This window comes from Lates calcarifer, linkage group LG2, assembly GCF_001640805.2.
Source record: "Lates calcarifer isolate ASB-BC8 linkage group LG2, TLL_Latcal_v3, whole genome shotgun sequence".
Classification (NCBI taxonomy): Eukaryota; Metazoa; Chordata; class Actinopteri; family Centropomidae; genus Lates; species Lates calcarifer.
Genome location: NC_066834.1, coordinates 28,579,225 through 28,720,562, shown reverse-complemented (window position 1 = coordinate 28,720,562; position 141,338 = coordinate 28,579,225). Strand labels below are relative to the sequence as shown.

Genomic DNA, 141,338 nt, shown 5'->3' with positions numbered 1-141,338 from the left:
CAGGCCCGGAAGGTTAATAATGATGATGATTACATAGCTATAGGGAAAAACCCAAACCCAAACCTCTCTGCAGTGATATCTCTGCAGTTCCATTTGGTTTCATGTTGTAAATGCTGTTCTGTTTCCTATGTGTGCTGTAAATTACTGAATTCCGGAGGCAAAATGCTGTAGTTTGTGCTAAAATGCATTCTGCATCCCAATGTTGCAAAGTCATTACAATAAGAATCTCAATGGTTTGTGTTGAGCCAGGAACATCCCTCATGTCAGGATTAATACAGCTGACACCTAAAGTTCAAAATTAACTAGAGGACAGTATACTTGGGGGGGGAAAAGCACATTTTCTCTCAGGCTATTTTTAAGTAAGAAGCAACAAGGACTTTCTTTTAAATATCCCAGTTATAATTTAATTGGGTTCTGGGTGCTAGACTGACCTCCATAATTTTTCTTTTACCACAATGGAAACATGGACATCAATATTGAGTGAGATACTTTTTAGAGTTTGTGGACAAAAACTTACCCTGTGCTATGATTTGTAGGTGTTAGAAGCTCATACTAAGCTCTGCGCTCTTGATATCTTATTTTAATGTTCTCCCTCCAAAAGATTTGCATTTCAATCTTTATGAGAATTCAGCTGTGACTTGGCTTTGAATGAGTCTGAATGCAGCAGTTAGTGGTTTCACTATGAATCAGAGCAAGGATGTTAAGGATCTCAGTTCAGAGTCTCTCACCGATTTATCATGATCCATCACATAAAAATGCAACATGTTTTTCTATGGTGAAGTTTTCATGAAGGACAAAGTTTGGCAAGCCAACCTTTTTGTACTATTTTTTGTTTTCAGTCATTACTCGCTGACTGCTGAACCTCAGCATGGCCGCATGCCTCCTCGTGAGAGTTCATCAACTGTATACAGCCCATGGTCTATATGCTTTGTGTGGTCAATTTGTCAGTTGGCTAAGCACAGCTTGAATACGTCAGCTAAAGCAAACCTCTCTCTGCAGGAGAGCCTAGTTTCAACATACATGCATAAGCATACTACAGTTATACTTCTTTATTTTCTATTTCCTGAAAAATACTAATTAGAGCCTGTTTTCAAGACCTAGCTACATGTATCAATAACTTTTGTGAAATAACAGATTCCACAAATAATTTTCTGTTTTCTATATATTTCTATAAGTATCTTCAATTGGAATAGTCTTTAATCTATTTCATATATATATATATAGATCTGTTTTCATCTGTTTTATATCCTCCATAAGTTCTAATTTTTCTAAAAGGAGAAATGGGTCTGGGCTCTTATAGGCTAAAATAAATCTATGCCTCAGTAAGGCCCCTGTTTATCAGCTCTAGTTTGTTTTTTTCTCCTGCACTCAATTTTTTTTTCTCAATTTTCCTTATTATTTACCACTGATATATTTTATCATTATTTGTAATGTTCCCTGCACTTTGTAAGCTCATTCTAGTCATTTCCTGAATCTGCAGGCTAATTTTCTCTCTGCTTCCACCCTCCCCCCTCAGCCCTTTCTGTTTAGGTGAGTCAGTCCGCTGGGCTGCATCAAGCCGAGTTCTGCTCCACTACCTCTTTCCCTCCCTGCTGTCCCTCTCTCACCTCCCACCTCACCTCGCTGCTGTTTTTAATTCCTCTGAAAGCTGGCAGTGAACCCAAATTCACCTGTCTGCAAAGAGTGGATGAAGTCAAAGCCATAAACAAATGAAACCTTTTGTCCATGGCAGAGAAAGTTGTAAAAAGTGGCAACATTTATGTTTGGTGTGTCCTTGCAGTCATGTAGACTGTGTATACATGTTCCTCCAGATCTCCTGTGTGCTTCATCAGCCTACAGGAACACTGCTGGGCTATGTTCCAGGTTTTGCATAGTGGTCACAATCTGAACTCTGTGCCCAGAAAACCTTTTTTAAAACTCTGACCAAAACTGTCACATACATTTAGAAATAAATACAATTCTTTTATAATGATCTCAATCTGAACTAAAAGCCATCAGGCATTTTATTAAGATATGATTTCTGTTTTATGTGCTCTGATGCTGGTTCAAGTTCATAATTCAAAGACTAATAATGCTTGTTGGTCATTGATGTTATTTTTTTTTTATGTGAAATATATGGATATACGCACATATACTAAGTCATTCCAGCAACTTTCACTGTTTTACAATATTAATATTCACAGCTATTACTGATGAATGTTGGTAACAGCTGAGATGTTCCCTTGAAGTATTTAAACATTCAGCATATCCACAAATGCTCACCTCATTCACCCAGAGCTCAGAGAAGCCTTCTGCCATTTTCACTCTCATTTGTTGTTCCAAGCGTTACATTTTGTAGCAAAGATTAACAACAGTGAATACAGTTGAGCAGAGAGGGCTTTACCCACACAAAGCAGTGGGAGCTCTTGGTTACAAACTGTGTGTTTGAAAGGACTATCCATGCAGTATATGATTATCTTTTAATGCAAACATGCCATGTTTTTATTGTGCCAATATGGCTTTATGCTAATCTGGGTTAAAGTATTTTGATGTGTCACTGAGTCACATGATAGTTCTAATTACACAAGGAAGCATACAAAAAACAACTGCTGATGAGAATTAATGCCACATAGCTCTTTTACATCTCATGATAAAACAGAAACACTACTTCTCACATTGAATATTTTAACCCAGTGCTGTTGTATCTTATAGACCAATGGCCCAGGGCTAATTTAGCTCACTGTCACACCACTGAGATCACAGTTATCCAAGGGTTAACAGCTCAATAATGCAGTTGTGCCTGGGTTAAGTGTAGTGTGAAAAGAGGCAATAATCATTTTTAGAGTTGACTAAGATTAAAGTTTGGCTTGCAGCCAGTCCTACCCTGTGTTGGTTGTTAAAGAAGCTAATTAAACCCACATGAAAGCCTCTCCTCAGGAGCCAGAAAGATTAAACACCCTCAGGTGAATTCTCTCTTCAGCTACCACGTACCAAAAATGGAGCAACGATTAGACGGCACGCGCAGTTGACAGTATAGAAAGATGATACGTATGATTCTGCTGCATGTGTGTTCAGATGCCGTTTTAAATGTAATCAAGATCCCAGGGAGGGAAACGTTAGTTTACATGTAGCTAGTATGGTTCAGGTTCAATGCAGAGATTAATTCACTGTTTGTCTGAGCAATTTCAATTTATAATCCCTTATTAGTTTATCAAATATATTTTCTGTACTTGTCATTGATCCCTTCATCTCCTATGTTACATAATCACCCTGGGTAAAGGACGCTAATTTCTCCAGTGTGTGTGTGTGTGTGCATGTTCTCATTGTGTATATTATATGGATTGTGTTTATTATTTTGTTTCCTTAATATTGTATTGGCCTATGTGGTGTCAGCAAGATGTGAGGCAAGTGGTTTCTGCTCTTTGATAGGTGGATTAAGATACAATCACACACATGCATGCAAATGCACGCGCACACGCACACACACACACACACTGGCAGCTTCCTCTTTTTGCCTGGCTGGAATTTGTAAGCCCTGAGCTCCAGCCAAACTCCTGTTGCTGAGGGGAAACCAGCTGCACACTCATCCAATCCTCCTGCCAGCTCTCCTGCTAATGGAACAGCCCAGTGCACCCCTGCCACAAGAAAACATTTGGTACATGCCATTGGTGCTTCTCTAGCTGGTTTGTCACTGACTCAGTAGTATCACAGCAGTCGGCCCAAACGGCAGCGCTGAACGCACAAACGCGTGCACGCACGCAGACACAGCTAGAGTGAGGACGTAAAAAAAAGCGAGTTGCAACAGAGAAGCAGAAAAATCTTCAGCTAGCGATTCTTCTCACAGTCTGCCAGTTGTTCTGCATCCCTGATATGACCCTGTTCAGCCCAAGATGTGAGTATACCAGGGTTTATCCCTTTGTGTGTGCGTGTGTATGTCTGCATGTGTTAGTGGATGTTTGCATGCAGCACTGTGTTTCTGAAAGACAATATTTTCCAATGTGCCTCTCTTTTTTTTTTGCTCTCACCTGCCATCTCTATCCTGTCCATCTACAAAGCCCCTCTCTCAATATATTCAGCCTTTACTTGCTCATCTCTGCACTTCATCCTGGATCCCAGGTTCCTTTTCACTTTTTTCCCTCGTAGCTGTTTACTGTGGCTTTCTACATACCCACACATTGATCCAAACAGATGGTGGTTTGGGAAACGGTCTGTGGAAATACAGGAAGAGCTGGACTTTATAATGTAAACATTATGAAACACGAAGGGACGTTTCTGACAACTTCAACACCAAAACTGTGAGATGCATCAAAGTTCAATCTGTTCTGTCACATTGACAAGGTCAGCTCTCTCTCTGTGGGTATAATGGCTTGTGAGACAGAAAAGGCCAAAGGCTTAATTATGTTGTGGTTCTGCTCTGTGGTGATGGATTAAGCGTGTTTTACTCTCTTTGCCTACAGCTGCAGATTTCAGAATGCCTTTCTGAATGATTCCTAATAAGAATATTTTACCAACAGCTGCATCTTCTCACAACTTCCACACTAGTTCAGAAACAGCTCTCTACTCACAAAGCTACATATCTGGTGGGAAAGCAAAAGCTTCAGTAGAGCTCAGTACAGACTCAAAGACTTGGCAGTGAAAGTGGGCTGTCCCTGTGTGGTTTGCTGTGATAGGGGATCTTTTCAGGGTCTATAAGGGCATGTACAGTCACCACACTTGTTTATATCCCTATCTGTAATGCAAGAGCTTTCATTTGCATCTTTTTACGCAGCTGTTGTGTAAAGATCCAGTCTTTCTTTGCGGCACACATCAGCGCCTCTCAGAATGCCATCTATTCATATTTATATCAGCCTTCCTTATCTATCCTGTCTACTTTGCTTTCTTTATCTTTTAGGATTCTAATCCATATTTTATACTGACAGTGATGCCTGTGATTACACCACATTTAGCCAGGAGAGTGGAAACTAAAGCTCCACGGTTGCCGCTTGACCTGAGGTCAGTTGCAGTGTAGGAAATGGAGAAGATGCAGTGTGCAGAGAGCGGGGGGTGGGGGGGGGGCATGCTTACTGTACATTTATATCAGCATTTGACAGATTTACCTTCTCTTTGTATGAAGGATGCCAAACTGTGGACTGATAAATATATTATGTGGCAATCGAGGGATAAAAAGTTATGTGTGCATTAGTGTGGAAAAGAATGGCCTCTTGTCTGGTCTATAAAGTGTTTGAAAATGTGCACAATTAAGAAATTGTGACAACAGAGCATACACTATGTAGTATACCTAAGTAATTAGTTTCAGGCAAAATAAATGGGAGAAATGACACTCAAATGTAAAAATCAACTAAAAACACAAACTAGAATTCCAACACTGATTAGATTGAAAGATGTTCCATCAGTAAAGGGAAATGTACAATACAGAAAAAGAAAAGAATAGAAAATTATCTAACTGCAGCATAATTTTTCACCAAGGTCTGAAATAGTTTTCTAAAAGTCGGCCAAAATTAAATCAATTTTGCAGTCTCAGTCGACCTAGTTTGAATGATTGTTGTAAAGGCGCTCTGTCATAATGACTTTAATATGTTGTCTTTTTGGATTCAATGTTTGAGAAGAGAAAGACGTGTGAGCTGGATTACAAAACTTTGTTTTGTTTTTTCATCGACTGAAAATATTTGTGTCTGTCATCAGCTCAAGCATTTGTGTTCCGTTCTGAAATGAGACGTGTGATTCAGAACTTAACTGAAAAATACATCAAAAAATTAAGGATGCTGTTCAACTGAAAAACTAAGGGATGAAAGAAGACGATGGAAGACGGAAGATTCTGTCATGTTTTTATGCACAGATTTAAATTACACACAGTGTGTGTATGTGTCAGTATGGGTTTCAAGGCAAATCATAGTAGCTTTTTTCAGTGTGTGTGTGTGTGTGTGTGTGTGTGTGCAGAAGATGAGGCTGCTTGCCAAATAGGTCTGTGAACATAAAATGCATGCTGTGCCCAAATTCCCCACATTCATCTGTTTCTGCAGATTCCATGACTCTTAATATTTCAGACTGAGTTGCATACATGAAATACCTGAAGCCTAACTGTATGTAGCTGTAATATATATATAATAAAAATACTTGATCGACTCTGATAGAAAAAGTTGTCTTTTCAGCGTATGCGGGGAAGTGAAAAGCACAGGTTCAGACAGCAGCTTTCCTGGAGCTGGTAAAGATTCAAGGACACTTCAGCAGGGTGGATACTGACTAACTGAGGTCTTCAAAGGCCGTTCAGTCAGCTGAATCTTCTCCACTTTGTTACTGTGTAATTTTGTTTCCAGGTAGTGTGATTAAGCCAGCTCTCACTTTGGCTCGGTACAAAGCAACAGTCTGGCACTCTGCCTGACATCCGTTGATACAAAGCACAGTGACAGACTGTAGACCATGGCAGAGGCTGGGGCTTTATAACTCATTATGGCTGATCGTGTGTGACCTTGGTATGTCCTCTGGTGCCCTTTGCTCCTATTTTACAAACACACTGTCTGTTAAATTAGATGACTGTTTGATTTCTGTACAATCTATCTGTACATTTTTTTTTAGCTGGAGTTGTTGTTGGGCCTGTCCCTGATCAGCTGGTCTATAGTGAGAATCATGACTCACAATACAATGTGAGTGGATGACATGCCATCCATGATTAATACCATCACCATACAGGCAATTATGTAAAATGCAGTATAGTGTTCAATAATTGTTTTTGATGCATACCAATAAAGACATTTAAAAAAGGTGAATTAAGAAATGACAGATCACATCTTTAACAATTTAACACTCCTACTTTGTGGTTTATAAACCGTATAGAGATAATAAATGACAATATAGATAACACAGTAGAAGTAATATAAAATATGTCTTCATATTAGAATTTATCATTTTTGATAAACATTATACATTAACATTTCTGCAGTGCTTCGAGATGCTAAATAGGGTAAGTCAGTCTAAAGTGTTGCTGATGTGAGTATCAGTAAGGGGAAAATGTATAACTGTATCACAGCAACAACCACCAATCACCATTATAATCACTGTCATCATTGCCACAGTCAACACAATAACTGAGCATAATGTGAGCTATCTCTGAAGATGTGGGTTCATGTAGTCAAGCGGGGGGAAGAACCTATGTGAGGTTCAAGATCATAAAATAATAAGAACCAAAAAACAAAGGGAAAGAATCATCAGCATTACAGTCACTATTTATGTGCCACTCAACATCCATAAACTTTGCAAAACTGCTAAAACGAAACAATTCTGATTTTGTAGTAATGGAAGGAAATTGTATCAAATGAAGTGCGAGACAACCCCAAAAAAAGAAAATCAGTTTTACAGTTTACAATTTAAAATCTATAAATCAGACATTTAACCAAAATATAAGAGCATGTATGTTTGTGTAGGTGTGCGCGTATGTAGTTGTGTATGTGAAGTCTGCACTGGAGAAGCTAATTGTAGTGTGTAGAATTTTGTTTACCGAATAGCGGTCTGATTACCTCCTGAGGTTTTGCTCCCGTAGAGCGAGACAACTGTTCTCAGCAGCATCCTCCCCTCTCTTCCTGTGTGACGGCTTCATCGTGCAGTCAATCATACAGTCGTCTTGCTGCTCAGCAAAGTATCATAAAACTCACTTTTGTTTCCTCCTGCCACACCCAAGTCAAATGAACGCCGGTCCAAGATTTGTTTCTGATGCACATCATTCTTCTCATGAGGTGTGAAACGTTTATCACACTAATTGAGGAGGATGCTGAATGAAACCAGTTATCAAAGTGAACTTACAGTAAAAATATGATATGCCTACAATTGAGTCATTTCTGGTTTTAGAGGCTGCATTGCAACATTCTTAAAGATTTTAGACTGTTTTGGCTGTGTGAAATTATTATGTCTGTTTGGCCATCACATACAAAAATGGCATTTATCATATTTTTCAAAAAATGTGTTAATCTTTTGGAATAGCAGAGTTATTTGCTCGTTAATACATTTTGAGGCATCTAAAACGTGCTTATATTTGTTTTTTTTTTGCCTTTATTCACAATATCTGCTACACAACAGTAGTTTTCTGGGAGTGCAGGTGTGCATACATGCATGGCTCAGACAAGTAACAGTTACTGTAATGTGTCAGCAGCAGGGGCCAGTTCATCACCAGCAGAGACACTGTTGGCTGCAGAGAAGCCATCCTGCAGGTCACCGTTTGACGCTAAACTGTCAGAAAATTATCTCTGCTGTGAGAGGTAAAGGCACATACACGTGTCTAAATTTCTTTTCACACATTCAGACCCATACTTAATTAATTGTAGCTTCCAGCCATTTGACAGCCCTGCTGTGTGAGTGTATGTGCAGCTGGCCCAGTCACACTCCATTCACCACCCATCTGTCCATGTCAGACCAGCCTCTCCTCTCCCTCCCCTCCTGTTTCTGCCCCTACCCTTTTCTCTCTTTTACCTTTGGTAAATTGAAGCAAACCCACTGCCGCAGCACAACCAGTAAGCTGCTGGCATATCCTGTAATCAAGATGGCTCATGGTTAATTGTCCCATTGGGACATGTGTATGGAGGTGTTTGCAGGAGCAACATACAAAGACGGAAAGGAATGGGATTCGGCTTTTGAGATGAGTCTAAAGCGGCACCAGGTTTCTGATGTAGGCATGCAAATTGGAGACAAAAATGGAAGTGAACAGCTGGCTCGGAGTGGCAGAGGCAATCAACAGAGAGTGATAGAAGATGGACAAGAATACAGCCACTGTCAGTCTTAGCAAGCCCTTCAGCCATTATCATGTCAAATGATGACAATAACCGCAACAGATTAAGCTAATTTTGCTGAAATGAAGAGTAAACTTGAGTGTAGGATAAACATGACCAGACAATGCACAGGGTTTGCAGGTTAGTTAATCATCTAGACATTGTTCTCAGCCCTACACTTTGCATCCCCGCTGTGTTGTGTTATGAGGCTCTTTACTGTATCACTACAAAGCTAATTGGTTGCTCTTCCATGCAGACACGAGCATGAGTGGAGAGTTGAAGTCCAGCCGCTCCAGGGCAGCAAGTAAGAGGGCCAGCAACACCACTTATGGGTGAGTACGACCCCCCACCCACCCACACAAACACAGACACAGTGCTACCCCTACACACTCAGGGATAATCATGTGTTCTATTATTTGCTGCAGCCCTTTATCTGTAACTCAATGCCTGCACCTCAGCGTTGCAATCAGTGCAGAATTATTCATTATTAGCTTCATACTAGCTGCGTATGTAAGCCGCTATTGATTTTAGCCAGAGGTGCTGTCTCCATCAGTCAATGTTTTAATCTATCTGTTGATGTAGTGCACACATGTGATTGGAGCTGATTACTGTTTATTGCTGGTGGTTCAATGCAGCGCCATGGAGCTACAATAACATGAACTGTGCACTTAGATAGCTGGTGGAGGCCAGTGGGAGAGACGGCAGTGTGTGGGCTTGTGTGAACTCATTCATGCCTTCATAACTCTTACCTCCAACTCTCTCCTTGAACTGCATCATATATTCTAGCTGCAGCTCTGTAGGCTTGAGTTCGTCTAATGAGCATAAAGCACAGAAAATGCTCTGTGTCTGTGGGAAGTTTAAGTAGATTCTCATTTCTAAGCTCTTGACTCTGACAGTGCATTTTCTCCTGCGTGTCCTCTGGAAGTACATACATTGTCCTTCATGCTGTACATGACGTGGAAATAAAAAGAAACACACTTAAGGAACATCAGTAAATCAAAAGGTTATTGAAAAATATTAATATTTATTGGTTTAAATATAAATATAGATGCAGAAAAATAATAATGAAATTGCTGTGAGTGGCTGCACAAGGCTTTTTACTGACAGTGGTGCTAGTGAGACAAGAGATCCTCACACTGAAGCAACTGGGGTAAACATAATAAATAATATTGAAATAGTTTGTGGGACATCTTCTCTAGGACACCAAAATGCAAAATAGGGATGCAAGCAAGAATAGGAAATAAATATTAACAGATGTAATAATATTAATGCAAACTGGTTTGTCCTGAGCATAATCAGCAAATCTAATTATTATTATGCACTTCTGCATAAATGGGACTCCACATGTGTTCCCAGCATCTCAATAAATACTGACACTTTCCCATTCCTGACAGCTCTATTTCCTGTCCCTCTGTTGGTTTCACATTCATATGTTGAGGTATAAATATTGCGTGTCCTTCAGAATGGCTAATCCAGCTCTCTGCCTGAGCTCCCTCCTCCACTCCCTCTGACCATGTCTGCCTAACCTTAAAACCCCCAGACGTTATTTGCCCATTCCACCATGTAGTTATTCAACAGCGTGCAACCATGCATTAATGAGGTTAGTCATACAACACACAGGCACACACACACACACACACACACACACACAATGACCAGCCACAAATGGAACACACCTGAGGTATCAGCCTTGATATACTCTGGGCCTGCCTGATTTTTCTCAGAGGTGACATGGGTGTAAGGCATGGGTTTTAACAGATATTTTTTATAATAACAGTGTATCAAAAGATAACGTGAAAACATTTGACAATGTGAAAGGTTTTGCTACAGTTGTAGTAATGAACCCACAGAGAATTAACACTTGAATATGCAGCTCCACTCGGCTCGTTGTTTAGCCATCTCTTTAGTGTGTAACTTTACTCTTTTGCTTCACACTAATAACTCTCATGGAGCTATTTTCAGCCACAGCAGGCAGCAGAAAAGCTCTAAAACTCACTGTGCGCTATCTACTCAGCACCAAACAGCAGACAGACAAAGTTAGCAGTGAGCTGTTGAAAGTGAAGCATTTTGCAGCTAAAGAGACCTTTCTCTGAGGAGGTAGTGGAGACCAAAAAGTTAAAGAGAGAAAGAGTTAAAAGAGACTGGATACTGGATAGACATGACTCTAAATGAAAGATAATGTTGTTCTGTAACCGCTAGATGTGTACATAAGATATTTTTTTGTGAATGCTTGCCATATCATGTATTAAAAATGGTTATATATCATGTCATTGTTTCCACTGATGTCACGTGGCCAAAATAATAATTTATTCCAGGTTTAAAACAGTTATACAGTTGGCCTGCTGTGGCAATTTCAGGCTTATGGATGAATTCAGTCAGCTAAACCGAGCTATCCTTTTTCCTGCATAGCACCAGATTTTGAATTGTAGGGGACATGAGAGAATTAGATTATAAGACAAAATCCAATCTACGTGATCATTTCCCACAAACAGAAACTACAATATAAAGTCACAAATGTAAATCATGTTGAGACAGCTACCAACAACCTCTCTGTCCAGACTCCAATAATCCTGTTCTGTGCTGCTGGCAGCAGTGTGCCCCATCTCCTCCCTCCTCCCACTGTTCTCACAGAGCTGGCAAACAAGCACCACTGCCTGTGGCCTAGATTACTTTGTGAACAAACTTTCTAACCCATGTCTAAGAAGCTAAAGCAGTGTAATCTACTGACGCCACACCATGCATGTTGCCAGCATTTCTGACTTCTTATTATTGCTAGCAAGTTGGATTGTCAAGAAAAAATCATCTCGTATCTACAGTTAAATCCAAAAAAGCTTGTTATCCTATATGTCTTAATGTATTCCAAGTCATTTCTTGTCTCATGATAGCAGGCGTGTCCCTACCCCCACCACACCCAACATCTTTTTCTCTTCCCGCTGCCACTGTCTCATATGCCCCCCCCCCGGCTATTTGCTCCAGAGCGACCCTGACAACATAAGGGTTTTGTCATCGTTTATCGTCTGTGCTTCCTGACTGTCACAGGTCCCCTCTAGCTTGTCGAGCCCCAGCTGTGGCAGGAGGGATGGGGTAGAGAGAGTGGCAAACATTTCACAGCCCAGATGCTGCTGTTGCTGTTGCTGCTGCTGCTGCGGCTGCTGTAGAAGCCGTGGCTCCTGTGTGCTCCAGTGCACTACAACAAAAGCTCACTGTACTGTGTGGCCTGCATAGTGAGGCTCAGCTGCCAGAGGAAGGGTCTCAGAGGTGTATGTGTGCATACAATTACTTAAGAGAAATGGTTAACCAGGACAAAAGGTTTCTATGGCTAAGCAGTCTTTTTTCCTTTCCTTACCTTTTGTTTCTTCAGCCAGTTACTGTTTCAGAGAAGCCAGAAGGATATTGACAGCTAAAGCTTTGCTCTACATTCTGACACTTTAGCTCTAGACCTATAATTATAACAAGATTGATTGCTCCCTCCCTGATTTCTACAAACTTTCTAGGCATTCTCTATAAACCTCACGCTTAGTTTGTGGCTGTGTGGTCGCAGTTTTCTCAAGTATAAATGCCCAGCCTGTGTCGAGGTTATTACAGCGCTCGTTTTATTAACTGCTCCATTTTGCATCTCAGTGGAGAGGGGAAAGAGCGAGGCAGAGAGGAGGAGAGTTGACTGGCCCGAACACTGAATGGCAGAGTGTAGTGAGCATCTGGTCTCTGGTATTTTTGTCTGCTTTCCTCCATGCACTTCATTCTTTTAATATTCTCTCATCTGTTTTAATTATCAGAGGGGCCGGTCATAGAGGAGTTTGAGTTAGAATGGGAATCATGCAGCAGGCCCATCTGTCATATAGGCTCAAAGTGGCATCAGGAGGCACCAGGGTATGAACTCTGCAGTTGTCAAGAGCAGTGGACGATGATGTCCTGTCTGTCCTGTGTGATGCACAGTGTGCTGCAACTTGAAGGCTGATCTGATGGCAGATATTCCAAACAGAAGAAAAAAGAGGGTGACAGGAAATGGGTCGCATAAGTAGGCTAGGGAAACTAAAAAGATAATTCCAGTATATTGCAGCTTGGGTCTTGTGTCATGGTTGTCATTGTCATGGTTTTTGCCATCATTTCTATTGCTCATTGTAACATTGTGCTCTTCAAGTTAATTGCTGAGATCTTAGAATGTGTCAGCATCACTAAGAAGTGGTGAGAAGGTGAGTGTAATGTTACCATACCAATAGAAATTAAAAGAAAGGTTATAATAAACTGGATTTATCCTTTTTTTAGAGGCGGTATGGCAGTATTGAGAATAGATCTGTAAGGTACAGTGTGCAGCATTTTTTTTTACTTAGAGTGTATTTTTAGTCACATCTTCCTTTCTTCTATCTAATTTGTTCCCATGCAACACTCGTCACTTATTTTGACAGATTGTACATGTGTATCTAGCCTGAGGCGCAGATGGCTGACATCTGTAAAACCACCACAAGCAGCAAGGAAGTAAAGGGCAAATGGAGGCAATCTGCAGTAAAGAAAGCCATGTTCAAGTCTATCTGTTTTTATGAACAACCTCAGTCTGCTGGACATATTTCTGTAACACCATGCTGATTGTCACAGCACAGCTGACTGCCAGCTGTTATGACACCCACCCACAGCTAAATGTGCACACATGACTTCATGATCATTCTTTTTAATGGGTATAAACATTATTTAAAAAGATGGGGTGCATGTAGCACATAGTCACATACCAGCAGATATATTTATTTATTAATGTGTTTATACTCATTTATTTATAGTTGATGTGACTAAAATAGTATTTTGTTGCATTTGTGGCAACATAATGCTCTATCTATCCCCATCCCTTTCCCTCTTCCCAATGTGTGTGTATGAGGTTATGATGTGATCTGCTCATAGGTTGCTCATGATTCATGCAGGAGTCTGGTGTGAGCTCATGACCAGGCCTGTGTGACTCTGTGAAGGGTCTTATAACCGTCATTCAGGCCACTGCATTCGTTTCCATACTAAATTGTCCTGTGTTTGCTGACTTGGCTAGAAGTCATCGTAGCACGTACTTGATATTTGATTGCTTTTATATGTTAAGAAAATTGACAAGGTAAATACTGATAGGAGAAAAATCACCTATTGCAGCCTGACTTTGGTTTATGTTGTTGTATATTGAAAAGAGCTTCAGAGTATCCTGCAGTTCACAGTGATGAATTTCTTGCCATTTAGTTTTTCACAAGTAGCAAGACCATTCTGCTTATGTCTGCACCTCGGTAAAATGAAGTTAAATGAAGTGTGGAGAGAGTTCTAGGCCTGTGCGACTAATAAATCAGTGTTTTCATTGTGAGTAGCAATGTGTCTGGCCATGTCAGACACAGTGTGGCCAATCAGCTCTTATGGCCAACCGTGTGTTCACGTCCAACACCATTTCAAACTCAACAAGATTTGAGTGTGACATTAAATAAATGTATGCGTTATTGTGAATGAAAAATGCTGAACAGTATGACATTTTGCATTGGTCAAGATGTGGTCAATCAAAGTCAGCTGTGCTAAAAATTAGAAATCTGCAAACATGATGTCTTATGATGTGCCAAAGTCTTTTTGCTTTGCAGATAAGGTTGCAGTGACTGAGAGTGTGCAGCCGCAAACATGCAATCTGCTGTTCAAATTAATGGAATTTGGTCTATTGTTGGCTGAGAGGGTGTTGATTTAGGTTATTTGTTTGTTACATATACACTCATTTCATGATTTCAGTTCTATAGGGTCATTTTTTTGCTGTTTTCGTTAGGCAACCATTTTAACATCAGTAATAAAATGCTTCTATACAGAGAAAAATCCCATAGCAAAGATTCAATAGAGTGAGGCATTAGTGTGCTTTGGACAAAACACTTGTCGGCTCATCAAACAGCAGCTGAACCCCCGCCCCCCCACACCTTTTCAACATTCAAATTCAACAATATTTTGTGAATTTTGTAACCAAAACCCATTTCACATTGTGATTGGCCAGTAGCCAAGTACTCAGAGTTTGAACTCCTCCCTAAAGCGCAACTACTTCTGTCTCTTCTTGTGAGTAGAACCACGTGCCAAGTGAAGAGTGACTGTCCGTCAGCGTGTGCCCTTATCTGTACGTTTCATTGCGTCTCCCCTCCCCTCTCCATGATGTCATGCTTTCCACCCTGCCTTTAAGTGTGGCCATATTGAACAGCTACAGTACAAACACTTACCTAACTAGTTTCTTTTAAAGCTCACTGAACCCTGTAGCCCCCACAGTGTCCTCACAAACGATCCCAGGATGGCGAGCATATCAGCAGGGTGGCAATTTTTTTGTTTGTGCTGTGGCCAAAAACAGCCCACTAACTATTCACTAAAGCCTGCTGTACTTTCCCCTGGGTTAGGTTTATGTTGTTCAGCATCAGTTTTATGGTATTACTGCTCCTCTGTCCAGCTTTTTCTCTGTGTCCTTTTGTCGGCTTTGTGTCTGCATGGATGCACAGGCGATGTGCTGTCTGCAGTCCATTCCTGTGAGAGATGACAGGGGCTGTACTGTAGGTAAAGGTCAGTGCAGTCAGAGGTGGATGTACTGCTGGGGAAAAGGTCACTCTGTGCTGAGTGGAGAGGAGAGTGCATCTGCTGGTTTCAGGGCCACTGCCAAAGCCTTTAAGACAGCAGAGAACAACTGAAGGTAGGAGACTAGTGAATAGGGAGAGAGGTATGAAGAAAGGGAGAGAGTGATATGGTGGCTGTAGACATGATATTCTGTGCAGATAAGGTCATGAGCTGGCATTGGTGACACCACTAGCTCAGGGCATGATGGCAAGAATGACCACAATCACATAACTGAGAAAATAAAAATGTTTTTCTTGTCATGTCAGTGTGTGTGTGTGTGTGTTAGTTTATATCCATATATTCTGTGGCCCCCGTGCATTACCAAGCCAGATGAGTTATCTCTCCTGTCCTGCAGGCTTATCACTCCACAGGGGTTGGTCCCTCTGCTAATGAAGTCATCTCTATCTTTACTGCCTGCTCTATGCTGGAAGGCGAAAAGTAAAGGAAGCAGGTGGGAGAGGGAGAAATGGAAGCATGAATAAGGATTGATGCAAACGGGTGAAAACGTGCAAGGGGCAACACAGAGTAACAACAGCACAGAGGAGAAGTGTGAAACAATTGAAAGAGAGAGGAGTAGCTGAGAGAAATAACGCAGAGAGAGAAAGAAATAACAACAGTCAGGGAGAGTGAGGGGTGAAGAAAGCAAAGGAGGGGAAGCAAGTGAGCACTGCACTGCGTGTCATTGGCCCCCTGGCGTGAACAATCCATCTCAAATTGATCTTCCAGCTCGGCCCAGCAGGGCATTCTGAATCAATCTCAAATTGATCTCTGTGCCAGAGGTCGGGAAAACTAGCAGTGGAGCTTATCAGAAATATAGTGGTGCTGGGAGGATCTGACAGGGAAACTTATCACACTGCACAACAGGAAATGGGCTCTGAGCCCCCGGGGCAGCAAGAGGACGAGCCTGCTCCCTGTACACACACACACACACACACACACACACAAACCACACACACATACAAGCACACACAGATTCAATGTCTCTGCATGCACCTAACGCAACCATACACTGACACATGCTCCCCAGTGTTCAGCACAGTACAGGGAGGATATACTGCGCATAGACACAGACACATAAACAAACACACTCACATGAGCTCTCACACACTCCCACACCCAGGCATCAGTACACACCCAGAGGCTTCCTCAAAAAAATAAAAAGTTTGTCAGAGCACAATATGTCAATATATTTTAAGTTAGACAGGTGAGGTTTGAGGCCTGGAGCTCTTAATGACTTATAACACATTTAATGTGTCCTCAGCAAGGCTGTGTGAAAGGCCTGAGGAAGGACAATCAATACTGTCTTGCATTTAGGTGGTCAGTCAGCTTAGGGGAGCAACCTGCCTCTCCAGGCCCAGTAAAAAATAAAACCATATAAACAATTGTTCAAAAGTGACTTTCACCAAGCAGTATCTCTGGAAACACTTGGATTTATTGGGAAGTCCAGGAGTGTAGGAACCCAGCAAAATCAACTAGCTACTACTCAAGATATGTGGTCTGATATCTTTGTAGGCTCCAGTGTGCTGTAATCACTGTCTAGTGGCCAGTGCTTTTTCTCACTTCTCGTCGCTGCACAGGTCACCAGATTGAAGCTGACAGCAACTTTACAAGGCACGACCAGGGACCAGAACACACAGAAAACTAACTCAAAGTTCATTGCGATGACAGAGAGAGCTGCAGAATGACACAGGGATAGGGTGAAGAGAGCAATACAGGCAATGAGAGACCCAGGGAGCGCAATGGAAAAGAGCAAGGGGAGGAGGGGTGTGTTTGAGCATGTCAGCGTTTGGGAGGCAGCAGGAGAGCCTTTTCTGTGGCCTGGACTGGAAAAGCTCTCTGTCAGCACAGAGGGGTAATGGGGGTTAGCAGGGGGGAACAGAGGGAGTGAAGATGAGTGTATAAGTACATAAAAAAAGTGTGAGCGTGTGGCTGCATGTCCCAAGGAATACTACATGGTATCGGTGACCCCAGTGACCCTCAGCACTACAGTGAGAGAACCAAGCAAACATATGTGTATTCACGATACCAAATAATGGTTTCCTCCACAGTGTTTGGCAAAAAAACAAATCTCTTGAATTTAGAAAATTCCCATAGGGAGTGAACACAATCAACTCCAAGACCCAGCTGCCACTATACAAAGACAGATGCTGATTTAAAGACCATTAAGATCATTAAGTGGACACCCTGTTGTGGTGTGGCCTTTCTATTGCCACAGTGCCAAGTGCAAAAGCTCTCTGGTGACCAACCTATGCCAATTAATGCTTCAGCAAAAACAGGCCAGACCTTTTTTTGACATTTGACATTTGGCCTCCACGAGAGACACACACATGCTCCAAATTCACCTCCCCACAGCTTTACGCTCCATTTATTCTTGCAGTCTAACCTGTGGTAGCTACTGATGAATGCCCTTCAAATATCACACACAGACACACCTGCCTGGTGTTTTTATCAGTATCATGATCTCCCGAAGAAAATTCACTCATGTATTCACTCATAATATAAACTTTAACTATCACTATTGCATACCACATCCATAATTTTAATGGGAAGTCAAACTTATGATTTAAGCTCAAAATGAATAAATTTGCAGCTAAAACATGTATATGCATTATTTTCATTAGATCTGTAAATCTTTTTCCTCTTATTTCTGTATGTTCATGAAAAAGATTAGGAAAAAAGACAAGGAAATGTGGGAAATCTTTGCTCAAGTTGAAATATTTTTACGTCTTCACCTCAGTTTCGCGCTGTCCTGGGTGAATTTACACCCACTCCTTCCACATTCTTCTGTTGCCTTTGAATGCAATTGCACTGCCTTGTCTTGACATACTATAACAGTTTGGATCAGGAATGAGCTATACAGAGAAAAATCCTAGTCACATGTAAATTTGTACCACACTATCAAAATACTGTATTGTGTAAAATAATAAATTTTCTGGAAAATCAACTGAAAAATAGTTGTTGGATAAAAATAACATATGGTTGGGTACATATGGGTAATCTCTTTTAAGCCTATCCAGAGAATTAAATACTGCAAATTTAAGATGTTCATCACTGCAAGAAATACTACAGAAATCCAATATTGCTATCAACCAGTCCTGCTCATTAATAAATGGCAAGAAAATGTATGATGGTAGCCAAATTTATAAAATCTTATTAATGTCCTCATTCTGTAATGCTTAAACTCTGATCGACTCTCACAAAAAATACAATTTCCTGTCTATATACATTCTATACATACAGTGGATCATCTGTTTGAGTGTTTAGTTCTTCTGTGTTACTCTTCAGTCTCCTTAAAATTCTGCTAATGGCTCCTTCTCTGCAGTACCAGACTGTTCAGTCTTTCTCTGAGCTGAACAAACACAGCTTCTTAAAGTCGCACACTTGTCTCCCTCCTTTCCCTCAACACGTCTCTCTCGCTTCACTTTTGATTTCTCTGCCTCCTTCAATCTCTATCTTAACAAGAATGAGACAGATACAGGGAGGTTGTTGACAGAGCATGGCTGCTGTTAGCTGAGGTTAAAGTTTTGCCCTGTGAGGATCGCAGACTGCAGTCTTGAGGTTGACGCAGCAAATGTCACTCCTGTCGATCACAGTTAAAACCATAGACAGCTCTCGTGAGAGCCTTTCTGAATGGCAGCTTATTATTTGTTCTGGATATCCCCTAAATGTTCAGATCCTGTCTTTGCCGTCCGAGGAGGGAACTGGATTTGTTTGGCAGGATGACAAAGTCTAAGTAGACACAGCTTCACACACACACACACTCAAAGCTTTGGTAATTTTGTGACAGTGTCTTGACTTTTTACTTTCCTTTTGGTAGCAAGCAAAGAAGTTAATTTTAGCTCTCTGTAACCATGCTGCTTTGCCCTTCATACAATTGAGCTGAAATGACTTTTAGCTTTTAATTCTTCAATAATTTCAGGACAACAGCACTGTTCAGGACGTGAAGAAGATGCAGGGGCTTGGCAGAGTTGAAAAGGCTGGAAGGATTAATTACTCCAGGCAGCCTCGGGTAACCTTTTAACTTTGCTCTCTAAGTCGGTTTTGACGGGGATAGTCGCCCCTGTCTTGATATCTGTGCTCCTCATGCTCTTAATGGGTAATGGGAGGAGGGGGGTCCCTGGGTGTCACTTGTCACCTCACTGCTGTGTAATGCTGCTAATTAGCACTAAATATCCTGAACTCTGAAATTTCCAATTACTGCTCTCAGTGAGACCTTGAGTTTTTGATGAATGGTGCTGAGCTAAACCAGTTGGCCCTCCTGGAGAGAAGCCACATATATAAATGTAGGAAGACCTATGTGTGCTGCATCTCTAACAAGCAGACAACATGTTAACCACCTTACTTTTCTAACTCTCATTCCTTCATGAGCTCTAACAACAAGCTTTAATCCAAAAGGCCTTGTCAAAGTTGATGAAAAAAAATAATAAAGTAGCATCTTTTGCTCATTTTGTTATGTGTTGAGTTGTGTGCAGATGGTCTTAAGTCATGCAGAAGAATTGGACTTATCCCACTCCAAACACTCCTCCAGGAGGATTAGGCCACATTGTCGATGCTACTGAGGGGAACACACTTCTGCAGCATACACACATGGAGCCAAACCCACACTTCTCTACATATGCACATATTTATGGTGTGCAGACTTACCTACACCCGCACACTGTACACACACACACACACACACACACACACACTCACACATTTTTGTAGCTTTTCTTGTTAGAACATTGCATTGACTTCCATTCACTATGAACACCCCCAAACCCTGACCTTAACTTCTCCTCACACCTTAACCAGGGCCTCAGAAATCATGTTTTGCCTCATTAAGACTGAGCTTTGGTCGCCATGAGGACTACTTATACTTTTATCTTTGTGAGGACACTCACTGACAAAATGCATTCCCTAGCCCCTTACCCTAACCTCAACTGTCACAACTAAATACCTAACCCTTACCCTTATCATAACCCTAACCTAATTCTAACCTGAACCCCTAAAATGAAGTCTTAACCCTCAAACAGCCCATCAAAGTTATGAAGAACAACTGTTATGTCCTCACTCTGTAGGGTCTTTAACTCAAACAGGTCCTCACAAAGATAGACTACAAGTACATATACAAACACTTAGAAATGTAGATTATTGGTTGTGCAGTGATTCAGATTCATAGGTTGGAGTTTTTGGCTCCATGATCTTCTTTATTTTTAGCCTTGCTTTGTGTTTCGGTGTGAAACAGAGGCCAGCCAAACCTAGCACCTGATAAAACCGGATTATATGAAGTGTTTCCTCTGTGACAACAAAACATGTACAGTATTATTCGTTTATTTATGCCCTGTCCTGCAAGATTGCTAAATGAGCAATTAATATAAAAGCTCTTTGGGCTTTTAATCACAGTAAACACCTGTAACACCATCTGATTTGAAAGGCAGATTACGTTAATCTTGTGTTTTGACAGTCCAGGGCAATTGACAGTCTCCTCCTCTCCTCTCCTCTCCTCTCCTCTCCTCTCCTCTCCTCCATACTGTATCTGTAACATCGCCTTGTTTCCTCTTGTCGATATCTTTCTTTTTTCTCTTTTTAGTCTTTCAGAGCTTCTGTTCAGTCTTTTGAACCTCTTCAGTGTCTGTGTGATCAAAGCCCCGCTGCAAATGGTGACATTAAGGTTTAATGGTTACAGACTGTAATGACACAGTCTTCTGTCCCTTGTGGGAAAACATTTAAAAAACACAGTCTCTTATGACTTGGTTGTGTCATATAGCTTTCCATCACTTGCCACTACTCCCTGGCACACTAAAAAAAACACATGGCTGATTCATGAGACCCACTCATTATTTCCAACTGTGACATTTTTTGGCTGGTTGACTGATCAAACAGTAACTGTACCATTGCTAGGCCACGCCCCGTCCCTGCCATTGCTGATCCTCCAAGCCCGCTGCATCAGTCAGGAATGCCCACACCCTGACAGCTGTGGGAGAATCTGACTCATTCCTCTCTCTGTCCTCATCCTCCTTGTCTCTTTAACAAACACTCCACTCATCCATTCCCACTCTCCCTGTCCCCTCCACTTTATCCACTCTTGTTTGAGAGCTCTGGCAAGGTGGCGCTGCCTCCCCCTGCCATTTGAATGTTAGTTTACCACTGATGAGAGCACCTACGAGGGTACATAAGGGCTGCATTCTGATGGACAAAAGGCCAAAGAGGAAAATATCTTCCTCCTGAGGGACACTCTGTTGAGTCTCCAGTTCCCTGATGCATGCCTGTTGTCTGATATGTACTGCCTGGCTCCAGCTCTACTCCTGTTCAATGCCTTATTGATGCAGTAGCACTCCCCAGCTCCTCTCTATCAATGCCGTGCTCTTTTGCTCCCCTTTCTGACAGTGTGACTGCAATCAGACCTAAAGGGCTGTCAGCCATTCAGGGCTACTTAAACCAAAGTGAGGAACGATGAGCGCTATCTGACACATAACCCTTATCTATGTACCTCTATTTCTCAGACTGAATAAATTGCTCTCAGGCCATTACTTAACCTTGATGCATGTAGGATATAAATTTATGAGCTCCTTGAGTTGCCATTACTCTAGTACCTCTCATACTCTGGCCTGTAGCTGTATATCACCAACGCGCAGTACATACAGTATATCCCAATGATGCAGACCAGTGGGCCAAGCAGTAATGGATGTCGAGGAGCAGATTACACGGTGATGTGTTATTGATCGGCTACTATCCTGCATGTGTCATTGATTAAAGCAGCAGAGTGTGTGATCACTGCATGTTTAAGTAGGTTCTTAGGAAATAATAAAGATGCTCTTTGTCAAATGTTACTCCTTCCTCATGATGAGATGTAAAAGCTGCCATGTGTGGGGGATGGCAGTATGGCTAAAATCCTCTGTAATGGTCTAGGTGACTATGTACTGTGATACTGATGTACCATGATAATTCAAGAGAGAAACTTTTTATAGATAAAACAGCCAGATGGAAATGTCATATAATGTCATATTGGAAAATCAAGGAACTTCATTACAAGAAGACTGTAAATCCAATATTACCATAAAGCACTCTTCATCATTGATTTGCAATACTGCCTGCAACGAAACCAGAGGGACCAAAGGGATAGTGTAAACAGTAAAAAAAAAAAATCTGAGACAGTTGACACATACTGTATATACTTGTGTGTGTGTGTGTGTGTGTGTGTGCGTGTGTGTGAAACCCCAATCCGAAGGAATTGGTGTATGTAGCTAATATGAGTTAATTGGAGATCATTGATGATCTTTTTGGGGCAGACAAATAACATTATTAATTGGGATCCATCTGAGGTAATATAGGTAATATACAGTTTTGTATGCACATAGTTATATACATCTGTGTATTAAATAGTGGATTCTGATAAAAAAAAAAAAAACCAACAGCAAGAAGAGAGGGAGAAATTGTGAATGTGAGTGAAATGAAGAGAATAACAGTGACAGTGATTAAATGAGAGGGAAAGAGGGAGTAGATTAGCTCAGAGTCTGTCCTCAGAGAGTGTTTGAGAGGGAGAACGAGCTGCCAGCACTCCCTTCATCTTCGCCTCGTCTCCCATCAAAGCTTCTCTGCTTTCATCTTGATCATACTCACCCTTAACATCCCTTGGTCTCTCTTTCTTCTCTTTCTCTTTCTGTCTCACCCCCTAATTGTCAATCCATGAGCACAAATGCAGTTTTCTCTTCTTTTTTTTTGGCAGGGCAAGAAGAAAAAAAATCCCAAAGCACAGTTTTTACACGCAGTAATCTCGTTTCTTCTTGACTGCATACTGTTATCAGTCTCACTTTGTAGGTGTGGGTTGTATTCCCCTGCGTTCTCAGGTGATTGTTCTGCCTTGTTGTGTTTTACACACGTTTCACCATGACTGAGTAGGGGGCCATGTTGACAAGTGAACGCATTCTGTCAGAGCTGAATGCTGCAGAAGTTATCCAGGGAGCATTCATCACATTTTCTTTAATACCTAAGCCAAAAAAAAAAACAACCCCAAACTTGTTTCTAATTGGGCAGGGGCCCAAAAGTATGAAACCATACTATATTTTAATCAATAGGTTAAGGATAGTTTAGTCAGTACTTAAATCACTATCTGAAGTAGTGCGCTTATAGTCATATACAAGCTTCATTGTTATACTTTTAATGTTTAAGCTCTAGATTGGATGGATGGGATTGAAAAATACCCTCATGGAATCAGATATGGATTTCTAGTAGATTTATTAGAAAAGCAAACTGTCATTAACAGGTTATAATATGATGATTATTATCACACAAAGATTGATCTGTAACAGTGGAGTCCAGTGACCTGATCACTGGACTCCAACACAGACACACAAAGCACAACAGGGTTGAGAAATCTGCAGGAAGGCAGGGCGTTGCCAACAAGAAGTTATGGGAAAGAAAGCCTGGAACTCTGCAGTGAAACATCATAAACGGTCAAACAGTGACTGTGAGATGCCCTTGACACTCTCTTCTGATGAAATTACAAAACACTTAAAGACTTGTTATTTAGTGTGAGCTGGGCCTGTCTGGGAGATTTTCCTCTCTGCAGTCTAGTCCGTCCTGTAGCTTCATCAGCTGGATTTTTATCATGTCTCATTACACTCCACTGACATACACAATGTAATCACCTCTCTTGAAGTTTGCCTTTCTATCACAAAAGAGAGTCACTGCTGGGACTTTAAGGGCGGAGTCTAATAACCAGTTTGCATTTTGGTCCCTTTTTCAGTCAAATCCTGACTTGTAACCAAATCCTCCTCATTATTTCTACTTTCCAGCCTATCAGCATCTCTCCCACTCATCCTCCTGCTGGCTGTTTACCTGTGTTTGCCGAGCAAAATATATTACCAAAGCTAATACTGCACGGAAAAAGGTCAAACCATCCACACACTTATCTTCATTTCAAAAACCCAATTTACTGTGTAAGCTTTTGGTCACACAAATCTTGGTCAGAGCATGAGACATACTACATTATATTTGTCAAATGAAGGGAAGCTCAGGGCTGAACTTTACTATGAAATCATATTTGCCAGACCTTCATCTGGGTATTTGTTTACTTTGGTCTCACAACTTGTCTCACAACTGACTCCTGTATGAGTATAGGAAAATGAATTATGACCTATTTGCTTTGTGCACAATGTACACACTTTTTGAGTCCACACGTCTATACAGACCCAGCTTAGTTAAGTAAGTGATAAAGATTATTTTAAAAACAAATTGCATGGTGCCTCACTTCTTAAACCATTATGCACAAAGTGGGATAGGCAAAGCTGTAATGGATTCAAAAGATTAGATTTAATCCAGGAAAGTTTAAACAAAAAAAAAGGAAATACATTAGTCTGAAAAGGTGAGGGAATAAAAAGTTTGGAGTTCATTTTAAAAAACGTTGTTACGTGTTAAACTGGATGATCTTATATAAGAGGTAAACTCTTCCAAATTATAGGCCCAAAAATAGCAAATACATGATCTCTCTAAGTTGCTACATGTACCTGGACCAAAGCCCAAACAAAATGGAAAATGTACTCAGCTACTTCACCCTGTGGTGCTACTTGATAGGTAATTACCACAGTTTTATATTTAATTTTAAACTCCACTGGTAGATAATGGAGAGAGGCCAATGCAGGAGTAATGTGTTCCCTGTGCTTCATCTTTGTTAGTTTGAACCAATTGAAGGAAAGCTGCAACTCCTTGGCTGAGGCAAGCATACAGAGAATTACAGTAATCTAGGCGTGAAGACACAAAAGCTTGGATTAATGTCTCTGTGCTCTAAAGGAGAGAATGTGTCTCATCCTAGAATTATTTCTTAACAGAAAAAAAGCATGACTGAACAAGTTTGTTAATATGTGAGGGAAAGAAAGGGGCATCCTGCAAGGTCTCATGATTCTCACTCTTTTTTACTACATTAGTTTTAGCAGCTGTCCTGTTTATTGCACTGATTACAGTGGAAAAACTCATTGAAATCAAAATATCAACAGCAAATTCACTGGTTATTCACATTAGGGAGACCATGATGAACTGTGGACACGACATCATTCACATTCTGGCTGCATTTGCTCATGCGACTAATAATGTAACAACAGGTGAGGTGTGAAAAGAGTGGATGTATTATGGAACACAATGAGGAGCATATTAACACTATTAAAAATGCAGGCACACACATAATGTGAGACCCACTGGGAGTTTTTTCTGCATAGACACATTTTGACGCTATATTATAGACTGATTGAGATAGTTTGATACAGTTGATCGTGTCAAAGTCTGTCAGCTTTGTATAAATTCTTTGTATCTTTTTGTACATAATTTCCAAACACACCTGTATACTGGTGATAGCATTTTACCCTGTGCTGCTGATTAGCTTTTAAGGGTTCCTTGTCAGATGAATGAAATAATCCTGGTGAATGGTTCAGACTATGTGATGGTCACAGCCTTGTGGTTTATTTGTGTGGTGGGTTTGGCAACCGTGTCTGTGCCAGAAATGTTCAAATCAGGCTTTAATGAAAATGAAAGCTTGACTTTTTGTGTAGAAACAAATCCATCTCTGGATAAAAGCGATGTAATTTAAAGACATGCTGCTCAGGTTCAGTGTATTCTGCCCCCTAATGGTTCACTACTGGTGATGAACGCAATCCTTGCATTTTATATGATATGGAAAAATCTGTCATATTTCACATGGATGCTTCAGGAACCCCACAGAACTGCTTTCGGGATGACTCTGGCATTGGAATAAATCTGTATTCTCTACGGAGGGCAAGACAAGACATTGAACACGTCTGTCCTTCACCTACTTTCAAATGCTAATGTAAATCAATGACCATCACATATTTTTGGGGGGAGAGAGAGAGAGCATATAATACATGTTGAAATGAAGTAACTGGAACTAATTCCTTCTTCTCCAGATTTCCATGGCTTTGTACTATGACGAATGACACCAAACTGTTTCTCTATTTCATTAATTCTGGGGAATTTGAGTGTAATGCATACATGAATCGTGGGTGTAATATATCTGACTTTGGGCGTGTATACATGTGCACACCTAATTTCACGCAGTCGTGAATGTGTAGGAACATAATGTGCATGTATTTGTATAAAGAAAGATTAATTTGTCATTAGCTACTGCAAAGGAAAAAAGTGGGACAGTCTCAAATCTCAACATTTACCTTCAAATACATTCAGAGATGAAAAGGCAGTAAAGACGTCGCTCCTCACATGTAACGTAGCCCAAATCCTTTTTAAATCCAGGAGCAGGTCCACTGTATTGTGTTGAGAAAACGTTATTGTGGCAGTAGTGGTACACTGTAATTAAACATCCATTTAACCATCTCTATAAATGTGGTTACTGTCAGGCAACAGCTGAAATCCTTCCATTAGTTGTACCATAATTTGTATATACAGTATTATATTAACTTCAGTTTTATTTTAACTGTCCAGTCTGATAACTGAACAAAGAGCTTCTGACAGTGATGTGAACTGATTGTACAGAAGTTTAGCACAAAAAAAAACAATGATTATTTATCACCAAAGATGTCACCACATTCAAGAACACAAGAATCTCACATAAAATGTCACTTTGATTTATTGTCAGAGAAATTTAAATTGCATCTGTCAAGGCTCTAAGCCAATTGAACTACATCTCTAACAATTCATCTCTCTCTCTCTCTCTCTCTCTCTCTCTCTCTCTCACACACACCTTTGAGGTTTTTCCATAGATTTTGTGAAACTGATGGTTTTCTGCCTTTGGTGGGTGTTGAGTGTGCATGTTTGAGGAAATCTCTGGGATGCTTTGTTCACAAAAAGCAGCTCATTTTTGCACACACACACACACACGCACACAGGCACGCTGAGGCAGAGATGATTTATAGCCAGCCATGTCTAATGGATTGCTTTGGCACTTGAGAAATTATGAAAAGAAATTAATTAGCCTTTAGTGACCCTGCTGTCCATCTGCCTCTCTTTCTCTCTCTCTCTCTCTCCCTCTCCCTCCCTCCCACTATTGCACATGGACACACACTAACACATGCACACACCGCACACACAGGGGCATATTTACGCGGCTAAGAATACACAGTGACCCAGGCACTTGGCTGCTCACTGTGGATGTAAATACAGTCTAAATGGGGTGTACTACCTGTCACACATTTATCTTCTCTAAATGACATGAAAACCCCTGTTTATGTCACATAATTACTGTACCATGGTGACATTTTAAGTGACCCAGCTATCATTACAAAATGAATAACCAAATATTTGAAATTCCACATTCAGTTACATAACAACTAATTGATGAATATGATGAGTAAATTAGAGCTGAAATACTGAAAAACTAAAATATGCCACCAAATTAAAATAACAACAAAGAAACAGAGACAATGAAAGATAAAGATTACAAAGTGTCTTTACTGGAAGAAGTGACTGAACAAATATTAATTATTCTGTCTGCCACAGAGCCTGACAGACTCTACAGTGATGAAGGTAAGCCAGTGAACACCAGTGGGAAAGAAACAAGCAGAGAGTGAACAGCAGCTTAGTTCCCCCTGAGTGAGGATTTTGGAGAATAGCTGTTATTTTCTATCTCTCTTCAGGCTGACTTCACTTGGAGAACAGAAAGCTCAGCTCAGCTGAGGAGCTGTAGAGTTACTGCTTCTCTTTTACTCCATCTTTGTGCGTCTGTGTGTCCTTAACTAGTATAGTAGGGTGTGAAAAAGAAGAATTTACTAGAAATGCCCTTCTCTCTGTTTTGTTCTCAATCAAGATGTTTTAACTGGTTTTACAAAATGAGCTAAAACAACATATAAGACATCCTCCATTTCAAACAGGATAACAGAAGGCAGTTTTTAAATTGGACTGAAATTACGCTTTGCATTTTTGGCAAGTGTGCAGCTCAGAGACGTGAGCACTTGTCCTAAATTATTTTGTGGTTTCCTGTCTCCCAAGCTCCTACAACCAGCTGGTATGAGACAGAGGAGAGTGCATGAGAGTAACGCTGGAGACGTGATTACTGCCCACTCCAAAACAAGTCCATACTCCAGATCTTCACAAGCACACACAGAGGTTGAGAGGTTCGTGCTTCTCACAGCCCTGTTGTGTTTGTCTTTGTACATTTGCACATGTGTGTATTTCTGACTGTGGAAAAGTATTGGGTTTAGCCCCCTGCTGCTCATCTCAAAGAGGAGATGAGCTGCAACCACAACCATCTCCCCGAGCGAACGATACGCAGATGGCAAGGACTGTGGCTGTTCAGTTTCCCAAAATATGTTTAAGTGTCCTGAAAAATCACATATTTTTTTGTCAATATTCTCTTGAACACGGGCTGTTTCTTGGATATGAATATATGGTAACAAGTTTTTTATTATCTGCATTTACATTAAAGTGGCTATATATTTTTTTTATTATTATTAACAATGGATCACATGGCTAGTTGTTTGTCAGAGGGCTCTCTCTTAGTGACAAATATCATTTGACTCTGTACTGAGTGGTTTGTGTCTTTCAGCTCATTGTTTTGGTCTCAGCAGCATAGTTTCTGGATGCAGCAGGCAGCTGTTTTTAATAAAGAAGCTCCGTGGAAACCATTGTGCACTACCTGCCCAGCACCAAACAGCAGACAGACAGAGGTAGAGACTAGCTGGTGAACATAGTGGAGCAGTTAGCAGATAAAGAGTTAAAGTGTGTCTGCTGGCCCCAAGTGGCCAAACAATCAGTTATTACAGATTTATGCAACATTCAAAGGTAGAATAAGTGATCATTACAATTTACTGATTCACTAAATGTCCTCAATGCAAGAACGGCATGCAGGAATTTTCTTTTTAGAATATATTTTCTTATGCTTACAATGCAAAAGGCCCTTGAATTTAATCGAATTGAACTGCAAGACCAATTTAGAGAGAAATGGAGGGAGTGAGGTCAGTTTAGACAAATAAAAAGCATGACAGATAAATGAAAGAATGACAAAGACGGATAGAGAGAATGAGTCAGCGAGAGAGACAAAGAGAGACAGAGGGAGGGTGAGCAACATGGAGGGATTATTAGCGACTCTGTGTGGGGATTAGGGAGGAATGCTGAGGTCTGACACACCAGAATGTGATCTCGCTCTGGCTTAGTGTCACTTTTCTCTCCTCCACTTCCTCTGGTTTGTTCCACAGGTATGCACCAGCTACCAGCCCATATAAGTTCTCCTGTCACATCACTCACCTGCCTCTGATTCTCTCATACACACACACACACACATGCCTCACAGCTTGCCTCACCAAGCTCACACATGGAGGTGTTCAGTGGGTGGTACAGTTGGAGCATGAGACAATTTCTATGGATTTTCCACCTTGGATGCTGCAGCAGAACAAATCCAATGTCTTTTTCCAGCTGGCTGGAGATCATGAACACTGTATTCTTTCCAGATGAAGTGATTGCACCATATAACTCTGTTGCAGCTTACACACACACAACCTTTACACACTGACCCACCAACTAAGCTTGCTGTTAAGAGAAATGTGTGATGGCTAAGTAAAAGTGTATCGTGTAGTTTTGACAAATACTTAACCAAATACTAACCACCTCCTCCTTCTTTGTCTCTCTCTCTCTGCCTCTCCTGCAGATCTGAGTTCGACCTGGACTATGACAGCTATCACGAGGACTACTACGACAGGTAATGTCAGCGAGCTATGCATGGCGGCTCACGCACCTTATTGCTTGTCTGTTTGTCACAGGAGGCTAAAAAGGATGAGGCTAAAGCAGATTCTTCATCCCTGTAGCCTCCAGTAGTCTACGCTTCCCATCACTGTCTGCCACACAGCTGTCAGTCATCCGGTCTTTGCTTACAGTGTTGCCTGTTACTACTCAACAGCCAGGAGCTCACTCATCACATTCGCACACATGCAGACATAGAAATGTGCACACATACACTTGAAAATATGTATTTCCACATACATAGGCCGTTTCACGTGTACACATACTCAGATTGTGGATTTGTGATTTAGTCCCATTTGAGAATACAGTGAGAGTCTAAGACACTTGTACTCACCTTAATCTTAATCTGGGGTGGGGGCACCATTCTTCCAAAAGATATTTCCTTATTTGGTGTTTTGATGATACTGACCAAGAGTGATGTCTAACACCAGTTCTGTCATAGTGCTCAGTTGGATTGGCATGTGGCGACTCTGAAGGTCAAAGTGTATGATTCAGATCTTTTTCATAGTCATCAAACCTTTCAGTGACCCTGCGTCCACCTGTGTTATTTTTCCTTTAGTTTGTCACCAGTCTGTATTTATGCAGGGACTGATACACTTGTTCATCAGGACAAGTGACTCAACAATTGAAAGCTAACTTTATTTCATATTTGTGTATATTAGCATAGAAGCTAATAACCACTATATTGCCAGAGTAGACAGCACTTGTACATCCTGATATTTTAAATGGCTGTGCTGTTGTGCTGGGTGTGTCTGTGTGTTGACCGTGAAAGAAAAGTTTAGTTGTTGCACACTTGTCAACCCAAACTAACACAAAACTAACAGAACCAAAGTCTTACAGTCTCTGCCTAAAGAACTTAAAACATTAGCATACATCAAGGTTATGCTGTAGAATGACCTTGGGACTTATGAACTCTCAGTTAGTTTGCGATGTGAAGACAGACTCTCTCATGTGTTAAGTGCAGTGGTTATGTGGATGAAGTAGTTAGACTGAGCTCCACTCGTTCTGTGTTATTGGCCCTCCACTGAAATTGGTCTGGGACCTTCCTACATCTCCCAGGCCTCAATCATAAACACTCCACTCAGCACATCTGAATAAAAGCAGGCAGTTACATTGTGCGCACACACACACACACACACACACACACACAGGAGATACACCTCATTCCATCACCTTTGCGGTACATATCGATGCTCTGTTGCTCTGAGTATTAACTGTCATATTTTTCTTTGTTTTTTTCTTTTTTCATTCGGTTTGCTTTGCTCTGCATTTTTCTGTCTTTGCTCTGGGGGGAACACTCACCACTGATTTCTAATTTGTTTTTAACACAGTGCATGATTATTCCCCATGCTGTTGGCTAGCCCTGCCGACAGCTGTGTGTGTCTATGGGAATAGAAATGTATGTGTGGATATTTATGTGTGTACGCACATGTGTTTGCCTCTGGGTGCGAGTGCATGGAGACTGTGCTGTTTGTGTGCAATTTTGTTTCGCTGTTTGTGCACATCAGTGTGTGGGAAAGAGAGAAATGACTGTTTTTGTGTCCGCTGTCCTCTTGTGCGTACACGAAAGAAAAGTGTCTTTCAGCACACAGATAACAGCTCGAGCTGACAAAGCTGCTTTTTGCGTGGGGTCTAATCCATAGAGACAAACACCCTCTCTCTCACACACTCACACACTTTTCTGTAATCCTCACTCGTCTACAGTCTCTCATTGTCTGAGCTTCAATTCTCTGAGATGACACTTCAAAGCTGGTGTAACAGCACATTGTCTATCTGCCCCTGCAAACTGCTCTAAAGGACTTTAAACTCCCATAAGTCTTTGGTCTCTATGTCTCCCCACATGGACAATGCTCAAAGCCGCTAATCTTACACACTTATGATGGCCTAATACACTTCATCCTTATGTAACACTGAGATACCTTTGTGTTTTTGTGTGTGCCGTGGATGTGCTAAAAACACAGCCTGTGCAGTGCAGAAATCTCTGTTTCAGGTAGAGAGACTTCACAGAATATAACAGAGGAGAGAGGAACAGAGAAAACTGTTCAGTAAGCTGGGCCGCTTCTGACTGACTGGCTAACAGCTCAATCGGTAAATCTACATTACTGTCCGGCTCAAAGTCCTCGCAGCCGACAGCTTGCCTCCCTGTTGCTGGCTTGTGATATACAGCAGAGGAGCTTTTCCCTCTCCTGGCTTTGCAGAAACCATTTAGGCTGCGCTCAGACTGTCCTCCATCCAAATATATCCAGATTGTGACTAGATGCACTTGGATCTCTGTTACCACAGAGAGTTAGTATGTGTCTAAAATTATTCTAAAATGATTCTAAGTCTGTGGTCAGATTTGTAACTTCATTTACAGCAGCTACAGCTCCACAGAAATATTTGTAAAAAATCGATTGGTCAGTTCTGATCCTGTAGCTGTGTTTCACCTGGTCACTGGGTCAGTGCATCACAACATCACCTCTGTTTCTATTGAAACATGCGCGCGCACAAACAACACATTCCTGTAACCACGATAGAGTTTGACTGTGATACACCTCCTGTCACCGGCACTACTAGCTTGGCAGGGAGCTATTGATTGGCCCTGACAGAACCAATTACATTCAGTGACAGATAGAAACATGGAGCTGTCCACAGGGACAAGGCAATGTCGGCTCATGAAAGAGAGCGAGAGTAAGGAAGAGAGAAAGATAGAAAGTAAAAGACATATGGACATAGAGTATAAGCATCCATATCTATGAGGTGCTTGTACAGCTGCTTTTCTTCATTGTATACATAACTTTTGATTTCAGTTTCTAGCTAGTATCTCTCCCTTGTTTGAACTAGATCTGGATAAGATTTCAACACCCTACTTAAAGAAATACAAAGAATGCTTTCTTTAACAAAAACCTTTGTTTCATCTAACGCATGCAAAATTTAAACTATAAGCAGTTACACAAGACCTTTGTCTAGGTGAAAGAGTCTAATACTTCACAAAATTCAGATTTAAGACACGAACTATCCTTTCTCCTATCATCTCTCCTCTAAAGAAGACAAATAATCTGTCCAGGCATTTGCCCCCAGCTTTCTGTACATGATACTCTGTGTTACAGATGCATTTTTCTGCACCAAAAAATATTAAGGTTACATTCCCAGCCCTAGTTAGAGCATTGTAGCATGTTCTGTGGATGGAGATTAAAGGGATCTTTTGAGTATACACTCGCCACCTGTAGATGGCTTTAAAAGCTTTGTACTTTGCTTCTTCACAGACAACAGAGGCTGTGGACAGCTCAAACTACCTACAGAATAATCATCATCTCTGACATCCATCTACATGCTCAGTTTAGTCATTTTTGCCAATATGTGGCTGATTACACTGTCTCTTTTCTCTCTTTCATTGTGATTTTAGACAAACACCTGGATTGCATAAAATCACGAACCTTCATACAAATTCAGTAAAATACAGCGAGCGGCAAGAACACAGTTTGTTAAAGCTGAGTTGTTTTTGTTTTTTTTTTTAATTGTATCTCCTTTTTTCCAGGGTGTATGACTACCAGCGTGTGCCAGCATCCCTGTCTCCTTTACCCCTGGGACCCAGTCTGGCCAAGCGATCCCGTTCCTCCTCCTACTCCTCCGGGCACAGACGCAGTCGAGACAGAACCCACTCCAAAAGCTCCAGAGCCCACTCTACCAGTTCAACCACAGCCAAGTGTGAGTAACATGACTTTGACTGAACTAAAGCTGCTCAAAGCTGTTTTGTAAAAAAAATGAATAAAATAAAAATACATCTGTCCTAGTTTTCATTCTAGGTCTTAAAGAGAGGTTGCATCAGATGCTGCAGCTTCACATTTTAATGCTTAATACAGTAAATACTTCTGATAAAAAAGCAGCCACGTAGTGCTTCATACACAGGAAGCTATAGGCTCATTTGATCTTTTGCCTCTCATCCTTTCAGTATAAAGCAATCACAGACCAAAATATGCTGTGTTAGTTTACATACACAGTTTCTAGGTATTTCAAGTTCAAACAGCCTTTTAACAGTTATCTCTTTTCAACTGATGCTGTTTTATGAGACAAACGGCGCAGTGGGAGAAGTTAGCTGTATGCAAACCAGGACAGCTTGACATAAATCCTTCTAATATACAGCCTATAATAACAGGATGCCCTCTTTTAATATGAAATACCCAAAACTGTTTAACTTTGGATTTTTAATCCTTCACAGGTGCATTTTTTTGTACATAATAGTTTGCTTTCTTCCTGAGAATTAGATGAGAGGATTGATATCACTCTTGTTTTTGCATGGCAAATACAAACCTGGAGCCAGGAGACTGTTAGCTTAAAGCTTAGCATAAAACCAGTGACATCTAAGAGTTCAGGCTCCAGGTAGTCGCTGCTTTAACAAAAAAGCTATAACATGTTCATGAATGACTTTAAAAGATGCTGGTAGGTGGATTTTGTTACTTTTGGACGGAGCCAGGCTAGTGATTATAAGTAGTAGTGAATAAGCATAATCCCCAAAATTTTGAACTATACCTTTAAAGCTCTCTCTTTAGATATTTTCAGGTTGTGTAATTTCCTAATGTCCCTTATAATATCTCTCTCTCTTTCTCTCTCTCTGTCCCTGCAGTGGGCATGGAGGAGTTGCAGGTGATTAAAAAGGAGCTGACTCTGATAAAGACACAGATCGATGGTCTGCTTGACAGTCTTGACAGGATGGACACACAGAGGAATGACCACAAAGGTGAGACACTCATTCAGGGAGACAGTGGAGGCAGGTAGGTGTGAGATTGAATGATAGGTAATCTATTCGCACATCAAAAACTTTTTAAGGCGGGCTCCGGTGGTATGCTACTTTCAGATTTCTGCTTGATTAGCTCCACCAGTCACAACCCCAATCAAAATGATTCAGGATCTGTGCCGCAGGGAGGCTGGGGGATGGGAATACACTGCACCAGCGGAGCCACTCCTGGTATACCTGACAAATCAATTATTTTCCTCCAGTCAGGATTTTTTTAAAAAGTTGAACCAAAGGCAAAATCAGCTGGAGTAGGGCTGTCTGGATTTATGGTTGTGGGCAAATTACAAAACATGCTGAACAAACAGTGTGGTTGAAGTAACTGACTGATGAAGCTTCAGAAAACACACAAATATCACCGACAGAGAACGACAGCAGATGAGTGTGCATGGAGACAAGAGCTTGCTGCTGCCCCCATGTGGACATTTGAACACAATATGGTCACTACTAGTTCAGGGAATGGAACAGCACGAAGCTTTATTATCCTTCCTGAGGAAATTACTCTTACTGCAATCTTAATTAAACTGATTATAAAGTGAAGCACAATTTACACCACTCATTCAGTTCAGTCCACTATGTCCTCAGTCACTACTACACTAAAAAGTTCTTGTAAAAAAACAACGACAACCCTGAAAATAGAAGCCATTGTCATAACTTCAGGCTGAATATACAAATGGACAGTTTACAAAAAAGAGAATGTGGCAACTGTGGCTTCTGCAGCTTAGCAGCTGTGGATGTACACCTGCTCAAAAGTGTCTTTGGATCTGTGTGTGTTCTCCTATCTACTTTGAATGACCTTGGGCGATTGATAGCTCTCATCTTCATATTAATTTATCTCCGGCTCTACTTGATTCCCCTGTCGCTCACTATCTAGCCCTGCTGTCTCTCACGTCCCCCGCACTATCTCCTCATCTGTCCTTCATCCTGTCACTCCCACTCTTGTTTTCTGTCAGCGAGTACAAAGTCAGTGGCAACATACACAGACACTTTTGTCTTTGACCCACAATAAACATGCATTTTCTTCACATGTATATCCAAACAAAGCAGGACCTGAGATCCAAACTGTTTCCCCTAAACTCCTTGTGTTCACTTCTGTGTTGCAGGGTCCCCCCTGAGAGAGGACAGTCCAGCTGGCTCCCCGTACGCTCTGTCAGCCAGCAGCCCAGAGCATTCCCTGTCCTCCCTCTCTCCACCCAGCTCCCGCCATCGAATCCACAGGGAGAGCCCTGGCCTGAGGGAGCCCGATGATGACCACCACACGGTAAATGCACCATAAGATTATGTGCTGTTTTTTTCAGGAATGACTAAAAGTGCATTAGCCAGGGACAGCCCCTCCTGGTTTTATTGTTCTCACTGCATGACACCAGTTTATATTGATATGACATGAAGAAGGTCAAAAATGCTGCAGCAACTGTTGTTAATTTGATTTTAAGTAGTGGTCTGTCTGCCGACACCCCCCACCCCCCCTTTTTTTAAAAGCATTTCTTTGACTGTGAAGCATCATAGACAAAACAACCAGATGTTTCTGTCTTGTGAGGCATGTGGACATGGAGACTCATCTACTGTGAAATCAGTTAATACATGCATACTGTAATTTTACTTAGTCACTCTGAGCTCGCAGTTTAATGAAATGTCTCCTTGTGTTTTTTTCTCTCACTGTCCTGTCTCGCTGTTTGTCTGTCTGTCACAGATGAGCAACCACAGCTCTGACCCTGAGGAGGAAATATGAGTTAGGAAAATGAGAAGACGTAGGGGACGTGGATTAAGTGCCAAACACTGCGGAAGAGAACAACAACCACCAAGCCAGCGCTCATATCAGAGGCTTCATTCTCCAACAGGGTGTAGATATCAAATAACACAACACATTTAATTGTATCTCAGCAGCTTGGTTTCTGTGACTGTATTTTAAAGTAAAACAAAAAAAAAAACCTGATACAGGTGATTTATACACACACATACATGTGCATCTGACTGACAGAAATCTGAGAGTGTGAGAGGGAGTGATCTTATAGAAAGTAACTGCAAAGAACAGGTTCATTTAACCTGAATCCATTCTGCCGTATGTGGGTTTCTACAAACACAAATATTCCAGTATTAATCCAAATGAGACAATAGAGTTCTCTGATTAAAATATTATGTAAGCAGCTTACCAGTTTATCTTATTCACAGTAAAGTCCTCTTCTGAAAACAGGCAGCATATGCCATTATTGGACTACATAATAATTTATGTGAAGTCATGGCATTTTGCTTGAAGTGCAAAAATGTTTCTGCTGCTTCAACAGTTTCACCCAAAAAAGAAACAGCAAAGTGATAGAACATTAAAGGAAAAATTAAAGCATTTACTCCTCTCTTTTAAAATGAACATGCTCCTGTTTATGAAAGACCTTCAATTAGATAATACACAAAGAATATAATACCAGAAACATTAATGAATCATGAGTTTTTCAACAGCTTACTTAATTGTTATTATCAATTTCTGAATAAGGTTAAAACTGGAATATTGTGTTAAACTACTCAAGGTAAATTACAGTAACAGGAGGGTAAAGGAGTTAGTTTTGTAAGTTTCTGAGTGTTAATCTGAGAGAAATGTTAGACAAATGACCTTGTTCCATCACTCCTTTTAGAAGTACAAGTACTTTCTCTACTTTAAATGTATTAGAGGAATGTTGCAACTCTCTTCCACCATGTATTTGGTACTTAACGATGTGCAAAGGCCCAGGTCAGTGTGTAATATTGTGTATTATTGTAAAACTTTACTGTAATTGTTCAGCTGTCTGGTTTTAATCTTGCTTTAGGACTTCTATGTTTTTTTTAAGAAATCAATGATGTTATTATAATTCTTATGGTGTTACATGTTTTTGTTTGCAATCTTCAGATAAGCCAAGTGGAAATACTCATTGTCACAGTAGTAAAAGTATTTTCATATTGACTCTAAACTCCGTTTGTGGTGGTGTATTTTTATTTTTATTGGAGTGAAAGAGAAACAAACATTTGAAAATCATGTGAAATCAGCAAATCATGAGGCTCATGCTGCATGTTGCTTATGTTATAAAATTGGACCACATGGAGTATGCCACTAATCTTGTGTTCTTGTGCAAATTACAGTATAAATGGAGGAAATCAAATATATGATGCGATAATTAAACTGGACAGTTCATAGGAGAGCTCATAATTGTAAATATCACTTTGTTTGCTCGGAGACAGTGTGATCTGGTGATCACAAACCTCTTTGAACCTCTCTTTTCCTCAGTGCTCAGATGGTTTCACCAAAGGTCAGTCTGACTGTCAGTAGACTGTGTACAGTAGCACAGAGCTGTACTGTGTGCGCTGCTTTCAGGGCTGCTGTGTGTGATATCAGCCACAGCATTTTCCACCCAGAGCACGTTTCCCATGCAGCATTGAAGAGACTCCAAAATCTAAACTTCTGTCAGTGTCATAATCCAGCAACATGGCAGCTACGCAGGTCAGAAACAGGTCAAGAAATTAATTTACCTCAGACAGTTGATTAAAAGCAAAAAAGAAAAGAGCTGAGCATAATCTTTATGGTCTGTCATTCTCATCAGCAGCACATCCTGTTGAGTCACTACACTGAAACAAAATCAGATACATTTGACACAAATCTGAGGAAAAGAAAAGCCAGCTTAGCCTCAGAGATAAATGAGAGAGACAGGAACACATTTACAGAGCTGAGATGCTAAGGCCACGTAGGGATAAATGGGTGATGCCAATAACTATGACTTGGTTTTTATTACCCTTAAAACAATATTTTGGTGTAGCATAAAATCTTAAGGTTTGACTTTGTGCAGAGTTTAAGATTTTTATGTGCTATTATTGAGTTGGCAGAAGACTAATATAGTAATATAAGACTTTTTAAGTCATTACCTGACTGGGAAAACATTTGATATTACAGAAACTTTTTTTATTTTGAGAGCGCACACACACAGTGAGGTGCAGACAAGTGTGAGTTGCAATGCAAGCCCATTCAAATGAAAACAGGTTTCACAGTTCTTCTCATCCTGTGCTTTATTCACCACATTTTCCTGCTGATGAGGGCGAGGAGTGTGATGTTTTTTTAAATTTAGAAACAGTGTCAAATCACATGAGGGAATTTAGTTTTGAATAATTCACATTAGTTGTTGAAACTAACTTATTTAATTAAGTGTCCTAACCTGAGCAAGTTCAATTCACTGATGAAGTCAAAGGGAAATGACTGAAAGCTCTGGTGGTAGCTAAGAAAGTGGACATTGCATTTAGAACATTTGCCACACAGCTCCATAGCTCATGTTATAGACTTTTTTTAACAGTTGTATCTAAGAAGGAAAAATATGCTGTAAAACACTGCTACAGTCTCAGTCTCTGTGCACCAGATCTAAACATTGATAGACTCTAGTTTCTTGATTAGGACACAATAACACATGTTCAGAAATAGTAATGTAGGTCGTCAAATACTACAGCCAAATTTGCCAAATTTGAGTTTGCTATGTGAGAATCAGAAGAAATCACTGAAGTAGCCGACTTCACAGTCACCATTATTAAATCTGATATAGAGTTGTGCTTGTGGTACTCATTTAGCCCCAAACAAACCCTCAAATTTGAAAATATTTGACAGAATTCTCACATTTGAATTTCATGAGAATGAGAGGTTAGGGGTGTGGGTGGATGTACAGTATCATAGCAGATGTCTGTCAGTCAGTTAATTTGAAGAATTAAAGCAGGAAGTTGTAGGCTGGGTATTGAGGGTTCATTAACCCTGCAGTCAAACATACTAATGTCAGAAAATAAAAAAGACTTTTTTTCCTTTTAATAACATTGGTCGTGCTCATCTGCATGAGGCTCAGCTTCAGAGCAGACCACTTTGATCATCCATCGCCACTAAGTTCAAAGTGCTGAAAGCAAAGTTTGACAAAAGGAACTCTTGCACAACTAGTCTTCTGTTGACAAAAAGATAAGCTCATGTCTGCTGAATGTCAAACTGAATAGGGCAGTGTGCAAAACTTCACGAGGGCAATGTGATAAAACTCTAATGCTGTTAAATAAACCATAAAATTCCATTTCTCAGTCAAAACTGCTGACCCAGTTTGGATTTTAGTCATCATTGCACATGAGTGCGCACAGGCTGCAACAACTAAAGGGTCATATTCTGCCTGAAATTAAGGTAAGCACAAAACTAATGATGAATATATAAGAAAATAGAAGATCTTTGACTAAACTGACAAAATGTTAAGTGTGTTATATAGTCAATATATTGTATTCTTTACTGTGTACATGAACTCTATGGCTGTGGAAATATTTTGAGAGAGGTGAGAGAGGAGGAGCAGCCAACAGTCCAGTAATTGTTCAAATTTTAGACATAACTGTAAAATCCTACATCCAGTGTTTCTACTGACCAACATTTTACAGTTAGGTGTTATTATTCACATTAACTACAACCTTGTACTGTAGCTATTAGGGCTATCTACATGGTATGTTATTTGATTTTATAACAACAGGATTTCTATGTAATAAATCACCACGTGTATATTCAACTTCAAGAAACAGACATTTTTATCAGTGTCATTTACTTTTCTTTTTTAACTTTCTTTTTTTTTCTTTTTTTAACTTTTAAATTCATATATACATCAAAAACACCCTGTCAGCTTAGTTTGATGGGATGTTTAAGCGTTTATCTTGTCAAGTTGGAGTAAACTTCCAAAGAACTTGCTGTTGATTTAAAAAAAAAAAAACAGATCTGCATGAATATTATGAATGTGTAGACTGTTTTAAGTTGTGGTTCAAATTTAAGCTGAACCATTCAAAATCTTGTTTCCGTGTTCTATAGAGCACAGCAATGGCAGGCTCCCTTAGTCCTCTGACCACCCATGTGCTTAACACTTCCATGGGCGTCCCTGGATCGAACATGGCCCTCAGTCTCTATCGACAAGATCTACCCACAAATGCCTGGAGTCTGATAACCACTGGGTAATAACCTGAAAAACAGATCATAGAGTATAATCATTAGAGAATATCAAACATAACTCCTGTAAAATTCAGATCTTCATTCACAGATCTTAAGTCTTATGTTGTGTATGTTGTTATGTATTTCAACAGGACCACTAATGATGATGGACGTTGCCCAGGACTCATCACAAAAGAACTGTTTACATCTGGTGTGTACAAAATCCGTTTTGAGTCCGCTCAGTACTGGGCAAGTATAGGACAGACCAGCTTTTACCCCTATGTTGAGGTGAGGAAAGGCTTTTGTTTTGACATCTTAAAATCATCTCCTGCCATCTCCTGCCTGAATTTGTACCCTCATTTAACTTCTCATATGCATATGACACTAAATCATGCCTACATTGTTGATCTCTTTCATGCTTGTTTTGTTGCAGATTGTCTTCACTATAAATGACCCTGGCCAGAAGTACCATGTCCCTCTGCTCCTGAGTCCTTTCTCGTACAGTACGTACAGAGGGAGTTAGAGATCAACACCTGAGGCTACCTCCATCTATCAGCTGTTTGAATAATTTGATATATTCAATATAACTCTTTTTTTCAATTCTAAAAAATGTATCACTCATATACTACACTGTACTTAGCAACTGTTAGCATAATATTCAACACCTATTTTACAATAAGACATGTGACATCTGAATTGCCTTATTAAATATGGTGTTTTCCTGTTTACTGTTAGATGTGTTTTTCTCTTGTAAATATGCATGTTAACCCATCTGCTCAGATTATTCAAAACATCAGCACATTTTATGTATTTTATAACAAATTTAACTGACTAAGATAAACATTCTGTTTTAACACCATTTAATAAATTCTGGTACTCTGTCCTCAGAAAGAAACTACATAACCCTGAGTGTACAACACACTTCAAGATTCAATTCAAGATTCAAGATTCTTTATGTGCACAACATACAGAAAAATTCTCTCTCTTGGTAAAAAGAAGAAGAAAAATAGAGTAAAAAAATATATATGTAACCATATAAATAGAATAAAATAAAAGTAAAAAATAAAAAAAATGTATAAAACTAAAATATAAAATATACAAAATATAATAGAATATACAAAATATGTCTCACATAGGCTTGTTTTCAAGATGACAGATAATATAAGTAAATAATAAGTAAATAATAAACATGTGTTTCGTGTGTTTCCATAAATAGATCATAGATCTTCTGTCCAGTATGAGTCACAACGTCTTTATTTTAGTGCTCCTGACTCTGTGCTCGATTGCTTTACCCTGCGTGTTGGATCAGCTTAATCGATGTTGATTACACTCGCCTAGCTTTCTGGGGCCTTGCCTCTGATGGGAGTACAGTGTGCATTTTACTACGCTATTTCATCCTTTTTCGGTGTTCTGGGCCTATATTGCTGTCGTAAACCATGGCAGACGACGAGTTAGAGGCAATTAGGCGGCAAAGAATGGCGGAGCTTCAGGCAAAACACGGGGTAAGGCAAAAACATGAGCTGGGGAGCGTGTTTGCGCCCACCTTATAAGGAGATGCTGAGTTAAGTGCTGCTAGCTAGTGTAGCTGAACCACAAGTCAGCTAATTTAGCTGTCAAACTGAGAGCAGACTCAGCTCATGTATAAGAGCTGTGCTTAATCTAAATAAACTGTAATTAACTCAGCAGTGAGCCACATAAATTACAGTAACAACCAGCGTCATCTCATTGCTAGCTTTGTATCGGCTAGGTAAGACAGCTAATAATTATGACAGCGTTGTTAAAGCAACACTGAACAACGAGTGCAGAAAAGTTAACCTATTTCACATGTCTTGGCCAAATTCACAAGTAGACCATAGACTGGCTGTTTGGTTGTGTTTAAGTATTGTCCTAGATCATCTAATTTTCTGTTTAGTGAGAGGTGATGACAGTTTCATGAACTTAAATGTTTCCGTGGTAGACAATAAACTGCTAAAAGTAATACACATTTTAAGACACTCGCAGTATAATAAAACATTCATATGTTGGCATCCTTTATGAATAAAATATGAAAACCTGACTTTTTGATGCGGATTTCAATTAGTGCTGTCAGATTAAATTTAACTGAGCACACAGTATGTTGTTACAGTACTGGACCTCAATCTTACACACAGTACTCCCACTCTTGCCTTGTCTCCCTCTTGGTACATATTGTGTACATATCATTACAGCATTGGCATCAGTCTCCGAAATATTCACATTCTTACAGATTTATGTGTATTGTAACCAAAATTTTTTAAGGTTTGGCTTATGGACAATATTCTGATTTATTTATGAAATAAAAGATTTCAGACTTTGTCAAGTATGGAATGAACAAAGAAGAAGAAAAGTCCTGGAATCATTTTTCCATTGGCTGTTGTGTTTTTACCGTCCACCAACTGCCACTGAGATGGGAGATGGGAATAGGATTTGAAAACTTGAAAGTGGAATAATACGAACAATCTTTTAACTATTTCAGAAGGCAGACAAAGTGGAAGGTATCATGATTATAGGCAGCAATTGTAAGATCTTCAACATAAATTGATTAAAGGGTAAAACAGAAAAAGATAGATGTCTATATAGATATAGCTAAGATATCTACATAGGCATTAAGATGGGGTAAGTCATTATGACTCGTTATTAAGCTGGCTTGTGAGGCCATAACTAAAGGTAAGGCAATATTGCCTGGTATGAACCAACATACCTGTGATGCTGCCGTCTCACATATTCTTTCAGGATGCCTCAAATAATCAGCAAGGAGAGGAGGCCAAACAAAGGTAAGACGTTTAAGTCTTCTAAATGCATATAAACATAGTGATTATAATTAACTTACACACACACCTTTACTTTTCTTTCTTCAGTTCTTTCTTTTGAGTTCTTTATTAGTAAAAGAAATAGCCTTTAAATTGATCTGTGCACTGAATATCTACAAACTATTGTGAGATGATTACTGTTTCACAGTCACAGTATACTTGAAAAGCAATGAGAACTATATAATAAAAAACCTGTCAGCGTAGCTGTGGGACCAAGCTGCTGCTTTGGTGACTTGACAGTTTAATAATTGTATTTTCCTGTTTTCTTTTTACTGGTTGATCAGTCTTGGATCCAAACAGAGCTGATGTGTGAACTTTATTTCTTTTTTTCACAGAGAAACAGACATGAGAAACACTATATTGGCTCAAGTTCTAGACCAGTCTGCCCGTGCCAGATGTAAGTGTGCTCTCAAATTGATCTTTTAAGCCTGTTGAAATTTCTCTTTGGAAATGAATCATGTTCACTCATTTTCTTTTTTCAGTGAGCAATCTTGCCTTGGTGAAGCCAGAGAAGGCCAATGCAGTTGAAAACTATCTCATTCAAATGGCTCGTTTTGGGAAGTTAGGAGGAAAGGTAAGACAATAACCTCTGATGTATGAAGCACTGTATGTCTGACTTTATATTTGTGTTCTTACATATGGTAGCAGTGCAATGAAAAGATTTCCTCTCTTGCCAGATTTCAGAGTCAGGCTTGATCGAGATCCTAGAAAAAGTCAGTCAGCAAACAGAGAAGAAGACAACCGTCACAGTAAGTTCCACTGAAATGTCACCTGTTTGATTCATTTTCAGTCTTTTGGCTTTCTCACATTTTTTTAATCCTCTGCCAGTTCAACAGACGGCGGGTGATGGACTCAGATGATGAGGAAGATTACTAACTTTAAACAGGAACCCTGGAATGACCCAAGAATCAAGAGAGGATATGGTTTACTGAGACACTTAGAGCATTTTAACCAGCATATTCCTGTTAGCTGGCTCCTGGGATGCCACATTAGCTTCTGCGTGTCTCTGGAAACATACCAAGAGGGAAAAACAAGGACGTAAAGTTGACAATGTGGCTTAAGTGGTGGGGGGTAGAATACACACAGTATCAAATAAGATGTTTTTTTGCAATCTCTTTTCAATTAGGTTGCTGCAGATTTGCGCTGCCTGTGCTATACCCCTGACAACTCCTGACACTGTGTGACTCCTCTAGTCCTTCTCAGTAGTTACTCTTTTCTTTTTTTTTTTATTTCACCGTGGTTGACTTCTGTTCTTCAAACACAGATGGCTAGACAAAATGCAAAACATAACTGCTACTGATGCATTTTATCTTGACTGTTCAGTGAATACAATACATGGTTCTTTATTCAGGGCCAGAGCCCCATTAGCCCTGATGTTGCACTTGGATATTTTCTTTTTGCTGACATGTATCTAAAAACTTTACATAAAAATACATTTGAAAAGCCTTACATCTACATTTGTTTTTTTAGTAAACCATTTCTAAAATGATTGTTTATAATACGAGCAAGTGTCCAACCCTTTTAAAAAGGTTTCCATTTTGGGTTTTTACATAAATTATACAGCATCGTCATCCGGAGTCCACAGAGTTTCCTCACCACACAAGAAGTTGAATTACTGGTTCTGTATGGATGACGATTTATTTCCAAATTTAAATTTTTGGTTTTCATTCCAGAAACAAGAGTTAACAGATTGCCAAATGTATCCGATTACTTTTCAAATAAAAAGCATGAAGGAGAAGCATGACTTTATTTTTATGTGTATGAAATGCTCTGTGTCAAATCAAAAACACTAGAGCTAGTTGGCAAGCTTTCTTTCCACAATCAATATATAGTAATAAGCCACAGCCGAATAACCACAGGCAATACCTGGACATTCACGCTCTTTGACCACCCCGGCTCAGGATGGTTCCCAAACAACCCAGGCTCACTGGGTGTTTGAGGCTGGAAGCAAGAGGAAGAATCAGAAGAGGGATGAGAGGAGCAAGAGGAGGAGGTAGAAGGAGGGTGAGAGGAGTGAGGGGAGCAAGAGGAGGAAGATGAAGGGTGAGAGAAGCTAGAGGACGATCTAGATGAAGGGTTAGAGGAGTGAGAGGAGGAGCTAGAAGAGGAGGTAGAAGGAGGGTGACTGAAGCGAGAAGGGGAGTGAGGGGGAGGTAGGAGGGTGAGAGGAGCAAGAGGAGGAGGCAGAAGAAGGATGAGAGGAGTGAGATGAGGAGGTAGAAGGAGGGTAGGAGTGAGAGGAGCAAGAGGAGGAAGATGAAGGGTGGAAGAAACTAGAGGAGGTGGAGGGTGACAGAAGTGAGAAGAGTAGCCAGGTGTAGTGACAATTAAAAACTATTGTCACTACACTTATGGTGTCAGTCAGACAATAAGGAAACCTGATTTTTATTAGTAGGTTATTGCTCAGCATGCTTGTTTGTTTCATAGGCTAGTTAAAGGTGACTTCGAGGGGACCGTACGTATAAAACAAACCCAGAACACAGCTATTGATTTTGTGATGCAAACTTAAGACAGTCAAACGTCAGTCCCATTTGATTTAATGTACACTGAAAGTTGAAAATAATGTGAAACACACTGAAAACAACATATTATTATTTTTATTAATCTCACATTTTTCTCAAAAAAAGTCCTCTTGTCAGTGACAGTAGGTCTTCCATGGATGTCCAGATGCAAAGAAATCGCTGAGTGAAAGCAGCAAACTGTGCTGTCAAACTACTTTCAGGCTGTCAGAAGGTTTTTTGTGTTTGAGTGATGATCAGGTCCAAGTGATGTGCCTGAAAAACAAACAAACATGGTAGCCATGGAATCCTCAGGTCCGTTCCATCTGTTTTGACAGTGACATCAATCAACATGGCCGAGTTCAAGCTCATATTTAAGTTTTAAAAAATGTTGACTATTCCTCCTGTATCTGTCTGCTAGAAAAAGTTGGTTTTCAGTCATTACACTGGCTACTCTTTATGGTCAGTGTTAATGACCCTGAATCATTACCACAATTTTAAATAAAGTGAAAATCAAAGAGTCCTTATTCATTTATCATACTTCCTACTTATATCATTTGACCATCGCATGGATCATCTGTCAGTCACCTGTTTCCATGCTGTAACTTTATTGAGGCTTTTTATCTTTGGAAATAGTTGCTTACAATTTTCAGCCGCATTAAGAGAAAATGAGACCTGGGGAAAATGAAGTGGGATTGTTTGATGTGCAGAAAATGGAACTACAGATTCAGGAGCTGACAATGTTATTGTCATGCTGACAAGATCTAGTCCATGCTAAAATTCCTAACAGACTATAGATATATCTCCCAATGGTGAAAGAAAATCAAGCCCTGATTACTTGAAAATATTTTCTTAAACTAACTGTCTATAACAAGTGATTGGAGAAAAGGCAGTTCCCTGTCTCTTAAGTCAAAGCACTGAATACAATTGAATACAGGCCATCTGATTTTCTCTTTGACCAGACACAGTATATTTCCAAATCTGATCTGTGTCATGTCTTTAAACTCAACACTACACACTGTTGTTCAGAATGAGCTCAACTATCCCCATCTCCTCCTCTTTTCTCTCTGACAACCTCCATGTTTTATGCCATAAGAGAACCTTCTTAGGTTCAGCAAGGAATCTATTACCTATTGGTTCTTCAAAGAAACATTTATTCTCAAAGTGTTTCAGAGTGCTTATGAAGAACCAGTTTTTCTTAGAGTATGACCTCCACTTAACTGGAGGCATTAGGCTAATTGCTGGAAATTTAATTTCAAGAACGTAATGGGGGCTCTCCTCTCTCATAACTAGGTTCTATTTCCTCACCAGCCTTTGACAACAGGACAAGTTAACCAGAACCAGTTTATATTGTAACTATCACTTTATCATTTACCTGCCATCACCACTGTGTTTTGCCCTCCACATACCCTTGTGTGTCTACAACTTCATGAAGAGTCCAAGTCACCAATCTCTAATGTCAGAAAAGAGCTATTAATTCAGTAGGTTAATTTGCAGGCCAGAAGCAGCCCTGACATTTAGGTTAAAAACAGGCAAAAAAGTTATTTAGAGGTCCAGTTCGCACATGCGACTTTAATTATCACATAATCTGAGCTGTTCCTCCCTGTGTTAACAGATCAACCAATTGCTGTGCAACAACAAAACCTTCAATCTCGAGGGAAGTACTTTAGAAATTAATTATTTTTATAATAAAAAAATAAATCAGGCATTTTTTCAACTGAAATAAAGATCTGTAGTTCCTGCAACAAAAAGCAGATGGGCTTCACACAGATGCTATACTGCAGTATTTTCCTGGAGATGGTGCCATGACAGCTAATGTGGGGAATACAGCTTATTATTGACTGTAATTTCCCCAAGCATTCATTCTCTGTTTACAGAACCACTTAAAATGAAGCAACAAAACAAACTGGCTCTTTTACTTGTTTGTTTGTTTTTTAAATCTGTATTCTTTATGATGAATTTAAAAAACTGTAGTTCATTTTGAAGTTTAAATTTAGTCACTGAATGTTGCTGACATTGATGCATAAAATGAAAAAAAAAACACTCATACTCTGCAGGTGTGGCCTGCTGACCGTCAGTTGATGATCAGTGATTTAGAAAGCCTAGTTCTTTTTTTCATACTGTTCTCTGTAAGTTAGACATTTAGTATGTTCAGTTACAGGGTAAATGGGCCTACAGAGTATGTGGGGCTGTAACCCCAGGCATTACCAAAGTGATTCAAATATGTGGTCATATTGTACCCTGCAGTAATAGTATAGGGACTAGTGGATTTAAAGCAAACAATAAATGATAATTGTGTTCAGTGCAAAATTCTGAAATCGCTATTTGTAAGACATCAAGTAAAACATACATGCAAAAGAGAAAGCAAACAACACGTCAAGATCGAGGCTGAACAACAGTATGTATAGATGCACTGTTTTGTACGCCGAGTCAGAGGTTATTTCATGTCAAATCCAAAAAAAGTCAAGGAGTAACTGTGTAACTAACACAGTTTGTGTGCCTTATGTTGTATTCCTGCATGAGCTAGTACAACGTGGACGAGGAGATCGGCAGGACCGAAAAGTCCCTAGCAGCAGCGAACCCTCCTTTTGGAAAGTAAGATATTAAGGGAGAGGAAAAAAGGCAGATAGATCATCTATGGTGGGACGGTCTGTGTCCTTGCCCCATTTTCGCACGACCGTGGTCAGATGATCTCTCATTGGCTACTTCGACTGCTGCGTCAGAACGGCTCAGCTCTGATTGGTGACGCCGTGAGCCACATGTTCAACACCAGCCAATGAGGACAAACGTCGCAAAACGGAGGCGACAGTAAAGCTGCTAAACACGAGAGGAACTGTGAGCAGTATATTTGTAACTATTCAGGTCTACTTTTATCACTACAAACATCGGTCTATATTACATGTACAGCTATGCCGGAGGATAGTACGGACAAGCCGAACATAGTTACTTGCACCGCTCCAGTGAATATAGCTGTCATCAAATACTGTAAGTAAGTTTAGCCTTGTGTAGTCGGTTTGTAGCTTTAGGTCGCAAAGTAATTCATGTCTAAACGACCATACATATGTTTCTTGTATGGTGGCTTGTGTATCATGGTTCACAAGATACTGGCCATTAATCAGGTGCATTTGGTGTCAACATATTCATGTTGTGTAATATCTCAGCTATGCATTGTGTACAAAACATTAAACATTTCAGGGGGGAAGAGAGATGAAGAATTAATTCTACCCATTAACTCATCCCTGAGTGTCACACTGCATCAAGACCAGGTATTTAAAACAGTATTTTCATTGATCAGAGTATGAATCGTGTGTGTGTGTGTGTGTGTGTGTCTGTCTGTTTCTTGCCCCTATTTAGAGCTGTATCACTGAACGACTGTTTTCCTGCCATCAAATAGATTCCATAAATAAAAGAGGTTAATTCAGTCAGAAATTTTCATCGCATGTTTGTGTTCATTGGTGGTTCCAGCATCACTATGACAAACAGCAGAGCTGGCATGGGGCATAGTGTCAACAACTGTGTGACATGATTCCGATTATAGAAAATATTGACTTTGTTTTTGATTTGTGCTGGGATGATGGATGGCATAAACAGTGTCATTAGATGTGCAGATATCTTAAGGTTTTCAAATCTGACATTATATAAGTTATAAGATGGCTAACGGGTTGTTTTGCCTTGTCTTGCTTCCTCTGTTTAGCTGAAAACAACCACAACAGTTGCAACAAGCAGATCGTTTCAGGAGGATCGAATTTGGCTCAATGGCAAAGAAGAGGACATAACCCATCCAAGACTACAGTCCTGTCTCAGAGAGAGTGAGTTCTGTTGGTTTCATTATTCCTATTATAAAGCACAGGAAGGACAAAAAATGATAGTTAGAGAAAGTGCACACTCCTATGTCATTTTTCTGTATTAAGTTCGACGATTGGCACGGAAGAGGCGTAATGATGGAGACCCTGGTTTGGATTTGAATGGCTTATCTCACAGAGTCCACATCTGCTCCGTTAACAACTTCCCCACTGCTGCTGGACTCGCCTCCTCAGCTGCTGGATTTGCCTGCCTAGGTGAGAGTGTAAGCTATGTTTCAGTGCATGGCTGAAATTACACTAGTGATGCTAAATTACTAATTTTACTGAAAGTCCAACAGACACGTTTTAACACAAAATAAGAACAGTTCAGTCTATACTTTGTTGTTATTGTTAGCCCATTCTTTAATAAGGATAGTAACACAAGCTGTAGTATCATTTTAACCAGGAATACTAAATTGTCTATCCCATGCTTGATACAGCCTATCTTTATTCCAGTCTCCTCTGTTGTGCCTTTGTTGCAGTTTACACTCTGGCTCGGGTTTTTGGTGTGGAGGGGGAGCTGTCAGGGATTGCCCGGCAAGGCTCAGGGAGCGCGTGCAGGAGTATGTATGGAGGGTTTGTGCAGTGGATCATGGGGAAAAAAGATGATGGCAAGGACAGTCTAGCCCAGCAGGTGGAGCCAGAGACCCACTGGCCTGAGCTCAGAATCCTTGTACTAGTGGTAGGTCTGATTGTGTGTGTGTGTGTGTGTGTGTGTGTGTGTGTGAGAGAGAGTGATACTATGTAAAACAAGAATGAAAGCATGAATGTGAGTCAGGAATGTGTTGGCACATCTGTGCTCTATTGTGAATGTCACATATTATTTTTACCTCTTTAAATGGCAATTTCTTGAGTAAGATGTTAAGTAAGTGTCTCAACTTGTGCACCAAATGCACACTTAAATTGAGAAGTAAAAAGTTACACAAGGTGTAATTTGAGATGCTCTCTCACAGGCAAGTGCTGAGCGGAAGCCAGTAGGCAGCACCTCTGGGATGCAAACCAGTGTACAAACAAGCTGTCTCTTAAAGGTAATCTGTTCACCCTGCGTTATGGGTATGTTGGTTCACGCTGCATTTAAACCCAACTGACTGATACTCACAAGCGGGTCTACGTTTGTCCATTGTTTCTCTGTGTGTGAAGCACCGGGCTGAGTCTGTTATCCCGGGCCGGATGGTAGGGATGATTGAAGCGGTGCGGAGAAAGGACTTCACTGCATTTGCTGAACTAACCATGAAGGACAGTAACCAGTTCCATGCCACCTGCCTTGACACATACCCCCCTATCTTCTACCTGAGTAGTGTGTCTCAGCAGATCATCAGCTTGGTGCACCGGTATAACAGGCACTATGGGGAGACAAGGGTGAGCAACTTCACAGCACTGTTCCTGAGAAAGCACAGAAATCTGTTTGGTATACTGTTATATACTGTTAGTTTACATTAAAAAAAATACTTGTTACTACATTTGTATGCATCAATAACATCTCTGGCAATAAAATAAGGCAAAGCAAATTATTATTATTTTCTAATGGATCAAGATCATTATCAGTTTGCAGCAAAGTGAAATACAGTAAATGAATGTAAATATAGCTGCTTTAAAGGGTAGGAAATCATTCATTGTGAAATGGTTGGTAGTCATGTTAGTTATATAGTACATCATTTGAAGTCAATGGAGCTAAAACATGCAAACTACAAATATACTTTAAGAGTTCTTCAGATCATGTGAATATGGTGATGTGTATGTTTTGTAATAATGTATTTCTGTATGTATAACTGTACCCGCTTGTAGTTCACACAGCCGAGTTTCTGAGATGATGCAATGAAGATGTGAAACTTCTGGGGTGGTTTTCAAACTGGGGAACAGAAAATCTCTCCATCTTTTTATGACTGTCACAGTCTGTGTGTTTCCTTCTAGGTGGCATACACCTTTGATGCAGGGCCCAATGCTGTGATCTTCACTCTACAGCAGCATGTTCCTGAGTTTGTCCAGGTGGTTCAACATTTCTTTCCCCCGGACACCAACGGAGGACAGTGAGTCAACAGTTACTAGACTTACTGCATTGTTCTGTGCAAAGTAACTTTATCTAAGTAAATGCATGACTCTGTTGTAAATATTAAATTGTGTTTTCTTTTGGCCCCTTTGAAATGTGTCACTGAGTGCTCCTTACCTCTCTGCAGGTTCGTTAAGGGTCTTCCAGTAAACCCTGCTACTCTTTCTGAGGACCTGGAGCAGGCTATTGGTCTAGAGCCCATGCCAAAGGGAATAAGCTACATTATTAGTACCAAGGTGCACAAACACACAAGCTGAGATTTACATCTATCTTTCTTTTTAGTATGTTTTTATGTAACACTGTGTTGCACTACTTTGGTTAAATATTGTAGAACATATACTGTAGTTCTGCTTTATTGATGCAACACTAGAAAGTTAATCCAGTCTTAGACCTTTGACTGTTTTATTTTACAGTACTCTTTATTTAGGTTTAGATGCATTTTAGATGCACACAGACACTTCAAGAAGCTGAGTTGGCTCTTTGGTTTAAGTCAGTGACATGATCTTTTCTTGTTTTGTTTTCAAGGCTGGACCAGGCCCTTGTGTTGTGAAGGATCCCACTCAGCATCTGCTTGGATCTGATGGTTTGCCTAAGAAAACTGTATGAAACCCTGTAGGCCCGAAGGAACAAAGTTCCACAGAGCAATAATGAAGCCACTTCAGCAGAGACAAAATTTCTGTGTTTTTTGTTTGGGTTTTTTTTTTTTTACAAACCTCATCTCATTCATTTTGTGAAAACATACAGTACCAACTTTAGTGATGTTCATTCTGTAAAACTGAATAAAATTTATTTTAGTCAATAAAATGAGGATGCTTCCTGTTTTGCGGGCTGTCAGTAGTCTTATCAGTTGAGATGACATTTCCAGATTAGAGTTGGCTTAGTTTCAGTGCTTTGTATTGTTTGTTCAGGGACAAGGCAAATGACAATGAAAATGGAAATTATATGGTGTACTCAATTTACATTACATTGCTAGTTGTCTCTTAGCTCAGTGTGCACCTATATGCCAGATGTATGAAAAAGAAAAGTCTTAATTATTAAATAATAGTCTTAATTCTTAAATTCTTCTGTGGAAAAATCTGATATCTTATAAATGGTTATAACTTCAACCGGGGAAATTTACGTGAGACATTCGCTACCTGTGAGGTCTTTAGTTTACCTGTCTGGTTAGTAAGGGCTCCTCAGCCCCTCCTCTCGCTCAGTGTTGTTCCGTGTTTTTGGAAATGACGACTGGGGGTGGGTGTGGTCCCGCCTCCTAACACATCCACACACCTCACGTCTCGTAAATACTTTTTCTTCCTTGTAGAGACAGTTAAAAGTTGTGAGTCGCGCTCTGGAGAGTTTCAGTCGTCTGCAGAGGAGCTGGTTAGGTGAACGCAATGGGGAAAATAGAGTGGGCAATGTGGGCCAATGAGCAGGCTCTGGCTTCGGGACTCAGTGAGTATTCAAAACTATCTAAAGATGAAAAACGTATATTACTTATTATTAACTTATATGAGCAGTTTGATTCAAATATTTTCATAGGAAATACGTTTTTTAGCTGCTGGTTTGTTCACAGAGGAAATGACTCATTGATTTTATTACAACATTCTAACATAATTACTCCAATCATCTGTAGATTCACTTGTGTTTTGATAAGGACTCAAACTGCATTTCAAAATCACGTCGGTGATGTAGGCTTGTGTCATAGTGTAGAATCATAAAATGTGTATTGTTCTTTTTTATTTTTGTTTTATCTTCCTGTTTCCTTCTTTCAGTTCTCCTCACTGGAGGCATTGTGGGGGTGGCTGGACAGTTCAGGGGCTGGCAGTTTGCTGCTTATGCAGTGTATCCTTTATACTTTGCATAAAACAGAACACTACATTTTAATCTAAAGAAGAGACACATTTAAGTTCTCTTGTTGTGAAAATATTCAATTTTATTCAATTTCCATTTTTCTAGAGTCCATCTTCAAAGATGTGTTATCATGAATGTGAGATTTCTGTACCAAAATTGAAGTCTGTGCAGAAGAAAATTGCAGCTATATACTTTGTTGCTCTTAATTAGCCTTAATATATCGTCTTTTAGTACAATAGCATGCTGTGTAAGAATTCAGAAATCACAGGGTGACTAAAATGTAGGGGAGAAAGTAAATTGAAGCCACTTCCCATATCAAGCACATGCATATGTATAGCAGAGTTGCTAGCTAAAATACTTTCTCTAGGCATAACTTGTTTACATGTATGATACATTACACATTAGGCTGAGCACTAGGTTATTATTTAAACCTGACCTTATATACTTTATTAAGGCTTTAACCAATAGGCTATTTGATTAGTCTCAGATGTGCCTGCCTTCATTTAGATACAAGGATCATTATATTTTTACACTGGTGAAAGCCCAACATGGCAGATGTAGTTTTTCCCCCTTGAATTCTTAACATATTCTACATTCTCTTCAGAAACAATTAGTCCATTCATCCAAGTTTCTCCACCTGCTGAACCTCCTCAGGGCCACTAATGCGTATTTAAATTCACTCTGATGTCCTGTCAGACTTAGAGATCCATGTAAGATAAAACAACCTTGACAGATAACCAGTGCTGCTGGAGTGTTTGTGTGTCTTCTTGAGTATCCCAGAAGCAAGAGGTCCAAGGGTACAAGTGTGGAGAGAACGTAAGTGATGTTTTATAATTTAATGTTTTTGCAACATATGTGCTGTAGTTTAATGGACATGTTCTGTGATGATTTCCAGCAGAGCTTGTTGCTTACTACAGTGTCTTGTTTTCCCTCAGGGGCCAATACTGCTTCACTGTGTGTGTAAAATCCTTTGGGCCATTGACAAGGAACTATTATGTCAGGGCATTTTTACATGCTGCGTGAGTTCACCATATCAGCCACCTTACTTTGCTAAAAAACATTCCTGTCATTCTTCAACAAAAGACTAGTGAGTTGTCAGTATTGTCTTTTGCCTTTAAAATTGCTTTCTGTCTTTTGGCTTTCTTAGAATCTGTGTGCCTGGAGGTTTTATGCTCGCCACTGTCCTTGGATGCGTCTGCCTCGGTATTGCCAGCCTCATCTACCTTGCGGTAAGTTGGTGTTTTTACCATGTTATTCTTCAGTCTAACAGGTTAAACATTGTCAACTTTGATAAAGTTGTTAGCTGAAGCAAGAAGTGGCCAGTTTATGGTAACGAGGAAATGTTAACAAGGAAGAGATTGTTTCATTACCGCACCTCTGTTGAGACATGGCCCTGTAGTTATGAAAGCTGACCAGCCGGGGTGTGACTGAATTCTTCAACAGTTCTAAATGTGGTAACCAAAGTTATTAAGGTTACCAGGCAGCACAGTTTATCTAATCATGATTATACATACACCTTTGAGTGCACAGGAAAAGGGACACTATTATTCAACATCCCATTGTCATGTGTTTCCATTTTAACCACGTTTTGATCATGGTTAACCTGATCTTGCAGTAACCAGACATTACTGACTTGTATTCCTTGTCATCTCTTTATTTTTTTTATTTTATTTTATAGGCAGCTATTCGAGGTGAACACTGGGAGCCCATTCTGCCACGGAAGGCGGAGACCCGAAAGCCACCAGAAAGCATCAAGAAGCCTCCTCAGAATCCACCTCCAAGACCTCCTCCAGAGATGCGCAAGAAGCGGGTAGATGACCTAGAGGGAGCAGCCTATGACAACCCCATCGATGTTACCGCTAATGAGTAACCAGTCCAACGCCCCATCCTCTGTATCTCCTCCAATATCTGTCTGGGATCTTTGTACAGTGAAACCCATCAAAACCAGTCACAGTGGGACATCACCAAGTTCTGTGATTCAGGAGAAATGAAGAGTTTTATGAAGTTTACTGAAGCTAATGACTGGACATGTCGGGTCCATGCCTTTATACCTCAACCTGCAGAGAAATATCTTGAAAAGGGAGAAAAATGTTTCTTAGCAAGAACTGAGAAGTCAAAGGAGGAAGGGTAAAGGGAGTATGATACAAAAAACATGCCACAATAATGCGGTAAATGCTATAGCTGCTAAGTGGCAACCACGTACAAATATTGTCAAGTTAAAGGACTGCATGTTGTATTTTCACTGCTGTGATAAAAATGCAAACTAGTACCCATTTTTCTGCTCCAACCTTAACATATTTTAAGCTATTGCATCCACTGTATTGAGTTGCCACACACAATAACTTGTATTATGTACTTACACTGTGTTCAAATCAACCAATCACAGTACTGAAAGGCTACACTGTACTGTTTGCTGCACGATTAGATTGACTCATTTTATTGGGACAATGCCAGCCTCATTTTTTTCTGTACTTTTAATAAATAAATCCATTGTGTCCACTGAATCATATCTGTCCTGTTGTCTATCTGTCATGTTTGTACTTTCATGAATCTTGACAAGTTTCCTTTGGAAAATTATTTTAAGTAATGACATTTGCAACTTCCTCCTTTCGCAAACACACTGAATTTCAATACACCCGAATTTCCCTTTCTCATCGCAAGTGTTTCTTTTGTCGCATTCTTTGTCACATTGCCATCCATTGTTGGCTTATGATGGAAAAAATGTAAGATTTATACATCTGGTTTAACTCGTTGTGTGTCAGACTAGTTGTGTATGTTGGTGTCATGTTTTATCTCTCGTCTCAAGGTTTTCTTTTTGTTGGTCACAGCTGACCTGTTACGCAGCTGTGTGTGGAAATCTCATCGGTACAATGGTACTTCCTCATTTTGGTTAGTGGGGCTGTAACATGTGAAACATACCACCAGTGTACAGTGCAGTGGAGTTTCATTATTATTATTATATGTTTATGTCTCCTCTGAATACTTCTGAGTTAAATTCCTGTAGCGTCTTGTGCACAGTCTTTTTCTTCTTTTACAAATGATGAACACAGTACAGTGCAGTTTTCTAAACACAGTGTATTTTCCGTCTTGTAGTACTGAATTCACAACAATAAATTGAAAACTCACCAAGCTTGTTCAAGCAGTTTTACCCAGGTGAATGCTGCCACCTCCTGCTCAGTGAGAGAACTACAACAGATGTTGCATTACATTTTTAAGCAAACGAGGCAAAACAAGTTCATTTATTCAGCACAATTCCAAGACTTAAGAAGTTCAAAGTACTTCAAGAGTTTAACTTCAAAGAAAATAAAAAACGAGTCCAATCCAGGTTTCTGTAAAAGTGCATGAAAAATAACTGATTTAGAATGACATAATGATATGACATAAAATATGTAGAAACATATATACAGTATGTCCCAAATAACTTTTATTTGACCCATTTTACATTTTAAAAGATGTATAATTGAATTATAACATTCTCAGTATTTGAAGACAGGAGCTATTGCACCCCTGAAGCAAAATAAAAAAGAGAAGTGAGAAGGACTGTGGGTCATGGAGTCAAAGGGCTATGGTTAAATTAACAAGAGAGACTGGGACACTGTAGGTTGATTCTACAAAATCATCTAACTATATGCATATGTGGAAGCCTCCAGAACAAAAAAATGAGATGCTTTGTTTGAAAATATCGTAAGACAATTACAGTCCCTACATGTCTATGTCTAGTCTACTATATGAGTATAAAATATGTTAAAACATACAACACAAATAACAACAGGAGATATCGATAGAACCATCATGTCAGTAGCCAGTACTTCATACTCGTGTCTTGCACCAATCTCATAGTAATTGTGTGTATAAATTGCTTTTTTTTTTTTTTTTTTTTTTTTTTTTTACTACTATGGCTTGTCTCGCTCTTTTGACGTCAGCTCTCTTACTTTGTATATCCCTTAATTTCTCCTTTTCTGATTTTACTGTTAATATATTTTTTTAATCACTGTTTTACTATTAATATCTGTTTTAGTGTCATAGTAATTAATTCAATATTTGTTCCCTGAGAGAGAAAATACGAGGAATGGCTATTAAATAATGAGACTGCGCTTATGAAGATAAAATAAGTGGCGTCTTCAGTTCACTGCTAGCTACTGATTGAAGCACGCGTGTTTTTGCTAAGGCAAAAGTGTGTGCTAAAGTCGTCCCAAAACTTCTGACTCCTGATCTAAAGGAAAAGCAGTTTCTGGCCCAAGAACAAATCCCAGTGCTTGATCACCCTCCCTGTTCACCTGATCTAGCACCGTGTGACTTTTTCCTTTTTCCTAAGATCAAATCTGTGCTCAAAGGAACATGTTTTGAGTCTGTGTCAGAAGTTAAGAAAAGAACGACAGAGGTTGTGAGACAACTGTCCAAAGAAGACCCACTGCACTGCTTTGATCAGTGGAAGACCTGAATGCAGTGGTGTGTTGATGCAGAAGGGGAGAATGTTGAAGGAGAAAGACACTGGAAAATGTTTATGTTCAATAAAACTGTATTACAGCATTAGTCTCGTTATTTAATAGCCATAGACGCATTTATGATGAAGTGTGTAGTTGTTGATGCAGTTTTTTGTCTATCCTGTGGAGGTCAGTAAAACACTGAGGAGAGTTGAATCACGTAGAAGAAGAAGAAGAAGAGGAAGAAAAAGAAACCAATGGGATTGACCGTCATTCCATTAGTCTGTACTGGTTGACAGGTAACTAAAAACGCATTTAACCACGAATATTTAAGTATATGTGTCCCGTGAGCAGTGGACAATGTCTACACGGGCTCTGCGAAGGCTCAGAGGGAAGCAGCGGGGTCAGGAGGCCTTGGACCTCGGGGATCTAACTCTGGGTGACAGCCTAGAAGAGCAGGCTGAGGGTGAGGCGGAGCAGCTGGACGTGGCTAATGTTTCTCACCCTTCTGACAAGAAAGACAGCAGCCGAAAGGCAAAGAAAAACAAGGCTCAGAAAAACTTCAGCAACATTTATGAACTGGTAAGGTGACGGTGTTAGCTACTTTGAACGCAACATAAGTCATATGTTTAAAGCGAGCTCTCTGTTGATAACATTTGCTAACACAAGCTAACCATGTTGCGTTAGCTCATTTCCAAGATTATTTAACCCTACAGTTAACACACATACATTATATTATAGGTTAAAGTTTGCTAACAGGGTCATCATTCATGCCACAAACCATCAATAAGCTGTGTTTCACAGCACTGAGTTTGTACATCCTTTACCTTGCCATCACACACAAATGTTGTCCATTAGTAGCTATTGTCTTTGGATTTATTGTAAACATGACATAATTTCAGCAAAAGATGTTGTTTTCTTGAAGTTTTTTTTAATCAGTGATTCATCTAGTAATGGGGTTTTTACTCATATCTAGCACTGCTTTACCTAACACACTTTCCAATTTCACATTTTTACGAGATATGTGATGTGGACAACGAGGGAGAGAAAATCTCCCCTGATGAAGAGGCAGAGAAACCAAGTGGAAATAAAACAAGTGGCAAGGAAAAGAATGATAACAGAGACACTGACAAACCTGATCAAAAGGAAACGTCTACAAAGGTAAAGATAACGCAAAGTGAGAAGGATGCCTTTCTGTGATCCCCTGATTTGACTGAAATATTCCACTGACATAAATGCGCATATTTGCATATGTCAAATTGTCATCTTTCTTTTCTTTGATAGTCTTTGTCGGGGGACAGAGTTAAAAAGAAGAAGAAAAAGAAGAAGACAAAAGTGACATCAGAAGATGGACAGGTATGTTTGATAAAAAGAGATACAATATCTACTCTGTGAAACACAATGACCCACCCTATATATTATTAGAAGTAATTAGTGTGTGCATTCATTAATGAAACCAATTTTACATACAGCAATAATAAAACAGTGTGCAGTCATTCTTAAAATCATTCTTTAAGACAGAAAGTATACACACATTATACAAAACTGTAGCTCCTTTTGACAGTTGAACAATAGTTAAATGTTGTCACACTTAATTCACTGTTTCTTGTGCTTTTTTAAATGGCTTCTCTGTGTGGTGTCAGAAGGCTGTACCAGATGATAACATTGATTTATTGCTGGAGAACTTGGAGCAGCCCAATGGACTGAGTTTGCAAAATGAAGACTGCGGAGGCTCTGACAGGCGATCTGTGCTACATGTGGAGCACAGGTGTGGAGATCAGCTTCTCTCATGTAGACAAAATAAATCCATTCAGATCAGATTTTTTTCATATTTGTGAAAACACACAACCAACCAACCTGGATTCTAGATTCTAGAGTACTGTGGTATTATTATTTTGATTTGACTAAAGCTGTTACATTGTTCAAAAGAAACACAAGAATACTTTTCATTGAGTAGTTATGCTAAAATAGCTGTTGACCAGTTTACAGTATTTTGTACTTGATCAATGATCAGTTCAGTAGTCTCACCTACTATAATATACATTTCTGTAATTCCTTATTTCTGCCATGTGGTGGCGTTTGGCACCATTTAAGCCTGTCTGGAGACTAATTTCTCAGGTGATGCACCACAGTGCATTAACACAGAATTCTAAAAGGTTAAAACTTATTCACATGTGTTGCACATCTGGCCACACACCAAATAGTGATGACAGAGCAGGACATTTCAATTACCTGTCAAAGGCAAATCATCTGTTCAAAGCACATGTCAGCCATTATGTCACTGATGGAGTCTCCATAATTTGTTTCCATAATATCCTCTCATCCAAATGCTTAATCCACTGAGAAATGTATAGAGCCTGTATTCTGAAACTGTGCCTCTAAACAAGCCGTCAGGATTTCCATAACTTGGTTATGTCAAAACTATATAGTCACCACCTTCAGCTGTGCCAGTACAGCCCACCCAGATCTTCCAATCAACCTTTATTAGCAATACAACACCAAGTGGTCATCCCAATGCTCAGCTAGCAAGCTACAGCAAAAATGTCAAGAAACACTGCACAATTGATGGATGTCAAGAAGCCAATTTATCATTGCAGTTTTCCCAGGGACAGATCTGTACATCTCATTTCAACGCTCAGTGCTTTATGTTCTCCTCAGCAGTGGCCATTGCCATTTGCATTTACTTGTGAGATTTACCAATCTAGAGAAGGCTTTAATCCATTACCTGTGGTTGGCCTGGCAATGTGTTACTCAGAAAACAGTCAGCTAATCAGAAGAGCGGCTCAGAAACCCTGCTGTTGCTAGCGTTCCAGAGAGAGACGTGAGAGTACAGCAGTCTCAGTAGTCTCAAAGTCTCTCCATATGTATACTCTATGTATTTCCACAGCTGATTGACATTGTCAATTAGCAATTGTTATTTTCTGTGTTAATTCATTAGGAATCTCAACCCTGAGACGGAGCTGAAAAGGTATTTTGGGGCTCGCGCTGTTCTTGGGGATCAAAGGTAAAAAGAAAAAGAACATTTTTGCAAGATTGTTTAAAATTTGATCTGTCTGTATACTGTATATTCCTATACTCATTTTTCGTTTTCCTTTGACAGACCGAGACAGAGAAACAGGCAGTTTCACCGTAGCACATGGATGACCAGTCCCAAGGACAGCTGGCCTCGCTTCAGCCGCCCAGGTAGGTTTAGTCATCTGAATTATAACATGTGCCTTTTTTCAGTGTATCTAGTGGTCTAAGATTCTTATAGCAAAAACACACACAAGGTTGAAATTTTATGGGCACATTTAATAGATATCACATCAGTGTTTAACCTTTCAAACAGCAGATGATAGGAATTTTGTGTTCTTTATATATTCTGTTTACTGACAACTGACAACCACCTTAACAGCCTGAGGCACTTGTAGAGAGTTGTGCACCTTGCGGTCAGAAGGAAGCACAAGCAGTGATTTTTCAGTGGTGAGAGCCTTAAACTACCTTAGTAGCAATAAATATTGTTAGATTTAGTCAGTGTAACATAAGATGAATGTTGCTTTTGTTATACTGACGTCAGTATAATGACTGCCTCGTTGTGTTCACAATGAAAGTCACCATTGATGTATTGTGTAATCTTTCCATTAGCTGATCAGGCTAGGGTTATTTAATTTTTCCCACAAATGTCAATTTAGGTAGCTATTAAAGTGACAAACCCTGCCATATCAGTGCACAAAGTACATTACTTAAGACATTTTCTGACCTACTCAGACTGCTTATTTGTAATGAAGTTGAAGCCAAAAATATAATTTTGTTGAAAGACTGCTAATAATGGTTTCTCTGTTAACACTTTTGACGTCATCACTTGTAACATCTCCCTAATGTTATAACAATGTTACATCCCAGTTAAAATGATGTTTCACATCTTGTTATAAAGCTCTCTGTGGTTAATCCTGTTGTCGAACCATGCTATTCCATGAGAAGCTGTGATTTACAAGTTATGATGGTCTGAGATACATCATAAATCATGTTTGCTTTTTTATTTAGCCCTATTATGATGGGGTTTCAATGGTGTTTGGACACTAAATGGTTCTTGGACAGCTATGTGTCACTTCAGTTTAAACTCATGCACAAAAGAGGTCACGTGTTCTCTCAAAATTAATTGAGAGCTGCCATTTAGATGGAGACGGGGTTATCTGTCAGTATTATGAGTAGAGAAGTGGCTGTGCAATGAAGAAGATAATAATGAGGCCTCAAAAAAAGCAGAAATCTATTAGAGATATCTACGGCTATTGCTTTGCCAAAATCAACAGTACATTCTGAAAACACAGGAATACACAGGAAAACTAGAAAATGGTAAACCAGCTGGTACACCTAGGAGCACAAGTCTCTTGGATGAGTGGAAAATCATTTGCATGGTGAAGGAAAACCGCTTTAACACTGCACAGCAAGTCAAGAATGCCTTCCAGGATGTAGGCACACATGTTTCTTTGTCCACATGTAAGAGATGACTTCATGACCATAATCTCAAATGATTCTCCACAAGATGCCAATCTCTGGTAAACCTTAAACACAGAAAGGCCTGGCTGTAGTTGCCAACAAAACTAAAATCAACCTCCATCAAAATGATGGAAAGAGGATAGTGTGGGAGGGACCAAAGGAACAGATCGTGGTACAAAGCATATCTCCTCACCTGTCAAACGTGGTGGTTCTTCTTTGGCTTGGACATGTAATGCTGCACACTAGCATTTATTGATGATTCACAAGGGAAGATACAAGAGTACGGTGATGCCTAAGGGTCAAAGACTTCTGGCAGTCATTGACTGCAAAGGATTTTCAACAAAATATTAAATATGATAATGCTTAACTGCATGTGTATGTGTCCAATTAGTTTTGAATCCCTAACTTTTGGGCACTATATGTTAAAAGGTTATATCTGCTACACAGTTTTTTTTAATATTGACCCACTCAAATTGAAACTGAGACTTCACACTAGTATCTATTGCTTTCTTTTCACTTGAATGTGCTGTCGCACAAAGCCCAAAAAACAGAAAATGTGTAACTGTCCAAATACTTCAGGTCTAGACTGTATTCTTACCTTATATACTGTATACTATGTCTTTCTTTATGTGTTGTTCCTAAATCTGCTTGATGTCTCCACAGGAATCTCAATGACTCTACTGCAGTCAAAGGATGGTGTTCAGTACTTTACCTTTGAGCACAGTCGGGACTACCAACAAGTACAGTTCAAGTTCCTGGATGCAGTCGAGTCCATGGATCCCAACAACATTCTGGTAAAAAAAAAAAAAAAAAGTTCACCTTCTGCTCAACTGACAACTGCAAGAAAAATAATCCCAGTCTTTGGTCAGTGTCATAAAAGATAAAATTGGACAAGACTGCCTGAAACCTGCTCAGCATTTAGTCCAATTGAGAAGAAAGCTGATCTTAAAATTGTTTTGCCAGTATCTCTAGTGTGGTGAATCTGTATTGTAATCAACCTGACTTTCTTTCTGTTCTGTCAGTGAGACCATTGTCTCTTTTCTTTCCTCCAGGCCCTGCTACAGCTTAACCCTTACCACATCGACTCCTTACTGCAGCTTTCTGATGTTTGCCGCATACAGGAGGATCAGGAGATGGCCAGGGACCTTATTGGTGAGCATCTGGAGCTCCTTCCATAGAATACATCAATTCTAAACCAAAGATAACACTGAAAATGTGTCAGGGGCCCAGCAATGACCCAGAAGCCAAACTTATAAGCAATGCTTTTAGAATCATAATGATGTATCCACTGTACTTTACCTGAATTCCTTTAAGAGCAACAGGTTTATGTAGCTGAAAGACAAACTGAGGCACTATGTGATAATGATTTATTCTTCATTCTTTAAGCTAGTAACCAAATATTAGACATAGAACTTGCTTGTCTCAGCTGAATGCTGAGTTTTTCCTGACTCAGAAAGAGGCTTAGGTTGTATATCAATATCAATGTCAAAATTATTGACCCGTAGTGTTGCAAATCTGGCTTTGCCATTGTAGCCAGCTTAATACACAAGCTCCTACTTTTATGGTTTTATAGGCACCAGATTTTGGCATAGACATGAAAGAACACAGTCTCTCTTCAGACATGATTATGCTTTTTAAGTCCAAGTCTGTTTTTCATGATGGCTGAGAGGAATGAATTCATCACTTAATTGATCTCAGCATTATTTGGTATTTGGTTCCTATTATCAATGTGTTTTAATCATAGCAATATTAAATCTCTTGAACTACACGTCATCATAAAAATAATAGGCACATACCAACTCTGTCACTGTACATGTTGTTTATTTTCTTGTTAGTATTAAACAATAATGTAATGGCAACCAAATCAAAGTCCTCAAGATATGTTAATGAAAGTTCTCAAATGTTCGTTATTTGTACTATATATAGATGCCATCCTTGCAAATAATAGAGAAATCATCTGAAAAATAAGTAAGAATAAGTACATTTGTAATTTTAACCCTTGTGCACCCCTAGGTAAATTTTTTGCCTCTGTTAATGGTAGTGGGACAAAATTTTGCAAGGATTTCAGTTTTTCTATCAAATTTGAAAATTCAACCTTTGATCTAATAATAGGGTTATAACACATTGTGTAGAAGAAAAAGTTTAGCTTCGGAACATTTTTTGCACCATTGACTCCCATTATAACATACATTTTTGATCCTGCGCTAATTTCAGCATAAAACAATGTTTTACATATGACTACCTTTTTAAATCTAAGCTTTTGGCTTTTGTGTGGGTTAATCCTCCCAACATTGCATTAAAGGGTTAAAATTATTTGAGAAATACATGTAAATTTAATAGTTATGATCAGGACTGAAGTTGGTCAAAGGATTTAGTGCAGTGAAAGTGAAAGAAAATACTGATATATAATATTTTTATAGCACTTTTTAGGAACTGAACATATTTGCACCGAGGGTAAAACAACATCATTTTCTGGAGGGGCGCACAAGGGTTAAAGGAACCCAGTGGTCAGTTCATTTGACATCATAACCATGCACATCCAAAAATTTGAACCAATCTCAGCTCATTTTGTTGCCATAGGCATTATTGATTGTTAGATTGCTCAGTGTATTGCTGTGGCAAAGTGTTCACTTGAAGATGTTGATATACGATGCATAAAGTACTGTAGTCAAATCACTGATGATTCCCAATTTTTGTCAGATTAATAAGTTAATAGACTGTGGTTGTTTTACTGATTTTGTAAACTGTAAATAAACAAAACAGCCGTCGTTAAAAAGTCAAGTTAATGCTTCATGCAAGGCACAGTACTAGGTTTATTATCACAGGCCATTTCCGTGACTGGAGAGCCAAAATTATTTATGTAGAAGACCAGAGGGATGAATTTACAAAGCACAGTTGTCCTCTTTCCTGGCTAATTTAATAACATGCTATCACTTGAACTGTAAGAAGATAAGTAGGACAGTGGTTTTTCAATTCTGGCCTTTTTATTTTGTATAGTCTTGCTGGTTTGTTGGTTGTATGCAAGAACAGCATAACTGCTACAGTCCATCACCTGCAACGCTGTACAGCTGTGTTCACTGCACAGTGGAAGAAATATATTTTTGGATGTTGTGAAAATCTTTTTCTCTTTTTTTCTTTTTAAAGAAAGGGCCTTGTACAGCTTTGAGTGCGCTTTTCACCCTTTATTCAGCCTGACTGCAGGTACCAGCAGACTTGATTATCTGAGACCAGAAAACAGGTTGGTCGCTTCTTTTTCCATTTTTTTTCCTTTTTTAAACTCCTCGCTTTTGTGAGGCATCAGTCAGACCTTAGATTCTCATTCATAACATAAATTCAGTTTTAAGGACCAAGGAACTAAATGATTCAATAATTTTTGTTTGCAGGGCATTTTATCTTGCTCTTTATAAGCACATGATGTTCCTGGAGAAGAGAGGATGCCCACGGACCGCTTTGGAGTACTGCAAACTGATCCTGAGGTACTAAAGGAAAAGCTCAAGCTTTCTCTAATTACATGCACGAGCAGTTCATCTGTCTGAGAGAGTGTCAGCACTGTCTGAGGAAGTGGTCCACAGCAGTGATGATGTCAACACTGTCAAAATGGTGACCTCTGTCTTTATCTTTGGTAAGAGGTAGTAGTCTGAGGGTGAATAGGGCAGATGCTGGATGAATTCAAATCCACATTCAACAGATGACTGTGCAAAGGCTGATGTTCGTTTTCTCAGACAGTGTTGACTTGCAGGTCATTATCTCTGACCAGCACTCTTTCTACATAAAGCAGGAAGGTGGCAGTTTATCTTGTCTCCTATCTCTGATGTGCATTACATAAGATCACATGGCTTGCTAGTTAAACAAGAAGAAGTCTTATTTCTATGAATAAAGTAACCACCGAGAGAAGTCATCAGACTTTGAAGATATCCTTCAAAGACTGTTAGCTCAACAGTTGGCTTGATATTCTGCCAGTGGTGATCCTGTTTGGGCACAGAGGGAGTTTAAATGTAACTTTTTGTCTTTTGACAAATGTGGCTACTGATACTGATCAAAAATGTATCCCATAAAATTTTTTATGAGGTGGAAAACAACCAAGCATGTGTTTTTGGCAAGATCTTTCAAGTTTCTAAAAGGTGCTATTTTATTGATGTTATTTTTTTAAGATGTTCAAATGCTTTTCTCCATTTATTATATATTGTATAAAAGTGACATTGTGAAATACAGGATAGTGTATGAAAATGTGTGTGATCATGGTAATACACACAAGAAAATAATTCACATTTATGTGAGTAATCAAATCCAGAAAGTCAAGTCTTTAAATATCATTACATAACATAAACCCTCCCGTATCATGCAGGTACAGATGCCACTTACATAAGGCTTTATGCACTAAGAGTGCTGTTTTCCCAAACACTGTTACCACTGCCATAGCTTAAGCTTTACAGCCTGACCATATAATGGTCAGTGCTTATCTATGATTTTCATCAAACTCTGGCTTCCTGACTTCATGACAACTATGTTCTGGTCCTTTTGTAAAGCTGCAGTGTGGGAACACAAGATGACAGCTGTCCCTCTCCAACCAGCAGTGATTGAATCACTGCTTAAAATGGCATTATAATTGATAACAGAACCTTAAAAAGCACTGTTTGAAGAAGTGTCTCACATTTTCTGCATATGAGTAACACTGTCAAGCCACTGTTTTAGAGAAATAAAATATTATATCAATATTTGTATTTTTATCCCCTTGTTGTTTTTGAACACAAACTATTTTCAGTGTTATTATGCTGGGATTTGAGGGAAACCAGCAAAACTAACTATTTTCACTGTCATTGTCAGAAGCAGTTTGTGCAAAGAAGACTGACAACTGGTTGCTCAGCGGCCCAGTCTTCAACATTTACACTAAGAACAAATAACAGAAGTGACATTTTTGATGCTTTGTGGTTTATGATGTGTTATTTATTTCACACAAATGTTTAAGTATTTGAATTCAAGATGACTGTCGGCTATAAACAATAGTGTTTTATGAAGTCAGAGGAGTGATTCCTATAGGTTGAGAGTGTGTTTTTTATGATCCACCCTGGAGTGTGGGATGAGACGTAATGTTTTGTCTGCTTGTGGTAATCATTTGCTTGTGGTCTTGTCTGCTACTCTTTTATTAGTTTGGACCCAGACTCTGACCCACTCTGCATGCTCCTGCTCATTGATTTCCTGATGCTGCGTTCCAGAGAGTACCAGTCTCTCCTCCAGTTATATCAGGACTGGGAGGTAAAGAGTGCTATCACGTGCATATGTTTATATTTACATGTGATTTTAAACTGTAGTTCAAGGGATTTTAAACTATTTCAGTCTGATACAGGGATGGTTTGTTTTTTTTCATTCCAGGAGCACAGAAATCTGTCCCAGCTGCCAAACTTTGCATTCTCCACTGCACTTTGCTATTTCCATCTCAGTCAGCAGGAAGATATGGATCCTGAAGAAAGTGACAAACAAAGACGCAAAGCTAACCAGATGCTGCAGAATGCTCTCATCATGTTCCCTGGAGGTTAGACAGGGAACCACTACTAGCATATGAACATTTAAATATGATGACCTTTCATTTCATCACGTTGTTTTCGACCAAATTTACTTTGATAAAGTAGTAGGAGTATCTTACCATTCACATCAAGGAAATTGTAAATGTGTATTTATACCCGCCTTTATTGATGTAAATGTGTTTTCTTCAGTCTTGATGCCTCTGCTGGATCTGTGTACTGTTCAGCCAGATGTCACAGTCACCTCACATGCCTTCTTTGGCCCAAAAAGTCAGATAGGGTAATGTATGCTCCCTTTGTTTTCTTAAGTGTTATATAATCCAGCATGTATTGCCATGAAATTTAACTCCTTACCATATTATAGCATGGTGTCATGCTATATTATTTGATGTAGCTTTGTGTCATTTGTCAGACAATATTCTACGGTCTTTAATGATAACAAATACAAATCTTTTCATGGCCTTTATATTTATTCTAATTTTGTATCGGTTTTGCTTTTCTGTTAAGTTTTTCTCCACCTCTTCAAATTTAACTTAAAAAGTCATCCCACTCTCTCTATCTCTAGGCAGCCCCCAGCCTTAGCTGAACTGACAGCTCTATATGTGGGGAGAGCCTACAACGTGTGGAGGGAGGCAGCAGTAATGCTTTGGCTTGAAGAGTCTGTGAAGGAAGTGCTGCTTCGAGTTGATGCCAAAGATCCTCAAGTGGAGGATAGCCAAAACAAGTAAGATTACAATGATCTGCTCTGCTGCCATAAGTCACATTTCAGACCAGTTTTTTCTCAGCAATAGAGACGTTCATTAATGACAATAAAGAGCAAACTAAAAAGAGTAAATGAAGTGAACATGCTAACATATTAGGTGCAGTTAAAAGGTTCAGAGACTGGGCCTACAACAAGCGATAACAGTATCTGATTTAAACTTGGATGGTATCCCCTTCAAAGTAGTCATCTTGTGCAGCAACACACCACTCCAGTTGCTTGTGCCACACTTGCTGAAGAAAAAGCCAAGCAGTCTTTTGAGTCCTGGAGACCTGTGCACCTGCAGGGGGTCACAAAAACATGTGACACGGGTCCAGATGTTGACATAATGCAGAATACTGACTCACAAAATGTATTGTTTGCACCAACAACAGGAAACAACTGTGCAACAGGAACACACTGAGCTTTTTGAGCGCCCCTCAGATGGAGAAATTTGTGAACTGGGTCTTAACGTTGAAATGCCTTTAACATTGAAATAAGTGTCCTACAACACTCTGTTTTAGGAGAAAGCAAAGGTACCAGAGTGCACCGAGGAACATCCATCGCCATGTTCTACTGTCTGAGATCAAGGAAGCCACCTCAAGTCTGCCTCTGGTAAGAAATGATGAGCAACCACACTTGAACACAAACTACTGAGCCCACAATGTCCTCAGTCTATTCACCAATAGAGAATAGATCGCTATCAATCAGATCTTAGAGATATCAGTTTTATTTTGAGTCCTCTGATAAATGACAAATCTTGTTAAATTTGTTATGCAAGGTTTAAGGAGTTTAATGAATGAATGGTCTCACTACAAGAAGCATGTGGCCTCACACTCCCTGAGGTCCCAGTCTGAGATTGTCTCAATAAAGTTTATATAAGGGCATGCTCCAACACTCCTTGATTTATAAATCAGTTTTCATGCAACCAAAAACTTACGTGGTTGAAAGCTGAGATGTAAGTGATGCCCACCTTGAAAATTAAGAGACTTAATCTTTCCATAACTTTAACCACATGTGGTGACAGTTGTGGCTGGAGGCATTATGTTTTCGGGTTGCTCGTCCATCTGTCTGTCCCATCCTCAGGAATGCCGTAAGGGAATTTCTTCAAATTTGGCACAAACATTCACTTGGACTCAAGGATGAAGTGATTAGATTTTGGCGGTCATATGTTTATTACGTGACTCTGGGCGGACATGGATGTAAACTGCAGCTTGACTGATTGGCAGAGGCCTCACAACTGTGAGGCAGTAAATTCAGTTTCCTTTTTTTTTTACGCACACAACCAGTTGATCAAACTTTTCAAGTCCAGTATGGAAAAAGCTACCTCTGGGCGGCATGGTGGTGCAGTGCTTAGCATTGTCGCCTCACAGCAAGAAGGTTCCGGGTTCAAGTTCTCCCTGTCCTCCCTGTGCCGTTGTGGGTTATCTCAGGTACTCTGGTTTCCTCCCTCCACCTCTCGTCCCATGTCAGCTGGGATAGGCTCTAGCCCCCCTTACGACCCTTAATGGATAAGCACTATACATAATGAATGAATGAATGAATGAAAAAGCTGCTTCTTCTCAGATAAATTAGTTTTGTCTTCAGTGTAGTTGCTTCACCCACAAAATGTTGCCGCTATAACACATACTCCACACCACACAGGTCGGCACCCCCAGAACAGCTACGTTACTGCCATATATTTCCTTTACTGTGGGAAATATATTAACTTGTGGGATTTATCTGGCTTGGCACCTTTCAGAGACATCCAGCATTCGGCAAATAGTGTAATTGCAAACTAAAAGTAGTGACAATAGGTTAGTCTGAGCACAGGATACATTAGAAGATTTTGAATATTCACTGTATATTTAGAATTGATTGGATCAAACATTTTTTTGAAACATCTTTTTTTTTTGTCTCTGAATCATAAGCATAGTCACACAGGGAAAAATACCAAATGAAACCCCATGAGGAAGTGTAATATACGTAAAGACCAATACTGACTCGTTAAGACAGTCATATACTCTGTGCCATTAACAAGATGTTCAAAAAGCCTCCTATGAGGTTGGGCTTGCTGGTGAAACTTGGCCCGATAACTTGGTTCCATATCTGGCTTTAAAGTAGTAGTGTGAAGTGACTCTGATCTTGCTTTATTTGTTCGATGCTCTCAGGAGGTGACCACTCAACCTCTGATGGGCTTTGACCCTCTGCCTCCACTGGACTCAGTGATTTCGTACACCCGACCAGAGAGGTAATGGAGGACCAACACATCTGTGCATATAAAATTCCATTGTAGAGTCAAAGAAAATGCAACTATTGAGGTTTACAGTCCTCAGTTTGCTTTTACCCTCTAATGAGATGTGTATTTGTGTGTCTGTATATAGGCAGCATGTTGGTGCATCCAATGAGAGTACACTGTCCCTGTTTTTCCGATCTTTGCTGCCAAACTTCAACCTTCAGGTGAGTTGCATTGATCAGGCCAGGTAGGTCTGGAAGAGTGAATTGATAAGGGGTTGTATGGAGCTATAAGTTAGTTGTATGGAAGATGCACATTATGGTTTTCTTCCATGAATAATAATCAAAGATCAAATACACCTAAAACTGAATTCATGTATGTAATTTATGTGATAACTTGTGAGCTTGAGCAGATCCCGCCATGACCTGAACAGTTGTGACGTCATCCAAACACAAATCTATGTGCTGTCACATAGATATTGAATGATTGAAAAGAGGTCCTAGGACAGAATAAAGAACCCGTGGTATGCATTCAGATAAAACTCATTTGTCTCTGACAAACTGTGTGAATTCACAGAGCCTGTGAATAATTCATTAAGAGCTGGCCTGCTCTAAAGGGTGACAACTGATGGGATTATAAATCCTCTTTTTTGTGCTCTGTTTTTCTGTGAGTTTTTGCTTACTGTGCAAAGACATTGGGGAACACAATGTGAAGGTTGGGTTTCATGTTTAACAATCAATAAATTAACATACAAATATGCTCATTTAGTAGCAGGACCCTCCAGGGCTGGTGGAAACATCTGAACTGGTAAAAGATCAGGGAAAACATCTTAACGCACATCCTTGACTGATGAAATACTTCCTCTCAAGGCTCATGGTTACCCTAAGGGGATGACAACTGAAAAATAACACAGAAGGCATATGACCTTGTTATAGTTAATTTTGTCTACCATTTCCCAGTGTGTCACTGAGGGACACAACAATAACAACATTCATGAAGTGCAAAGTTGTTTTTAGCCTGGTTTGACTGGCTCTTTCCTAATAATGAAGTTTGGTGCTTATATTGATTTATAGAGCCAAGTCATCAAGTTTACTTTCCCATAAGTATTATGGAACATTTTGTCAATCTTGAACGTTACCTGTTTTTATAGAAACTAAATCTTTGGAATATGTCAATGTTAGTTGAGCACATTTTAAAATTTTTCTTACATTTCAACCATTCCTACAGTAGTTGAACATCAAGGTTGCCAAGTTTTGAGATCCAAAACTACTAAACTTTGCAGGTAGTCCTGTAGCCTGTAGAAGACACAGACAGAATCTGTGGCTTTATCTGTGGCCTTCAGTGTCCACCTCTGACTCGTGGGCTCATGTGGGGCACTTTGGAAATTTTACAATTCTTTGTGTTTGAGACTGTATATTTGGAAGAAGTAGACTATTTAATATCTCTCTGTCAAAGAAGTGGATGTTACTTGGAGACACCCAATTTAATTTGACTGTAGAAAACTCACTCGGTTCACAGTTATATTTTGCTTTTAGATTATTTCAAATGTTGGCAATATACATCAGCAATATATTGTTCAAGTGTTGTTCATGTGTCGCATCAATTAAACTGTAACTGTTGAGTTGTTGGTCCATATTGTCCTCGGCAACAAATTTGTGTTTGTTCTTTTCCACTCATTTACTCCACGTTATCTACTTACCCTTTGCTCCCACAGAACAGACTGTAGTTTGACCGAGATTGTGTGTCAAATTTACAGAGACCATATGGCGACAAACACATTTTTATGTAGAGCAGGACAGCGAGGTGCAGAATTATCATTTTCAGTCCACGTCTAATTGAACCTGATATGTTCTTTTCAGACCAACAAATGCATCACTTAAATTATAGTTCTTCCTGCAGCTGACTCTTATGGTACCTTTTATGGCATTCAGAACAAGGAGTCCCACACACTGTTAACTCACTTGTGGCCTTTTTATGTAAGCATTTCAGTATACCAGCTATACCATACCTTGACAGCACCGCAGTTGTTCTGTACATCACAATAGTATTGCTGGCATTTCACAAAGATTTGATAAGATATATACCATTATCTGAAATGGGATTTCATTGAATATGGAAAATAGAAATTATCTGGATGTAACTCAAGTGTAATGAGTATGCACACAGGAGTCTGTCATGGTCCAACAGCCAAAGCTACAGCAGACTGAGTGGTTGTTGTGAGGTGCCCACTGCCTTGTTCAAAGTGTGTGACTGAAACAATGTTAACCTCAATAGTCAACTGAACTTTCTTCAACCATGAATATAATCTTTCCTTTGCCTTAACCGTCTCATATTAGTTGCCAAAACCTAAACATACCATGAGCACAGATGAGGACAGATACATGACGAGGGGCTTATGACCAACCTTGGTGTTAAGGTTTGAGGACTTGTGGCATACTTTTTTTTTTTACTGATCAGTGGTTCTGTCATGTTTGACAGGTTCATCCCCATAGTAAATATGGACTGGCCCTATTTTACTTGGTAGCATTTAAAAACGTACAGAAAATCTGTAGTAAATCATAACTGTCAAAGGGATGGTAAAAGAAAGAGCACAATGAATATGCAGTTTTTTACAGCACTAGTGAGGTTTCTGTAATGTATCTTTGACAAATGAGGAAAATGCATGAAAGACTGATAACGTGTTATGATAATAATCAGGGAGCAACTATATGAATGAAGGACACATGCGTCACTCTCCAACCAGAGCCTATTAATCATAAAAAAAGCTGCGTGTGATACTGCAGTGCTAAAGAGAGTGGTGTCTTATTTAGAGGTTTTGTCTTTTTAAAACATCATCAGACCTAGCACTGTATGATAACATGTAGGCTATAACATATAGATGCATATTGATTTTGTAATAATGACAGTAGGTGGGTTTATGTACTGTATTGTTTTCGGATTGGTACAGTCTCCTGTGGGGAAAAAATATTCAGATCATGGATTTAGTCTGTGCTATTAAAGCCACTGTGTTTAAAATGAACTTTTCTGCCTTCTGCACCCCTCAGTGGCAGCAACAAGAAAGGCACTGTGGCCAACAGCAATGTACTGTGCATCACATGGGCATTTCCCATATGAAAGAAGTATTGACTGAATGTGCTGAAAGAAACAAATATATCAAACCCACTTTGCCCTGGCTTGTTTAATTTTTCTGTGACAAATCTCATAATAATGTAATGGTACATACTGTGTACTGGTGAATTATGTAAAGACTCAAAGGCTACTTGGTGCTGTTTAAGGATGTTGCTGGCGCCCCAAGCACAGAACAAGTCTGGTTTGTGTCCAAACCAGGTTAGACAAGGGGACGCTGACAATTTTACAATGACTGTGCTTAACATAGAACACTATGTACTCAAGGGATCACAGATGGTAAAGAGTACATTTTTCACCATTTTTGTACACACAGATCTGAAGTTACAGAGTTTTGTCTATACCATAAAACCAACTGCCAACACGTTTAGATGCATATATCACAGAACATTTTGTGGATCAGCTATACATGCTTAATGTTAACAGATGTGCCCAAGGCATGTTTCCAGCTGACTGTTACATCCATCCTGATCGTGTTATCCACTTATGGAGAGGAAGAGATACAGTATGGATAAAGAAATATAGTTAAGACAGGATAGATATGCAACCAACTTCTTCTTTTTTCTGGTAAAATAAAACTAGATTACCCCAGTATTGATGTGCTGTTATTTGCGTTCAACTATGTACCCATCAGATGGACTCATTTAGCATTAATGACTTACCAAATTATCTTTTTTTTTTTTAAACTGGTGGGACAAATCCTTTTTTTTTTAACATCATCAAGTGCTTCCAGTTCAGTTATATTGTTAAAACCAGTGGAAGCTATTGCAGGGTTTCATTAAAATACACACACAATATAAAGTATAAGGAAATAATGCTATACACTAATGACTGTCTCGCATTGGATAGCATGAATTCCACCAAGGTAAGAATGTGACACAGTATTTTTTATATTCATTTATGTCTCTCTTCTGATTAAGGGTGGACTGAGGCAGGAGGATGAAATGGAAGTGGCGCGAGCTGGTCAGGAGCTGAACCAGGAAGTGAACCGTCTCATGGTGGCAATGAGGGACATGCTGGCAAACATCAGGTTTCAGGAGCCACCGAGAGAGGACAACCCCTACAGAGATGAGGATGAATGGGACTGAGGGGGGGGGGGGGGGGGTAATAAGTGTTGAGGAGGTTGGAGAGGAATCAGAAAGACAAACTTTCAAAAATGAATAACATTAAGAATAATGAAAATATTTAATGGTGTTAATGTTTATAATAATTCAGAAGAAATGGAGAAGGACAACTGAATTTTGGTCACGATTTCAGAATACTTAAGTAAAAGGAACAAATGACTTGGTGTCTTGAGCCTGTCCATCTTTCTGTTGTAGGGGCATTGATTGAAAAAAGAAGAAGAAAATTACTCAGGTGCAAAATTATGAACATGAGGAAACTTTCCAGAGTCAGAAAACAGATTGGTCAGTGAAACCTGTCAAAAAAACTGACAGTGTTATTAAAATAATTTAACAGTTTGTAGTTTCAACATCTCCAGTCACTGTGAGTTGGGCTGCTTCACCACATAATGACCTCTATTCTTCTCTTCACCTCTCCTTTGCTCTCAACACAGTTTCATGTTGGCAAACAGTGGACTGCTTTATGAAAGAAGAAAGTTGAAACAGTGCTGATAGTGAGTGGAAGTTCTGTATCACAAATTCAAAATTTTGCTTTATAGCACTTTAACAGAGCTTGTCTACGGCCACAGTATCAGAAAGAAGGTGTTTATTGTCATGGACTTAAACCAACAACCCTCTATCTTAAAATACATCACTGGGGGGAATCAGGTCAGCTTGTTGAACTCCATGTTAAATTTCAGTGACTTAAAAATGCAGAAGTGAAATTTGTAAGCTAATTAATTATGTTGAACACATTTGTTGCTTTACTTGAACGTGGAAATTTTTAAACAATATTCAGTAATTGAAACCTATTTTTGTATATCTTCAACATCTGTATTTCATAAAGAGAAACACACACACACACATTTTAGCTAAAATTTTTAAAAAGTCAGTAGTGAAAAGTGATGAGATATGGTAACTATGTGACCACCAAAAGCAATGCATGAATTGCATCACAGTATTTTAGACAAGTTGTTGCAAATTCAGTCATTCCTGACGGGGCTAATCACAAACAAATCTCAGTGAGATTCTGTTGCGACTGGTAATTTGCTTCTCCTGTTGCGGATGCATTCAGCCAGTGAGTGGATGAGTCCTCAGCTGACCTATCTCATTCTGTGGCTTTCATGATTGATTCAGATTTAATTTTCTGTTATCATGACTTAATTTTAGTCTTGTCCTCTGCCAATTTCAGCATTTTGCATTTACATCAGCATTTTCAGCATCCTGACTGTCACAGTTCTGGGAATCCGCTCTTCGTCCTCATACAGAAAGAAATAGTGTGGTTATTTTTCATTTCACATTTTCTTGAGCCTCCATCTTGTTTTTTTCTTTTTTCATTTTTTTTCCTGTGTAAATCTTTTCATTACTGCAGGATGTCTGCTGTTTTCCTGCTCTCCCTCACTCTCTGCACCAATTCCCACTTTTCAGTTTGAGTTGACTCGCCAGTATTTTATTATTTGTGGCTTACCCCACCCAATAAACCAGTACAGAGAATTGGCCAGATTTTTTCAGTAGTCTGCTGCTGTCCATCAAGTTATATCCATTGTAAGAGTATGGCAGGTTTTCTCTAAATTTAGCCTTAATTTATTTGTCAACTCTGTCATAGACTCACAACCTCGCTGGAAGATGGCTGATTCACTGCAGTTAACACTTGAGGCACTAAGTATATTTACAGCAGCACACCAACAAAATATTTATCATTTCTAACTTACATCATTTGCTACTTCTCACCATTCCCCAGGTGTGTACTCTTGCATTGTTGTTTATGGAGGATGCCAAGATGTGCAACAGTGTGCAAACCATTACACCATTACTGTCTCATGATATATATATATATATATATATATATACTTCTCAATGAACTCCATGGTCTCTATGAAGGCGCTGAACAAATCACCCTCTACACAAACTGTAGCTGTCTATACACTAACTCGGCCAGCCACATGATATGTGTGACTGTGCTTGATATTCAAACGATGTCATTGTTCCCAGTTCACCTGGAGCTATGGTTGAGGTTGTGTGGACTTTTCATGTGATCTGTTGGCAGTATAGAAAGGCTTTCATAACAGTGTCTGAGAGGAAGCTGTGTGTGGGGGTCAGAGGATGTCTGATGTGACTCTAATGTTGCTACACTGCTGCACAGACAATTGGCCATGTATGAAAATGTCAACTGGTTTTAGGTCTCAGTAATAATTTATGTAATGATTTACAGGTCAAAAGACATGTACAGTTGCTGCAGAGGTTAAAACGGGCCGATGTTTGTTCAAGGTCACATATAATCATTGTTTTACAGGTGTTGAGGTGACTATATTTAATTGTGAAGCTGGTAGAATTCATTTAAATGATTTTAATACAGTGGTAATACTTCATTTAGATGACTTTTTCATTTAGACAAGTTTTAAACTAGACACTTTGACATCTTTAAAGCTGGAAAATGACCAGATATGGTCACTAGGCTGCTCAGGATCAGTTGTAAGGCCTGTGGATTGCAGCAAAGACAGTAAAGGATACTGTATACCTAAATATTCTTTGTACCTGCACTTCTTGTCTAAGGCAGAAAAACGATTGAACTAGTACACTCTGTACTCATGACCTTATAAACAGTTGTAACGCTGCTCAAATGGCAAACACCCTCATGGATTGTTCTGAATAGGTCAGGATCGCCGTCACAAGCTTTGACAGATGGTACATGTATGATTACCATGCTTTATTCAGCTGAGGAGTTCATCCCTTCAACTAACAAGCACGAGTTTGTTGTTAATGACCTTAATTTTTGCATGACATAGGAACCTAAATGTCAACAACAGTAATATTTACAGTGGATTTGAACCAAATGACTTCTCAGATCTGTTACCGTTTAAATTAGCAGCAGAAGGTCTTTACGGTCTAACCCCACATCCAGAAATGCATTAAAGGATGGCGTCATATTTTTTTCATAAACATATGTATAAAGAGTTTTTGTTTGTTGTATTCATTTCTCTTGCTCATAATTCCAGTGTAAGCAGTTGGGTTCACAGACACATACACAGTCCTCTGCAAGAGTGCATTCCAAAATTCAGAAATGGTAATATGAGGCTTGAGCAGTTTGAGTTTGTCAGCTGAAGGGGCTGTCTTCCAAAATTAGTATTTATTTATTTATTTTTTTCAGCACAGAATTCTCTCAGTGTCCCTCTGCTGCGACTCAGCAACTGTGCTGTGAAACTCGAAGAGGGAATGCTGTTCTGCACCGACTGTAATTTTGGAAGATGGTTGCTTAATTTGTCTGATTCAGACAGCTGGGCTTCACTTGCTCCAACTTACACTGAAATTGATGTAGGAGTGGATCTCTCCGTCACAGCAGCCAATAGCATTTTCAGTGTTCAACTGGAACCTATGGTTTAACTTGTAGATTGGCCTTGTAGGATGGTCGATTGCAGATGCAAGAACCAAAAGAACCTGCTTTTTAAAGGCCATGCACAGATACGTTTACAGAGTGTCGGTAAACAGTGACCAGGAGAGGGGATGACAGGTGAGGTGGTGACATTGTCGCACATGCTGCTTTAAAGTGCTCTCTCCTGCTATTTTCATTAATAAAAGTAACCACCTCCCTAATAGCCTAATAGAGAACAATATATCCGTCTGTCAAATAAACATATCAGGGGGATAAAAGATGGCAAACCACACAGAAAACGCCCTGCCTTCCTCTCCTTTTTTTTCCACAAACTGCGCCCATCAGACATTAAAAGGCCACAGAGACATGACCGCAGCCCAGCTGACGTTTGCGTGAGAGGAGGAGTCGCCTCGAGTCTTTCAGAATCCTGCATCACTGTGAGAAATGTTCAAACAAGTCACAGTCTCCGTTTCCCGAGACACCAAAGACACTTTGTGGACTGCACACCATGTCGGTCTCAACAGTCTGAACTGACACAGGGAGTTCTGCCGATGGGCGGGTCGGGTGCGCTGTGTGGAAAAAAACCCCTCAGTTGTGAGCGCGACGTTTTGATGGAGAAGAATATTTCATGGACTTTTCACACGGACAAAAACGCCTGCTCTCCAGACTGCTGCGGTCAGTCATTTATTCAATGGATTAAATGAATAGTAATAACATTTCATCACAGTGGATATTTAACAGTTAAGGTGTTGATGGCTTCAACAGCTGAACAGCTGCTGGGACTAATCGTTTGATTTTTCCAGCTGTGGGGCGACGTGTGACTGCAACAGCTCCCGCTGAAGCACCATCCAAACCACAGAGACAACTGATGAAACTTGTCTACACGGTCTGACACTGTGCCTCAGTAAAACTCCACCAAGACAGCCTGTAAACCAGCCAGTCGTCATACAGAAGTCAGACATGGAGATGACCAACAGGTCCCAGCACAACCCATCTCTCCTCCACGTCGAGCTCAGTCCTTTAAGTGACTTTATGGAGGAGAACGACACGAACTCTACCGGTGAGCGGCACTCTCTGGGCTGCGTGCAGATCCGCATCCCTCAGGAGCTCTTCCTGGCGCTTGGGCTCATCAGCCTGGTGGAGAACATCCTGGTGGTTCTGGCCATCATCAGGAACCGCAACCTGCACTCGCCCATGTACTACTTCATCTGCTGCCTGGCCGTGTCCGACATGCTGGTCAGCGTCAGCAACGTGGTGGAGACCATGTTCATGCTCCTCCACGATCACGGCCTGCTGGACGTGCACCCGGGCATGCTGCGCCACCTGGACAACGTCATCGACGTGATGATCTGCAGCTCCGTGGTGTCCTCGCTCTCCTTCCTGTGCACCATCGCCGCGGATCGCTACATCACCATCTTTTACGCGCTGCGCTACCACAGCATCATGACCACGCAGCGCGCCATCACCATCATCGTGGTGGTGTGGCTGGCCAGCATCACCTCCAGCATCCTCTTCATCGTGTACCACACCGACAACGCCGTCATCGTGTGTCTCGTAACCTTCTTCTGCACCACGCTGGTGTTCAACGCCGTGCTGTATCTGCACATGTTCCTCCTGGCGCACGTGCACTCCCGGCGCATCATGGCTTTCCACAAAAGCAGGCGCCAGTCCACGAGCATGAAGGGAGCGATCACCCTCACCATCCTGCTCGGGGTCTTCATTTTGTGCTGGGGCCCTTTCTTCCTCCACCTGATCCTCATCCTCACCTGCCCCACCAACCCCTTCTGCAACTGCTTCTTCCGAAACTTTAACCTTTTCCTCATCCTCATCATCTGCAACTCGCTCATCGACCCGCTCATCTACGCCTACCGGAGCCAGGAGCTGCGTAAAACCCTGCAGGAGCTGGTCCTGTGTTCTTGGTGCTTCGGCGTGTGACATCGTGTTCATTCGGGAAGAAAACGAGAGCAAATCGGGTTATCAGCCACGTCGGCAGTCTTCCTCCAGAATGTACATTGTGTCGGAAGCTGAAATAAACTGTGACAGACCAAGACTGTACCTCTGATTAAGACTTCTGTACGTTACATCGTGGATTTGATGGTTACTCCCACACATGGCTTCGGGTGTATTTATTGTTGCGTTACACCACTCCTGGCTCAGGTTCATGCACTGTGAAACACCTGGACACTGAATCCGGTAATGACTCTCTTAGCGAAGAGAGAGCCTCCGTTTTGAGACTCTCCTTGTTAAGAGAGTCATTGGACTAAATTATAGTAATTGATGAGTATTTTATTTTTGTTGAAGTCATTACGTGTTTTTTTTCCCTGTAGTTGAAATAGGATTTTGTCTTGTATATAAAATGCCTCTTTTTGTTGGTCGAAATATGTGATCTATTTCAACTCTGTGCATTTGAAAGCTATAGATCTTTTTTTTTTTTTTTAAAGGAGAGAGAAATTAAGAAAGTGAAAACCTGCACTGGAAATAAATCGTTTATATTTCTTCCTTCATTAAATTAAAACTGAATGTTAGTGTTGCTCATTATTGGGTTACTTCCGTTTAAAAGTAAGCTGAACAAAAGTCTCTCATTATGCCTAGTTAGAATTATTTCATAGGGAGCTTACAGCCTGTTTAAAGTCAGTCAACTGTGTATTTGACAAAACAGGCATAAAACATGCAAGGCTGTAAAGATAATGTGATGTGTTACAGAGAAATAATCACCACAATTATCAGGTCTAATGTTCTCCACTTTGCGTCTGTTTTTTTTTTAAAAAAAAAAAAAAACAGGCAAACTGCGGCTTTGCGCTTCATCCGAGAAAAAAAAGGGTTTGGTGAGAAGACTGATGCTAAAACACAAGTTATTCCATTTAAGAATAAAGTGACTGAAAAAGAGCAGGAAGTGCATGATCTATAAAAAGAAAGCTTTGAAAGCCTTAGTTGGTGTGATGCCACGTTAAAAGGCTTGCTGCAGTCTTGGTGGGAATCACTTTTCCCCAAAATAAATGTCCTGATGACTGAAGTAAGAAAAAAAGAATGCAAAAAATCACATGAATGGCCTCGCCTGATGGCAGGCCTGAGGCCGCGAGCATAAGAGGGTTTATGAAAGGAGGCATATCAAAGTTATATTTCTGGGAGTTTGTGTGGTTCTCTGTGATGTGAAAACAGGGGCGGTTTATAGAAGAGTTGGAGCCCGATTTCAGTTCTATAGGTCAAACAAGTAAGACACCGGGCCTCGTGGCAAGTTTTTATTAAATATGAATAAACAAACAAACAAACAAACATACTCTACTATTTAACCTATGTTTTTTTTTTGTCTGCAGTTGGCGCAAATGCGAATGTCCTGCCTAAAGACAACCTAGATTTTATTAACAGTTTCTTTAAATGGAACTGTCCCGAAATGTATATCCATATGTTATATATTCTACATAACACATGGCTCTGGAATTTTTGAAGCTTGCTCTTTAATTATTATAATTAGAATTATTATAGGCCTATATAATATTTTATCGACTGGTTGTAAATAGGAGCTAGAAAAAATTAATGAATTAATAAATCTGCACTTTTATTCTTTTTTTTTTTTTTTTTTTAATTCCCACACAGTGCTGGTTATAAGGGCTTTGGGTCGGTTTCAGACAGTTGTTTCCACATGAGAGGAAAAAGACTCACAGGTCCCATGATCAGGCTGTCAGCCAAGACAAAAATATTTAAGATTAAAGATGATGGAAACCGTGCAGTGTAAAATGTGCATGTTAATACTGACAATAATGTAGACTGTTGTACACTGTAGCCTAGTTCTTGAATAATGGTTGCCAGAGTTTTTACTGCTGAGTAATATAAAACTACACAGTCCCTACTGTTATCAATGAATTCAGTCCATGATGTTTGTTTTCTGTTGATTTTTAATTAGAAGTCACTTTTTCTTTTTGTGGTTTTTGTAGTGGTATTTTTGTCTCAATACCATAACTTTATTTTGTGGGTTTTTGTTTGTTTGTTTAGTTTAGTTTAGTTTTTTTGGCATGGGAGGTGATACAGAGGATTGTGGATATACAGTGTGGTTGCCTGGTATCTGCTACATAAAAATAAGCTCTTTTAAACCTAATGAGACTTTGGTGCTCTGTTCCTCCATATCCTCTAAAGTAAACCTGAGTCGACACATATTGTACATGCTGTGGTTATAACTGCAGCATGCATCACATGTTAACTTGAAACTGAGTCAAAAAAGATGATGTTGTACAGTTATTGTATATATTATATATTATGTAATCCATGAAGTTGTTTACATGTTGTCTATTTGTCTCAAATAAAGGGGGCAATACCAGAGAAGCTTGCGGTAAATGAATAATAACCCAGCATATCTTGCATGATTTTACTTCTTGTTATTACATAGTATACTTGCCTAACAGATTGTTTTAGTTATTTGGAGAACAAATATCCAAACCAAAGTCTTCACTCATGTATTGCACTAACAAGATAAGAATCTGTAAATTCCCTAGGAAATGGCCATGCAATTAGCACCATGGGATGCGTCAGTGGCGCCAAATACAGCAAAAGACATACAGGTTATCAAATTATGTCTGCTGTTTTTAGGTACCTCATAAGCTGAACAACAGACATGAACTTAATTAAATGTCCTTGAATTTAAACATACTTACATGCAACATGGACTCTTTTCTTTCTGCTTCATAGAAACAATCTATGCAACACAACATTTGCTCCCAGCAGACAGAAGGGCCATTGATGTATAACACAACAGAGACATTTTTTGAAATGCTCCATTTTTAAACTCATGATCAAGATCAGTTGCTGTGCTGTAAATAACCACATTGAAGGGAAGGGGATTTCTAGTTGGAACAAATAGAAATTCTCATCCGTTCCTCAAGGAAGAAATTAAAAATCTTAATTGTTTTCAATCATTCCATAATTTACTAAGTTTAATTTAGTTCACTCACATGAGCATCTTTGCGAATGACTGAATAAAATTTAATTTTGCAGTTTAAATATTTCAAGAGTGAAACAGTAAAAACTTTAGAGGAAATTGGCATGAAAATTCATGCCTGAATTTTTCTGGATATGTGGTCAGTAGTATTTTGCAGTTCATTTTTAAAAAAATTCTTCCTAAGGTATTTTTGAATTATTGTTCACCCCAGTTTTTCATTTAATTTTTTGCACTGTTAGTTCTGGTACATTCCTTTTATTACTTCAATCATATACTGATGTCCAGTTCATATTATAGTCTCTGTCTGTAATCCCTCTTCTAGTGGTCTCCATAGTCTTTCTTATTTTATTTTTTCTATTCTATTTTATTTTTTCTATCTATCTATCTATCTATCTATCTATCTATCTATCTATCTATCTATCTATCTATCTATCTATCTATCTATCTATCCATCCATCCATCATGACATGTCTTGTTCCCTGATGTGCCAAACAGAAACATTCAACAAACCATATTTGTTGTGTGGATATATTTCATATTTGTTATATGAATTTTATGGTTTTATTGTAGATATCCAGTCATTTGTACACATAATAAATAAATAACTTGAGGAAGCAGACACAGACATGCATGGACATGCCACTTGACAGTAATTATCACTGATTAGTTCAAAGAATGACCAATGTGTGCATAATTTGCAAGGGAGCGGCATGTTTACAGTCAGGGTTATGACTTCTTCCTTCATTTAGCTGCACAAAGCAGCTCTGTTCATACCATGGACAAATTTCGACAGCTGCTGTCCAAACAACAAACACACTCAAGCTATAATAATTGAGGGTTAACTATATGGCCAGAAACCAAGGCTCTGGCGCTCAGGGATAGGCCCTCAGGGATGGACGCAAATAGAATATATAAAGAAACTACGGTTTACTTTGATACAAATACCAAATAATTCTCTAGGCATAAATGTGGCCTGCCAAATAATTAAAATTACTGAATGCTGAAACAAAAATTGAAATGAGAGAAGTGATTGTTTTCATCATGCCCGTTATCTTGTGACCATGAAAAAAAACAGTTTTTACCATACTATCTAGAGGCCTATCAATCCATTATGCCATGATCACTGTTTCATTGTCTCATCAAGATAACAATAGGTGCTCATAACAGTAGCTTGCATTGTTTATAGGCCTTTGTTATCCTCTTGTGTTGTCTCATCAAGAGAATTTATTTTGTGTTGACGCCATCTTAAACAGGCAGTGAAGTGCAAGTTCATGTTCATCATAACACATTCAGCTGGTGGATAGAAGAAGACAGGACGACCGCTGAAAAGACTGCTTGGCATCTGCAAAGACCTGTGTGTATTACAGTGGAAAAGGCTGTTGTTTTGAGGGAACCTATTACCAGGTTTAGAGCCTCTTAGGGTTTCCTTAAAAGTATCCCCCTTGCAGATTGTGGTGAGCCAGACCAGTCTGGTCTTAAGTCCATACCCAGTTGTAATCTCATTTTCCATGGTTGCCATGCAAACAGGATGCTGACTGTTTCTCATTTTGGTCCAGCTTTAAGCTGACTGTTGTAGCTCCTGTGTCTATAAGCCAAAGTTTGATGTGAGAGGTTGTCACCAGACTGGGCACTTTGCTATACAATCCAGATTTATCAAATTAAATAAGTTTGAATTGATGTACAGAAGAATTTATGATTCAGACAAAACTTACAAATGCAAACATTATTTGAACTGCCTTGTGTTTGAATACAAGCTGTATCAGTTAATCACCACTGTGCAGGAGGATGAGACAGGTCATTCAATGAGCAGGAGAATCTTAGTTTTGAGAGATCAGTGTCTGAACTAAGTATGTTGTATGTACAGTATATACAGTTTTATTCAGGAGTCTCTTTCCTTACCTATCAGTGCTCAATAAATCATATAGCACATTCCTACAACAAGAAATGAACTTGTTGTATGACTTATAATAATAATAATAATAATAATAATAATAATAATAATAATAATAATATGCTATCTGCGATGTATCATATTAATCATGTAAACCATGTTAAAAGTGATGCAAAGAGATATTTCTGTTGTGTTTGAAGTGGGTCACATGTTTCTGTCAAACACAGCATTTCGTGACAGAAAACATCGCTGAACAGAGGATCTCTTTATTCATGAGAACACAGTGGCCTTTACGCAGTATCTCTCTCCTGAGCAAAGGCATGTTTGGTCATTAAACACGGAGAAATTGATTATCTGGTCTGTTTTAGGCTGCGCTATGTAACTCTGCATATGCAACAGCCTACTTTTTCTTAATTTTTACACCTGATGGTATGGTTTTTGTTTTGGTATACCAAGCAGTTTGCTACACCAGGATAACCACTGACATATAAAACAGGCTTAAAAAGCAGGCAACATACATAAATATATGAGTAGATTCTGATATGGCTGCTTTCAAAAGGAAAAAAAAAAATCCCTTCTCTCATTATATCCTCACCACCACCCCGTCCTTTACTGTCTGTTTAACGCTCTAAATAGAGGCTCCAGTGTGAACCCCACATGATCACGACTTCCAGGAACTGCTGTCTTTTGAACATTATAATGTTTGTATTTTTTTAATTAGCATTGACACTGGTGGTCAAAACTTGTTTTTTGTGTCACCGATGAGGATATTTCCGCATTACACTTAATATGCATGAAATCCCCCACAGCTTCAAAACATAACTTAATTTACTTCACCTTATGCTCCTCATGTTCCACTGAAATGTTGCTAGAAATATTTTCATTAGCAAAACCTCGTGTCGGAGGAGAGTTAATGACTCAGATCAATCTCAGGTTGTTGTAGTTCACACAAGCCGTGGCTCTGTGTTCTCTGTTCCACAACCATCAAAATCATAGATAGGCAGTATGTAGGATACCAGACCTAATATGAATACACTGCTTACAGTGAGTTGTCAATTTTCAGTTATTGTTGTGTGTTAAGTCTGAAAATGGTAGATAATATGACAAATTTGTGTAATCGTATGGAATCTCCATAAGCCAAACATAACCTATTGCATTTGTTGTAGTGAGCTGATATGTATGATGTTCTCTTTTGTAAAAAATTTTAGGTAACTGATACAACTGCGCAATCAGTTGAAGCTGCTGTTTCCTAACTCCTGTCTTCTTCAAAGCTGCAAAGTGCTAATTCTAACCATGAATAGTGTCATATGACTATGCATTTTCTTCACCAGTGCAATCACTAATTTGCTGAGTGGTTAGTAGCCTACTCGATGTCGTGGGAGCTGGCTGCAGTCTGTGCATTAAAGGGAGGTAAAGTCCTGTCATGACGTATAGCCGACTTTGGTGATGTTTGTTCATCTCTAACGGGGTTACCTACTGTAGGTACCTACTATTCCTCTAACAGAGAAAACGACCGAACGGCTGATTTCAAAATAAAAGAATGAAACGTTTCACCCATACACCGGAAATTAAGTTTAATATGCCACCACAATACAAGACACGGAAGCGTTGTTTTTTATTAATCACAGATATCAAGGAACCATTTTACTAACAACTTACTACTCGTATTAATCACAAAATGTTATTTCTTGTTTGTTATGAAATTATTTTATTTTGAAAATACTAAGCGGACATAGATTATTTGACGCACGACTTGACTGTTTTTTGCCTTGTGATGTTGCTGATGACAGGGACAAAACAACACTGGGGGAACAGCTCATATTAACGGCAAGCGTCGACCATAAAATATATTTTACCAGTGCCGGTTCCCTCATGATAAAAAAGGCCAACAACGGGGTAAGCTTCTGACGACGGCGAGCAGTCAAATTAGCCGAAATTAACACCAAAACCACAGATGATGGGTTTGTTTTTAAGGCTAGTTAGCTAGCTAGCGTTAGCTGGCTGTTGACATTCTCTGTGTGGATGTTGATGCTCTGTTATATTGGGGTTTCATTTTTATCCCGTGCTGTAAATGTTTAACAGTAATACTCGATACATAATGAAGGTTACTGCTCACTACAGGAGGACTATCACACAGTGTCATAATTGACGAGATGAGTCTTCAGTCTGTGTTTATAACGTGCCTTAGGCTTTGCAGAGTTCCCTTGGCTGACCCCATGCGCTGAGCTCGATCATGATATGTTTGATAAAAATGTCGTAAATTGTGAATTAAATCGTGTATATTTAGTTCATTGTATGGAAATGACTTCCTGTTACCAGCTCTGCAGCCTGCTTAATGACAGTGTTGTTATTGTCCTGTCTGAAGAGAGCACATTGAGTGATATAGTTTTATTTTTATGTCATTATAATTAACACGTATACTCAAAACTACAATACTGTAAATCACATGTTTTCCTCATATACTACAATCTTTTATTTTTTCATGTCGAGGTTCCCTCATACCACTTAGCCCTTCCAGGTCCCTTACAGACCACAAGTAACTCTATAAGAGACCAGTCCAATGTTGTGGTTTGAAAAAGTCCCTGCTTTAATCATGAGCTGTGGACCAGTTTCAAATCCTTTTGGCATGGTAATATATCAGTTGACTGGAGCACTTGTACCCAAAATAAATAAATAAACAGGCACTCCACCATTTTTCATATCATATCAAAGTCCATTTACTAGTTAATGGGAATACTACACATTGGCTCTGGAGTAGCTAGGTAAAGTCGGAGATAATACCCTTGGGAAAAGTCATCAGCGTTCCCTTGGTTAGGACTGTGAAAGTATAGCTTTTAACTGAAAGTCTGTTGTGCGCTGCATGTGCGCTGCATTTTAGGAAGTGAAATATCCAGTGTTTCTCAAGTTTGACCAATGCTTGGAAGTAGGCAGGCACAAAAGGGCAGGATTTTTTAACTTCTGCTGCATAAGACTTTCACGATTCTTTTTTAAAATCTGTCTGATGCAAGTCTCTCAACTGACTAATACAAACCTAAATGACTGCATCACTCATTTCAGACATACAGATTTTAATTAGGTGAAAGGCTACTGTCTGTCCAGTATGTTTACATGCTCCAAAGCAAGCAGCTCAGTGTTCTCCTTGTATGCAACATATATTTTGAGTGGTGTTTTATTGTACATGAACAGCTCGCTGATCACTTCAGAGCAGTGCAGTTTAATTGGGATCTGAATGGGAGTACACTGCACATTAAGCAATAACCATGCAAACACATTAGCTATCTGCCTTCCATTAAAAGATGACCATGATCCTTCTTCCTGCTTCAATTCATAAACACAAGTGAAGAGAAATTAACAAACCTCTCCCTGTGACCATAATGTATTTTGTCTTCCTTAGATGTAGCCGATGAAATGGAGTATGATGAGAGACTTGCACTTTTCCGCCAAACCCGCCTCAATCCCTTTGATCGAGGAGAGGAGGAAGATGGTCCCCAAGGAGGAAAGACACCCCCACAGCACGGTAAAGTCTGCCAAAGTTCTTCATGACACAGCCTTCCCATGTGTAGAGTATGACCTCACTTTAAGGTTGCTTTCACTCCTGTAACGTTGTTCAGTTCAAGGAAAACTCTGTCCCATTTCAATTGTATCAAGGAAAAACTCAGAAATTAAGTGCTGATGTGAGTGTATCCAGTCAGTAAAATTGTGAGGATAAGAAGTTAACACTTTTCAACACTTATCTCGATGACGCAAATTCTGACTTTGGTCAGGAGGGACGTGTGTCTACTAAACATAGTCATCCAGCCATCATTTAAAATTAGTGAAAAGATGCCAGTTAATTTGGCATTTTATTTGCCATTTTTGTGTAAAAATAACAAATGTTATGTTCCCTGCCAGTTGTCTGAGGGGGATGAAATACTGAACTCTTCTTGAGTTGTTCACTGTAAGAGCCTGAGGATAAAGATTTGATATTTTATTGATCTATGGGTGGAAAGGGGGTCTAGTAAGCTCCCTTACAGAGCTGCATCATAGAATTTCTCTTTCTAAATAGATGGGTGCTGCAGTGGGAGGTGTTTTCTGAGATTATGGTTTCTGCTTTTCGAAATGTCACTTACTTGCAGATGAACTTTCTGTCCTTATGTTGCCAAACAGTGAAGCTGCTAAGTGCTTAGATTATGTCACTGTGGATCACTGACTGAATGCGGCAGTAACTCCCTTGTGAAACTGATTTTGAAAAATTATTTCCTTCAAATATTTATACAGGTCAAGAACAGATCCTAATACATAAAGAACGCTGTGCTGTTTGAGTAACTCTAAGCTTATGGAAATGGAAGTTGGAAACACTGTGGCTGAACCAGAGGAAATGAAAAGCATAAGTGTAAGCAGTACCACAGTAACACTTCCTGTATTGTGGGATTTAGGAATTAAAGAACTTTTTGTCTGATCACAGTCAATTTGATAGGCAAGCCTGACACAGGGTTAGCTGCGCTGATTTTATTGGTGTCGCCTGTGTTTCTCTGCTTCATTGGCCTCTGTCTGTCTGCCACTGAGAAGCTGAATTCATGCAACATGTTTTGTTCTGAGGTGTATGCAGGTAAGAACATCATTTGTCTGCATTTTTTTCAGAAAAATGGAAGTAAGTTTGGTAAAATGTGTAATAAGATTATATATCTAACGCTTGTTTATCTCTTTAAATTTTATTTAATTTCTTCCCTCATTTCTTGATTCCACAGTTCACCTTTGTTTGATTTCACATTTTTATTTATTTTCCAAATTAAAATTTCAGTCATCCTACTTAGTTTCGGGATACACTGTTGATACCTAGTACGTACACGTTATGTAAGTGTTAACTCGGCACAGATTTAATTTGTTTGTATATTGTGCTGTCATTTTAAATGTTGTTGTCTCGTTTTTCCCTACACAATGTTTGTAATATTTTCATATAGACAAACAAAACCTCAAGAAGAGTGTTTGCCTAAAATTAAACTTCAAGCTAGGTAAAGAATGGAGGTTGCTAAAACTTTGTTTGGTAAAGTGCTGCTAATGTATAGCTATACACGGGAAGTAGAAACAATATATTTCACTGCTGTGCCATTTAATACAAGTGGGGTACAGTAAAACAACTAAGTGCTTGCAATCTAATGCAGTTCAGGTCAGCACTACACATGAACCATATAGTTGTACTGTATTATTTTTGTATTTATTTTGTAGGATTGCATTAGGCTGCACAGGTGGGTTTGTCCTCCCCAGTTAACACGTGTTAACATGTGTTGTTTTACTGTATATTCATGACTAAATTAACCTCTGGTCCCACATTCTATTAAAGTTGCACTCACAATGAATAATAACAGCAGGCAGTCAAAGTTAGTGACTAGCTCAACGTTGTGCCCGCGCCTTAAAGAGACAATTTCTTTCTCAGAAAGGTAGTGGTGAAAAGGATGAATACTGGACTTAAATTTGTCCAGTGGACAGAAAAGTGTTGGTTGCCTACAAGTTTGCCATAACAACTTTCTATGATGAAATGTTAGATATTATTTCAGCTTGTTTAGCTGCTCCAAATGGCCAAAACAAAAATGTATTACTGTGCCTCTCAGCCAATATATCCTCATACATCAGAAAATACAAACTCACTCACCCCTATTTAGCTGCGGTTTCTCCCTGAGCCTGATCAGCAACAAGCAATATTTCTGTTACATTATGATTATGGGAATAATGACTTTTGATCTTGCAGATCTCGGTGATTAATTGCCCATAAGCCCAAACAAAAATGTTGTCATCTCACTTATTGTATTATCATCAAAGTTAGGCCAGTGGTTAAAGTTATTTAACTAATAAGGATCAAAATCATTTCACATTTGTCACGACTTTGCTTGATCAAAGCATATAGCACACATACAGTCACACCACAGATGAAACACATTTTTGTACAGTACTAGTTGTACCAGTTGATAGTAGCGGCAGTAGTTGTCCATATATATAGAAGAAGAATTTTAGCACTGTTATTAATTGATTAATGGCATACTATATGGATGATCATGTGACAGACTGATTGTAAACATGATGTGATGGTAACATAGTGATCAGCACTTCAAAGTTCATTCATCTTGGTGAGCAGCAGTCTGTGAGTCAGCTGGCTTGGTTACACATTACCAGAACTCATAAAATACTTACCTGCGATTCCTTCAGTCATCCATTTTGTGCTGTTGAGTCTTGAGTATTGGGATTGTTGTGAGAGAGCACAGTTATGTGTGCAATTAGAATGCGTGACTGAGAACACTTACAAGACTGTAGCACGTATGCTTATAAGAATAACAGTGCTTTATTCCATGTTGCCCTCTGATTTTAGAATCAAGACCTGAGCTCTTCTCAGGGAGCAGAACCCACAGTTCAGATCGGACCATGGACCTCGGTCTAGCTGAGGACCACTTCTCGAGGCCTGTGGTAAGTGATGCCTTATTCCTGTTGTTCACCTCAACTCCAAATAACTTACTGTGTGTTCAGATGTGTTTTGCTCTTTTTCACCTGCTCCAGGGTTCCTTTGTGGCATCTGACATTGAACAGCTGAAAATGGCCATAGAGGAGTGTAAGAAGCTGATCTTGGAGCTGCCAGAACATTCGGAGAGACAGAAGGACACTGTGGTGAAACTCATACACCTTCGTCTCAAACTGCAGGAGCTCAAGGTTGGAACTAAAGAATTAATGGAGGATTGAATAACACAGTGTTGTAGTTGTTGATGTTAGCTCAGTTGCAGTAAAATTTCAGAATTTCTTAAATGGCGGCTGTGGCTCAGGAGGTAGAGCAGTCGCCCACCAATCAGAAGGTCGGTGGTTTGATTCCCGACTCCTCCAGTCCGCATGTATCCTTGGGCCTTTGCCTCCAATGTGTGTGTCTGTCTCTAGAAAGCACATTGTATAGAACATGTGCTGTATGAATGTGTGTGTGAATGGGGTGAATGTGGTCTGTAGTGTGTAGCGCTTTGAGTGGCTGAAAAGACTAGAAAAGCGCTATATAAGTGCAGTCCATTTAAATGCACAGCTGTACAGATTTTTGAATATGTAGGAATAGGCATATCCCTAATGTTAATGTTGCATTCAAGTGACTTTGGAAAATATAGAATTTAAGAGGTTAAGACTAACCTAATGGGCTCAATAGTTCTTAGTTTGCCTGTATCTGAATAGTGGTGCTTATGAGTGAGGATCAGTGTGAGAGAGGTAATTGGGGAGATCATAAGAAATCCTGCCGGGCCCTCATAACTATACAGTGATTATTGTGTGTTACCAACACATTTCAAATGATGACTTTCTTCAACTTTGAGAATGTCACCTTTGGCCTTGTGGCCATTGTCTTGTATGAGATAAATGAGTGCAAACATTGCAGACATTCTTGGAGACTGATGAGTTGATAAACCAGTTTGTGGAGGTCAGCAGCTGCCTGCAGAAACTCCTCAAATAGCACAGTTCTTCTAGATTTCCTTCTAATTACAAAATGAGGATGTTGGTTATATTATGTGTCATTTTGGAGCTGTGTTTTTTGTGTATTCATTTGTTTCCAACAGCCAGGCCCAGCCTCAGTGTTTTTGTGGCGCAACAATTTCTCCGCATTTACAAAACCTCTGATATCACTGATAAAACTGTCTAGATGGTATGCTGACATTGTATTACTGTAAGCCAACCACAACTGTTACACCATGTCATGGTGACAGTGATGCACAAAATGAACTTCTTCATGAATTAGGCTGCACCTGTTGAATGATGTCACTAACCATACATTAGTAAAAAGAAATCCAGTTATTTAGTTTTTTCTTAACATCCGCATCTTACCGATGTGAATGATTACTGATATTTTGTAATTTTCAACCATATCATTTGAAGCAGCTGAATGTCATATGCAATGCTGGAATTTTCCCAGAGCACTTAATGTCATATAATAACGCAGCCATTAGTTTGCTATCTGATTTTAGTTGAACAGAACAGTTTTGTCAAGGAAATGGAAATTTGTCTTTGATACTTCAGGAAGTGGAACAGATGGGATATGAAAATGTGTGAAGAAGTGCAAGTACTGCATATTTTAATTTTACTGCATTTGTATCAGATCACAATTTGTAGGCAAATAATGCCATAATGCATGTGTGTTACTAATACTATCATTAGGTAAATGTTATTTTTGCTCTTTGTCCATTGAAAGGACCCTGAGGAGGATGAGCCTAATCTGAGAATCCTGCTGGAGCACCGCTTCTCTAAGGAAAAGAGCAAAAGCGTGAAACAGACCTGTGACAAGTGTAGCACTATCATCTGGGGCCTTATCCAGACTTGGTATACCTGCACAGGTGAGGCTCTGCAGCCAATGGATCAGTCTGATACAGTACTGGGGAACAGAAATGTGGAGCTGTTAACCGTCATTCACTCCAAACCCTGTGGGCATAATGGTGCCTTAAATGCTAATGTTGCTGTGCTAAAACAGATTTGTCATGTCACATGATTATCCATTTCCTCTCTCAGGTTGCTATTACCGTTGTCATAGTAAGTGTATGAACCTGATCACTAAGCCCTGTGTGAGGTCAAAGGTCAGCCACCAGTCGGAATACGAGCTCAGCATCTGCCCAGAAATAGGACTAGACCGGCAAGACTACCGTTGTGCAGAATGTCGCACACCTATTTCACTGAGTGAGTAGACTGTGTTGGTTTATGTTTAGCGGGTTGAAATGGGGAAAGAGAGGATCTGAAAGCTATATGGGGACTAATTTAAACTGATCCAAGGTTGCTTGATAGACATATGCACACACATTTTTACATGTATTATCTGCTACATATCTAAATACTGCATATTTAAGGGTGAGGGTGTTTTCAGACATATTTACATACAAACTTTTTTTTGTTTCATACATTCATTCTGTGCCATATTTATCTCATAGGGGGTGTGCCAAGCGAGGCCAGACAGTGTGACTATACAGGCCAGTATTACTGCAGCACATGCCACTGGAATGACACTGCCATCATCCCAGCTCGTGTCATCCACAACTGGGAGTTTGAACCACGCAAGGTACCCTCAAGCTACAGCAAAATTCACTCAACATGTGAAAACATCCCTTTATCTTATATATAATATAACAATCACTGAGACTTTTTGTTAAGTTACACCCCATTGAACAGCAGATGTGGGTTTTACTGAACACATGTTAAAGCAGGATTTGGGTCATTTGATGAGGCATACTTTATGTTACTCTCTGTTTGTCACTGTTGATAGAGACTCAAACCTGCAGCTGCAGTTCTATACGTTATTACTCACTGACACAATTATATTACAGTATCAAATAAATATAAGGGGGCGCTCCACCACTTTCACAGGTCAAAGTTGATTTACTAGTCATGAGAGATACCACACAACCTGAGAAATTGTGTTTTCTGTGGCTCTAGAGGAGCTTTGTCAATTCTAGGAAAATCATTCAAAGGGAGTCGGCTTAATGTTGTTTAAACATCAATAACATTTAATTGCATTTCAATCACTTATAGAGATGCCTGTTTGTGAAAGCCAGTCAGCATCTGACCTACTTTCAAGTTTAGTCCAGGTCAGGGGGAGGTTTTCGTGAATCCAGGTCAGGTGATGCGCGTTGACTCAGTCAGGCTGTCCACCAATTCAGGTTTAACCCACGTCACTGTGACAACATGAAAGGTGCATTAGTGTGTTCATGTGGGTATATTCATTAGGTCTGTGGTGTCTCATTTTCAGGTTTGTCGCTCCTCGTTGCGTTACCTGGCTCTGATGATGTCACGTCCTGTGCTGAAGCTGAAAGAAATCAACCCGCTGCTATTTAACTTTGTAGAGGAACTAGTGGAGATCAGGGTGGGTAGCTCTGCTTTTTTTTTTTTTGGAGGCACTGAGACATGAAAGACATGAAATTGTGGAGTTTGAAGTAAAGATGTTTTCAAGTTATATGAAACAAAATCTCCACAGTTCTAATATAGTTTTGACCGCTATGTTCTCAGTTGGAAATATTGACACCTTCATTATAGTTACTGTCACAGTTGTTTTGTCGCTCAACCCATCCTAGCACTTTGTTGCATCAGGTGCTGTTATGATGAAAATTAAACAACTTTTGTGAGACCGAGAGTAATGTGTGTGTTTATATGTGTTTTCCAGAAACTTCGTCAAGATATTCTGTTGATGAAACCCTATTTTATTACCTGTAAAGAAGCAATGGAGGCTCGGCTACTACTACAGGTCAGGATCTATTTACAATATCTGTTTACTACAAATTAAAATGACTTGTGCAGTCAAAGTGTCATCTACACAGGCATATGTAACCCATAACTAGTATGTTACAACAGCACCACTGTGTGGTTGAAGTGGAGAACTTGTACAGAGTGCAGAAAACTTGTTGAAATCAAAAAATGGTAAAATATGTTCAAAGATTTGAAAAGAATGTTTTAGTCTTAGATACAGGAGTGTTTATTGGCTATTACAGTATGACTTCATGAAATTGTGTTTTCTCTCAGTAAGGCAAAGTCTTCTGGTATAAAGGTTACTGGCATATATTTTATAATGCAGCGGACCATTTCTGTAAACAGATTTCCACTGTGTTTGTGTTCTCCAGCTACAAGATCGGCAGCACTTTGTGGAGAATGATGACATGTACTCACTACAGGATTTGATTGACATCTCCAGTGGCAGACTCAGCTGCTCCCTTACAGAGATCCACACTACATTTGCTAAACACATCAAACTAGACTGTGAGGTGAGTTCATACATAAGGCACATAGGACAAGTCTGATGACACTACTGACCTCTCCTTGTCAGTAAAGACTTATTAGGAAGTTATTGGTACCTTAGTATCATTAGCTAAGGTAGTAGAGGTCTTTCATCCTTTCAGAAACTCTTGACTTTCTGTCCCACTTTGTGTGTGTGTGTGTGTGTGTGTGTGTGTGTTTGTGCATGTATATGCTGTGTGTGTGTGTGTGTGTGTGTGTGTATGTGTGTGTATGTGTAGCGTTGTCAGGCCAAAGGATTTGTGTGTGAGCTGTGTAAGGAGGGCGACATCCTGTTCCCTTTTGACAGTCACACCTCAGTCTGCCACGACTGCTCTGCTGTCTTCCACAGGTTAGTCACCAACCAGCCAATAATGTCATTGTTGAGAGTTTAAGATGAACCTGTGCAAACATTTGTGAAGATAAGTATAGCCTCATCGCTGCTACTAATAACCTCAAAGACATCCAGTTACTGATCTGTCTTAGTCCAGAGAAATAAGACTAAGATTAATGAATTCCACACACCTGATAGCAGAACAGCACCATTTTCCAGACACTGAACTATCACTTGAAAGGGGAAAACAACACATTAATCAAATAGACACCTTTAATATAATGTACTATGCAACAACAATTGTTGGTGTTTATTATGTCTCCTTAGAGATTGTTATTATGACAACTCCACCACTTGTCCACGATGTGCCCGAATGACTGAACGCAAGCAGGATGAGGTATCAGATGTGAAAGATGCGTAAACTCTGGAGGGGACCGCCTGATGTTACTGGATGTTGCACTTTTCCTCATGTTGTATTCTACTCGATCATCAAAGTCTGATAGAAGACTAGCTTTTTGTCCTTGTCTTTGGTTTGTTTTGTGCATATGTTTATACTGTAGTGTCTTTATCTTCCTGTGCACTACCTTATGAAGCAGGGTACTTAGAAACCCATCTGGAAATTAATATATATATATTTTTTTTATCAAACTTTTTAATTCACACTAAAATCGGATGTACTGAACACTGTCTGGTGTGCTTGTGTGAGGTCTTCACGTTAGAGTGTGTGCCTGCTTGTATAAATGTACAAAATAAATGCCCTACAGAGAAAACCTATCCTGTAAGTAGGCGATTATGCATGCAGGAGTTGTTATATTATTCGTTACAAGCCTCGACTGCGTTAAGCTATACTGCCGACTCTGCTGAATACTAAACATTAAGGTTGCCATATACGACTGGTTTTGAATTTTAAGGATTGTACTCCAGCTCTCAAAGATGAAATTGCAAATTTATATTAACCAGAAATTTGCCTTTATTTAAAAACAAACCCTATTAACATGTTTGAAAGTTAAGTGAATAACCTTGTACTGAGTGGTCATTTTCCAAGTTTATTAGGTCAAATAAGTTAGTATTACACAGCTACAAATGCACAGTGTTTAATTAGGTCACAATAAGAAATGGGTTAAATCTGGTAGACTGTGTTATTGTAACATCACAACTTTTTTTCCCTTTGTCACACATTCCATCATCAGTTCCTTCAGCTGTGTTTCATGCCTGTTTTCCTTTCACAGTCTGTTGATCTGTTTAACATTTCATATGGTCTTAAAAATATTTCCAGGCCTTAAAGCAATATTTCTTTTTTAGCATCCTCTTTGCACCTTACCACACAGTGTATGCCTGTTCTGAGTTTGTTCATTTTTCAATTAGCCACCCTGGATACTGAAAAAAAAATCCATGGCTTGTAGTTGTTTGGAAAGAATGTTAATTTATAAACAATAATTAAAATTATAATTTGAGATATAAATACCTATATTGGCAACAGATGTATAATCAAAGCATGCATTACCAGTACATTTCCCTGTAAGGAGCTTCATTTAACTGATAAAGAAAAAGAAATATGGGAGTTAAATATGCTATCCTATTATTCAAAACTGTGAACCCATTTCAGTCAGTTTGGTCTGTGTTTAATCTGGTTCAGTTTAGTGCACTGTGTAGTACATAGATGTGAGTACTCATGAACATTTTGTGCCTAAGATTGTCAGGTAACATACAGCTGTTATCCAAACATCTTAATACACTTACCCATCATGTTAATGGTTTTCAGTCTTAAAAGTACCGATAGCACATTTTGTCCAGAGATGACAAAGATGTTTAGTGACACCTTTGGTAATGTTTAAATGTTGACCTAAAGTATTTGTTTTAAAATAATGAGTTTTGGCTGTGTTATCTTTCAGCATGATGTACTGTTTTTTTTTTCAGACTAATGGACATACATGGTGTTGATAAAAGCCATGCCCTGTTGTAAAGTCATGTGAATTAGAGCATGAATAAAGTAATGAAGTACATAAAGCCTGCAGCATTGTGTTAAGGTCAAGTTCAGCTTTCACCTATTGATGGATGAATCATGACATATTGGGCCCCATTGGCAGAGATGTGTAAACTCCACCTTTTTCTTAAACTAGCAGAAACAAAATTTCTTTTACACTCAAGCTGATTGACAGTTTCTGAACAAAGGAACTCAAACTCAAACTGACAGTAATAAACTTTTAACAGTACACTCTGTAACATGTAAGAGTACTGTATTTAAAACTGTACTTAAAGTACAAAAGTATTACCAGTAACAATTTAACTGTAAGTATTTGGGAGCTAATTTTAATAATTTTATGTATGGCTGGGCATGGCAACGTGACGAATATATTCTTTGTTGATCATTTGTTATGTATGTAAAATCTAAAATCTACATGTAACTAAAGTTGTCAGAAAAATGTGTTTCCTTAGTCGCTTGGTGAAAGTATTTCTGAAAGTCCAGTGTGACATCTTCAAATGTCTGGTTCTGTCTGACCGACATTTGAAAAAAATCAGTCGACAGTTGTTGGAGTAAGGAAATCAAAATGTTGGCACACTTTCTTAAAAAACTGTTAATCAACTACAAAATTGTTGCCATTTACTTTTATGTAGGTTGACTAATCAAATAGTTTACTTAACATAGTAGAAGTATGAAGTGGCATAAAATGGAAATACTCAAGGTGCAAGTACCTCAAAATTGTACACATGCCCATCATAGACTGTATGGTACCCACATAGTCAAAGAGTGATTTGTGGCATCATTTGTATCAGTCACGCCTGCTGTGGCTGCATATGGAATAGCTATATGTAGTCTGTAGGGGAAGCTGTAGGTTGTTTAAGGGAGAGTAAGTGTGCAGGACGAGTGATTGAGGACATATCCACCATTCCTTATGTAACATAATGCAAAGTACAGTGTCATGTGTAACGATTCCCAGATTCAAACCTAGGCATTATGCAATGTTAGAATTCCAAGTAAAAAATATCCAAGTAACGTACTGTTGAAAATGATAGCACCACCACAAACGTGCAGATATTCTGTATCATCACATTATTTAGATTGAAATACTTCACTTGCAGACCACTCAGACAGGAGCTGAGCCCAGCATTGTGAAAGCAAAATCTACCTTTCGGGTGAGAACAGTAGAAAAAACAAACAAAACATCAAATCTCACTCTGCCCTTTTGTGACCGTGATCTCGCGAGACGACGGTGGTTGCTTGTATGTGGGTGCATGATATTTATCTGTGAGTCGGCGGTCAGTCGGGTGAGTGAAGCCAAGGGAACGTAGTTGATACGATGGGTCTCCTCTCCGTGAGCGTCGGGCCGTTTCGGAACCGAGTGCGGACGGTTCGGACGTGGAGCCGAGACTTATCCACAATTTCAGCTACTTTTCGCAACAGCGCTGCACTCGCGTCGGTAGGGGGACATTTGTTTTAGTTTTTGTGAGTACGTAAACTTGATACTGTCCTTTCAAAATGGCTGAATGCTAACTTTTCCTTTACAACTGCTTCTGTTACATTCTTACGTGCTTTAGATAATATTGTGTTACAGGAGTTGGAGCAGCTGTGTGAATGTGTTGAAGGGTCTGGTGTGGGAAAGAACACAGTGTTCCTCAGTACAGGGAGCAGACCCTCCACAGAAACATGTAAACAAACAAACTACAGCACTGTTTATGTATCATTCCACAGTTGTTTGTACTCTCACGATATGACCGTGTGATAATGTTGTATTTAGAAGTCGTTTTCCTCTGTTTCATAATGTTTTGTTTGAAGGGGGCGTGTCTCGGTTAAAATGGTGAGGAGGGGGCACCTGCAGAATATGCCCGTTGATTCTTATTCATTCATTCAGTTGCATTTACTTTTAAAACAAATCGCTTAAGCAAATGTTAGCAGACATGCAAATAAGTCATTGAAGGGATATAGAACTTGCTTGGGTGCGACAGCAGCTAAAAGTGGTGAAGTTTTTGAATTGGAGGTTGATTTCTCAGTGGCTAGATTTTTTTGAAAAAGTGACTTACCTTCAAAATAAAATGTATTTTACACACCCTGCTGACTTGCTTTAGTGGTCTTTCTGTTTTTCTGCTGAAGTAAAACAATCAAACCAGAGAGGTTTGAGCTCTTGTCTGATCATGACCAGATAAAGAGCTGCACCTCAGCACTGAACATCATGTTCCAGACTGTTGACACTTGTTCCATTGAAGCAAAAAATATGTAACACATTCAGTCTCCCTTTATTTCAACACTATCCCTGTACTGTACAATTCTAGTGGGATTCTTCTCTTTGCTGGACTTTGCATGGTAAATGTCCAGCTTATACACTGGCATTGCCATTATTGGCATATTACAGATATACTGGTGTTGGTTTGCATGTGGTCAGATATCGGTACTGTTATGTTCATTTGACTTACCTTGTCTAAGTTCAAGTTTAATCAGTTTTATTACAATTTTATTCATCATCCATATTTTAAAATATCTCAATTTAAAATGTTATATTTACTGTTCCTGGCATCTTAAATAAACAGTAACATATCTTTACGCTATATGCTGATATATAAACAAAATGTTAGTCTGTAATGTGTGTGTGTTGAGAACAAAAAGATCTGCTAACATATTGTGATTTTTATCATCTGAAATATCAGTTATGCTGTTGCCCTCAAAAATCCAGGTCAGTTGTGCTCGAATGATAAATCACAATCAAATATTTTGTATGTGTGGAAGAAAAACCATCCAAAAGGAATCATTTCTTCCATATTTAATATGCACTGGTGATAGATATATAAGTAAACACCCTGTGGGCTGTACAGCAACTGTTCAGTGTCAAGCTTAAGTGTGTTATCTGCAACAGTTTTGTAATGACTTAATAAAATTAGGTTAACTGTGACAGAGTCCAGAGTGCCCAGGCTATAATAAGATTTCAGTAATCCTGTAAATAATGTTTGGTGTGGTTTGGAAAAAAAAACATGTAGCAGGACAAAGTTCTCATATTAGTATGAAAGCTAGTGTGCATGACTGATTCATATCATCAGCAGAAACCATGACACTGGATTATCATGTTTCCTTTTGTGTCATCATTTTACATTTGGTATAACAACATCTTTTACACATAATGTTGATTTAAAGCCTCTCTGCTGTATGTTGATTTTCCACAGGTCTTTTTGCAGCCCTGCCCTCACTGCTAACATATTCATCATACAGGGTTTTTATTTCAGAGAACGTCACTACTCCAGAGGAAATGTGGAGGATTTTATCAGTGCAGTTTCTCACTTGCTCGGTTACTCAGCTCAAACAAACCACCAAGAGGTAATGTACCTCCTGATGCTGTCACTCTGTATAATGTAGCTGAATGAGTATAGATACTGACCTAAATCTTTTTAGGTTGGCGTGAGGCATTTGCAATTAATTCTTTTGTTCTGTGTGTTTGTTGTTTAATTGGTTTAGGTTTTGAAAAGTTTTTCCCAAAAAGTGAAGAAAGCGCTGGTGTCAACAAATCAGCTGAAGGTGAGAGATGGCATTATTGGAACCTCTATTTGTACGTACTCTCTACCCCGCTCTGGTGCAGCGTATGATTTGTTCTCTGTTGCTATTTAGATGAAAATAAAGAGCAAGAGTCTCTTGGAAGGGAAGGGAAGGACACAAATGACGATGAGGACGAAAGACGAAGAGATGGCAAAAAGGAAGAATCACAATGGTGGACACGATTTCAGGTTCTAATAACTGTCTTTTCTTGACATTAATGCATGTCATTAAAATGTACTACACATAAATACGAATAATGTGGAATATATTCATCCAGATGCTAGCATCTGAGACCTATGAATACAACATCTAAGCCTGATGTAATTTACATTACTCATTTGCACACTCCTGCCACAGTGTGAGAAGAGTGGCTTGTTGCTCATGGCATGTTGACCCACTCTATTATATAATCAACTGGTCAGTCCAGCAACTGTCTTATGACACTTATCTATCTTATAGGAGGATTTTCCCTTGGATGGAAAAGCAGTGCGTTATATTGCCATTGGTGCTGCAGGCATGGCCTCAGCTTTTGTGTACTTTTACTTCCGAAAGACGGGTGTCCAGATCTCCTGGAAGGATTTTGTGCATCATTTCTTGAGCAGAGGCTTGGTAAGGAGAAGAGAGGGTTTTAGTTTTTGGTATCTGCTGAAAATGATTATCCCACATTCTTTGCAACCATTTGGGATAATTGGTTCTTGTGATGTCTACACAGGTGGATCACCTGGAGGTTGTCAACAAACAATATGTCAAAGTAATTCCTGCCCAGGGAGTGAACACATCAGAAGTGGTTAGTTGCAAAAAAAAGCGCTGCCATGATTTTTGCTTTTTTTATTGGTCACTCTGTTGGTTTGTCCCAAAATGGTGGGTCACATACTGTGAGATCCAAGGCTTTAATCCAGAGTAAATCCATTTAGTTTTGATTTTGTTACAGCTTCCCCAAAATATACAGCTCTGCACACTTTAAATACAAACACAGTCCACTTTATACATTCACATGTTGGAGGTGCACCACGTAGTGGAGACCTACCAGTTTCTGAAAATTACCTGGTATCGTTTGGCACTGACCATAATGAAATATGCTTCTAATGCACAAATACTAACTTCACATTAGACCCATTAGCCTGTAAACAGATTACATTTAATCAACCAGGAACAATACTAGAAAAGGTAGAAATGAAAGTTTAACATTTTTATTTCCATAGAATTGTCAAGAGCATGCATGTTAAAACACTGCATGTTTCTTTTCACACATTTCCCAAATGTGTCTTTTGTTCCAAGACTTAAAGAATTAACACAATTCACTTAGTAAGTATACAGGCATATTCTGTATTGTATTTTACTATATGTTCTCTGTTGTATGTTTCAGAACTATTTGTGGTTCAACATTGGCAGCATCGACTCATTTGAGCGTAACCTGGAGATGGCTCAGCTGGAAGTGGGTCTTGACTCTTCACACAAAGTACCTGTATACTACACTACTGAAAGTGATGGGTGAGAAACTAGAATTTCCAACCTGACTTACGTGCGTATTGGATTTGCTCATGTGGATCCTGGTATAATAAAACTTATCTGTCTTTCTCCACAGGACACTTCTTCATAGTGTTCTCCCAACCTTACTACTGGTTGGCTTTTTGCTTTTTACCATGCGGCATGGACCAATGGCAGGCGGACGTGGAGGCAGGGGGCAAGGAAACCCCTTTAGCATGAGTGAATCCAAAGCCAAGGTGATTAAAGACATCAGCAGCGTGCGTTTTAAGGATGTTGCAGGCTGTGAAGAAGCCAAACAGGAGATCTTGGAGTTGGTCAACTTCCTGAAAAACCCACGTCAGTACCAGGACCTCGGAGCCAAGATCCCAAAGGTGTGTTACATTTTCATAATGGATGAATCCCTATCAAATATTTTATGGTCATTTTGTGTAATAGTATATGAAAAAAATCACATTACACATACTTTAACGTCTTTGTTCTCAGGGTGCAGTGTTATCAGGGCCACCTGGAACTGGGAAGACCTTGCTAGCTAAGGCCACTGCAGGGGAGGCCAACGTCCCCTTCATCACTGTCAGCGGCTCAGAGTTCCAGGAGATGTTTGTTGGCGTGGGCCCAGCAAGGGTCAGTACTGGGTTAAATGCAGGACTCCAAGGAGTCTGGAAGTTGAATGATGGGTCACATGCAGTTTACACTCCTGTTTGGCCACATCATCTGTAAACACAATAGTTCTTTTAGTACTGAAAATACACACATAGAGCATATTAACACAGTATTTCTGGTTTCTCTTTGGCCTGTCCTGTGTTAGGTAAGGGATATGTTTGCCAAGGCTCGAAAAAATGCCCCCTGCATCCTTTTCATTGATGAGATCGATGCAGTGGGCAGAAGGAGAGGCAGGGGGAACACTGGCAACCAGAGCGAGCAGGAAAATACTCTTAACCAGCTGCTTGTGGAAATGGATGGTAGGCAGTGATTGTACTTCTTTCAGTGTTTGCACCTTTCTCCCATTCCTGGTGTAAAATATCATAACGCCTCTTCTCTTTGCAGGGTTCAACAGTAGCACCAATGTGGTGGTTTTGGCTGGTACCAATCGAGCTGATATCCTGGATCCAGCTCTGATGAGGCCTGGACGCTTTGATAGACATATATACATAGGTAAAGTGAGACATTTTGAGCTGAATATTTTTACCAATTTCTTGGTCTCTTTTTTTGTTCTGATAGCTGTTTCTCACTAATGACATATATTCTTTAGGCATATTTAAACTCTCTATGCATCATTTATTTTTCCAGTTTTTCTTCAGCTAACCAACCCTAACCAACTTGCCATCTTGACCCTGCATTAGAATACTTTTAGGATAGTATGTGCTACAAGTATGAAGAGTTATCTGCAGGTTTTGATTTGCATTTTGACAATGACATGACACCAAATACCTTAGCTGACATGTCCCTATGCATCTACTTTCTGTGATGTAGTTTTGGTTTCTTTTGACTTTAAGACCTGGGGTTTTATTCTCATCTCCCTGTTCTTCCCCACTGGCATTTTGTAAGTCTGTGTTGATGCATGAATATATTACCCTGCCACCTAAGTAGTTAACCCCTGCATCCCAGGCACAGTGCAGCGAGTTCAGTCCAGTGGCACAAAGTGCATGCAGACACAGATTTAATTTACCTTACTAATACTTATACTTACTGGATGTTTTCTTTAAATTTTAATTACCTTCAAGACTATTAGATTTGCCCATGTTCTGTTTTTTCCACCTGTTCACTTATTATATCATTAGAGGTGCGTGTTGTGTACTGTGCGCTTTTATCTTTTTGGTTAAAATGGTTGATCTTTTTCTGCCTGCTAAGATCTAATTTGCTTTACACCAGCAGTGCTGAACAATGGTGGGCAGGGCAGTTTTCTCTCTGACAAAGAAAACTGGGCCAAAATGAGAGAGCTGGCTTTTTGTAAAAGAAGGATTAGATAATGGAGGCCAGAATGAGGGACGGGACACACCGCTCTTCTGTGTGTTGTTTAGTTTCTCTGTCCCCTCTGTCTTTCTTTGGTTACATGTACACAGTGTTGGTGTGATAGAACGGTCACATTGCTAATTATGTGTGTTTGATCATTGATTAGTTGCATAAATTAATATAGCATTATGTCAGTCATTTAAAATAATGCTTGTGTGAATAATGCATTGTGTTAAGGTCTTTTCATTAAGCAGCCAAACAACCTTGGTGTCTATGGCTGTGTGTTGGCAGTTGTCCATTTGTCTGTGTCGTCATCACATCGAGCTGTATGACATGTACACCTGTAATGCAGGAAAAGAGCAAACTAGTTAAATGGCTTTAAATGTGACAACCTCTTAAGGTTCAGAGTCAACACACTGATGTACTTAAAACCTTGACAAAGATGCCTTATCTCTTACACTTGTGTTTCCTTGCTTGCCACTTTATAAGACGAATGGTGTTACCTGTGCATCAGTAACAACAACATGTGTTTTAAACTAATTTTGGTAAGTCAGTGTGTATCCTCTTGTTTCGAAAAGCAAGTGTCCTGGAGGGCATGTCATGTAAAATTCAAGATATTTTTGTTTTCTTCTTTCTGCAGGCCCACCAGACATTAAAGGAAGGGTGTCTGTCTTTAAGGTGCATTTAAAACCTCTGAAGTTGGACTCCAGTATAGAAGTAGATGCTTTGGCCAGAAAGCTAGCTGCACTAACCCCAGGTTTTACTGGTAAGAAAAAGAGATATGTGATTATGTTTGCATATGCCCACACAGCTCAACCTTTAGATTCATTTAAAATGGTCTCACAATTTGTCGTGTGTATGTTTGTTTGGGGGGGTCACATGACAATCTAATTTTATTGTGATGTCTTCTTGTTTGTCCCAGGGGCTGATATTGCTAATGTGTGCAATGAAGCTGCTCTGATAGCTGCACGTTACCTCAACCAGCATATCAACACTAAGCACTTTGAACAGGCAGTTGAAAGAGTTATTGGAGGTAAGTGAACAACCACATTTATGTACTTGATATTATGACAATACTCATACAATGACTAATGGGTGTGTGTTACACACCTTTATAAAGTTAGTAGTAAAAATAATGGTCTTAAAATGGTTAGTTTTGTTGTATATTTCTGTAATATGAAGTTTGGATCATTTACATAATCTATGTTTGTATTGATTAATATTTTATATTGATCCGTAATTGTGAACCACTTTGACTTGAGATTTTCACACAGGCTATTAATGTAGAAATGTGCTGTATGTCCAGTATATCCTAATATACAACATCTCACTGACACTTCCCTATAAGGATTTGATTTGCCACTTTAAGTGTGATTTCATCATGAAGCATTTGGCTTATCCACCAACCCAAAAACACCATCCTCTCAACTGTATCTGCTGTTTGAAGGGCATATCAACCCTGACAACTTACTGCTTGTACAAAACACACACAGCATTATATGGTAAGACCTTGTTCTCTCTCTCAGGTCTGGAGAAAAAGACTCAGGTACTGCAGCTGCCAGAGAAGACTACTGTGGCATATCATGAGGCCGGACATGCTGTGGTGGGCTGGTTCCTAGAGCATGCAGACCCCCTACTAAAGGTATTTAAACCATTTCCTACATGTTTCCTCCTGCACAGCTGCTTGACTTTACTTGGTTTTATCCTCTATAGGCAAACTGGAGCTCACCAAATGAGTATACTGATTATTAGATTGATGATAATGTACTCCCTTAGGTGTCAATTGTTCCAAGAGGGAAGGGTCTGGGTTATGCCCAGTATCTGCCTAAGGAACAGTACCTGTTCACCCAGGAGCAGCTGTTTGACAGAATGTGCATGATGCTGGGTGGTCGGGTGGCAGAGCAGGTTTTCTTTCATCGAATCACCACAGGAGCACATGACGACCTTAGGAAAGTCACGCAGTCTGCCTATGCACAGGTAATCATATTTTACAGCAAGCATGTGCATAGATACACAAAGCTAAAAAATACTATATGTGACTCTGGATTCAAAGAAAGGCTTTGTACTTACAGATGACGTGGTTGTGAGGCAGTATTGAGTCGCACACATATGCTCAAAGGGAGGTTGTGTAGTAATAGCGTAATGACAAATACCTTAAGATAGGACATAGAGAACTACAGTCCAAGATGATAGTGAAAATTCATGATTTCATTGTAAGTTTTAGATCAAATTTTCTCATAAATATAGCAGCAGCATAAACACAGCATATAAGATAGTAAATTTTGTGCTTCATTATTATTTCAGTAGAACTACACAAGTAGCACCTTGTAAACTGCTGCAGTACCAGCTTGAAGATCAGGGTATAGTTGTAGCTATTTCTGTAGGTGCTCAGTGAAAAGTCACTAAACACCTTTAGTAGGACAAAGAAGTAGGTCAAAATCTTATTTTGCCTGAAAAATAAGACACATAACAGGCAGTCTGTTTCAAGTGAAGCAGCACTGTTTGCCTTTTTAATTTATAGAGACAAACCACAAATGAAAAGACTTTTTAAAGACATTTACGGACTATAAATGTTCAGTTCCTACTGAACAGTGCTGATTTCTCTCCATGTTTTAGGTTGTAGAGTTTGGAATGAATGAGGCGGTGGGTCAGGTTTCCTTTGACCTCCCTCAGCAGGGCACCATAATAACTGAGAAACCCTTCAGCGAACCTACAGCCCAGCTTATAGACCAAGAGGTCAGATCGCTCATAGATGCTGCCTTCCAGCGAACACTTCAGCTTGTCACTAAAAAGAAGGAAATGGTGGACAAGGTGAGAGCTGTTTTTACTGTGAGAACTGTTTGGAAGAATTGTGAGGAAGATGGACAAATAACAACAGCTACTTTAAGTTAAACTAGTTACACTAAGCACTACACTACACTACACTACACCAAGTTAGCTAGTTTTGTTATTACAATTATCATTATTAAAATACTATTATTATGAATAGTATTTGTTACTACTACTGCTACTGCTGCTCCACAGCCTGTGTTGTGTATGAAAAAGAAATTCTGTTCTTGAAGCCTACCTTTACCAATACTACATGCATTTTTATTGATGCTGGAGTTAGCCTGAATTAATATTGTTTAATAATTAAAATGCCAGTTGTTCACTGTTTTTGACATGTGCTACAGGTGGCAAAACGTCTTCTAGAAAAGGAGATTTTAGACAAGGCTGACATGTTGGAGCTGCTAGGACCCCGTCCCTTTCATGAGAAGTCATCATATGAGGAGTTTGTTGAAGGGTTGGGGGAGTTTGAAGAGGACACGTCTCTTCCTGAGGGGCTGAAGAACTGGAACAAGAACAAAGGGGATGAAAAACACCCACAGAATCAGCAAAACAAATCAGCCCTTTACTTGTAGGTGGACATGCTGCCTCAAGGCAAATACTCATCTGGATTCAGATGAATATTTCTGAAGAGCAGCACAGTCTGGTCCAGACTGCAGCTTGTCATGGCTCTGAAAACAAAAACTGACAGCTGCCAGAGGACAGATGGTGATGTGCTGCACAGGTCTTTGGTGACCAAGATTATGCAATGTGCAATTTTTTTATTGTAGTTTTTATGTCACAGCAGGAATTCCAAAAAAGTGACTCATCTTTATTGTTAGGGCAAATAAGAGTCAGTAAGCTAAAGCTCTTGGCACAGTGCATTTTATAGCTGTCATTTAAATGGAGGTGCCTTCTCTACCCATCCTCCTACGCTCTAATGCAGTCCTCTAGTGCAATGACAAACAAACCACAGAACAATTGGTAGTCATGGTCAATGTCCCCCCTAATTTTTCATGTGTCTGAGCATACACACAAACTCCCTGAGAATTCCTTGGTACACTGTGAGCAACATCAGACGTGTACACTGTCGCACACTGTAATTTATATGCAGTATACTCTCTGAATTACCTGATCTCACGTGAAAGGTACTTTATGTTACATGTATACTGGTCAACAGGCTGTGCTGGTATCATATATTCTGAGGCTCATTCTCCTTACTCAGCTTAACTCAGTTTCAGTTTCCTTAGGTGCATATTCTTTAGTCTGTGGTAGAGATTTCCTGAAACCAATAAATCTACTAAGGATGCTTTCACTCTTAGCCAGCACTTCATTATGTTGGAGGCTAAAAATGTAATGTGTTTTGAGTGATTGGGGAAACCAGGTTTCCCCTTTTGATGACTGTTTGTAAACTGTCTTCACACTGTTGCATAGTGAAGACATTCTTACATTCCTAGGACATTGTCTCAACTTAAATACATTCATACATTTTCATGTGTCATAGTAATAAGAGTCAGCATTGATGTAGACATCAGTAACTTAAGGTTCAGAGTTAAACTCAGCACTGGAAACAACTGAGCTGAATAAGAATCAAATATAAGCTTAAAGAAATGCATACCAGACACTGCTGCAGTTTTTACTTTCAGACAGATTTTTAACTCCTCAGTCACACTACCTCAGTCTCTGTCTTTGGACAATTGATGGCTCACAATAGTCATACTATAGCCTGTTTTTTCCCTATTTTTTTGTTTATGATATGAAGTGATGTTCAGGCTGATGCCTTATGTACTTCACTGTAGTACTGTTAGTGTGGATGGAACAAATGAGTAAGTGGTGAAAATAAAGAGAGGCTTAATTGGCTTTTCCGTGAATGTGTTTGTGACCCTCTTCCAGCTATTTTTAACATAACAACAAATCATTCTTTCAGTCAATCATGGGTCACTTTGAATGTTTTGCTAACTGAGGCAAACAAGCTAAGCTACATAACTACTAATGTAGTATTCTCATTTCATGCATTTGAGAACCACTCCTTCAGGGGCTGGTCACACACTGTTGACAAAATGTTAACGGTGTCTTAATCATTAGTTGCAGGAGTTCCCCTTTCTCCTGTGCTGAGCAAACAATTTTGATATAAAAATACTTGAACTTGTGTTTTGCGGTATGAGCATAGTGGGCTCTTTTGAACCAGGTTTTCCATTGGGTATTTAAAACAGTATGATGCCGAAACATTTTGTCATGTAGATTAAAAAAAAAAAGACATTAATAAATGATGAACAGGCTGGTTGTATATCAGTGTATATGACAGATACTGTGTGTTTTGTGCCTACTCGACACTGTTTTTGCTTGATGAATATTCCTTTTTACATGTCAGCCAGGATTATTGGTTTCACATTCAGATGTGAAGACAAACGAAGACATGAAATGTGAGGCTGCTGTGGCTCGCACCAATATTAAACAGTTTTTATACTCTAGTGGTTTGTCTTGTTTTTTCATTTCAGTGTGTGAGACCAGCTTCTCTTAAGGGACAATTTAATCTCTAAAAATGTCTTTTCATATGAGGCTTTAACAACAATATTTGTATGTGTGCCTTGCTTGTGTGACACTATCAAATATCAAATTCCACAGTCTTAAAACCTTCGAAACCCTGTGAGGGTTTGTTTGCACAACTGATTTTTACAAAATCTTTTTTTTTCTTTTGTCTTATGATTGATTTAAAAGATTGATGACTCTTGTGTTATGTATATATTAATACAAATATTCTGTTAATTCATGTTCATTTAAAAGTCAAATGATGAATGTGGAATGCAAAAGAATCTGTGGCATCAAGGTATAATTATATCAGAAAAGTCTGAACAAGCTTTTTTTTCAATTGTAAATCCATTGCCACTCTGTAATTAATCCAATGTCATTTTTGCAGCATGTCCCATTCCACAGTAACACATCACAGGTGAAATTTTATATAAAGGAGATTACAGATCTGTCAGTTTTAGTGTAACTCAATACTTAAATCATTTGTATTAAAGTGTGTATTGTGCATGCCATAGTAAGATGGTAAATCACAGATACGCAGACTTTTTTACGACTTTTATTTACTCTTCCACCACGTCACTTTCGATCCATCGTGTCACAGCATTCAGAATTATTGGCACTCCTGGTATAGACAAGCTTAGTGTGAGATAAATAAATCAAGAAATCAGCTCTCCCTTTACTAGAAAGATGAGAAATATTGCATCATAAGTTAAATTCATCTTATAAAAGATGATTACAAAATTGTTGGCACTTTGTTGTATTTTTGGCATCCTTGCAAATCCACCTGACAATGGTGCAAATCCACCTTTATTTCAAGCTCCAAGTATTGCCCATCTAGTTAATGCATGTCTCTTAATGGAATTTGACCACCAACTTTGGATTACATACCTAGCTCCAGTTAACTTAGCAGCAGTGGTTGTGGCAGCCATCATTTTCAAAAAGAAGTGAAGAAGTTGATCTAAAAAAAATGCTGGGAGAAAAAACTTAAGTATTAAATAGTCCAAGCTGCTACTTGGTCTGTTTATCTTTTTAGTCATCTGCACCAAATGCCAATAATTCTGGAGGGCACTGGAAATACAATTCAGTGAGAGAAGTGCAATGTTTTTATTTAGGTATTTAAAATAACAACACACATTCATTGCTTAGATGGAGAAGGTCTGATAGATAGAACTTGGCCTCACTGAAACCCACCACTTAGGTTATCTTATTTACGGGCAAAAGAAAACCCGGTCACATTTTCAAGCAGCACATTAAGTAACAGCCTCAGCGTGATATTTTATTTTGAACAGCTTCATTGATTAATGCTTCAGCTCATGTCCTGGTAATTCAATATGAATACCAGTGTCTGAACCTCACATGGAAGGTCTGGCCTCACACTGTGGACACAACTTTTAGTGCCAATCTCAATGTTTGGCTGCTATTTCCCACCCTGAGGCTGTAAGCATGGAGGTCCTGTTACTCTGCTGACCTCATACCCTGTCTATCATTCAAAAACAACGCTGGAAATCTTCTGGCAGCCCAGGGTGCATCGATAACCCCTTGCATGAACAACGTAATGATTGTGTGTGTTTGTGTGTGTGTCAGAGAGAGAGAGAGAGAAAGAAAGGGAGGAGAGGGAGAGAGAAGGAGAGTGTGTATTGCACATCTCAACATCTTAAGTTAAAGTACAGAGCACAGTGTCCAGAGTTCAACCTGAACTCGTCTATTCAGCACCATGAAACATTATGTGAGTGCACGGTGGCAGATGGGGGCCCCTTGGTCCGCTTTGTGTTCCCATTCTGGCTGTGTCTGTCTGGCTCTGGGTTTCCTCTCTCTCGGCGGTCCGGCTGTTTCACATCAGGTATCATGGCTGCTTCGGCCTCTCCAGCTTCATTAAGGGCTCTGCGGTGTCTGAGTCGCTGTGGTGCTTTCTCTCTCGAGGGGACTCGACTTTGCTGCAGCGCGTCCATGAGGGGGAGCGCATGTACCCACCTCTGGGCAGCACAGGCTGCTGGGAACCTGGGAACCAAACAAATGCCGACTTGTTTTAAACAGAAATCCAAAATTATGGCCACCATAAATACAGATGTAGTGTTTCTATATAATGAGGAAACAAAGAGCTCACTCTGCACACCTGTCATATATCTCTACTTGAGCTTGAAAATTGTCTGTTAACTGGCATCAGTATACATAGCTCCACACCTGCTAAAAGCATACAACTATCTCAAGATCGCAGCTGTTAAAATGCAACAGAGACCTTGGAAGATACAGTTGCTGCTTGCTTTTCTCCTGGCCATTTAAAGCCTTTAGTCTATGTAGCATGCCTGCACACACACGTACATACCAGCCATTTCTTGACAGGCCACAGATTGTTGTTCATTCAAGATTACTGAGGTCACACTGATTACATTTTAAGGGATTTTTATGTGCAAGTGAGATAATGACCAGCTAAGATGGGGTTTTAATATAATTAATAAAATGATCCACAGTAATATTCCTCACACACAATGATGATTTATCACTGTATAAAACAGTAAATATGTCAATAACATATTAATACAATTATTTACTGCAACACATTACAACCTAGCCAATTTATAATCATATTTTTTATCATTGGCCATACAAAGAAACATTTTCTCAGTTTTGTGGCCAATGCCACTTCACACCACTTGGTGGTAGTGTCCAACCTATCAGGTAAACACCAATGCAAGAAAGACATATCCTCACACACATTAGAAAGTGAGAGACAAAGGGAGGGAGAGAAAGGGAGAAAAGACGTATTGATCTTGGACGATTGATGGCGTCTCCACTAGATTTTAATAAGCAGGACAACAACCTCTTCAGCAGCATGAGGCAGTCTGCTGCAACGAGTGTCACAAACATCTGCTGATGACTGCTGATTATGCTTATGTATCATTATATAAATGTGTCTATTTGATGTGCACATACTGTATTTATAACAATGTGTCTGTGTGATGTACATCTGTCTTTTTTCATTCACTGCATTGTGCATTGTTCATATTGCTGTTCACTTGTTTCCTGACAACTAACTGAAAGACTGATGAACATGAATTTAGCTTAATAACTAGAAGACATATGAGGACTGTTTGCACACCTAAGAGACAAAGTAATTACACAGCTTCCCACAACATAAATAGATTTTCCCTTTCTTCTTCCTCCTTCTTTTTGTCTCTTGCTCTCTTTCTGTGCACCCTAAGCTATGGGGTAGTGTGCTGTGTTCCTTCTGTGCTGCTGGCTAGCAGCCATTAAGATTCTTCAGTCAGTGTGTTGCTGCATAACTTAATGTTTCTGAAACACTAGGCTCTCCTACAGAAAACCTGTGAAGGCACAGGCAAAACAACTGTTGTAGAACAACAAATCTGTCTTTATATGCGCACATGTACAATCACAAACATACAACAAACAATAAATGATCAACCATAACCCCTCTCTTTCAACCTATTTCTTTATGAGTGCTAATCCTAGCACTGGGGAAAGTATTTTTCAAATATAATTTGTAATGTCATTAAAAGCCAGGAGTAGACCCGAAGGCAGCAAGTTGAGCTGGAATCTGACCTTTTACATTCAAAGGAGCTTTTACAGAAGGGCTATAAAATGAGGTCTTGTGCTCCTACAGGATAAATCACTACTGAGACAGAAAGCCGCTGCTGCACTGCCTCTCTATGGGTTAAAACTTTGCAACACGCTTCACTTCTGGCTACAACCAAAGCAGTGACATCACTGCAGGTGTTAGGAGATTGGAAACACCTGCTTTGACATCACTGATTAGGCCTGTTGTGTTGTTGCCTGTTTCTATCTAATGTTGTTGGTTTTTGTTATGCAGGGTGTTGTGTTTCCAGGAGAATGTTCTCTCTCTTTCTCTCTGCTCCACTGCCAGCACTGAACTCGCTGTCTCAAATCTGTCTATGCACTGCAATGAAACAATAACATCATACAATCGACAGAGAGTGATACAGTTATGCTGCGGTATAAACAAACAATGGCTGGACAATGATTATAATTTGCTTTCTTTTTCTCTCCTTTTGTCTCCAAACCTCATTGTTCCTCCATTTTCTGCATCACTTCACCCCGTCACATGTCCACTAAAGAAATCCTTGGCCAAATCCTTTTATACAAATACCCACTCTGGAACACAGCTCAATGTACTTGATCATGAAAAACTTGACCAAACAGAAACACAATAGGTTATAGTTTGCAATGTCATCAGTTACAACCGTGTAAAGAATAGGAGGCAAAAGCCATGCCTGTGGTAGTTTGTCAGGGATGTGGGTAAACTTTATGGTTCATCAGGTTCATTTGGGTTTAAAACAAAGAGGAAACAACTGGACAAATGTCTCTGGAGCTGCTCTAGAAAGAGAAGCTTGATAGAACACTAATCACAGTATGTCCCCAGCTTTCTGGATTCTAGCAATGAAGTACAATAGATCTGAAATTTTGCCTGAACTGTCCATGAAAGGACAAAATATAAATCAAGCCAACAGCTGAAAGTGAAAGGGAGAAACATGGGAATGGACAAAAGGAAATGGAAGAGAAAGACAGCAGAGTAAACAAAAACAAACAAGACACAAGTATCTATAAATAATGTGCTAGTGTGGTTACTCGGATTATGGTAAGTGTTTAAATGGCTTTTCAAGGACCTTGTTTCTAGTGGGGGGAAAGTGAATTATTCAGGAACCTGCATTTAGCATGAACTCACTGGCCCATCTCGTGCTCCTCTCCTCTCCCTTCCTCTCCCCTCTGTGCTTCCTTTAACCTCTCCCTCAACTCCTTCATGCCCTCCACACACTGGTACACACTCAGCAGTTTCCCGCAGAGCCTAATTCTCACACAGCACAGCTCAATACTACCTGACCCACATTTACATGGCAAACTTTTACACAAATTGGTTAAAGTCCTACTCTTTCTCCCCCACCCTGAACTCACCAATGATGCTATGGACAAATAAACCGACTTGCTTCCATTAAACTGCCTCCATCAACATTTCAGTTTGCAATATTTCACTATTGTGGTTATAGCAGGGTTGGCCAAGAAAAAAATCACCTTGCATGAAATGACAGGGCTGAATAATGAAGGAGGTTTTTCGAGAATCCAGATGAAACAGAACAGCTGGTCCTCACAGCTGAGATTTGTGCAATAAGTTGCTTTTTGGATAAATCTGTTCTCTCTCTCTCTCTCTCTCTCTCTCTCTCTCTCTCTCACACACACACACACACACACACACATACCACTGTCTATGTGCACACTACAACAATTTTATCCAAAATGACTTACACCACAAAAACTCTGTGCAAATGCACATTTAGCCTCAGTGGTATACAAATGGTGGTATACAAATCACTGACCATGGCAGTCCTAGGCAGCATTGTTCATATGAAACAGTAACCTGCTCCACTAAAGATGCATATAACAATATTCTTTTGAGTCACGATTCAAATTATCTTAATACTAGAAAATATAAGGTAGAAACAGCTGTTCCATGCCTTTCATGATCATATGATTTTCTATAGATCCACTGTCACCCGATAAGCAAAACTCTCTGCAGCTGCTCTACAGTATCTGTCTGCAGGCTCTCACAATAATCCAGAGCCATTTGTTATCCATTCTCTGTAAAAGTTATACCCGAGGAAGACATGGAGAGAGACACTGGGAATGAAAGATAAAGGCAGGCTAAGAGACAGGGGATAAAGGAGAGGAGGATTGTGTCTGTGGCTTGTGTGACAGAACAACTCAAGAAGTGAGAGATTTTCTGAAGCAAGCTGGAGAAAGACACAACACAAAATGCTACACATCGTATGTCAAAAGGCTAAAGATGCTTATCAGGGAGAAATGTTTCTCAAATGACTGATCTATTTTTAGTCATGATTATTGCAGGTAAAAATAGAGGAGTGAATGACACATTGCTCATTGTGAATGTGTCACTTGTATTAATTAACAATGAAAACACATCAATTAAATATGTCATTCTGAGAGTGCAAACATATAATCATTATTGGGTTTTTGATTTTCTCACAGATCTGAGGCTGTGTAAAGTAGATTATTTAACATTGTACACGGTACAAATCTGTTCATCTGCTGACAGCAGAGCAGCGGAGGTGAGGCCTTGAAGCACCTATACTGGTCACAGCTGAAAAGAGGGACATGCTAAACTGCTCAGTCTGCTCAGCTGTGGGAACACGGGTTCAGTGTGTGGGGAGGTAATATACAGTACACCGTATGTGATAAACTTTCATTATTTACTGACTTGTTGCTGTTCAAGGCTTAGGTTTTGCCCTTACCCCTTAATTCTTTGAGATAATACATTTGCAGCAGTGAGAGTTTTCTAGTAAAGCATTTTATTGGAACACTCAAGATTCAACAATGCACAATGATTTAAATAATTGGCTGTGGAGCTGAAGACAGCAGCATACAGTACAGATGGCCCACAGGGAACACAACTCGCACTTAACAAGATGTGCCATGATATGGAACATTAGTAATAAGAAAACAGAATGATGGGAGAGAAAGATGTTGAAGAAGATGGAGGAGGCACTATAATAAGAAAATCAAAGTGAAAGCAGCATGAAGAATGACCATGAGGAAAACCCTGTTTTATTAAGTTTTAGGACGACTGTCTCTCAGGAGTGAGTGAGAATTATGTCAAACCAAAGGAAATCTGTTTTGGTCTTTGTGTTTCAGTGAATTAAAACAGTTGAGTGATGATATCTGCGTACACATGACACATATTATGTATTCTCACCTAAACAGAGTATGGCAGTTAGTTATACAGTGGCATGCAAAAGTTTGGGCACCCCTGGGCAAAATTGCCGTTAATGTGAACAGTTAAGCAAGTTTAAGATGAAATGATCTTAAGCAATTGGCAACACCTGGCCTTTCCTAACAATGACTGTGAAGAAGCCATGACCCTAACAGGCTGATTAAGGTCTGATACCTTGATCAAAGTTATCTGAGAGCTCAAGTTTGCAGGGTGCTGCTTTCCTTTTTTTCACTCTAAAATTGTAGAAAACAAAAATAATACACTGATATTGCTTAAGATATTGCAAAAGAGTGTTTCATATTTAACTTTATGCCTTTTTGAGATCATTTCATCTTAAACTTGCTTAACTGTTCACATTAACAGCAATTTTGCCCAGGGGTGCCCAAACTTTTGCATGCCACTGTATAACTAACTGCCATACTCTGTTTAGGTGAAAATGCATAATAGGTTCATAACAGATATTTATTATATTTATATATATATTTTTTCCTACTAGCACCATCTATGCACAGAATATACAGAAACTGTAAGACACTGTCTAAACTGTGTCAGTAGACCTTTAAATCTTGAGCTGCCATGAAATTCTGCAGAGAAGAGAGTTCCCTGCCTGCATGCAGGATGAGGCTCACAGATCATAAATAAAACATGGGAAAAATTTTGTGCTTCCTTTTGCAAATTGGCAGAAAAACACGATTTTTTATTCTTCACCTTTATTCTTCATCTGCTGCTGCGACATGCATGCAGAGTCTCACCTCTTTAATATGCATATGTGCATGAAGCCATTAATTCTGCTAATAAGGGATAATTGCGATGCAGTCCAAGCCCAGGACAAGATTGTTTCCTTTCACTCCTGATTTCCAGAATGAAAGAATTCCCCATTGTGATTCTAAAAGTTATTAATTAAAATGATCAAAATCAAATTGTTTCTCATAAGAATCATAACAGAGTCAGACAAGTTAAAAACGGAAGTTAAACTTTGTTCAACTCCTCAGTTTAAGGGCAGTTTATCCGTGACACTGTGAAGGAATCATATGTCATTATAGCTCAGCAGGACTTTTTTGGACCCTGCTGGGTCATAATGATGGCAGGCTCTTACACACACACACACACACATAAAGTACATACATATATTATACTACTTCCCCCTGGTCATTAACTAATACCACACTCCCTCATTTAATGTTTTCCTTTTCACTGCTAAAAAGGTTACTCAGGAAAGAGACTGCAGGGAAGAATTTTAATTTTGAAATGCTACTTTTCAAAGTGTTTCAAAACTATCATGAGAGCAAATGCACAACACTAATAAATCTGTGCATTGCCAATGAGTCAGGATATCTGTCTGCACATCTTAACGACACACTTGAAATGAAATGGTAATAAATTAGTCTACTGTTCACGGTATATATATACACACACACAGTGTTTATATTTGTGTGTCTTATAGCTTGAACTTACTGTAACTGTCCAAATTCAGTGAGAATGTGCTGTGGGGATAATAATTAAATCTACATAACATGCACTGTTTTCTACACAAACTTTGAGTGAATCTAGGAATTGTTTTGCAGTGAAAGAGGTTCCACTTCCCTTTATATTTGTTGTTTACATATATGTTGTTGTTTACATATATGTTATGTTTACATATATGTGCCACATATATCTGTTTCAGTTTTTAGGAGGCCTTACCTTCTGGGAACTCGTTGTGGTTTTCCTCATCAGAGTCAGCAAAGACTTCAGCCAGTTCCTGGTCAGACATGTCAGTCAGCTCAGTCAGATCCAGGAGGTCAAAGTGCACTTCTAAAGAAGATACACTGCTCAGTGGTTCTATGAGGCAGAGAGAGAAAGGGAGAGAAGCACAATGCTTTTAGTCTGGAGGGGAATTGAGAGATTAAAATTATCTGCTGGTTTTTGCTGATGGCGCAGAGGAAATTTAAAAGAAGTGGGGGATAAACTGCATTTATTATGAACACTGTTCATAAACCACTGTATACTAACGCCCCTGAATTTCCACTCTGCTCATAATCAGATCAATAGCTTACTCTCGTGGTACTATTCTAAAATCGATTACAATGTAGATCATTTTCACTCCTTTATCCAATTTTATCTTCACATCTCTTGAAAAGCTGTGTGCTCTCCTCCTCAGAAATATTACAGTCACCACAGATTTCCTGAATCTGCCTCTGAGCTTGCCACAGTAGTTCTCTGTAGTTCACACAGGCAGTGAGTGAGGAATTGAAACAAGAGCTAAAGCCAGCGGAGATGAAAATAGCCGGTTCTTTAACGTGTTGTGATCTCTCTAATTTTTTCTCCTGGGTGAGTTGCACATGCTCATTTCTGCACAAGCCTCTGAATCTTTAGCAGGCAGGACTCTCTACTGCTGCACACAACAGGGTCAATATCACATCAATGTGCCAGACTCAGCATTCCAATCAAGCTGCCACCGAAGCTGAAATGTTAATATAATGTATGTAAAGTCAAATTTATTCAGTGACCCTGTAATACATACATAAAGCCTTCAACATCTGCTTGTCTCAGCATCACCAACGTTAGGAACCAATTTTGTGTAATAGAGCCGAACTAATCTTCCATTACAGCAAGAAGGATGTTTGGAAACTACACTGAGGGAGATGGAGGTGTGTTTGTATTTCCTTATGAATCAGTTGATACCTGCCTGCCATGCAACATCAAGTCTGAATGAAACGCTCCAGTGGACATTTGTGGGCGTCATTTTGTGAAGAAAATGATGGGTTACGCGACAGGTTGAAAGCTGTTATCACCCTGTCTTGCTTACGTGCTGTTTTTCAGGCTGTTTAAGGCGACGCTTCAGGCTGAAGAAGCCGAGCCCACTCTCCTGCTGCTCTTTGTCTGCTGCTACATTTAATTCCCTGCATCACCCTCCTGATAGAGCGCGTATTGATTTAAAGAGAGCTGATCATTATGCTAAAGCCAAGACTGGTCATTGTGCCATGTTTCAAATATGATAATAATACTCTGCATCAGAAATGCCAGGAGACAAGTGGAATGAAAATTAAGGAAGTAGTGACTATGAGAGAATACAAATAAGCAATGAACGTTTGAGACTTTGGAGTTTGAAGTCCTGATCAACCGTCTTTAACTACAGGTGATCGAGACAATCAAAAACAAATACCCACCTCACCTGTTTTCACGCCAAAGCTTCTGCTCTACTCCAGATGTGCTGTACTTCCCAGTTTTAGTGTCATGTTCAGAGCCAGGGCTGGGTCACATACTGACCATGACCCAGGAAGATAAGACATGCTTGAATATTTACAATGCCAGTGAGTATGTGACCAGTATATAAATGCTCCACAGGGAATATTAGAAATTGTAATTGTGTGCAAAAAGATGGGAAACAGGGACAAAGAATGACAATAAAGATCAGAGAAAGATTAAAGAAAGAAAGGAATGGATGGAAGTGGTAGTGCCTAAACTAACAGAACCAGGAATCAAAAGTCAGAACTATTTTCCAAAGCTTTAGCCATTTTTCTGTGTCTGAGGTCTGATAGTTGTTTGATGTATTCTGTTGAGAAACACTGTAATATTATATACAACAATAGGGTTGACAAAAATAATATACAACCTGTTTTTTTTTTTTAATTAATTTCCTTTTTGCATTCAAGATTGTTTCTTGAATGTTTTTGAGAATATGTCTTAGTATGACTGCAAGGCGCTTGCGGTCTTTTTGACCCCCTTTTCAGGAAGAGTGAAGAAACTGGAGGCAGTGAAACAGGGAGTCTGGAAAATTGTGGAGGAGGAGATGAAGAGACAAGAGGGAGAGGCAGGATGATGGGAGACGAGGGAGAGATGATGCTGTGTAAGAAGGTAAATGTGAGACAACAAGGCAGGAAGGGAAGACAGAGAACGGATGAAAAGGACGGAAGGCATTTTGTACAAGAAGACACCCCTTGCATCATTTTCTGCCATTATTTTTGAACTGGTTACAAGGTTATTCCCATTCTGCTTCGCTTGTTTTTAACCATCTCTCCCCATCTCTTTTTTTCCCACTCCCACACCCCTTCTCTTTGAATAATTGATCAGTGCGTTTTCTCTCCCAGGCAGACACACTGAAACAACTGCCTCCATCTCAAAAGCCAATCAGGGGAGCTCTGAGATGCCAGTGGGGTGGACTGACATTAGAGAATTCACACTGAGAATAAAAAAAAGAGGACTCTGTGTCTAATGCAGATGAATGCTGCAAAAGCATTCCTACAGCAGACATATCGCCTGGTGGTCTGTAAAGTCAAATTTGTGTTCTGATCCATTAAGACTCCTTCCTGACATATCTTTATTTTTTAAGCATGCCCTTAGTCTCACACTTAATATTCATGCCTTTGTAGTTAATGTGTGTGAAATAAAGGTCCTTTCATTTCTCTGAAAAGTAATATGATGTTTCCGTTAATTTAGAATATCGCATTAATAAAAATAATTGTTTGCATGCTCTCAATTTGACGTCCTACAAAAGGTTTCATTTCATTTTGAGTCCCTTTTCCCCCCTTTCCTCTCTCTGCAAGTAGAAAGGTACAGATGGATCCAGCTGAAGGAACAAAGAGTTGGAGGATGGGTGGGAGGGGCGAGTTCACATTTGGGAGAAGGGATAAGAATAAGAGAGCAGAAGGGGGTTGTGCCTTGCATGTTAGATGTGTATAATCCCTTTCCCTCCCTTCTGGCACATCAGGTCTCTGAGGTCATCAATCCAGCCTGAGCAGCTTGTAATGATGGCCGAAGACAATTGAGACAAGGCTAAGCTACTGTGATAGAATATTAAACATGCAATGCCAAAGTATATTTTCTCTGAGTAATATATTCTGTTGCATGTTTTTTTTTTTACTCACAGTGACTGAGCCTGCAGGCAGCTGTCTATACACTGTTGGATGTAAACTCTGTGAAAGGCTCCAGTTATTTTCTGTTACACTGTTTGCTAATCAACACCTGACAGGTAAATAAGCTGTAATTTCTACCTTTGAAAGTGCACACACAGCACGGTGCAGAGCAGTGAGGGCTTCAAAGTTCAAAAGTTCATCAACATTAAAATATGTCACACAGCTCTTCTCCAGTGCTGGAAAGTTATCTTGTCAAGTTACGCTTGTTTTTACTGGATAAGAGCAGCGTGACATATTTTAATTTTGAAGGAAATAAGCTGTGCCAAGTTTTTTTAAATCCCACATTTCTTTGTTCTCTCTTTTAACGCCCACTTTCTACTGTTAAAGATCAATGCAAACAGATACACACTTTTTTCACTCTCTGACTACTGCACAGCAGTCACCATAAATTTTTAATCTTCACTTTCTGCACATCTACACAATCGCAATGCCAGAATTCTACCTCTCTACACTGCAGTTTTATAAGGGTTTGTATTTATCTGTGCATCTTATTGCACAAGTGCTGTTTTTTGTGTCAATGATTTAGTTACAAACCTGACAACTTGCTCCTTTCTGGGATATTATTATGTTTGTCATTTTTAAGGTAGGTTGTTTGCTCTGGACCTAAAAATAAATGTTGCAGATGACTCAGGAGCAACTGTGGTCTCGTTTCTGAAGATAAAACTGCAGCACCAGGAAGGAAATGGTTTCTGACATTAAGGATGAAGCTGCAGTGTGGTTCTGTGTCACTGTGGACAAAACTTAAATGAATATCTCCACAAAATGTAATAGATACATGTGGGTAAATAAATGTTGAATTTGATTCCTGATCTCTTGATGATATTGTGATATGTTTTTTTCAGGTTGGGATTTGAAGAGCATTTTGTAAATACAGCGATGATCTGTCTTTTTGTTGGCCTAGTCTTGACTTTCTCTCTCTCTACCTCTCTTGCCATGAACTATTAGCTGACCTGCCAGGTGGCATGGCTAGTTAGTGGGTCACATTAAACCACAGAGACACAGACATCGGCCTCTGGATGAGCTGTCTCTCTGAAAAAGTGTTTAGTTAGTGAAGCAGATAAAGGCTGCCTTGTCACCCATGTAGCCCCAGTATCCGTCTCTGTGCTTCTGTGCCCTGGGCTCTGGGTCTGGCACGTACAGGGGAGCCTCTGTATGGGACTGACGCATAATGAGTCTTTTCAACCAAGGCTAAGCTGCAGCGGTCTTTGAGAATGTGGGACCAGAATATCGAAAGTGGGCAGCGATCATTCAGTGGGTTTCAAGATCAGAGATGATCAACCTGATGAGGAGGTGCACTGTAGGTAGTGCACAATTATATGTGTGAGCTGTCTAGCTAATACATTAGTGCTCCACAGGCCTATTCCTTGAGATCCATTATGTGTTACTATATTTTACTGTATATTGTAGTGAGTGTCACTGATAAGACTCTCTTTAATAGAGGCAGGATAGCCTCTGCCCTCCTTCCTTATCTCCTTCTTTACTGAAGACTCTCGCTATTGATCAGGTATCTTGCTCAAGGCATTTTCCACCCGTAATTATCCTGTAACACCTCTTTACCACCAATGAATATTTATCACTGTTAATGTCTCCCTCTCTTTACCCCCACCTCCCCCACTTCCCCCTTCCCTGGTACTCACGTCTCTTCTCAGTGATGTGCAGCAGGCTAGCAGTATGCCCTGACAGGCTGCCCTCCTCCTCGCCTGCTGGGTGCTGGAACAACTCCTTGGATAGGTCTCCTGAGCTGGAGGGTTTCAGCAGCTTTTGGATGTCTTTATTGGGCTCTACAAGCACACATAGACAAACAGAGAGTGGGCGGAAGCAAGAGAATAAGATGCTGATAATAGCTTTTTAGATTTTTAATAAAAGATTTCATCAGAGATGCTGGCTTATTTGCTCTACTTAACTTACTGTAGGTCTAGATCTAACCCAGAACAATTTAAGGCTTAAAAAAAACTGCAGTGAATCTGCAAATACAAATCTTGGGGTAATGAAGAAGAACAAATTATTTAAGATCATGCAAGTACTGAAAGAAATCAATATTTGCTCCAGTGTCTGCCAGCCCTTGTATGGTATGTTTTCCCACTCAGTTACCAAAGCAAAACCTGACATCAGTCTCTCCGTTGTAATAGTTGAATTTCTCAATTTTACTGTCCGTTTGTCATTTTTTTCCTGCAATAAATTCTTTACAGCATTCATACAGTCTATACAGGTCTGCACACTCTGCCTTTTGTCACTTCCAACTCACTTTCTGTTGTGCACATTCATGGCCAGTGTTAAAAGCTTTATAGACGTGTGATTTGCTGAGAGGAGATTGGTTTATTTGGCAGTGGGCATATGTCTAATTCAACAGTTGTCACTGTATCGTCATTTTGACGTTTCCAGAAAATGTATTCTGAGTGCCGTGTTCGTGCTCCTCACTCAAGCTAGCTGTGAAGCATCTCAAACATCCGTTCAAAATAGAAAACCACATTCACACAGGCTGTTAATAAAGTCTGAAAATAGAAGGTGCTTAAAATAGCATCTCCTCAAAAGCAGGGGTATGCACAAACTCTAATTTGGTTAAACCTGATCAAGGTTAAATGTTCGCCTATTTGACACAGCTGAGAGCACAGTGGGGTGTGTGATGAAGCTGAATGAGATATGAACAGGAGTGCAGAAGCACTGTGCATTTAACTGTAAGAAATCTAAAATGTATAAACTACATGAGAAAGGAAGACGTGTGTGTGTGTGTGTGTGTGTGTGTGTGTGGAGCAACATTTAGCAAAGATGATGGCAGTATGGTTGTTTTTGATGACAGCATGCAGAGTTGATGGTGAGTAGTGTGGGAGTACAGCATGGCTTCCTGATGAGCCTCACCAGATGGCTGGTACCATTTCGACTTGCAATATGTTGTTAGAGAGCTGAATTTCTCATTTCAGATGAAAAAGTGTGTTAAAACCACAGCCAAGCCTGAACATGATGGATTCTGATTTCACCCTGAGAAGCCCATTGTTCGTGACTGGCTATTGATCGATTTCCCCAGTGAGGAGCCACACAAACCAAAAGACTACAGTACTACCTCTGCTGCTATAATGAAATGTTTGTTCAATATTTAGACTGTCTACTGGCAGCATTGGTTTCCCTCTCCATCACCTTCTTTTGGTTATTGTAGAGGTCCTGCTGGATTACTGTTCCTGACCTTTCTACCATCCATCCATCCATCCATCCATCCATCCATCTAGAAAAGACACCTATTGACACTTTGTCAATGTAGTGCAGACTGATTAGTTAACAGCTGTATTGGACCGTCCTGTAGCTTTTAATGTGTGTGACACTCTTTTAGTGACATAACAAACATACCCTCCAAGACATGCTGATGATACTAGACTTGGGATGAAATAAATTTCTCAAAAATACCTGTGTAGCTGTACTGGCTCTGACAGTGACAGAGGAGAAGAGCTTTTAAGGGAGTCACCGTGTTAATCACACGTAAAGGAGGACAAGTTTACACAGATGGCCCAGTCTAACCACCACCTGCTGTACTGACTGAGAAGACGGCCGAGTAAATAATGAGAATATAAGTTTCCCCTGGTGAAGGACAGTCAGCTATCACACATGTGCCTTTTCCACGCTGTGGCTGACCCTGTCAGTGAATCAGCTAACCCTAGACCGACGGACAGATGGAGAAAAATGTAGTGAGAGGAGATAATATGAGAGCTAAAGAGAGACAAGGATAGAGAGAGGATTAGAATGAGGTGCTGAACATTTGCCAAAAGTTGAATCAAACTCAGTCTCTCGGTTCAATAAATCAATTGGTGTTAGATGGGAAGAATTAACGTGCTCTCTCAACACCCTTTTCGCCAGGTCATTGTGCTTGCTGATATGTCTCTGTCTTGTATCTTCTCTCCTAACAGTTTATAGTGTTTTAGGTGCATTCTCTAACAGTATTAACTTACACAGGTAATAAATGTTTTGTCTACCACTAAGTACTTAATTCAGAATGGCTGTTGGTTCCCAACAGTTGCTATGTCTCCCACAGTACACATATTGCCACACTGAAGTCACACTCTGTGACCCTCTTCTGCAATACATCATAGTAATGATGTTCTCTCTAATTCAATCTCATCTTAATGAACAAATAATGTCCCGATTTGTCTTGGGCAGGTCATTCTGGTTGTGCTCAGATACTGCAGGCAACGATAAGTGAAACAAAGCCATGCAACAAAAAACACACACAAAAAAAAAACACTATTACTGTGAGTATCTGCTGAAATAGTATCTTACAGTGACCTCAGAGACATTGTTTTGCCTCAAGGTACAGAGTAATAAAGCAACATTTTAATAGTGGTTGGATGCACCTTGTAGGTTGAGAGGCAGCTAATGCACTGACAAACAAACTACCCTTCTACTGCTTCTCCTCACTTTGTATTTTTATCATCTGTCCTACATGGGCATGTCATTTAAGATTTAGATAGCTGACAATACTCAACATAAACTGTATATAAATGTAAATTAATTATCAATCCCTTCAGTTTTTAGAGGTTACAGTATAATAGTGGCACTGAAGCATTGTACTGTGCTACCACACAGCACAGGCTTCTCTGGATGGCCTTTACACAAAGGCCATATGGGTCCACTATTGTACTGCAATTTGTATTTTAACAGTCCAGCTTTTGTGTGGTTGACCTGTAGTGTGGAGATAAAAGATAAAAAAGACCTGAGCTGCTAAGCAATCGATTAAACATGAAGCTTGAATGAAGATATGAACCCTCCACAACTGGATCCTAGGTGATAATAATGATCAAAGAGTACCAGTGCTCTGCTATATTTAAAACCTATATCAGCAAGTAATATATAAGTGACTAACTCTTGGCTAGACAGAAAGTAAGATGCAGTGACAAAACTCAAGAGCAGCTCATATGACAAACATTATTCACAGAGGTTATGCTCCAACCATCCAGAGAGTGTCTCCCATATTGCAAACATTATGAGCATAGGAAGAGACACTTACAAAATGCAGGCTATTCATAGCACAAGTCATTCAAAAGACAAAGACACTCTGCAACCATGCTTGTGTAATTTGATAAAGGCTGTGGCACAAAGAAAAGAAAGAATAGAAAATGGCTCTTACCTGGGCTCCCTGCCCCTCCCTGTGCCTCCATGCAGCTTAGAGCGAGTGTCCTGCTGTTCACCACACCAGCATCGGAGAGTGGAGGAGACAAACAGGGAGGGAAGAAGGGAGAGGCAAGGGGAGAGTGTGTCTGTGCGTGTGTGCATATGAGGGAGAGCAGGGGTGGGCAGACACAGGCGAGACCTCAGCTTTCCAAAGACTCTGCTCCTCCTTCTTTTTTCTTTTTTTTTTTTAAATCCTTCGTTGTTCTATTTTCCCCTAACAGGTGATGCTGGTCTCTCCTTTTACACAGTCCACCTGCTCCGCTCTGCCATCAGAGCTGTCTGAGTGCTGCACTGCCTCACAGAGCATGTCCACCACAGCGAGGGAGGTCTGGGAACAGCGACATCACTGCAAATTTCTAAGCCACTTGGTTTAGTAAACACAGCATTGTGAGGCTTGGCTTGGTATGTACAGAATACACAGAGAGAGATCCAGAGCAAAAGAGGGAAAGAGAGAAAGAGAGAGAGAGAGAAAGGGAGGGAGGGTTGATCTGGCAGCCAGCCCAGACTGAGAGAGAGAATAGGGTGTCAGGGAGGGTTATGGACCACTGGAGGGGGGAAATTGTGTATGTGTCTGCCTGTGTGTGAATGAGAATCCCTGTGTGTATGTGGATACATGTGCATGAATGTGGCTTAACAATGTGTGGATATACTTGTAGGCAAGTTGTGAAACCTGACGATGGGGAAGTTGATGCCAAACATACCCAGGTTAGGCATGGTGCCTGGGATAACAGAAACATGTGGTAAATAAACACAGTTTAAAAAGTTACGTTCAAGAATGCAAGTTAGAAGAGCAATGACAAATAATAAATTCACCTATCACTGAATTACTTGTTTTTGAAACTTGATGTAAATCTGAATCCTGTACCTTACAGGAAATGGTGCTTCTTCATGCTGAGAGTAATGTGCAGGTAAAGCTTGCCATCTAGTGGTGAGATGTGACACCAGGTAGTCCTCTGATTATTTAAAAAAAACACCAGAAACCACAAACTATACCACCATTAGCAGACTGGAATCACAGTAAACTGTGACTAGATTCTACCACAGGAAGTAATATAAAACAAATAGCAAGTTAAAGACATTTCTAGATTGAAAATATTAATAGGCCCCACAATAAACACTATGGAGTACAGATTGGATTTGGCAACATTTTTAGTCTACAGGGGAAACTAGAACAAAAAACAAAACAGACACAAGTTGATTGGTCACAGCAAACAACAGAGACATACCATATCAAGTCTATCCTTTGAAAAGTTCATTTTCTTATTACATACTAAAATCAAATTTAGTAACTCAGTCTTTTACACGTTTTGACATTTCATTAGACTTTTTCACACTGAAGACCACAAGTGCTTAATTGTATGGTGTAAGTCATTTAAATTCAATTTACTTTGATTTTTATGCAGTTCAGTACAGATGTGACGGTTGTGTATTAAAATGTTATTGTTGCAAAGATCCTCTTAAGAAGTTCACAAGTAATGTTTATAGCCTGTCATGTCTTCCCCTCTGATAGCTCCTTGTGTAGAAGAGTGCTCATTAACAGAGGAGAACTCTCCTAATTATCTCAACACCAGAGGAAGAATGTCAAACAGTTCTTGTTCTTTATGCTGGGGTATTTCAGACCATCTGCAACTAGTTCAAAACAACCACAAGCACAACCATCCACTGGAATTTCACTGCAAAGTCCTGACCTGTACGGTTGTGGGAAACATGACTCGAGCACCGTTAGGGCTCACATGCAGAGAGAATGCAGTGTTCAGATTATACACACCTCATGGTGTAAATATTGATGATACCTACAGACTGCCTGAAAAATTCAGGTGAAGATGGAGGTCATCACAGATGGTGTCTATGATGGTGAAAAATATGCAGATGATAAAAAGAGAGCAGACATTACATTTTTCTCTTAATTCTTCCCAGTTCAATGCTGAACAGCCCATGAAGGCCTGTAGATGGTGCTCCAGTTTAACTGAGTTACAGCAGAATCATCTTAAAAGATGTAGTGCCATTTAATGGAGAGACAGAGATGTGTGTGTGTGTGTGTGTGTACATAGAAAATATATCTTTAAAAAATCCAAAACATAATAAAAACTCAGTAAACAAAACCAGCACTGGGATAACAATGTTTCAGCAGAGGTGTCAGGCTGCTGTTGTGGTCTTACAGTGCTCTCAGTCACTGTGTTCCTCGATTCTCCCTCAGCTTCACTTGTCTAACTGAGACCTTTAAACAAAGGACCACACAAGTGAGCTGTTATTGGGCACATCTGGTAAAGGAATTTTTAAAATGTAGTTTCTAAATGCAATAATTCAATATGCGTATACTTGTATTTAACATTATGGAGGAATGAATTTAGTTTTCTCTGCTTTCACTGAGGTGAACTCAGCTTATAAAACAATAGATTCTTGGCTGGGGACCTAGATTTGAAGATTTTGACCAGCACACCTTTGGCAACCACTTCTACATTAACCCTCTCATGCCTGAATTATGAAATCCTCAGTCAGGATTTTTTCCCTAAGTGTTTTTATTCTTCTTTAGGTAAGAAGAAAAAAATAATTACATTTTTTTAAAACACAAAAAATAAAACATTTCAACACAGCATTTCTGGCCATCCGTCTGCCATCTTGGTTTTGAGAAATTTGCATTAGACTTACATCAACTGCCCAGTGGGTGGAAGTGTATGGAACAACACTCTAGCATCCAAAGTGTTGGCTGATGTGCAATTCTACCATCAAAACCGTGAAAGAAAACAGCTTTTTAATAGCTGTCCATTGTAGTGACCACTATGTGTGAAAGGGTTAAATTCCAAACTACACAGTAAAACTATCATGTATGAATTCAGGATCTACTGTCCCTGGGAGCCCTGTCCTATTTTCCCTTATCTTTACATTAGATCAGTTGGCTGCAATTACGTCCTGCAAAATCTCTGTTCATCAGCAGTCATGTATCTTCACTTAACAACATGATGTCAGTTTTTGGGCAATTACCTCAACTTCAAAGATGAACTTTCTGCACACACATTCACATGTGTAAATATATATTTCTTTCACTTCCCCCAGCTTACCAACAATTATAGTTCCATACAAAACCGCCAGCTGCCATGCAAGGCCCACATTGAACCGCAACCCCATCCTGCTGGTTTGTACTCTGCAGCAGATGTTGAATCGGTCCCCTCCTCACCGGGGACACTGCCCATCCTCACATTCCAGCTATAAAAGTCTCTGTTCTGGACCACTGCAAATCCATTTGGCTGGGCAACTAAAATATTTGCTTCAGGCCCCACAAGAATGCTCCCTACCGCCCTGTCTTCAACTTCCCCATGTCACCCACTGTAATATCATCACTAGCTGCTTCTGGCTGCCTGGACTGAACCCCAAACTGTGTACCCATTTCCACCTGGCCGTTTGATTTTGGTTTAAAACCAGTTTGACCAGCATACTACCAGATTTTACAGATCTGCTTCAAAAGACGACCAAAAGTTGGTTTCTGCTTTGAGAAATAAATAGCACTGCTTGTATTTTCACATATATCCATTGTTTGCCATGTCTTTTTTGGTAAGTAGAAACTGCAATGTTAAAACAAACAAAAAAGTGAAAATCCTGCATCCAAAATGTTACTTTTGTATGACTGTGTTAGAAGAAAATGATCTAGATGAAACTGTAACACATATTTTAATAAATTCACTTGGAAAAAAAAAACTGATTCCTTTTTATGTTTTATCTAAAACACCTTGCATTGTTTTTTGAAAGGTGCTGTACAAATGAGCCTGCCTTGCCTATAGCCTGTTAGCATGAGAGGAAGAAGAGGAACAGTGAAGTTAAAATACACACACACACACAGCAGGTAGTGGTTTATTAAACGTGGTTCCTTTCCATTTATGCGAGCCACTGTCGGCTTCGCGTTTTCTTCAGACTGGCCTGTCCGAGCCGCCGTAGTAATGATAAACATTGACAAGCAGCTGTTCCCTCAGTGTTATGTTACATAGCTCACGTGTAAGGTTTTTCTGCGTGAAGTGTCGTCGAGTGCTGTAGAAGAGACTAATCTGTGTCACTATTAACACAATGGAGCCTGTTATAAAAATAAATCCTGGTAGGTTAAATGTTCGTGACGTTTGTTTTGTCGTTAAAATGAACGTCGACACATGCCAAAGTGCAACAGATATGAATGTTTGCTAGCGTTTGGCTAATGTTACTTCGCCCTGCCTCACTTGCAGTCCGTTATAAAAACCTCCTCCGTTTTCTCTTCAGGGGCGTCGAAATGGGACATTCGTCAGAAAGTTTGGGACTACATCGAAGAGAAGAATCTGGCCAACTTCCCAAGGCCTGTTCACAACAGGATCCCAAATTTCAAGGCAGGTTAAACCAATTTAACCAAAGAAGAAGTGGGGCAGTTCAGTTACACTGGCAAATGAACTGTTAAACTCAAATATACAGTGGCATTAATGTCAACATTGTTGTTACTAAGGCTCTGATCAATTATCTGATTTGTCGTTCATTCAGATGTTATTCATACAAGGTGGTCTGCTCACTGGGACTTGACTGCCATTTGCATGGGGGCCACGTGTTAACTGGAAAATAAAAGTGATGTTAGTGTATCTCAAATGTGAATACAATGATAGTAAAATAGACATGTAACACAGAGCTAATTACAATAGAATGGTCAATTTTAATATTGTGCTTCTGCATTAAACACAATTAGAAAGCTTTTTAAAAGTCTTTATTTTTTTAAGGCCTTAATTTGTAAATTAAGCAAATATATTTACTTAACACAATAACAGTGACAGAGACAGTCTGTCCTAATTGACAGACATTCAGGTCACTGTGTCTCCTGACAAAATAAATTAACAGATAAACGGGAAGTTTAAGGAGGTAAACTGGTCAAATCATTGTTACAGTAATGACACTGAGGTATGCACAGCAGCTCTTGACTGATGTTCTTGATTTTTGAATGATTAATGGCTGTCCTGTCTGTGCATCCATTCACCTCTTTTACTTTTACTTTACCTAATGGCCAGGGTGCAATTCAAGCATGCAACAAGCTTGCAGACCTGCAGGAGTTCAAGTCCAGCCAGACAGTCAAAGTAAACCCAGACAGACCCCAGCAGCAGGGGCGCTTTGTCACTCTGGAAGTAAGTTAACTCTGGGGAAAAAAAGAAAAAAAAAATCATTAGCCCTTGTGCCCCCCTCTCCTCTCAACCAGGGTGCTTTCACAGCCTGTGCCAAGGTGTCTGAGCTGCAGGTGTTCACCAAGACACCTGAGGTGAAGGTGGATCCTGATAAACCATTGGAGGGTGCCCGGCTAGCAGTGCTTCAGGTAGCACTGCACTGTGGGGAAAAAGCACTAAGAACCACAGTGCCTTAGGCTGTAATACAGAAATTTCATTATTCTGCTTTATCTGCTTTGTAACCATGTCAGTTTGACGTATTTATAGAGGTTTGAACAAACAATTGTGTTAGAAATTAAGAATTATTGGGGATTACAAATCCTCCATTAAACTTTCTGTATTACATCCTCTGGTTCACTCCTTAAAATGACATATTAGTCACATCAATACATTGCATCTGTTGAATTTGAATCTACTCAGTTATTTTCATCATTGTGCACTGAGGTTCTTCGTATCAATTATTCATTTGCAGTCATATTAGATGACTATATATGTCTGTTGGATAATTTGTGGGATAATCTTTGCAGGCACAAAAAACTTTATTGGTCCCAACTCCTCGTCTTCGCACTGGTCTTTTCAATAAGATTACTCCTCCTCAGGGAGCCAGCAAAGAACAGCTACGTGTGTGCTCTTCCTCTCAGGTCTGAACCTGCTGTTTTTACATATTTTTATTTTCAACAAGATTTTTATGATTTTTATTTTTATGAAACCCTTAAGATTTAACCCATTCTTGTTTTTTTTCCCCCTCCTGTTCACTGTTCTCTTCCTTCAGGGTGTTAGAGACTTCAGTGTGCCTGTTGACCTGGATGCAAAGGTGAAGGTTGACCTGGTGGTGGTCGGATCTGTGGCGGTGTCAGAGAAAGGTGACTGTTCCACCTCAGCATACCATTTCATTTAAATACTGAGGGCTTAAAGATATTGCAGATTTGCCCGTCCAAGATGATCAGTCAGTACAAACATATGCCCAACAATTTATCTATTTATATATGGAATTTGTTTATAGTTGTAGTAGATCAACAGTGCTGTGAGTGCTTTCATCATACAGATTTATTCCAGATTAAATACAAACGTCTGGTTAGACTCTATGGGAAGCAAAATCAGAAGTATTTTATTCCCTCCAATACATACCTATTTAATTAAGTGTAATGAGCTTCACAATGTCGAGGTGCAGTAAAATGTGATGCCGACCCAAGATTCATGTCTGTTATTAGACACTGACTGAAAGATTATAGATACCATAAGTGGGTAGGGTTGTTGTTTAAGGGTTGTTTATTGTGAAAAATGTTGAGACTGAAAGGACTGAAAGGTTGTATGGCAAAGCTCTTCAGTCATGTTAAATATCGTGTTGTTGCGATCACTGTGGCACCAGGACATCCTGTCAGGGAGATTTGAAGAGGAGCAGAGATGAGAATGGGGGCAGATGTGTGTAATCAGATCCATTTTGCTCCTTGTGGGTTCTGCTGTGTTCTGCTCTCCATGTAAAATTACCCCATCACTCACAAAACATTTTGATCCTCATTTTCAAAATGCCTGAGATAACTGATGCAGTGCAGTGGTGAAACAGACATGTTTACCATAATGCGTACATTTCCAAATGGCTCTAAGTGTACAGTGCCACATGGTTCTCATAAAGGGTTTGTTGCACAGGATTCATCCATGTTCCCATCAGACTACATTTAATGAAGTTATTTTTATGAATTGGAAACATTACTACAGCTGCCTTCAACATGTAAATCAATGTGTTATAATTCAGTACAGTTTTTAGATTAAAATCCTCTGTTTTGCACTATTTTTAAAAATGTTTAATGTAATGCAGATGTCACAGATTAAGTGAATCTGTCATACTGGTCTAGGGAAAATTCTGCTCCAAGGATTAGGTGTAGACTGCTGCTCTGTGTATCACATAATGCAACACCTACCTTTTAAAATGTTTTCATGGCTTCTGCCTCCTGTCGTAGGCCTTCGGATTGGAAAAGGAGAGGGCTACGCTGATATGGAGTATGGCATGATGGCTTCGATGGGAGCTGTGAATGAGTCGACTGTGGTTGTTACCATTGTCCATGACTGTCAGGTTAGTTTGTTTGGATGGAACTTAAAGAAAAATTTATAATTGTGTCGTAGAACTTGTTTTTTCTCTGTTGTCAAGCATAGGTGATGTTGTTAATTGTTTAAATCTAGAGTATTTGCAGCTTGACTCACAAACAAAAACCTGACGAACACCATAACATGAAAAATAGTGATCAATGGTTTAAAAATTAATTAGAAAATTTGATTTTAACTAATAATTTCCTTTCCTCTTCTAATTCTTAACATTGTCATGAAGGATTGATAGAACACATCATCTGTTGTTAAGTGGCTAATCTGGATATTTGTGCTTTCAGGTTGTGGACATTCCAGAGGAACTAATAGAAAGTCATGACCTGACTGTGGACTACATCCTCACACCCACCAGAGTCATTAAAACAAACTGCCAGTTACCCAAGCCACAGGGAATCATCTGGACTAAGGTAAATAAAAAAAACTTTGCTGTGTTTTGTGTTACTCTTAAGTTCACAATACAGTTGTTTCATAGTGAAGCTGATGGGTGGGTTTAGTCGTCAAACATGAGCCGCAGCATTCTTGCTTTATGGGACCTTTGTTGCATGTTATTCTCCATCTCTCTCTTTGTTTATGTCCTGTCATCTCTCCACTGGATCAATAAAGGAATTAAAATGCCCAAAAACAATTTAAAAAGTAGTTGATTTGAAAAATACACACAAGGTGTAAAGAGTTGCCTTTTAATTTTAAATGGTAAGTCAAAGGGTTGCTTTTCAATTCAAAACTTTCAATTCACACAATTGTTCAGATTTCAAGTGCACAGTGGTTCAACAAGCAGACTCGCCACATGAAACTGTAGAAATAAATAAAGCTCTGCAGGCTTGTCACAGTAGGAAAATCACATCACAACAATAAATTGAATGACGGCTGAATTCCATTTAGTTGATGCATTTTCAGGGTCCTGGTGTTGTGCATGGTGTCTCACTATCACACTGTCATAGCAACAGAGACAACTGAATAGAACTGAACCATATTAGCAACACCTGTGCTTGACCAGTCAAAATATCTGCTGTGAAAAAGGCCTTGCCAGTGCCCTTTCTAGTCAAATGCTCTACTACATTTTAGCCACCTGTAAAGTATTAAACATCTTCTTGACCCTTTTGCAAATTCAGGTGTTTTTAGAGAGTGGATTTTTGCAAAGATACTTAAAATGTCAAAAGGTTTTAGCTCCTCTCTGTAGAGACACTGCCCTCTTATGGACATGTAATGACATTACATCTTATCAGAAGATTCCTGCTGCATATTCATTCTGTGTGCATTTCATTTCTTTGTACTAATAATAATTGCCACCTTATTACTCTATGTTTCATTTTCTGTTCAGTTTTTGAATAGTAGTAATAGTAGTACTAATAGTAGTAACAGTAGTAATGATTATATCATTTAGAATTTTAGCTTTTGTATACAAAACCTAAAATGAACATTACAGTACACATACTGTACATAATGTTCTCCCAAGACGTACAGACAACCAGCTATCAAACACAAAAGGGTGAAAATCTTTTGGAGAAAAACAGCCAACAAAACAAAATCAATAATGAACTGTAGAGTATTCTTTTAAAATCGCACCTCACCTTCTGTCTACATGTAACTGGAAGCCTGGACCTTAAACTGCTTCTGATTTACTGACACTGGTAAAGACAAAGCCATGTGTTTTTCCACCTGATAATTTGTCTTTAATTAGACATGATGGGGGTATTATTCTTATCATGTGGAGAGTTTGAGTGTAACCTCTGGGTTTCCTTCAGACACGCATGTAAGTAAACAGGACCCAGTGACCTTACAGACAGGAAGGCCATGTCTGATCATCAAAGGCTCCTCTGCCCAGCCAGCTTGGCTGTGCAGGGGCAGGGAACGATGGGTCAAACAGGCCAGTGTACAAACAATAGCCGTGTATATCCTTTACAGGACTGGTCAGCATCAAAGGCTGCCAAGACACTTGAGGACCCAACAAATCAAGAGAAGTCTTTATTTTTAACTGCTTGGGAAATGAAATCTCCTGCTGCTATAAAGAAAGTTATTACCATAGCATGGGCTGTAAGCAGGATGGACTAATACCAATTAATTTGTCAGCTTTCGCTTTGTTATTAATGTAACTCATCCGTAGGTATGCTGCATTGGCTCTGAGCGGAGCTATTTGTTTGCTGTATATGACACCCCTCCCCTTTCAGCCTCACTGAGTCTGTCCAGTTTTGTGTCTTCAGCTGGACACAGAAAAGCTGGAGAAGATCCCCATCCTGAAGAAGCTGCGTGCTCTGGAGGAACAGGCTGGAAAGGATGTAACACTAGGGGCGGTGCCTGCTGCAGCAGAGCCTGGTCTCCAGACCAGTCAACCCAAAAGGCAAACCAGACGGAGGCCAAGGCAGAACACGCAGCAGGATGCTGAAGGGGAATCCAAACAGGACTCCAAACAGGAGAAAAGAGCAGAGGGAGAGCAGAAAGCCAGACTGCGCCCAGCTAGAGTGAGGAAAGAAAGCAGGGGGGATGGCAGAGGAGGCAATGAGGGAGAGATCAATGAGAGAGGAAAGGGAAAAAGCAGAGGGAACGTGAAGGAGAAGGGCCTAGAGGAAAGGGGAGGTGAAGTCACGTCTCAACGTAAGCTCCCTCTGAGCGTGACTACAGTTTACCTGGGGGGAATCCCTGCCGGCCTGCGGGTTAGTGAGCTGAAAACTGCCCTCAGAGAGAGAGAGGCCCCTCCACTGAGGCTCACCTGGCAGGGAGCTCAGCACAGGGCCTTCCTTGACTACAGTGACCCTCAGGCTGCAGAGCAGGCCCTCGAGGCTCTGCAGGGTCTCAGTGTGAATGGTCACAGTCTGCAGGCTGAGCTGGCCAAGAGCCAACGGGGAGGCAAGAGGTCCGCACAGTCCAACAGGAGACCGAGACCATCAACAGGTCCGAAATCTAACACAGCACCACCAGGTATTAAAGATGACACGACTGAAAAGACTGAGCAGTAGTAGCAAATGGCAATACTTAGCCCAAGAAGTATTCATTGTGGAGCAACCTTAAACGCCTTAAGAAGAGTTTAGTTGTTTGTTTTTTTTTTTTAATATTTCTGGATTTATTACAAGAGGACCTCAGTTATATGAAACATAGATGTCTGAAATGACTGCTAATGAACATCATAATATATGGATAAAATATGTGACAGCAATACCTGAAAATATCATTGCAGCATCATAAAACATTTCATTTGGTTCATGCCATTTCACAATGCTTAACCAATACACCAGTGTGCCTTGTTTAATTCACACACACCCCCTGGCCTGTGTATCCCGCCTTCATTCCTTGAAGGTGCTTTTTTTTTTTTTTTTTGAGTGATTCTTGAGTGAAACCATAGACTGTCTATTTGTTAAATTTAAGTGCTGAGTAAATTTTAAAAATTTAAGTTTTCAGAATTTTTTTCCCCCCACAACTCAGAATTACCTTCTCCAAGAAGGTCCTGTTATCAGACCTGTTTGTCTGTTTGTTGGTTATCTTTGAACACATTTAACTGAGGCCATGGGCCAAAGAAGAGCTGGTTAGTTTTTGTTGCAGGTAGCGCCACCATGTGGCCATTTACACACTTATCCAATCGAGATAGTTCCTGACCCATGAAGCATAGTAGTAAAATAAAATAAAAATTGGTCTAACGTTTATGTATTCATATATAGCACAATGTTTGACCACAAGGACTTTTCAACAATTCAGTTTTTTTTTCACCAGCACATACTGTGCAGTCTCAACCAAAGAGAAGACATCTTAATGCCATTTTGATCACAGCTTTTAAATAGCCATAATTTCATTGTGACACACTTGAAAATTTGCTCGAAAAACTCATGATTTCAACAGGATTATCTATCAGTGTGCAGCTTATAAAGATCTAAACCTGTGTTATTTATTTATAGCCTTGTTGAAGCTCACCTCGTCGATTTCTTCTAGTTTCTGTGTTTTCTACTTGCTTAGTTATTTTTGAGAATATTTTGGAAGTAGACATTGCATTCAAGCAATGATATTTGTACCTTTGTTGATTTAAAAAAAAGACTTACTCGTGGCGTTCAGCCTGCTTAGGTCAGTTTGAGTATGGTGCCATGAGCTGTTCCAATCTTTATGCATCTGTTTGTAACACGTACACAGTAACATTCTTCACTAAAGTGTTTGACTGTACCTGTTCAGTCGTGTCTTTTTTTTAAAAAAAAAAAACAAAACAAAACAAAAAACCAACAAATCAGCAGTATCTCACTTTGATTTTGACAGATATTGAATAACTGTTATGTTGTGATTGCAAACTTTGAAAAAAAATTCTACTCTGTGAAACCAGTTGTTACTGCCTCAAATTATTGTAAAACATAACACAGATTGTTTTACTGATGAGGCAGTAATTCAAGGTCAGATGTTAAACATGACAGAACTTGAAGGGGTGATAACTGCAAACAAATCATTAAAATTCTGCTTAATGGGCTACACACGTCATACTTTTGCCTTGTTTTGAACGCAGCTCTATCTACATTAGTACAGTTAGTTTTCAGACAGAACAGAGTAAAGACTATCACACACATGCAAACCACTAAACCAGACTTTAGCTCCCAATAACCTGTATCTTGTGCCCCTGGTGTTTTTGTTACATCTTTGTGTTTCTGCACCAGGCATTACCTGATACATGGTCACTGTCGTGTCAGTCTGTAGTGCCAGAAAAGTGTTTTGTTTTCTCTGAAGTCTTGGTCGTACTGAGACACAAGCACACAGCATGTCTGTCTGCACAGGGCAGGCCTCAGGCTTTTTATGGAGCTGTCATCCAGGCTTGGTCGGGGGAACAGCTGTGGAGCCCCATCTCTCTCCCTCTGCTCCGCCAGAGCACTGAACCTCGGCAAATGTCATCAGTTTGTTAATGTGCTGTTCCACTGCTGTTGAGCCGGCTATACCCCATGCTCGATGGCATGCTCATTTTACTGGGGTTCAGTCAGTGGTCAAAGTTGTGAGGCTGCAAAGCTACACAAGTATCAACACAGAGTGTATTCCGTCCTTGTGTAAGAAGGTATGTCTGCACACAAACCTCAACAGCATGACTTACAAAATAAAATGAACAAGAAGACATCTTAAATTACAGTTCATCCACTTTATCTAGCTCACATGAGGTGTGTGTCAGTGTAATCTGAGTGAACTGTTAATACTCAGTATATATCGCTGCCTGACGCATTTTTCAACATTAGGAGCAACTCTTGTTTTCAACATCATTCCTCTGAAACTAAATGAATTAAAATTCTAAAACATATCTAGACTTTTTAAAAGTGTATGCCAATTCAAATGAATATTACCTGCATTAGCTATAAACTTTATGCAACAAATTACACATGTTAAGCTGGTAAAACCAACAATTTATGAATTTTGCACCTGCAGTCATCAACAAACATTATGGAATCTGATGAAGAGCATTTAGGAAACTTGACTCGTGCCTTTTGTTATATCTTGAAAAATAGCTGGTATGTTGTATTTCCATGGTGTGATGAGACATTCAGATTTCACATTCATTGTTTGTATGCATGTTTAATTGCTTCTTATCCACGTGCCTTTGCTGAAAATAGGTGTTTGATGTTTCTGTAATATTTAACAAGTAAGGAGCGTTTTTTTTTTTGTTTTTTTTTAAGAGACAAAAAGTAACCGCATGCTTTCATATTTTATGTAAAACGTGTGGAACTTTTTTCTCCTTATAAATTGTTAGCTTTTAATCTCTTAAAGTCGAATCTTTTCCTGCAGATTTTCAAGAGTTGGTGCACCTTGGTCACCCCTGAACTATTCATTACAGCAGGTAAACGGTTAATGTGGATTAGCACCATTTTTAAAAAATATTTCACACCAGAGTGTTACTCAGTAATATTCTTTAGACAAAAATGCTTTTGAGAAAAACCTCTGCACAACAACAGATCAGTGGAAGTGCTGCAGGTTTCCACGCTGTAACCAAACGCGAATGTTGATCTCTGCCCCTGGTTTGTTACGCTGCTTATACTCTCACATAGAAGACTTTTCAAACCGTTTATTTTTAAAATCGATTAATCATTATCTTGTGGAAAATCACATTAGTTCATGTCATATCAGTTTCTACAAACAGGCCTGCTCCTGCCAGGTGAAAGCAACAGGCTTGGTTGAATTGTCAGACTCTGACCTTAGTCATGATCTGAACTGAGTCACACAGACACCCACTGTGCTAATCCTGTTACATTGTTCTGTAGTATGCTGCTACTGTAATTATAGCGTGGACTTGTGTGCGCCTTGTGCTTTAGATTTTCGGCCTCAGTTTCGTCAAAGATGTCGTTGCTCAGAGCCACGTGAACTCAGTTTACCCACCTTATTTTAGCGAGATTGATTAATTGATTGCAAGCCTACACGTTTATGTAAGAATCTAGT

General features: G+C 39.5%; 11 protein-coding genes across 15 annotated transcripts; 10 read left to right on the top strand and 1 right to left on the bottom strand.

Annotated features, from left to right (window-relative positions):
* The first annotated feature begins 3,661 nt into the window (after positions 1-3,661).
* Positions 3,662-37,700, top strand: si:dkey-234i14.2 (heterogeneous nuclear ribonucleoprotein C). The gene is made up of 7 exons (XM_018668010.2): positions 3,662-3,871; positions 8,989-9,064; positions 29,902-29,952; positions 33,511-33,680; positions 34,597-34,710; positions 35,868-36,025; positions 36,455-37,700. The coding sequence occupies exons 1-7, from the start codon at positions 3,850-3,852 to the stop codon at positions 36,491-36,493; spliced, it is 630 nt and encodes a 209-aa protein (XP_018523526.1). The 5' UTR covers positions 3,662-3,849; the 3' UTR covers positions 36,494-37,700.
* A 2,005-nt stretch (positions 37,701-39,705) lies between these two features.
* Positions 39,706-41,433, top strand: LOC108877815 (5-hydroxyisourate hydrolase). The gene is made up of 4 exons (XM_018668012.2): positions 39,706-39,919; positions 40,583-40,722; positions 40,852-40,987; positions 41,133-41,433. Exons 1-4 carry the CDS (start codon positions 39,866-39,868, stop codon positions 41,220-41,222), a joined length of 420 nt encoding a protein of 139 aa, XP_018523528.1. The 5' UTR covers positions 39,706-39,865; the 3' UTR covers positions 41,223-41,433.
* A 574-nt stretch (positions 41,434-42,007) lies between these two features.
* Positions 42,008-45,265, top strand: pdcd5 (programmed cell death 5). The gene is made up of 6 exons (XM_018668013.2): positions 42,008-42,201; positions 43,451-43,491; positions 43,863-43,924; positions 44,010-44,101; positions 44,205-44,276; positions 44,356-45,265. The coding sequence occupies exons 1-6, from the start codon at positions 42,136-42,138 to the stop codon at positions 44,401-44,403; spliced, it is 381 nt and encodes a 126-aa protein (XP_018523529.1). The 5' UTR covers positions 42,008-42,135; the 3' UTR covers positions 44,404-45,265.
* Positions 45,266-48,825: 3,560 nt separating this feature from the next.
* On the top strand, positions 48,826-52,736 carry mvda (mevalonate (diphospho) decarboxylase a). Its single transcript, XM_018668027.2, has 10 exons — positions 48,826-49,010; positions 49,221-49,291; positions 49,720-49,834; positions 49,937-50,083; positions 50,350-50,549; positions 50,821-50,895; positions 51,008-51,226; positions 51,779-51,894; positions 52,042-52,150; positions 52,440-52,736. Exons 1-10 carry the CDS (start codon positions 48,935-48,937, stop codon positions 52,518-52,520), a joined length of 1,209 nt encoding a protein of 402 aa, XP_018523543.1. The 5' UTR covers positions 48,826-48,934; the 3' UTR covers positions 52,521-52,736.
* A 444-nt stretch (positions 52,737-53,180) lies between these two features.
* LOC108877826 (cytochrome b-245 light chain) lies at positions 53,181-56,251 on the top strand. Of its 2 annotated transcripts, XM_018668028.2 has the most exons (6): positions 53,181-53,348; positions 53,669-53,738; positions 54,489-54,563; positions 54,683-54,766; positions 54,895-54,976; positions 55,426-56,251. In XM_018668028.2, the coding sequence occupies exons 1-6, from the start codon at positions 53,291-53,293 to the stop codon at positions 55,615-55,617; spliced, it is 561 nt and encodes a 186-aa protein (XP_018523544.1). In that variant the 5' UTR covers positions 53,181-53,290; the 3' UTR covers positions 55,618-56,251. The 2 variants fall into 2 exon arrangements, with proteins under 2 accessions (XP_018523544.1, XP_050933888.1); XM_051077931.1 differs by lacking the exon at positions 54,683-54,766.
* Positions 56,252-58,379: 2,128 nt separating this feature from the next.
* On the top strand, positions 58,380-75,529 carry tcf25 (transcription factor 25 (basic helix-loop-helix)). 2 transcript variants are annotated; one of them, XM_018667991.2, is made up of 18 exons: positions 58,380-58,753; positions 59,192-59,332; positions 59,456-59,527; positions 59,818-59,939; positions 61,110-61,175; positions 61,272-61,354; positions 63,311-63,441; positions 63,700-63,799; positions 65,792-65,885; positions 66,031-66,123; positions 67,795-67,900; positions 68,018-68,177; positions 68,359-68,446; positions 68,732-68,890; positions 69,430-69,520; positions 71,056-71,135; positions 71,269-71,344; positions 75,167-75,529. In XM_018667991.2, the coding sequence occupies exons 1-18, from the start codon at positions 58,532-58,534 to the stop codon at positions 75,332-75,334; spliced, it is 2,052 nt and encodes a 683-aa protein (XP_018523507.1). In that variant the 5' UTR covers positions 58,380-58,531; the 3' UTR covers positions 75,335-75,529. The 2 variants fall into 2 exon arrangements, with proteins under 2 accessions (XP_018523507.1, XP_018523506.1); XM_018667990.2 differs by having other exon boundaries at positions 59,815-59,939.
* A 1,466-nt stretch (positions 75,530-76,995) lies between these two features.
* On the top strand, positions 76,996-81,474 carry mc1r (melanocortin 1 receptor). Its single transcript, XM_018667992.2, has one exon. The coding sequence runs from the start codon at positions 79,677-79,679 to the stop codon at positions 80,649-80,651; it is 975 nt and encodes a 324-aa protein (XP_018523508.1). The 5' UTR covers positions 76,996-79,676; the 3' UTR covers positions 80,652-81,474.
* A 5,828-nt stretch (positions 81,475-87,302) lies between these two features.
* Positions 87,303-98,615, top strand: def8 (differentially expressed in FDCP 8 homolog). 2 transcript variants are annotated; one of them, XM_018667918.2, is made up of 12 exons: positions 87,303-87,433; positions 88,932-89,054; positions 91,878-91,972; positions 92,063-92,212; positions 93,717-93,858; positions 94,031-94,195; positions 94,444-94,571; positions 95,259-95,372; positions 95,670-95,750; positions 96,124-96,264; positions 96,517-96,626; positions 96,936-98,615. In XM_018667918.2, the coding sequence occupies exons 2-12, from the start codon at positions 88,946-88,948 to the stop codon at positions 97,027-97,029; spliced, it is 1,329 nt and encodes a 442-aa protein (XP_018523434.1). In that variant the 5' UTR covers positions 87,303-87,433; positions 88,932-88,945; the 3' UTR covers positions 97,030-98,615. The 2 variants fall into 2 exon arrangements, with proteins under 2 accessions (XP_018523434.1, XP_050933876.1); XM_051077919.1 differs by lacking the exons at positions 87,303-87,433; positions 88,932-89,054 and adding an exon at positions 89,970-90,125.
* Positions 98,616-99,297: 682 nt separating this feature from the next.
* On the top strand, positions 99,298-110,840 carry LOC108877761 (AFG3-like protein 1). Its single transcript, XM_018667916.2, has 17 exons — positions 99,298-100,027; positions 101,820-101,910; positions 102,049-102,108; positions 102,199-102,314; positions 102,586-102,735; positions 102,839-102,913; positions 103,493-103,617; positions 103,712-103,985; positions 104,098-104,235; positions 104,420-104,573; positions 104,659-104,766; positions 106,205-106,330; positions 106,487-106,597; positions 107,091-107,206; positions 107,341-107,541; positions 108,181-108,375; positions 108,738-110,840. Exons 1-17 carry the CDS (start codon positions 99,908-99,910, stop codon positions 108,963-108,965), a joined length of 2,388 nt encoding a protein of 795 aa, XP_018523432.1. The 5' UTR covers positions 99,298-99,907; the 3' UTR covers positions 108,966-110,840.
* A 598-nt stretch (positions 110,841-111,438) lies between these two features.
* On the bottom strand, positions 111,439-128,148 carry dbndd1 (dysbindin domain containing 1). The gene is made up of 4 exons (XM_018667919.2): positions 127,661-128,148; positions 124,188-124,331; positions 119,339-119,476; positions 111,439-112,896 (listed from the first exon to the last, which is right to left on the bottom strand). Exons 1-4 carry the CDS (start codon positions 127,689-127,691, stop codon positions 112,742-112,744), a joined length of 468 nt encoding a protein of 155 aa, XP_018523435.1. The 5' UTR covers positions 127,692-128,148; the 3' UTR covers positions 111,439-112,741.
* Positions 128,149-131,628: 3,480 nt separating this feature from the next.
* mthfsd (methenyltetrahydrofolate synthetase domain containing) lies at positions 131,629-139,103 on the top strand. Of its 2 annotated transcripts, none has more exons than XM_018667935.2 (8): positions 131,629-131,788; positions 131,947-132,050; positions 132,714-132,827; positions 133,391-133,504; positions 133,636-133,726; positions 134,822-134,934; positions 135,245-135,370; positions 137,162-139,103. In XM_018667935.2, exons 1-8 carry the CDS (start codon positions 131,761-131,763, stop codon positions 137,912-137,914), a joined length of 1,443 nt encoding a protein of 480 aa, XP_018523451.1. In that variant the 5' UTR covers positions 131,629-131,760; the 3' UTR covers positions 137,915-139,103. The 2 variants fall into 2 exon arrangements, with proteins under 2 accessions (XP_018523451.1, XP_018523450.1); XM_018667934.2 differs by lacking the exon at positions 132,714-132,827 and adding an exon at positions 132,899-133,012 and having other exon boundaries at positions 131,735-131,788.
* The last annotated feature ends 2,235 nt before the right edge of the window (positions 139,104-141,338 follow it).

What these genes read in the sequence shown, in the direction of transcription:
- tcf25 (XM_018667990.2), top strand. Translation starts at nt 58,532, where the DNA reads ATGTCTACACGGGCTCTGCGAAGGCTCAGAGGGAAGCAGCGGGGTCAG. An exon ending in GCTGTTCTTGGGGATCAAAG is followed by an intron (nt 61,176 to 61,271) that starts GTAAAAAGAAAA and finishes TTCCTTTGACAG; the next exon opens with ACCGAGACAGAGAAACAGGC. An exon ending in CCACCTCAAGTCTGCCTCTG is followed by an intron (nt 69,521 to 71,055) that starts GTAAGAAATGAT and finishes CGATGCTCTCAG; the next exon opens with GAGGTGACCACTCAACCTCT.
- LOC108877815 (XM_018668012.2), top strand. Translation starts at nt 39,866, where the DNA reads ATGAGTGCGCACAGGCTGCAACAACTAAAGGGTCATATTCTGCCTGAA. An exon ending in TGGAGTCTGATAACCACTGG is followed by an intron (nt 40,723 to 40,851) that starts GTAATAACCTGA and finishes GTATTTCAACAG; the next exon opens with GACCACTAATGATGATGGAC. An exon ending in GCTTTTACCCCTATGTTGAG is followed by an intron (nt 40,988 to 41,132) that starts GTGAGGAAAGGC and finishes GTTTTGTTGCAG; the next exon opens with ATTGTCTTCACTATAAATGA.
- LOC108877761 (XM_018667916.2), top strand. Translation starts at nt 99,908, where the DNA reads ATGGGTCTCCTCTCCGTGAGCGTCGGGCCGTTTCGGAACCGAGTGCGG. An exon ending in ACAGCGCTGCACTCGCGTCG is followed by an intron (nt 100,028 to 101,819) that starts GTAGGGGGACAT and finishes TTTTTATTTCAG; the next exon opens with AGAACGTCACTACTCCAGAG. An exon ending in ACTAACCCCAGGTTTTACTG is followed by an intron (nt 106,331 to 106,486) that starts GTAAGAAAAAGA and finishes TGTTTGTCCCAG; the next exon opens with GGGCTGATATTGCTAATGTG.
- def8 (XM_018667918.2), top strand. Translation starts at nt 88,946, where the DNA reads ATGGAGTATGATGAGAGACTTGCACTTTTCCGCCAAACCCGCCTCAAT. An exon ending in AAAGACACCCCCACAGCACG is followed by an intron (nt 89,055 to 91,877) that starts GTAAAGTCTGCC and finishes CTCTGATTTTAG; the next exon opens with AATCAAGACCTGAGCTCTTC. An exon ending in ACCACTTCTCGAGGCCTGTG is followed by an intron (nt 91,973 to 92,062) that starts GTAAGTGATGCC and finishes CACCTGCTCCAG; the next exon opens with GGTTCCTTTGTGGCATCTGA.
- pdcd5 (XM_018668013.2), top strand. Translation starts at nt 42,136, where the DNA reads ATGGCAGACGACGAGTTAGAGGCAATTAGGCGGCAAAGAATGGCGGAG. An exon ending in AGCTTCAGGCAAAACACGGG is followed by an intron (nt 42,202 to 43,450) that starts GTAAGGCAAAAA and finishes ATATTCTTTCAG; the next exon opens with GATGCCTCAAATAATCAGCA. An exon ending in TTGGGAAGTTAGGAGGAAAG is followed by an intron (nt 44,102 to 44,204) that starts GTAAGACAATAA and finishes CTCTCTTGCCAG; the next exon opens with ATTTCAGAGTCAGGCTTGAT.
- LOC108877826 (XM_018668028.2), top strand. Translation starts at nt 53,291, where the DNA reads ATGGGGAAAATAGAGTGGGCAATGTGGGCCAATGAGCAGGCTCTGGCT. An exon ending in GGCTCTGGCTTCGGGACTCA is followed by an intron (nt 53,349 to 53,668) that starts GTGAGTATTCAA and finishes TCCTTCTTTCAG; the next exon opens with TTCTCCTCACTGGAGGCATT. An exon ending in AGGGCATTTTTACATGCTGC is followed by an intron (nt 54,767 to 54,894) that starts GTGAGTTCACCA and finishes TGGCTTTCTTAG; the next exon opens with AATCTGTGTGCCTGGAGGTT.
- dbndd1 (XM_018667919.2), bottom strand. Translation starts at nt 127,691, where the DNA reads ATGGAGGCACAGGGAGGGGCAGGGAGCCCAG. An exon ending in GCACATCACTGAGAAGAGAC is followed by an intron (nt 119,477 to 124,187) that starts GTGAGTACCAGG and finishes TCTGCCTCATAG; the next exon opens with AACCACTGAGCAGTGTATCT. An exon ending in CCACAACGAGTTCCCAGAAG is followed by an intron (nt 112,897 to 119,338) that starts GTAAGGCCTCCT and finishes TTTGGTTCCCAG; the next exon opens with GTTCCCAGCAGCCTGTGCTG.
- si:dkey-234i14.2 (XM_018668010.2), top strand. Translation starts at nt 3,850, where the DNA reads ATGACCCTGTTCAGCCCAAGAT. An exon ending in CACGAGGACTACTACGACAG is followed by an intron (nt 29,953 to 33,510) that starts GTAATGTCAGCG and finishes CCTTTTTTCCAG; the next exon opens with GGTGTATGACTACCAGCGTG. An exon ending in CAGTTCAACCACAGCCAAGT is followed by an intron (nt 33,681 to 34,596) that starts GTGAGTAACATG and finishes CTGTCCCTGCAG; the next exon opens with TGGGCATGGAGGAGTTGCAG.
- mvda (XM_018668027.2), top strand. Translation starts at nt 48,935, where the DNA reads ATGCCGGAGGATAGTACGGACAAGCCGAACATAGTTACTTGCACCGCT. An exon ending in ACAGTCCTGTCTCAGAGAGA is followed by an intron (nt 49,835 to 49,936) that starts GTGAGTTCTGTT and finishes TTCTGTATTAAG; the next exon opens with TTCGACGATTGGCACGGAAG. An exon ending in GCTACATTATTAGTACCAAG is followed by an intron (nt 52,151 to 52,439) that starts GTGCACAAACAC and finishes TTTGTTTTCAAG; the next exon opens with GCTGGACCAGGCCCTTGTGT.
- mthfsd (XM_018667935.2), top strand. Translation starts at nt 131,761, where the DNA reads ATGGAGCCTGTTATAAAAATAAATCCTG. An exon ending in TGTTATAAAAATAAATCCTG is followed by an intron (nt 131,789 to 131,946) that starts GTAGGTTAAATG and finishes TTTTCTCTTCAG; the next exon opens with GGGCGTCGAAATGGGACATT. An exon ending in GGCGCTTTGTCACTCTGGAA is followed by an intron (nt 132,828 to 133,390) that starts GTAAGTTAACTC and finishes TAATCTTTGCAG; the next exon opens with GCACAAAAAACTTTATTGGT.
- mc1r (XM_018667992.2), top strand. Translation starts at nt 79,677, where the DNA reads ATGGAGATGACCAACAGGTCCCAGCACAACCCATCTCTCCTCCACGTC.